Source organism: Dendrobates tinctorius, unplaced genomic scaffold (assembly GCF_039654945.1).
Source record: "Dendrobates tinctorius isolate UK_male_01 unplaced genomic scaffold, ASM3965494v1 ptg000133l, whole genome shotgun sequence".
NCBI classification, from domain to species: Eukaryota; Metazoa; Chordata; class Amphibia; order Anura; family Dendrobatidae; genus Dendrobates; species Dendrobates tinctorius.
The window spans coordinates 47007162-47125171 of record NW_027361801.1 but is presented as its reverse complement, the minus strand read 5'-3'; the positions used below and the strand labels follow the sequence as shown (position 1 = coordinate 47125171).

The 118010-nt window shown below is 45.9% G+C and overlaps 1 protein-coding gene across 1 annotated transcript; it reads left to right on the top strand.

Moving 5' to 3' along the window:
- Positions 1–27491: 27491 nt before the first annotated feature.
- On the top strand, positions 27492–115783 carry TBC1D8B (TBC1 domain family member 8B). Its single transcript, XM_073543622.1, has 21 exons — positions 27492–28213; positions 35981–36091; positions 37445–37563; positions 38779–39004; positions 42163–42403; positions 69316–69523; positions 74046–74210; positions 74464–74604; positions 76522–76672; positions 77010–77224; positions 78487–78604; positions 87616–87901; positions 89639–89765; positions 96525–96623; positions 98542–98610; positions 99844–100087; positions 100165–100230; positions 100326–100409; positions 104704–104760; positions 105310–105407; positions 111711–115783. The coding sequence occupies exons 1-21, from the start codon at positions 28087–28089 to the stop codon at positions 112113–112115; spliced, it is 3357 nt and encodes a 1118-aa protein (XP_073399723.1). The 5' UTR covers positions 27492–28086; the 3' UTR covers positions 112116–115783.
- Positions 115784–118010: the final 2227 nt, after the last annotated feature.

The window sequence follows — 118010 nt, the reverse complement described above, 5'->3', positions numbered from 1 at the left end:
CCCTTGTTTTTACAACAGGTGGTTCGGTTGCATGGGATTCCTGAGAACATTGTATCGGACAGAGGAGTTCAGTTTGTTCCAAGCTGGGAATTCAGTTGTCCTTCTCCTCTGCGTTTCACCCTCAGACCAATGGGCAGACGGAGAGAACAAACCAGACTTTGGAGTCCTATTTGAGATGTTTTATATCTGCTGATCAGGATGATTGGGTTTCATTTTTGCCCTTGGCGGAATTCACTTTAAATAATAGAGCTAGTTCTGCCACCTTGATGTCCCCCTTTTTATGTAACTTTGGGTTTCATCCTCGATTTTCTTCAGGGCAAGTGGAATCTTCAGCCTGCCCAGGTGTTGACACTGTGGTAGAGAGAATGCAGCAGATTTGGGACCAAGTAGTGGATAAGTTGTCTCTCTCACAGGAAAAGGCCCAGCGGTTTTCTATCCGGCATAGGACCATTGGTCCCCGGTTTAAAGTGGGTGAAATGGTTTGGTTGTCATCAAAGAATATCTCTACGAAGGTGGCTTCTCCAAAGTTCAAGCCAAGATTTATTGGACCTTACAAGATTTTGGAGATTCTTAATCCGGTTTCTTTTCGATTGGCTCTTCCTGTTACGTTTAAGATCCATAATGTGTTTCATAAGTCGCTGTTGAAGAGATATGTTGAGCCAGTAGTTCCTATGGCGGCACCTCCTGACCCTGTATTGGTTGAAGGTAATGTGGAATATGAGGTAGAGAAAATACTGGATTCTCGTCTGGCTAGATGGAGACTCCAGTATTTGGTCAAGTGGAAGGGTTATGGCCAGGAGGACAATTCTTGGGTCTCTGCCTCTGATATTCATGCCGATAGATTGGTTCGTGCTTTTCATCGGGCCCATCCTGATTGGCCCGGTAGCGTGGATGAGGGTTTGGTGACCCCTCCTCAAGGGGGGGTACTGTTGTGAGCTCATTTTCGGGTTTGCCTCTGGCTTCTGGTGAAGGTTATGGAGCTGGCTGTGCTGACAGAGGAGTAGTGAGTTCTCTATCTGGACTCCCTCTGTTGGTGAAGGGAGGTAATGAAGCTGATCTAAATGGCAGAGACCGGCCCCCTGAGGAAGAGGACTGCGATTGGATATAAGGAGTTTCTGATTGGATTTAAGGCGGCCGACTCCCTAGTTTCTTGCTGGTGATTTTTCCTGACTGTGGCTTCTGGTTTCCAGTTTGGTTCCTGCCTTCTTAAAGCTAAGTTTCCTCTGCTATTGTTCATATGAGTTTTTGTCTGGTTTACTTAGTTTTTGTATTCAGCCAGCCCTGGCTGGGACTGGGCTGAATCCCCATTTTGTCTCTGATCAGTTGATCTTTTTTTCTCTGTCTTCAGAATATACCTGAGTGCTGATATAGGGAATTGAAGTCTAGCGACTTCAGGGTTTTTTTCTATCAGACGTGTTGGACATTTTGGTAGGGTTTTTTTTTTTTTGCGTGATTGCAGACAGCAGCTTTTCTTTCCTGTCCTTACTAGTTAGTGAGGGCCCCATAGTTTGCTCAGCCTATCTTTCTATCTGTGTTTGTGTTTTCATCTTGTTTCACTGACAATACTTGTTGGGGGCTGTCTATTGCCTTGGAGTCTGCTCTGGGGCAGTTTAGATTTTCCCTTTCTTTCTTTAGGCTTATTTAGTTCTCTGGCCGTGACGAGGCGTCTAGGACCACCGTAGGCACGCTCCACGGCTACTGCTAGTTGTGTGGATAGGATCAGGGGTCTGCAATCCGCTAGTTACCAACCTCTCCGGTTTTCTGGGCTTAGCTTGCTTTTTGTTTTTTCCTCCTCGGTGACTCATTCATAACAGGGAATGATGTTTGAACGTGTGGATGATGATTAAAGTTTATAAGTGAATGATTCGTGACGCCACCTGTGGTGTTCGGCAATGAAGATGTTAAGCCGATGCTGCAGACAGATCCTCTGGGACAGATGGTGTGGTGCAGCAATGATGTTGTGGCCCTCCACAGGTAGGGCAGTTGTCCCAGGGCAGTGTAGGTGAGGAGATACGGAGGAGACGTAGATGGTGCAGTGTCAGGCACAGCGATGTAGCAGTGCTGAGTGTGTTGGCGCAGGAATAAGTGAAGGACACCAGGGCATGTAGTTCCAAAGCTTTACTCACAGTCTGTTGTGCGTAAAGGTGCCCGCATCCGTGCCGTGTCCTCCAGGTCAGGAGCTCAGCCAACTTCTAGGCAAGATGAAGTACTCCCTTCCAACACTCCGCCAACATGTGCCTTTCCTGAACGTCTCCCACATTAGCGCTCGTAGTGAAGTACTCACAGTACTGAGTTACACTGGAGTTCCTCCTTTCTGATGTTCTTAGAACTCTACTTGTACGGTAGACAGCTGTAGCCTGCTTCGGGGACTCCTTGCTACTCAGTCCCGGCTCACTCACGTTGCTGTTGTGCCCCCAAGTCTTGTGTGGGAATAAAGTGGTGACAACTTCTATTCCTCCGGTGTCTGCTGCAGGACCATTAGTATCCATACAACCTCGGGGACCAGACCCCGGCCATGCGCTTAGAACTTGAGGAAGGGCTCTGCTCTAACCCTAGTCCTTAGTTCTCTTCTTCTCCTTACGTTCCGTACAAAACTATCTTTCTTATGAAGAATTAGCCTTTCTGAATATTTCTTTCCTGTGCCAGCAGACCCAGGACACTGAGGTCTGCTGCAGCACTTCCTTCATCCATCCCACTCAGGGGATCTTCTCTCTCTGACTTCCCTGTCAGACTCTTTTAGCCAGACTGCCTGACTCCTAATATCTTCCCACTCTTTTGGTGCAGACTAAGCTCCACCCACCTCCCAGCACTCTTTGTGTTCCAAGCAGGGAGCCACCAAAGGTGCTTTGCTACACTACTATGTTGTGTGGGATGCAGGTGTTGGAGTGTGGTCAGGTGTCTCCACCTTACCTGGATGGTGGGGTACCACACCTCAGGAGGAGGTGCAGTACCTCTGTGGCGACTGAACCCTCAGGGGCGCCACATGTGACACATAAGCAGACCCATCTTGTTTCATTTATGAAGGAGGGACTCAAAGTCACAGAGCCTATTTTTACCGGGGCATCAGGGGGCATTAATCTTCTTAAAGGGCCATTATTAATCAGTGGGTCTCCTAAACTGTTATTGCCTATGCAGTGAGAGGATGGGCTGAAAAGAATTAAGACACACCACAATACCCCTTTCACGAGAGGTTCAGGAGGGCTTCCTGAAAAAATGTTGCATTGAATGCAAGGCCTGGCATGCCCCAAAGTTACATGCACCCCAATAAGCTTTTCACGCCACGTACTGGATGGCCACCAGAAAATCCACTTCACATTATTCATTTCGTAATCCCAAACTCTTTTCTTATGCATTGACTGCAAGGCCTTCCCTGCTGCCAAGTTATCTGCACCCCAATATGCCTTTGAACCCAGGTACTGGATGGGCACAGGAAAATCCACTTCACATTCATTTTGTACTCCCATTCTGTTTTCTTATGCATTGACTGCAAGGCCTGCCCTGCTACCAAGTCATATGCACCCCAATAACCCCAATACCACCTTGGAAGAAACATGGAGGAGGGCCTCTTAACCAAAAATGTACCACTACAAAGGAGCGGGCAAACATTTCCCCTGTGGGGTACACCTCAACCTTTTTCAGAACAAGTATTTTGTGCCCAGCATAACCACCCACTCTTGTTCGGAATTCGACACTGGCTGTAGCAGCACGGAACACAGTAACCCTATTGATCTAGTGGGGGTGGATGATGAGGTGTGGAGGGAGGCCTGATTAAAAAATAGGCCCAATTTCTAGGAGGGGGTCTCAGACTTGGAATGCCCATACACTTAGAGTATGGGCTGGCAAACATTTCCCCTTGGGGGTGCACATATTTTTTTTATTTTGATGACGGGCATTATAACACCCTTGCCAAAAATAGAGTGGCTGGAGCATGACGGAATACGTTCACCCTGGTGTTCGAATGGTGGTGGACGGTGAGGAGAAGGAAGAGGAGGGCACCAAATAGCCAAAATCAGGAAGCGTATACCCATGTTTGGTTGTGAAGACGTGCATGGGAATACACCTCCCAAAAAAAACACTACATTGGAGTTTATGTTTCGCTGTCATCATTTGGCAGTGTCGAGAAGTCAAGCCCAATCCATCCCTTGTTCATTTTTATAAGAGTCAGCCTGTCTGCATTTTCCATTGAAAGGCAATTGCGCTTATCTGTGATAATGCCACCAGCTGCACTAAAAACCCGCTCTGACAAAACACTAGCGGCAGGGCAGGCCAGGACCTCCATGGCATGGAGAGCCAGTTCATGCCACGTGTCCAGCTTGGATAACCAATAATTAAAAGGCACGGAGGACATTGGTACGGTCAGCAAGATACCCCCTCAGCATCTTAGAAAACATTGCATTTTTTGTGAGATTGCTCCGCACCTCAGTGCCAGGGTGATGGAATGGTCTTAGAAAACTGTCCCAGATCTTTGCCAGTGTTCCTCTGCCTCTGCTGGAGTGGAGTTGTGTCTCTTTTGCCTGTCCTCCTTGGTTAGCCAACAAACTTATCTCTGCCGCCAGCGTTTTGAGATGAGAATTTTTTTTAATAATTCTGCAACAATGGCAGAACAACGAGGTTAAGTACATGGGCAAGGCTAGGTACGTGTGTCATTTCGCCTCGCCTCAGAGCCGCCACCAAGTTCCTGCCATTGTCACACACAACTATGCCTGGCTGGAGATTCAGCGGTGTCAGCCACACATCTGCCTGCTCTTTCAGAGCTGTAAACAACTCTTCAGCATTGTGCGGTTTGTCACCTAAGCAAATTAACTTCAGCACAGCCTGTTGCCGCTTGGCTTTGGCAGTGCTGCCGTGCTTCCAGCTTGTGACTGATGTGCTCATTTCGGAGATGGAGGCTGAAGAGGAGGAGGAGGTGCAGGAGCTGTGCACAGTGGGGGCAAAACTGATTGATGTAGGGCCCGAAATCCTTGGCGTCGGGAGGATGTGTTCCATCCCAAGGTCTGACTGGGTCCCGGCTTCCACTATGTTAACCCAATGTGCCGTCAGCGTGATGTACCATCCCTGGCCACAAGCACTTCTCCACGTGTCTGTGGTTAGGTGTACTTTCCCAGTAACTGCATTGTTGAGGGCATAGGTAATGTTGTGGGACACGTGCTTGTGTAATGCCGGGACGGCACAGTGGGAGAAATAGGTGGCGGTTGGGGACCGAGTGCTTTGAGACGGCCACCGCCATCAGGTTGTGGAAAACTTCAGTCTCCACGAGCCTAAAAGGCAACATTTCAAGTGAAAGCAGATGAGAAATATGAGAATTGAGTACTGTGGCCAGCATTGGCTGCTTATTTACGCTTACGTTCCAATGACAACTGAATGGACAATGTATAGCCAACTAAAGGCAGCGCTGGGACAAGGACATGGATGTGCTTGATGATGGTGCTATTTGACTGTGGGAAATGGCAGGTGCAGGGCAGGAGGCATCTTCGCATGCACCGTGGACAGGGGATTGGCTTGCACGCACAACATGGAAAAAGCTGTTGTGTCACCCGCAGACACTGTTCCTGCAGCATGGGGTTGTGCCCGCAAAGTCAGGTGCTTTGCTGCCATGTGCCTGATCATGCTGGTGGTGGTAAGGCTGGTAGTTTTGCTACCCCTGCTGATGCTGGCATGACAGGTGTTGCAAATGGCCTGTTTGGGGTTATCGGCAGAGTCTTTAAAAAATAACCAGACTCGGGAAGACCTAACATTTGGACTGGAAACTTCCGTCAGGTTGGTGTTACAGGGAACCGTTGCACGCATTCTGTCTGCAGCCACCACACTGTTTCTTCCTGCCTGAAGTGGTGTGACGCCTACCTCCCCTTATGTGCTGCTGTCCTCGCTCTGCATGTCCTCCTGTCAGGATGGGTCTGTTACTAGATCATCCACCACCTCATCTTCCACTTCCCCACCCTGGTCCTCCTCCTGACTTTCCAGCAATTGTGTCTCATCATCATCCACATCTTGTGACCGTGGCTGCTCAAATGCATCGCTACATGGAATATCATCTTGCCCTGCTTCAAGTGGACCGGGCGAGAGGCACGAATATCCAAATGGAAAACTGAACAGCTCTTCGGAGTGTCCAAGAATGGGATCAGTTGTCTCAGGGCACTCAGCATGGTGGGAGGAAGGAGGATCAGGGTAAGGAATATGCGATCCAGATTCACGGCTACTGTGACTTGATCATGTGGAAGACAGGGTGCTGGTGGTGGATAAGTAACTGGAAGCATTATCCGCTATCCAACCAACAACCTTTTCACACTGCTCGGGCTTTAATAGTGCTGTCTTGCCGCGGTCCCCTAGGACTTTGGACACTAAGGTCCAGCGAGAAGATGTGGGTGCTTTTGGTGGCCCAATTTCAGCTTGCCCACGGCCTCGGCCTGTACCATCACCATCACGTCCACTTCCCCCGTCCTTTGCCACGCGCCTTGCCATTGTAATTGGACTAGAATATTAGACACGTTCACTACAAATGGCTGATTTACACTTTTATCTATCTGAACTGTAGGTATAAATGTTTTTTGCCTTATCAGATTTCTGTCAATAAGTACATTAACAGGCTGCAAAAAAATACAATATGTAGGCCAAAAATGGCCAAATTTGGGGCACAGATAAATGAGGCCTGTTAGGGAGATACCACACCAACAAATGTGTGGCCTGTATTTTTTGCTTTTTTGGCTAAATAGTGCTGTATATAAGTACAGTGACAGACAGCAAAAAAAAATTGAATTTAGGGCTAAAAAGACCTAAATTTTTAGCAGACGGATGGATGAGGCGTGTCACAGATAAACTGCACTGTAAAATATGTGGCCTTTTTTAGGGGGATTCATTAAAATAGTGTCAAGAAATTGTCTAAGACACTAAAACAAAATCTACTCAACCGTACCACATAAAAATTAAATATTTCTCTGTGCACTCAAAAGTGATTTTTGGGACCCCTTTAAAATTGCAGGATTTTCATGCTGTGCTAGGAAAAGGATTTGGCTGTACTGTGCACTGTCAAAAAGCAAATGGAGAAAAAAAGGGCTCTGGATTGCTTTGCAATCAAAAAAGCTCTATTAACCCTGGCCAAAAAAATTTTCAAATTCAATTACACCTGGAGCTAGGTATATACGGTCAATATATCCTACAGGTAGCAGCAGCACCAGAACACAGGAAGGGAATGGACCCTCTTGATGTATGCAATGAAATGTATATACACACATACAGTGCCTGCAGGCCTTGCACTATATATAGAGCGACCTACGCTACCCTGCCTACCTAACACTGGACCCTATATACTCCGTAATTAGACTTTAGAAGGACTGTTGGTTTAGCTGGATTTGAGTAGCTTACAATAGTAGAACCAACACTGAGTAATAAATCCCCAAATCTGACCCTATCTCTGCAGCAGCTCTCCCTACACTAACTAAATCCAGAGCTGAATGTGCCGAGCAGGGCGGCGTCCAGTCTCTTATACCCCTGGTGATGCTGTGCGGCCAGCCAATCACTGCACGACCACAACAAAGATGGTTGCGGCGGTTCATTGCCTGGCAGACAATCCCTGCATCGTGATTGGGTCTCTAAAGTCCGCCAAAAAAGCTGGGTGGAGACCCGAATTCCCGCCGAGTAATCCCGGAAATGCTCAGTGCTCGCCGAGTACACCGAGTACAGTAATACTCGGGCGAGTAACGAGTAGTGGCGAACACGTTCGCTCATCACTAGGCATTACAATGAAGAGGCTGTCATGATCCAGTCCAGAGTTTGTTTCCTGCTGTCTTCTCTTTGGACTGGTCATGTGGGGGTTAATCACCTCTGCCTTGTTCTGGAGCTGGCATTGGCTTTTCAGTCCTCTGTAGCCTGCGGGCCAGCGTCAGCTATACTGCAAGCTTCCAAGCTAGTGCCTCTGACCTGTATTCTTTTAGTGTTCCTCCTGTCCCGATTACCTGGACTTCTGTATGACCCGGCATGCTCTTTGGACTCTGCTTCTGGTTTTTCCATTTCTGATACCACGCTTTCTGACTGACTTTGACCCTTTGGCTTGTACCCTGACAACGGCTTATGTCTTACGTTTCTGATACCACATTCCTGGTGGGTCCTGACTTCTCGGTCATCCATGACAACGCACTTGCTGTCTCCCTTGGTACTTCTGCTCCTGAAAGTTGCTGACTTCAGCTAGCCTGACCATTCTTTCATTACCTGTGACACCTGCTCTGTGTTACTAAGCTGTCTGATTGTGTGTGCAACCTCTGTTCCCTCACCATCACCCCATGGTGGAGGTTGCGCTGTACTACACTGCAGCAGCAGAGACTGTTCAAACCGTGCAGGAAACTACCCATCATGCTGTTAGTCGACCTGGGGATGCAGTTGTTGTTGTGCATTCTGACGAACCTCAGGTTAAGCTTCCTGATACCTTTTCTGGCATAAGAGATAAGTTTCATACATTCAGGGAGAGTTGTAAATTATTTTTTTCTTTGAGACCTTTATTGTCTGGGGATAAGACTCAGCGGGTAGTGATTATTTCCTTACTTAGGGAGCGTCCCCAATCTTGGGCTTTCTCGCTGCCCCCTTCTATCCCTGAACGGATGTCGGTAGATAAGTTCTTTAAGGCCCTAGGACCCATCTATGACAAACCAGACCATGTCAGGGTGGCAGAGAACACTATTATGGGTCTGGTGCAGGGAAAGCTCTCAGCCAAGTGGTACAGCTCCAAGTTCCATTGATGGTCCACTGAAGTGTCCTGGGGTGACTCCACGGTGAGAGGTCTGTTCAGGTGTGGTCTGGCGGATAATCTGAAGGACACTCTGGCTCTCCATCCACCTCCCAGCTCATTGGATGAAGCTTTGACTAAGGCTATCCGCATGGATCGGAGGCTGCGTGCGAGCGGTATTGCACAGAGAGAGGTTCCATTGCTCTCTGCTGATCCTATTGTTTTGCCGCTGTCTAAACCTATGGAAGTGGGGGTCGCCAACCTCGAGGAGAAGGAGAGGAGACAGCGGAGTGAAAGAAAATTGTGGGTTTTTTGTGGAGATCCCGGATATTGGAAAAATGACTGCTCCTCCTGTCCACCGACCAACAAGCGGCTGAGTTTGGGTGATTGTCGTGGAGGTCACCCAGGCTCTCAGGTACCTTTTACTCCATTTTCAAAAATTTTGTTGCAAGTAGAACTTTGTTTTGGGAGTGGCTCCACATCCACTTCTGCCTTCGTAGATTGCGGGTCGTCCTTGAACTTTATTAACTCTGATTTGGTGTCCAGGTGTAAATTAGGGACAGTCAGGCTGGAAACTCCTATCTGTTATGAGCTCATTTTCTGCTCCACCAGTTGAGAGTTCTCCTTCCGTTCTCCCTCTGGTGGTGACAGGAGGTAGTGAGGTTGGTTTAAGTGGTAGTGATCTGCCACGTGATGGGGAGGATAACGATTGGATCTCTGGAGTATCAGACTGGATATAAGACAGCCGACGCCCTATCCTGGTGCTGGTGATTCAGTCTGCTTCTCAGGTCTTGGACTTCAGCTCTCTTCCAGTCTTCTCAAGTTAAGTTTGTTTTTTGCTATTGTTCACACTTGCGCTTGTTGGTCAATTCAGTTTCTTGTGTGGTCAGCTTGCCCCTGCTGGGGCTATGCTGAACTTCCACTCCTATTTATCTGTATTTGCCAATTTGCCTTTTTGTCCCTTATTAGATTGGCCTTTTTTTGCTCTGTTTCAGAATATTTCAGAGTGCTGATGTAGTGGGAGAAGTCTAGTGACTTGAGGGTTAATTTTGCTAACAGACGTGTTGGACATTATTTTGGTAGGGTTTTTTTGGCAGATTGCAGACAGTGGCTTTCCTTTTCTGTCCTTTCTAGTTTGTCAGGCCCCATCGTTTGCTCAGCCTATTTTCCTGCCTTTGTTTGTGTTTTCATCTTGCTTCACCGTCAATACATGTGGGGGGCTGTCTTTCCTTTGGGGTCTGCTCTGGGGCAGTTAGTTTTCCTCTTTTCCTGCTTTAGGCTTATGTAGCTCTCCGGTTGTGACGAGGCGTCTAGGACCATCGTAGGAACGCTCCACAACTGCAGCTAGTTGTGTGGTTAAGACCAGGGATCTGCAATCTGCATAGTTACCAACCTCTCTGGTTTTCTGAGACTTAGCTTGTTGTTTTTTTTTTCCTCCTCTGTGACCCGTTTATAACACCTATCCATGTTGTTGGCATTGATAAAACACCACTGGTTAAGAACGGCATCAAATTTGTTTCAGAGGAGTTTCCTTAAAGTGAGTTCCTTGCACCAGGAACGTATTTCATGCTTTGTTATGGACAATCTGCCTGTGGGAATGGCGTTGGGGTTCCCCTGGTTGCAATTACATAATCCTGTGATTAATTGAGAATATCGGGACATTGTTAAATGGGGTCCTAATTGTTCTAAGAAATGTCTTGTTTCTGTATCGGTGTCATCCGTCAGTCTGGAGGGTATTCTGGAGTACCTGAATGACTTTGAGGCTGAGGTTCTACCACCACACCGTCCATTCGATTGTGCTGTTGATCTTACTTCCGTTGCCAAATTGCCCAAAGCCCGTCTGTACAATCTCCCCCCTCCTGAGTGAGCCACTATGATGGAGTACATCTGTTGTGAATTCGCTTTATGGCCTCCCTCAGGTTATTACTGAAGGTAGTGGAGCTGGTCAGATCGACAGTGGGGTTGTGACTTCTCTTTCTGGGCTCCCTCTGGTGGTTACTGGAGGTAATGGAGCTGATCTGATTGACAGAAGCTTGCCACCTGATAATGATGATGACTATTGGAGATCTGGGGTTTCAGATTGGGATTTAAGACAGCCGACTCCCTCTATCCCTGCTGGTGATTTGCTTCCTGTTCCTCCTGAGGTCTGATTTCTCCAGATCTGTCCCTGCATGTTCAGCTAAGTGGTTTATTTGCTATTCTTTTTGCATTTGATCTGGTTTTGTCTATCTCTTCTTGGTGCAGGTCAACCAGCTCCGGTTGGGGCTTTGCTGAATCACCGCCCATATGTTACTGCTTGTGCCAGTTTGCTTTATCTCCTGTTAGATTGGTCTCTGCTTTCAGAATATACCAGAGTGCTGATATAGTGGGGGGCGAAGTCGTGTGACTTCAGTGTTTTTTGCATCAGACGTGTTGGACTTTTTGCAGGGTTTTTTACGTGATTGCAGACAGTGTCTTTCCTTTCCTGTCCTGTCTAATCAGTGTGGGCCCCATCATTTGCTCAGTCTATTTTCCTGCCTGTGTTTGTGTTTTCATCTTGTCTCACTGACAATATATGTTTGGGGGCTATCTATTGCTTTGGGGTCTGCTCTGGGGCAATTTAGATTTCCCCTTTCTTGCTTTAGGCTTAGTTAGCTCTCCGGCTGTGCCGAGGTGTCTAGGATCATCGTAGGTACGCTCCACAGCTACTGCTAGTTGTGTGGATAGGATCAGGGGTCTGCAATCCGCTTAGGTACCAACCTCTCTGGTTTTCTGTGGCTTAGCCTGGACCTGCTCTCCTCCTCGGTGACCCATTCATAACAATATCTCTGATAGCCTCCGTAAGGGCCACATGCGACCATCTGTCTCTCCTGTGGCAGCGGGGTTCTTTTTCATGAAGAAAAAGGATGGTGGTCTACGCCCATACCTCGATTTTCGAGAACTTAATAAAGTCACTATAAGAAACACTTATCCCCTTCCACTTATACCCGATTTGTATAATCAATTGTTGGGGGCCAAGTGGTTCTCTAAGTTGGACCTCAGAGGAGCAAACAATCTCATCCGTATGCAGGAGGGGGATGAGTGGAAAACTGCTTTTCTCACCTCTGAGGGTCTGTTTGAGAATTTGATTATGCCCTTTGGCCTGACTAACGTCCCAGCAGTATTTCAAAATGTCATGAATCATGGTTTCTCAGATTTTATTGGGCATTTCATGGTTATTTATTTGGATGACATTCTTATATATTCTCTGACAGAGTCACATGGGACACCTCCGTGCGGTTCTTCAGAGGCTTAGGGAGAACTCACTATTTGCTAAACCAGAGAAATGTTCATTCTTTGCTCAGGAATTGTCCTTCCTAGGGGTCATTTTGTCTGCTGAGGGATTTCGGGTGGACCCTAGGAAGGTACAGGCTATTATGGATTGGGTGAAACCCAGAGATCTCAAAGGTCTTCAGCGTTTTCTAGGTTTCGCTAATTATTATAGAAAATTCATTAAGGGGTTTTCCCAGATTGTCAAACCCCTCACTGATTTAACTCGTAAGGGGGCTGATCTTAAAAACTGGTCAGCTCCAGCTGTGGCGGCGTTTTCTTCTTTAAAAGACTGTTTCATGACAGCCCCTGTATTGGTTCAACCTGATTTGTCTAAACCATTTATCATAGAGGTGGACGCCTCGGAGGTGGGAGTGGGGGCTGTGTTGTCTCAAGGGCCCACCACGTTGACTAACTTAAGGCCCTTTGCCTTCTTTTCGAGAAAATTTTCCTCTGCTGAGACAAATTACGATGTGGGTAACCATGAGCTATTGGCCATTAAATTGGCGTTTGGAGAATGGATGAATTTTTTGGAGGGGGCTGTCCATCGTATCACTGTCATTACTGATCACAAGAACCTGTCGTACATCGAGTCCGCCAAACGTCTGACTCCTGGACAGGCAACTGTAGAAAAGCAGAAGGCTAGCACTCAACTCTTGTGGATATGATGGTGCTAGTGAACGGAGCCAGTGGTCCCATAAATAGTAGAATATATAATCACTGCACTCATAGAGGTTGAAGAGGTTTGCTTCAAGTGAATCATTTATTTGATCATGACTAAGACTTTTCTTTAGTTGAAACGCATTGATCCTACTCACTGATGTGCTTGGTGTTTGCTATAAGAGATTTTTAAAGAACCAACATATTTTTAAGTTGTCCAATAAAGCTTTGTAAAATTGCAGCCGCCTCTGTCTCACGCTGAATCAAATTTTTTTTCCTCTTGCTCCTAATCGTTTATTACAGGTGATAGGTGAACTGACAGGCAAAAATTAACATTTCGGGTAACCACAAGGTCCCTGCTTGGCATTTTCCATATAGCAAGCCTTTTATGAAATGTTATACAATATACAAGGAACTATTCCTTTAATTTCTTTCCTTTGCTATATTGTTTTCCCACCTATATTTATAGGGCTACATCAGGGGAGAGAGTGATAGTCCACATTGAGTGGGGGTGCCAAACAATCGTCTCTTAGGGTGCCAACCTCCACGGCAAGGAAGGAGTCAGTTTAGGTATATTGTAGGGTTTTGGCAGGCAGGGTTATTGGTTATCAGTTGTATCTGTGGGTTCCTTTGTACCTTCCACACTGGGTTAGGTGTTTAATAAGAAAAAATAAAATATCTGTTTTTAAGGGAAATATATGTTCACTTTGTGCTCTGCGGTTCCCATGGCAGAGTTTGCGTTCAATAATCGTGTCAATCAGTCCACTGGTACTTCCCCGTTCTTCTGCAACTATGGGTTTCACCCTCACTTTGGTGAGTTTTCCTGGCTGGATTCAGGGTGTCCAGGGGCTGATTCAGCCTTTTTGCAGTTGGGGGATATCTGGGGGGAGGTTCAGAGAAACATTGGGGAGGCTGAGGGTAAGTATAAATTCTTTGCGGATAAATGACGCTCTGTGGGGCTGGCCTACCAGGTGGGGGATAAGATATGGTTATCCACCAAGAATATTAGTTTGAGGATTCCTTCTGCTAAGTTGGGTCCCAAGTTTATTGGCCCTTATGAAATTTTAGAGGTGGTTAATCCTGTGGCCTTCCGTCTGAGTTTGCCTCCGTCATTGTGGATCCCCAATGTATTCCATAAGGCGCTTCTGAAGCCGTCGGTGCCTTACTCTGGTAAGTCTCCCTCGCTCCCGCCACCTGTTTTGGTAGATGGCCAGACTGAGTATGAGGTGGAACGGGTGGTGGATTCTCGTATGCTCCGCCGTTCACTTCAGTACTTGCTCCATTGGAAAGGTTACGGTCCTGAGGACCGGTCATGAGTGCCAGCGCGTTTGGTCCATGTGGATCGGTTGGTCCGGGCCTTTCACGTTCATTGTCCAGGGAAGCCCGGGGGTCCTGTGGCCCCCCCCACTGAAAGAGGGGTACTGTCATGATCCAGTCCAAAGTTTGTTTTCTGCTGTCTTCTCTTTGGACTGGTCATGTGGAAGTCAATCCCCTCTGCCTCGTTCTGGAGCTTGGCTATTTCAGTCCTCTGCAGCCTGCGGGTCAGCGTCAGCTATACTGCAAGCTTCCAAGATAGTGCCTCTGACCTGTATTCCTTTAGTGTTCCTCCTGCCCCCTGATTACCTGGACTTGTGTATGACCCGACTTGCTCTCTGGACTCTGCTTCTGGTTTTTCCGTTTCTGATACCACGCTTTTCGACTGGCTTTGACCCTTTGGCTTGTACCCTGACAACGGCTGGCTTATGTCTTACGTTTCTGATACCACGTTCCTGGTAGGTCCTGACTTTTCTCTCGTCCCTGACTACGCACTTGCTGTCTCCCTTGCTGCTGCTCCTGACAGTTGCTGACTTCGGCTAGTCTGACTACTCTTTCATTACCTGTGACACCTGTGCTGTTGCTCTGTGTTACTACGCTGTGTCGGTGTGTGTGCAACCTTTGTTCCCTCGCCATCACCCCCTGGTGGAGGTTGCGCTGTACTACACTGCAGCAGCATGTTACAGAGCCCTTCCGAAAGGGATGTCATGCCAGTCCTATTCACAAAATTGTCGTGTGTTGTGATATAATGTACAGTCGCTGGACCCCTTTAGTTTTCATTTAAGGTACATTCACATCTCGGCGCTGCTTTGATTTGGTCGTGGAACCACTGATAGACATTTCTACAACGTGTCCTGGGAGCGATTTTTCAACACAACAATGCCAGGTCGCATGTTGCTCATGATACTATGTGCAACCTACATGGCCAAAACTTGCTACCATGACCTGCAGCGTCTCCAGACCTGTCTTCCATCAAGCACATCTAGGACATCATTGGCCTTCAATTGCAAAGGAAGCTGCCTGCAGTGTATCTTAATGATTTGCCCTAGTGCATTTATGGTGGCAGAACATTCCTCAGACAACCATTAATAACTTCAAGACATATAAGTGTGTGTATTTCTGTGCGTGACACTCCTATTTGATACTAAAAAAATCTAGCTAAAAATTCACTAAAAATTGATCAAAGAAATTCCCTATGAAGAGCAATTAACAACTTTACTGTCTAGAGTTATTAGGGTATGGTCATATTAAAATATAACCTTTATTTCCTAACTGTAGGATAAAATGTGTAGCTCTTTTTTTCGAGTGGGAAAAATGAGTTACACTTATATATTACGCTGTCCTAACTATATTTTGAATTTATTGTTGCTTGTTTTTATTAATATCCATGTTATGTCACTATATTGCCATACCCTAATAATTCTACACCATGAAGTTGAATAAATAGAGATGATTTCAAAACTTTACTTCCGTTTTTCATCATTTACGTATTAACAATACGTCTTTCCTGTGATTTAAAGAATTCCTCGACTTTTTCTTCCTAGCAATGCAATTTCAATGTTGAGGAGCGTAGCTACGAAAAACTATTTTAGTGAAACTTGCAATAATGTTTTTTTATTTATTGTTTAGAACAGTTTGATGTACGAAAGTGAAGTTTTCCTAATCTAAAAAAGCTATACTATTCTATGCCACAATATTTATAAAGATGTAATTTTTTACATATGGCATTTTCGCATCAGGGTTTATATTTTGTAGCCTTTCTCATCTACTGAGACACCAAGAACCCGTCCTGCACTTAGATAAATATTCAGAAGATGGCAGCATTCAACAGGAAATGACAATGCTGCGAAAATAAACATTTGGATGTCTTAAAGTGGTAGAAGAATTACTAAAATATATTGTTCAGTCTGAATGATAAAACTGACGCAATTTCATTGATAAATTTGCTCTGGTGGGTGAAAAGAGCATTATACACAGTGGTCACATGCTGTATAAATTACGTTACATGTGGTACTCATATAATGCACAACTCAGCATGGAAAAAGAATGTGTATCCTTAATATTTGTTTGGATTACTGACACTTTTTAGAGGCCCATACGGGCAGCTTTGCTCATAGTGTAGTATTTTTCACAATGGACAGCGGCAAACGTGTCCCGTATTACAGATTCAGCCTCCAATAATGACACCTGTATATAGGTTGTTAAACGGTTGGGCTGGGCCATGGGGCAAAAGGGCACGCCTCCCGGGTCTGGTAGGGGCATAATGGCCGGGCTCATGCAGAAAGGGGGCCCGGCGGACTCATATTTCAGCTGATTATGTGTCACCAAAAAGACAAATTCAGCTGAAATGTAGTGCAGTGCAGAGAGCCACTGGCTCCCTGTACCACAACAGATGCTGCCGGCCAGAGTTGCAATACACATCAAACTCAGCAGCTGACCCCTGCAATAGCTAAGGAAAAGGACACTGCACGTTGTGAGAGCAGTGGAAGGTAAAAAGAATTAGTTACTTTTCTTTTAAATGTGTTGGAAAAGAATGGGAGACATAATAACAGGAAGGGGCTCAGAAATTTGGGGGATGGAATAATTGGAAGTGGCCCAGGATGAGGGGACATTGTTATAGGATGAGGGACATAACAGGAAGGGGCCAAGGATAGGGGATATTATTTCAGAAAGAGACCCAGGACATGGAATATTATTGCAGAAAGGAGTCCAGGAAGGGGAATATAGTAATAGGAATGTCCCTAGGATGGGGAACATAATAATAGCAACGGGCCCAGGATGGGAGACATAATTGTAGGATGGAGGACATTGTTATAGGATGGAGGACATTATTTCAGAAAGAGGCCCAGGATATAGGACATTATTGAAGAAATGGGGCCCAGAATGGGGTACATAATAATAAGCGGTTGAAGATGGGGAGAAATAATTATAGTTATGGGCCAGGATGGGGGCATTATTACAGGAAGGATTCCCAGGGAGACATTATTACACACAGGGGCCAGGATGGAGGAAATAATACCAGGAAGGGGTTGAGGATAGGTGACATTATACTAGGAAGAGGCCTAGGTTGGGAGACATATTTACAGGAAGGTTCTAAGATGAGGGACATTATTACAGGAAAAGGCCCAGGATGGAGGGACATAAAAGGAAAGAACATAGGATGGAGGACATTGTTACTGGAAAGGGCAGGAGGTCTATGGCAGGGTCTTATTCTGTGTTGTGTCAGCTGTCATTCTGAGACACTGTGTGATGATTTATTGCAGGTTTTAACCTCCACACAGATCAGGTTGTACTGTCAGTGGGAGTCATCATCTCCAGCTCTGCAGGAAACATCAAGCTGAAGTAATTACAATGAGCCTTGGAGCGTCGGCAGACACCAGAATACAGAATCCTGTACTGTCTGATCCTGGGCCTACAGAACATCATCCATTATATACCATTATATCATATATAGTGCAATACATTATAATATGTGAGGTCCTGTAGACAGGTCCAGGTGTGACCAGTCAGTACATATAACATTGTACATGTGTGCACATAGAATAGCATCCAGTATACAGATTAGTATACAAATAGTGATGAGCGAGCACTAAAATGCTTGGGTGCTCATTGCTCGGGTCAAGGAAATTGGAATACTCAGGTACTCGACCCGAGCAGCGAGTCCAATGTAAGTCTATGGGAAAACAGAGTATTTTTACCGCAAAACCTCCCCCCCCCCGGGGCTTCTTTTAAAGTCCAAAAATGTCTGAAGATGATGGAAAACAGTGCTCAAATGGGAACATCATGGTGAAGACCCCTGGAAGCATTTCTGACTCCCGGATCACTGCTGTAACCAATTTTGTCAGAGTGTGACGCCACTTTTACAGGCGCACACTAAATCATACAAAGACGAAACCAAAATGGATTTTCCAGGGAATTATGTTAAGGACATCCTTTCCAGGGTAATGACTCATGTATAGTAAAATGAATAACTCAAAACAAAAATGTTCCTCCACCAATTGGGCTATGTTCACATGTAGCGTTTTTGATGCGTTTTTCAACTTTACCATTGCTTTCAACCAAGACAAATGCATTCACTTGGAAATTTCACTTTAACAGTTTACAACCTTATTTGGCCATGTGGTGCGTGACACATCATCAGACACATCCTGTTTCATTTAGCACGGTGGCTCAATGGTTAGTCCTGGGTTCGATTCCCACCAAGGACAACATCTGCAGGGAGTTTGTATGTTCTCCCCGTGTTTGCGTGGGTTTCCTCTGGGCACTCCGGTTTCCTCCCAAATTCCAAAGACATACCGATAGGGAATTTAGATTGTGAGCCCAATCGGGGACAGTGATGATAATGTGTGTGCAAAACTGTAAAGCGCTGCGGAATATGTTAGCGCTATATAAAAATAAAGATTATTATTTATGAAGGAGGGTCACTGAAAGTCACAAAGTCTATTTTTATAGGGCCAGCAGTCAGTCCTCGCTATTCTTAGAGAGGCATCAGCCGGCTATGCTTTGTTGTTCCCATTATTAAACATTGGGTCCCTTATACTGTTATTGGGTATGCAGTGAGTGGCAGGGTTGTCCAAAATTTGGACGCACCCCAACAACCCATTGAACAGATGTCATGGATGACCACATGCAACCATAGTTCCCAGTATTCATTTGGTAATCCCATACTGTTTGCTTATGCATTGAATGCAAGGCCTGCCCTGCACCAAAGTTACACGCACCACAATAACCCTTTCAACAGATGTACTTGATGTCCTCATGGCAAAAAAGTTCCCATTCGAAGAAAGTGTGGCAAGGCCTGCCCTGCACCAAAGTTAACATATGAAGAAAGGGAAGAGGGAATTGGAAAGTCAGCTCACCGGTATATTGTGCACCTTGTAAGAGGAAATCCTCCACACGGAGTCGCCCCAGTCTCGGGCGTAGTCAAATAGCAAAGACAGGGAAATAGTCTCCAGCAGTGAAATGATCCGCTTGCGAAGCAGAATAAAAAACTAATTTTTATTAGAACCACTTAAACGCACGCAAACAGTGTGGGTAACAGGAAAGCAAAAAGGTCCAAGTGTGTGAAACCAATGTGTTTCAGCAACAAGCCTTAATCATGGTGTACACAGGACAAATGGGTACCTAATGAACTCTAATGGCTATAACTGGTACCACACTATGAATTAACTTGCTGCCCATAAATGGGCAGAATACTCCCCGCTTGGCATCAACGGATGCCAATATTTGGTTCTTTTGGGGAAAATAACAATACAAGTTCAGTAACTGGCCTGAGGAACAGTTTGTTCTCCCCCAGATTGCACACTCTGACCTCTATTTTGTGCACTTTCCCGTCCTTACTGGGTAGGGGCTTGGTGACTAGGCCGAGTGGCCACTCATTTCGATGCGACTGACTGTCTTTGATGAGTACAACATTTCCAGGTTGGATGTTTGGGTGGTCTTTCTGAAACTTTGTCCTTGTTTGTAGAGTGGAGAGGTACTGCTTCTTCCATTTGTCCCAAAAGACATTGGACATGCTTTGTACTTGCCTCCATTGTCTTCTGTAGTGGTCTTTTTTGAATTTTCCGAGTTGAGTTCTCAGGACACAGGTTTTCTGCGTGAGTAACATTGCAGGGGTAAGGACTGTCGGGTCTCCGGAATCACTGGAAAGTGCTGTCAGCGGCCTAGCGTTCATGATAGCTGATACCTCAGCCAAGAACGTAGATAAACTCTCGTGTGTGAGTCTGGTGTTCACTTGCAAGAAGATAGAGTATAGTATTTTGCGTGTTATCCCTATCAATCTTTCCCAGGCACCTCCCATGTGCGAAGAGTGTGGTAAATTGAAGGTCCAAGTGCATCCCTGCTCGCCTTGGTACCTTTCAACAGTAGCAATGTCTAGATTGGAAGGAATTTCAAGGTCAGAATGAATATGCTTCACAGGGCCTCTGATTGCGATGAAGCGTCAAAGTGCATTTATAAAAATTGAAGTGTCTATAGATTCAATTACTTCAATATGAACGGCTCTGATGGACAGACAGGTAAATAGAACTGCCCAACACTTTGCTTCAGTATGGATCTTTGTAGTGCGTCGTGTAGCCACAGACAAAGGACCGAATATGTCTAGTCCAACGTTGGTGAAGGGGGGTTCATTATTAAGTCTGTCGGGTGGAAGGTTGGCCATTTTCGGATTTTGAACATGCCACAGGGTTTGCGACACATAACGCAGTTGAAGATGAATTATGAAGCAATTATCACCTGAGCAATACTAAGGAAATTCTGAAAACATGATCTGTTGGTGGGCCTTGAGGACTGGAGTTGGGGAACCCTGCTCTAGACTATTGAGATATGAAACTTAGCCATCCGGAATTACATACGGGAGGCATATTTGGACTTTATGCACAGATAAAATCCAGCCAAATCCAGTGGCACTGCTGCCATTCCATTCTGAGCTTCGGGCGGTAAGTTGTGGGCCATTCACGGTTCTGGATTGGAAATCATACTCTCAGAGGTGGGAGGAGAGAGGCTGCACAAGCCCAGGGGTGGGCGTAGAGTGTGGAAGGAGCAGCCAAGGCGATAAGGGTCAGCTCCACACTTGGAGCTCAGTTTTCTTCTGGCTGGAGGACCTGTTATCAGACAGAGCCAGGAAAGCCTGTAAATAAAGGCCCTTTTACATTTAGCGATGCACCAGCGATCCCGACCACGATACGACCCGGTCAGGATCGCTGGTGCATCGCTAAATGATTGCTAGTGAGCTGCCAAACAGGCAGATCTCTCAGCGATGCAGCAGCGATACAGCAGACGATACTTACCTTTCAGACGCGGCGATCCTGACCTCCTCCCGCCCGCCTCCACACGTCGCTCGTCGGTGCCACAGGAAGCGCCCGACGAGAAATGGAGCTGTGCGATCTCACGCGATCAGCGATGGACAGCGGGGGAGCCGGTCGGAGGTAAGTATCACACATAGCGATATCGCTAGCAATATCGCTATGTCACAAAATCAGTGACGTTATAGTGATATTACTAGCGATGTCGCTATGTGTAAAACCCCCTAAGATTTGGACCTGTGATCCATCAGCGCCTCCCTGTGGTCACAAGCTACATGACACAGTAATTGCAACCTATCTATACCTTATCCTTTGTACTACACCCGTGACTGCATACTTGTATATTGTTCTGTAAATACATGCTTGTATATTTCTAGTGCACCTTTTAGGCGATTAAATATAAAATGAATCTTGGGCTGCTCTTTTATCTCGATCCACGAATCCCCTGGTCCCCACGCTCGGCTGGTTATATGACACACTACTGGGTTGGTTCCTGACCCGATAAAAGCCTGGTGTCGGACGGGGCTTATTTCAAAAGAGGAACTGGTGGCAGAATACCGTATGGCTTTAGTGAGGAACTCTGGCGGTGACGGCCGGGAGGTTTACTGTATACAGTCATATGTTAAAGTTTGGGCACCCCTATTAATGTTAACCTTTTTTCTTTATAACAATTTTGGTTTTCGCAACAGCTATTTCAGTTTGATATATCTAATAACTGATGGACTCAGTTATATTTCTGGATTCAAATGAGGTTTATTGTACTAACAGAAAATGTGCAATCTGCATTTAAACAAAATTTGACCGGTGCAAACACTCCTAACTACTTTTTACTGACTTCCTGAAGCACTAAATTGGCTTTGTAACCTCATTGAGCTTTGAACTTCATAGCCAGGTGTATTAAATCATGAGAAAAGGTATTTAAGGTGGCCACTTGCAAGTAGGTCTCCTATTTGATTCTCCTATGAAGAGTGGCATCATGGGCTCCTCAAAACAACTCTCAAATGATCTGAAAACAAAGATTATTCAACATAGCTTTTCCGGGGAAGGCTACAAAAAGTTGTCTCAGAGATTTACCGTAACCTGTCAGTTTCCACTGTGAGGAACATAGTAAGGAAATGGAAGAACACAAGTACAGTTCTTGTTAAGCCCAGAAGTGGCAGGCCAAGAAAAATATCAGAAAGGCAGAGAAGAAGAATGGTGAGAACAGTCAAGGACAATCCACAGACCACCTCCAAAGACCTGCAGCATCATCTTGCTGCAGATGGTGTCACTGTGCATCGGTCAACAATACAGCGCACTTTGCACAAGGAGAAGCTGTATGGGAGAGTGATGCGAAAGAAGCCGTTTCTGCAAGCACGCCACAAACAGAGTCGCCTGAGGTATGCAAAAGCACATTTGGACAAGCCAGTTACATTTTGGAAGAAGGTCCTGTGGACTGATGAAACAAAGATTGAGTTGATTGGTCATACAAAAAGGCGTTATGCATGGAGGCTAAAAAACACAGCATTCCAAGAAAAACACTTGCTACCCACAGTAAAATTTGGTGGAGGTTCCATCATGCTTTGGGGCTGTGTGGCCAATGCCGGCACCGGGAATCTTGTTAAAGTTGAGGGTCGCATGGATTCAACTCAGTATCAGCAGATTCTTGACAATAATGTGCAAGAATCAGTGACGAAGTTGAAGTTACGAAGGGGATGGATATTTCAGCAAGACAATGATCCAAAACACCGCTCCAAATCTACTCAGGCATTCATGCAGAGGAACAATTACAATGTTCTGGAATGGCCATCCCAGTCCCAGACCAGAATATCATTGAACATCTGTGGGATGATTTGAAGCGGGCTGTCCATGCTCGGCGACCATCAAACTTAACCGAACTGGAATTGTTTTCTAAACAGGAATGGTCACAAATACCTTCATCCAGGAACTCATTAATAGCTACAGGAAGCGACTAGAGGCTGTTATTTTTGCAAAAGGAGGATCTACGAAATATTAATGTCACTTATGTTGAGGTGCCCATACTTTTGCACCGGTCAAATTTTGTTTAAATGCAGATTGCACATTTCCTGTTAGTACAATAAACCTCATTTGAATCCAGAAATATAACTGAGTCCATCAGTTATTAGATATATGAAACTGAAATAGCTGTTGCAAAAAACAAAATTGTTATAAAGAAAAAAGGTTAACATTAATAGGGGTGCCCAAACTTTAACATATGACTGTATATATATCCCCAGCCTGGACTGGTGATATATATCCCCCCTCACTGGGAGCGCCTCACTAACTTGTACCTATAAGGGAAGCCTTTCCAGCGACTTTGCCCTCGGTGCAGTCCCCTGACTGACCTGGGGCAAGTGGTGGTGCCAGAGAGCCGAACCCTGCTAAGTTCTTCTCTCCCCTCCCCCCCCCCCCACCCCGAGGTGAGCAAAGTCAACCCCCCCTTCCCCTGTGAGATCCCTCACAACATTATAGTGCTATTCTCCCCCCAGCTCAGACAGGAGACATTGAAAATGCTATTCTTCTCCCACCAGCTCAGACAAGAGACATTACAGTGATATTCTACTCCCATCAACTCAGACAGGAGACATTGCAGTGCTATTCTTCTCCTACCAGCTCATACAGGAGACAATGCAGTGCTATTCTCCCACAGCTCAGATAGGAGACATTGGAGTGATAGTCTTCTCCCATCAACTCAGACAGGAGACTTTGCAGTGCTATTCTTCTCCCACCAGCTCAGACAGGAGACACTGCAAAGCTATTCTTCTCCCACTAGCTTAGACAGGCGACATTGCAGTGCTATTCTTCTCCCACCAGCTCAGACAGGAGACCCTGCAGAGCTATTCTTCCCCCACCAGCTCAGACAGGAGACACTGCAGAGCTATTCTTCTCCCACCAGTTCAGACTGGAGGCACTGCAGTGATATTCTTCCCTCACCAGCTCAGACAGGAGACACTGCAAAGCTATTCTTCTCCCACCAGCTCAGACAGGAGACATTGCAGTGTTATTCTTCTCCCACCAGCTCAGACAGGAGACACTGCAGTGCTATTCTTCTAACCCAGCTCAGAGAGGAGACTTTGCAGTGCTATTCTTCTCCCACCAGCTCAGGCAGGAGACATTGTAGTGCTATTCTCAAACCAGCTCATACTGGAGACGTTGCAGTGCTATTCTCCCACAGCTCAGACAGAAGACATTGCAGTGCTATTCTTCCCCACAGCTCAGACAGGAAAAATTGCAGTGCTATTCTTCTCCCACCATCTCAGACAAGAGACATTGCCCTGCTTCTCTCACCAGCTCAGACAGAAGACATTGCAGTGCTATTCTACTCCCACTAGCTCAGACAGGAGACATTGCAGTGCTATTCTTCTCCCACCAGATCAGACAAGAGACATTGCCCTGCTTCTCCCACCAGCTCAGACAGGAGACATTGCAGTGCTATTCTTCTCCCACTAGCTCAGGCAGGAGACATTGCAGTGCTATTCTTCTCCCACCAGATCATACCAGAGACATTGCAGTGCTACTCTTCTCCCACCAGCTCAGACAGGAGACATTGCAGTGCTATTCTTCTCCCACCAGATCATACAAGAGACATTGCAGTGCTATTCTTCTCCCACCAGCTCAGACAGGAGACATTGCAGTGCTATTCTTCTCCCACTAGCTCAGACAGGAGACATTGCAGTGCTATTCTTCTCCCACCAGATCATACAAGAGACATTGCAGAGCTATTCTTCTCCCACCAGCTCAGACAGGAGACATTGCAGTGCTTTTCTTCTCCCACTAGCTCAGACAGGAGACGTTGCAGTGCTATTCTTCTCCCACTAGCTCAGATGGGAGACGTTGCAGTGCTATTCTTTTCCCAATAGCTCAGACAGGAGATGTTGCAGTGCTATTCTTCTCCCACTAGCTCAGACAGGAGACGTTGCAGTGCTATTCTTCTCCCACTAGCTCAGACAGGAGACGTTGCAGTGCTATTCTTTTCCCAATAGCTCAGACAGGAGACGTTGCAGTGCTATTCTTTTCCCAATAGCTCAGACAGGAGACGTTGCAGTGCTATTCTTCTCCCACTAGCTCAGACAGGAGACGTTGCAGTGCTATTCTTCTCCCACTAGCTCAGACAGGAGACGTTGCAGTGCTATTCTTCTCCCACTAGCTCAGACAGGAGACGTTGCAGTGCTATTCTTCTCCCACTAGCTCAGACAGGAGACGTTGCAGTGCTATTCTTTTCCCACTAGCTCAGACAGGAGGCGTTGCAGTGCTATTCTTCTCCCACCAGATCATACAAGAGACATTGCAGTGCTATTCTTCTCCCACTAGCTCAGACAGGAGACAGTGCAGTGCTATTCTTCTCCCACTAGCTCAGACAGGAGACGTTGCAGTGCTATTCTTCTCCCACTAGCTCAGATGGGAGACGTTGCAGTGCTATTCTTTTCCCAATAGCTCAGACAGGAGCCATTGCAGTGCTATTCTTCTCCCACTAGCTCAGACAGGAGACGTTGCAGTGCTATTCTTCTCCCACTAGCTCAGACAGGAGACGTTGCAGTGCTATTCTTCTCCCACTAGCTCAGACAGGAGACGTTGCAGTGCTATTCTTCTCCCACTAGCTCAGACAGGAGACGTGCAGTGCTATTCCTCTCTCACTAGCTCAGACAGGAGACGTTGCAGTGCTATTCTTCTCCCACTAGCTCAGACAGGAGACATTGCAGTGCTATTCCTCTCTCACTAGCTCAGACAGGAGACGTTGCAGTGCTATTCTTCTCCCACAGCTCAGACAGGAGACATTGCAGTGCTATTCTTCTCCTACCAGCTCAGACAGGAGACATTGCAGTGCTATTCTTCTCCCACTAGCTCAGACAGGAGACGTTGCAGTGCTATTCCTCTCTCACTAGCTCAGACAGGAGACGTTGCAGTGCTATTCTTCTCCCACTAGCTCAGACAGGAGACGATGCAGTGCTATTCCTCTCTCACTAGCTCAGACAGGAGACATTGCAGTGCTATTCTTCTCCCACAGCTCAGACAGGAGACATTGCAGTGCTATTCTACTTCCACCAGCTCAGACAAGAGACATTGCAGTACTATTCTTCCCCCACAGCTGAGAGGAGAAATTGCAGTGCTATTCTTCTCCCACTAGCTCAGATGGGAGACATTGCAGTGCTATTCCTCTCTCACTAGCTCAGACAGGAGACGTTGCAGTGCTATTCTTCTCCCACTAGCTCAGATGGGAGACGTTGCAGTGCTATTCTTCTCCCACTAGCTCAGATGGGAGACGTTGCAGTGCTATTCTTCTCCCACTAGCTTAGATGGGAGACGTTGCAGTGCTATTCTTCTCCCACTAGCTCAGATGGGAGACGTTGCAGTGCTATTCCTCTCTCACTAGCTCAGACAGGAGACGTTGCAGTGCTATTCTTCTCCCACTAGCTCAGACGGGAGACGTTGCAGTGCTATTCTTCTCCCACTAGCTCAGACGGGAGACGTTGCAGTGCTATTCCTCTCTCACTAGCTCAGACAGGAGACGTTTCAGTGCTATTCCTCTCTCACTAGCTCAGACAGGAGACGTTGCAGTGCTATTCTTCTCCCACTAGCTCAGACAGGAGACGTTGCAGTGCTATTCTCCCACTAGCTCAGACAGGAGACATTGCAGTGCTATTCTTCTCCCACTAGCTCAGATGGGAGACGTTGCAGTGCTATTCCTCTCTCATTAGCTCAGACAGGAGACGTTGCAGTGCTATTCTTCTCCCACTAGCTCAGATGGGAGACGTTGCAGTGCTATTCTTCTCCCACTAGCTCAGACAGGAGACGTTGCAGTGCTATTCCTCTCTCACTAGCTCAGACAGGAGACGTTGCAGTGCTATTCTTCTCCCACTAGCTCAGACAGGAGACGTTGCAGTGCTATTTTTCTCCCACTAGCTCAGACAGGAGACGTTGCAGTGCTATTCTTCTCCCACTAGCTCAGACAGGAGACGTTGCAGTGCTATTCTCCCACTAGCTCAGACAGGAGACATTGCAGTGCTATTCTTCTCCCACTAGCTCAGACAGGAGACGTTGCAGTGCTATTCTTCTCCCACTAGCTCAGACGGGAGACGTTGCAGTGCTATTCCTCTCTCACTAGCTCAGACGGGAGACGTTGCAGTGCTATTCCTCTCTCACTAGCTCAGACAGGAGACGTTGCAGTGCTATTCCTCTCTCACTAGCTCAGACAGGAGACGTTGCAGTGCTATTCTTCTCCCACTAGCTCAGACAGGAGACGTTGCAGTGCTATTCTTCTCCCACTAGCTCAGACAGGAGACGTTGCAGTGCTATTCCTCTCTCACTAGCTCAGACAGGAGACATTGCAGTGCTATTCTTCTTCCACCAGCTCAGACAAGAGACATTGCAGTACTATTCTTCCCCCACAGCTGAGAGAAATTGCAGTGCTATTCTTCTCCCACTAGCTCAGATGGGAGACGTTGCAGTGCTATTCCTCTCTCACTAGCTCAGACAGGAGACGTTGCAGTGCTATTCTTCTCCCACTAGCTCAGATGGGAGACGTTGCAGTGCTATTCTTCTCCCACTAGCTCAGACAGGAGACGTTGCAGTGCTATTCCTCTCTCACTAGCTCAGACAGGAGAAATGGCAGTGCTATTCTTCTCCCACTAGCTCAGACAGGAGACGTTGCAGTGTTATTCTTCTCCCACTAGCTCAGACAGGAGACGTTGCAGTGCTATTCTTCTCCCACCACCTAAATACTGGGCTAAGATGAATACTGACAGCTTTGACATTAAGGCCCGTTGTTCGCCCACAATTGGGTATGTGGTACTGGCAATGAGGATTTCATCATGGATAAAAGTTGGAATCCCACTTTAGTAAGTTTGTCCATCCCGATATTGTCCAATCAGAGCTCAGTTTTAATTTTCTAAACTTTACTGAAAAAATGAATCCTGGATTCTAATAAGTTGCTATGGGCAACCGTGTCACCTTGCTTTAAGGTGACCTCTGAAAAGAGCAGGGAGTGCTAAACTGCAGCAGGCCTCCCCGCACCAGTGTCCAGAGGCACACCCGGGGACAGCAGAGACAGCCATCCTCAGGTCAACACAGCTATGCCCCTTCTCTGACGAGATCTCTCCTCCAAGCCCACTTGTCCCCTCAGGCTCTAGGCTGGCGTGGTGCATTCTGGGACTTGTAGTCTTGGTCACGCCCTGCTTCCGTTGTCCACAGCTGCCCTGAGAACTACAACTCCCGTCGCATGCTCCGGGCTCCTGTGTCTTGGCAGGTTCGTTGCTTACGTGTCTGCGGAGCCCAGGATGGGGAGGAAGATGTGACACCGGTACCGACAAGATGTGGCTGAGACCGGAGGAAGTGCTGCTGAAGAACGCCCTGAAGCTGTGGGTGACGGAGGTCTCCAACCCGTACTTCGTGCTGCAGAGGAGAAGGGGCTATGGAGAGGAAGGCGGGGGGCTGACAGGTACCCGACCGGCGGCACAGACCCTGCACAGTGCTAGCCAATGTATGGCGTGAGAGCGGCCTCAGGGGCACGACTATGACGCCCAGCATGACAGGTGACAGGCTGTCAGCCATCTGTAGCTATCGGGGCATGCTGGGTGTTGTAGTTTCACAACAGTGTGCAGGGCATGCTGGGTATTGTAGTTTCACAACAGTGTGCAGGGCGTGCTGGGGATTGTAGTTTCACAGCAGTGTGCAGGGCGTGCTGGGGATTGTAGTTTCACAGCAGTGTGCAGGGCATGCTGGGTATTGTAGTTTCACAGCAGTGTGCAGGGCATGCTGGGTATTGTAGTTTCACAGCAGTGTGCAGGGCATGCTGGGTATTGTAGTTTCACAGCAGTGTGCAGGGCGTGCTGGGTATTGTAGTTTCACAGCAGTGTGCAGGGCGTGCTGGGTATTGTGGTTTCACAGCAGTGTGCAGGGCGTGCTGGGTATTGTGGTTTCACAGCAGTGTGCAGGGCGTGCTGGGTATTGTGGTTTCACAGCAGTGTGCAGGGCGTGCTGGGTATTGTGGTTTCACAGCAGTGTGCAGGGCGTGCTGGGTATTGTGGTTTCACAGCAGTGTGCAGGGCGTGCTGGGTATTGTGGTTTCACAGCAGTGTGCAGGGCGTGCTGGGTATTGTGGTTTCACAGCAGTGTGCAGGGCGTGCTGGGTATTGTGGTTTCACAGCAGTGTGCAGGGCGTGCTGGGTATTGTGGTTTCACAGCAGTGTGCAGGGCGTGCTGGGTATTGTGGTTTCACAGCAGTGTGCAGGGCGTGCTGGGTATTGTGGTTTCACAGCAGTGTGCAGGGCGTGCTGGGTATTGTGGTTTCACAGCAGTGTGCAGGGCGTGCTGGGTATTGTGGTTTCACAGCAGTGTGCAGGGCGTGCTGGGTATTGTGGTTTCACAGCAGTGTGCAGGGCGTGCTGGGTATTGTGGTTTCACAGCAGTGTGCAGGGCGTGCTGGGTATTGTGGTTTCACAGCAGTGTGCAGGGCGTGCTGGGTATTGTGGTTTCACAGCAGTGTGCAGGGCGTGCTGGGTATTGTGGTTTCACAGCAGTGTGCAGGGCGTGCTGGGTATTGTGGTTTCACAGCAGTGTGCAGGGCGTGCTGGGTATTGTGGTTTCACAGCAGTGTGCAGGGCGTGCTGGGTATTGTGGTTTCACAGCAGTGTGCAGGGCGTGCTGGGTATTGTGGTTTCACAGCAGTGTGCAGGGCGTGCTGGGTATTGTGGTTTCACAGCAGTGTGCAGGGCGTGCTGGGTATTGTGGTTTCACAGCAGTGTGCAGGGCGTGCTGGGTATTGTGGTTTCACAGCAGTGTGCAGGGCGTGCTGGGTATTGTGGTTTCACAGCAGTGTGCAGGGCGTGCTGGGTATTGTGGTTTCACAGCAGTGTGCAGGGCGTGCTGGGTATTGTGGTTTCACAGCAGTGTGCAGGGCGTGCTGGGTATTGTGGTTTCACAGCAGTGTGCAGGGCGTGCTGGGTATTGTGGTTTCACAGCAGTGTGCAGGGCGTGCTGGGTATTGTGGTTTCACAGCAGTGTGCAGGGCGTGCTGGGTATTGTGGTTTCACAGCAGTGTGCAGGGCGTGCTGGGTATTGTGGTTTCACAGCAGTGTGCAGGGCGTGCTGGGTATTGTGGTTTCACAGCAGTGTGCAGGGCGTGCTGGGTATTGTGGTTTCACAGCAGTGTGCAGGGCGTGCTGGGTATTGTGGTTTCACAGCAGTGTGCAGGGCGTGCTGGGTATTGTGGTTTCACAGCAGTGTGCAGGGCGTGCTGGGTATTGTGGTTTCACAGCAGTGTGCAGGGCGTGCTGGGTATTTGTGGTTTCACAGCAGTGTGCAGGGCGTGCTGGGTATTTGTGGTTTCACAGCAGTGTGCAGGGCGTGCTGGGTATTTGTGGTTTCACAGCAGTGTGCAGGGCGTGCTGGGTATTTGTGGTTTCACAGCAGTGTGCAGGGCGTGCTGGGTATTGTGGTTTCACAGCAGTGTGCAGGGCGTGCTGGGTATTGTGGTTTCACAGCAGTGTGCAGGGCGTGCTGGGTATTGTAGTTTCACAGCAGTGTGCAGGGCGTGCTGGGTATTGTAGTTTCACAGCAGTGTGCAGGGCGTGCTGGGTATTGTAGTTTCACAGCAGTGTGCAGGGCGTGCTGGGTATTGTAGTTTCACAGCAGTGTGCAGGGCGTGCTGGGTATTGTAGTTTCACAGCAGTGTGCAGGGCGTGCTGGGTATTGTGGTTTCACAGCAGTGTGCAGGGCGTGCTGGGTATTGTGGTTTCACAGCAGTGTGCAGGGCGTGCTGGGTATTGTGGTTTCACAGCAGTGAGCAGGGCGTGCTGGGTATTGTGGTTTCACAGCAGTGAGCAGGGCGTGCTGGGTATTGTGGTTTCACAGCAGTGTGCAGGGCGTGCTGGGTATTGTGGTTTCACAGCAGTGTGCAGGGCGTGCTGGGTATTGTGGTTTCACAGCAGTGTGCAGGGCGTGCTGGGTATTGTGGTTTCACAGCAGTGTGTAGGGCGTGCTGGGTATTGTGGTTTCACAGCAGTGTGTAGGGCGTGCTGGGTATTGTGGTTTCACAGCAGTGAGCAGGGCATGCTGGGTATTGTGGTTTCACAGCAGTGTGCAGGGCATGCTGGGTATTGTGGTTTCACAGCAGTGTGCAGGGCATGCTGGGTATTGTAGTTTCACAGCAGTGTGCAGGGCATGCTAGGTATTGTGGTTTCACAGCAGTGTGCAGGGCATGCTGGGTATTGTGGTTTCACAGCAGTGTGTAGGGCATGCTGGGTATTGTGGTTTCACAGCAGTGAGCAGGGCATGCTGGTTATTTTGGTTTCACAGCAGGTGCATCACAAGTTGCACACCGTTGTACTGATAGGTGCATGATGAGCAGTTCAGATGATGGGAGGGTGCAGGACTTACAAGTGCCAGTATCAGAATGACTGACAGCTTGTGGCCATGTCCCCCCTCAGACGCCATATACTGAATGATCCCACTGGAAAGCTGCAGTCTTTATCTGCTGCTGATCATGAGACCCCCTCCAGAGCTGTATTCCCAATTCTGCCACTTTCTAGGGCCGACCTTTTTCTGAGATGTTTGATTTCCTCCTGTGTGATTCTGAGCCTTCTTTCCTACCACCTGTAGAGGTGCAGTGTGAGTCCCAGATGTCTGCAGGAGCTGTGTGCTCTGATGTTCTGGGGATCTCCAGTGTAATGGGGACAAGTCTGCTGGCATAAGTAGCATGCGTGCCATTCTTGTAGGTTTTCTCCTCTTCTTCCTGCTTGGCATGGGACTGGGGTTGTGCAGGACTGGATGTAGAGTGCTCGATTTTCGTTTCACTCAAGCAAATCGTCACTGTGGTTGTGAAGTGACAAGAAATGGGGGCCCCTGTTCTCCTGATCAGCGGAGGTCCCAGCGGAAGGACTTCCTGCACTCCGACATTTATAACATATCTTGTGGATAGTTGGCAAAAGTCCGTTTTGTAGAAATCCTTTTAAAGAGGACCCGTTGCCTTTCCTGTCATGTCTGTTTAGTAAATATGCGTATTTTTTATATATGAAACGATGCTCTGGGATTGTTACTACATCTCCTTGCTGTCCTGTTCCTCTCTTATTGTTCCTAACAAATTCTAAATATACAACTGGGTGTGACTGAGGGGGGATAGGCCAGAATCCGTGTGCACATCAGTCACTGCAGGGACTATTCCTACATTTCTAGGGAGAAGAACAACCAGAGAGAGTAATGAGAAAAGGCTAGAGTGTATACAAGTATGTACTGACCCTCACATGGCAGGAGAGGGGACAGGTCCTCCCCAATGCTGAGCTGTCATCAGACCACTGGGAATCAATGCTTGCCTGATTTAGAAGCGGATGCTCATTAACATCAATGATCTTTGGATTCATATTTGGATCTCAGCTTCATGGAATAAGATGGAGGAGACGATGAGTAATGGCTGTTGCTGGAAGGACTTGTAAATAGTTAATGGACTGCAGCTATTGTCACTAGTATTGAGCGTTACTATGTGTTTGTGTTGTCTGTACAGTGGCAATTTTCAGTTTGTAACATTTTTCTTTCTTTTTCTTTTAGTGTAAACATGATTAGGTCCCCACAAATTCGTTATTTCTGGTGATCTTCTTCCTTGGCTTCATGGTTAAAATGTATTATTGAAAATACCATTTTTTCTTTTTAAATTGAATATTTTTGTCTCTCCTCCTCATCCTATTAATGATCTTAAATACGCCTTTTTACTGACCTTAGAAATATAGAATCGCATCCCCGAACTTTTGAGGATGTGGCAGGTGTCGGCTGTACACTATAACTGGCGCCCTGCTGCTTTGGCCACCATCGATGTTGACACCTATAATAATAGTGGCATTTAGATGGTTAACAGAAAGAGGGGGCTTCCACTTTAATTCCATTGGCACCCAGAGACCGCAATTGTGTAATCCTGATGGTTGCCATGGCAATACAAGGCCACATAATGGCTGCAATGTCTACCAGCTATGGTGGTCAGTGAGGATATTTGCAGCATTTTAGTGGGAAAAATATAATTTCTACAAATCTATGTGCTCTTTTTAATTGCTCTTGAAACAATTTATCTAAAACCTGTCATTTGATTCATGCTGCTTGCACCACATGCAACATGAATCAGGGCCTGGCTGGGTGACTGAGGCCCCTGATGGCTTACACGTACCTCAATACAGTTGACTGACAGGTCTCTCCTTTTGTATACACATAGGATAGACTTCACAACCAACATTACATGGCTGTATTCACACTGTCAAGCTTTCATGCTGCTGGTGAGATCAGCAGGAATCCAATGACAAGTTCTTTAAAGCCCCTGTAGGGTAGGTGGAGACAAGTGTATTTATGGTCCAGTTTTTTCCATGGACAGAGACTGTCCTAGGAAAATATCGCTCCATGCCTGAGTTTTATCCAATATTTTGATCACACTTGGCCATGCAAGTCAATGAGTGCGTGAGAAACATCGGACTGCACTCGGATGGCATCTGAGTGAAGTCCAGTTTCTCACAGAATGTAGAAGAACCTCATCCACAACTACCACAAAAGACTTCAAGCTGTCATTGAGGTTAGAGGGGGCAATACACAGTATTAAGAAATGGGGTATGTAAACTTTTGATCAGGGTGATTTGGATGTTTTGGATTGTCATTATGATTAAGAGAAAGCACAGTAGTTTGACAATAAATGGCTTCACCCAACCACTAACATGAGGAGAAAAAGTTTTGGTGTTATCATTCATATTCTCTGAAAAAAGGCCAAGAAAGCAAAAATTCTGCCAGGGTATGTAAACTTTTGAGCACAACTGTATGTAGCTGGCATGTGTCCTGAGGTCACACACAGTCTGCTACAGATGCATTATTCTTGTGGGAGATCCTGGTCCCTGTGTGCGGCAGTGTCTGTGCATGGGCCCTTATTACAGCACAGGTGACTGGCAGCTGATATTATGGGAATCCGGGGCTGCCAACCTTGTTGATGCAGTAACGGTAGTGCTCATGCAGTGCAGAAATCTCCAGTGATCAATGTTGGCTGTGATCTTCCAGGGAAGTCTTGGGATTGGTAACTATAAGTGCTCCATAACTGTATTGCTTTGTCACTTGGCAGAGCGGGCGCTTTGTTGTTATTGATGGGTTCTGGGGGCGGCTGATATTGGAGACACAGTCTGACAATGTTGTGTCTGCAAAGCCGCTGAAACAGTGGGGAAGTAGCGTGCCTTGGCAGACGTCAGCGCCAGCTTTTCCACTGGCATTTCTTCATCGCTTCCTACGTGAGTCATGTACAGTAAATAACCTATTCTGTGCTGCACAAATGACAGCATCGGGAAATCGCCCCTGCTTTAGAGGGCCGTTTGTATGTAATGAATGTCATATCGCGGGGATATGCCATCATTGTGGACCTCTGAGCCCCTACCGATCCTGAGAGTGAAGGGGGTGCAACACTAGTGTAGTGCAGTGCCCCCTTGTAAATCTCCCTTTCCCTGCTGTCCAGGGAACTGCTGCCAACCTCATTCACGTACAGGAAAATGAGCTGTTAGACATATTGACTCATAAAATATTAATGGATTTTTAGCTTCTTTTTTTTTTTCACCGTCTCTAAAAATTCAAACGCTCCATTCTCAGTAATGGAGGAACGGACTGGCCATATAAAGGTATTCCTGGACTTGTCTCAGACAGAGCTATGTGTGCATATACGATAGTTTAGGGGGGTGAAATCCTGCTGACAGATTCCCGTTAAGCACAATTGTGCTCCATTGAGATAAATGAAGGTTATCAAAACCTACAAATGCTCCCTGTCCTGGGCCTCCATAAATCCAGTTCGGTGCGGAGGAAGAGTGCATGTCCTTCCATATCTGCATGTAGGGCCCAAACCCAGCGTTCTCGTGACCGATCTGCAGGGCAGAGAACCGCTGAGCGTGCCTCTCTGGGTAACTTGGTTTGGGCAGATGTTAACTAGTTACCCATGCATTAAAATGGACATTAATGGGAGAAGAAAGAATCAATGCAGTAAGGATGTGCACACCTAATAAATCAATAAGTATATCATTTTATTAATACAAAAAGGACACACATAAGACTAATAAAATCACTTAGAAACATTCGAGAATACAAAAACCATACCCCTGCCCAAATAGTATATAACCAACTAGTACAACAAGTATAATAATAATAATAATAATCAAAGGCAACCAATAACCAGATTCCGTCTACCCTCAGTGAGCTCAAATAACCATGCACTGGAGGAAGAGGTCGCATGAATGCAGTGCCCATTGGCGAGCAATAAGGGTATGAAGAATTGCTATAGGGCAAATACCTAAATAATTAAAGATGCATTAAAATGGGCGCACTGCAATTACTTTACTTTGAAAATATATTTGCTTAACGGACCTTTAAACCACCCCTACTACTGAGATAAAAAATGCATTATTCTCTATTACAGCCATGAAAGGGGTATCGTTGGTGAGAACAGTGAGGGGCTTCAGTAGGGGTATAATTACTGTATACTTGTGCCTCTCCCTGTTTATAAAAATTGTGAGATTTAACCCAGCCTATTCCAACACGTATTTTTTTTTTTTTTTTTTTTATGAAGGAGGTGCAGGAGCAATTACTGTAGACCTTTTGCTATGGAAAAGTGATGAGCGCCCGAGCATGCTTAGATAACACCTTATCCCAGCACGTTCGCTCATCACTGCTATGGAGTCCTATGATTTGTATGCGTTCCCTGACTGTGACCACTGGTTAGCACAGTTCTGACTTTATCTTCTGAAGTTTTCCATAGTCCTGTGAACGATTCTTATTTTTTTAGCTGTAATGGCCGTAGATATTAGCAGGTGGAGAGCTCCTCGCTCTGTTACCCTGCAGGGGACAGAAAGATGAGTAGACGTGAATGAATAATTCAGCTGGTTGCAGTAACCTGAGCTCACTTGCTTCCTTATGCACTATAGGTTTTAGCTGAAAGGTCAATTTATCGTTTTATTTTTGTAAGTTAGAAAGACATCCGGTACTTTAATGTAAATTAGCTAGGTCTGGTGAAATCCCAGCCAGATGCACTTGCTGTACCCCTGCTGCGCCTTTCCCCATTTCTTTCAAATAGATGTTAAAAGATCCCCCAAAAAATAATGCATAGCTGTGGAAATGTCGCTTCTTTATAAATCTTCCCAGGAAGGGGGCAGGTTTAGCTTGATGCCAGAAGAATAAGAGAATTTAACGCTCCTGTTTGTCCTTCGCTCTTCAGGTCTTCTTGTGGGAACTCTTGATGCGGTTTTGGATTCGACTGCTAAGGTGGCCCCATTCAGGATCCTCCACCAAACCCCGGAGTCTCAGGTGTACTGGTCCATCGCTTGTGGTGAGTAACGGAATGAATGTTACCTGGGACACACCGTAAGGCCACGGTCAGTATTTACCTCAGTGTTTGATCAGTATTTTACCTCAGTGTTTGGTCAGTATTTTACCTCAGTGTTTGGTCGGTATTTTACCTCAGTGTTTGGTCAGTATTTTACCTCAGCATTTGGTGAGTATTTTACCTCAGTATTTGTAAGTCAAAACCAGGAGTGGATGATAAATCCAGAAGTGGTGACAGGTTTCTATTATACTTTACTCTGTTTGTTCCATTCCTGCTTTGGGCTTACAAATACTGAGGTAAAATACTCACCAAATACTGAGGTAAAATACTTGATCGTGGCCTAAATCTAGGTAAATCACAGGGAGCTGGCATGAAGGCTACCCAGCCTGCTCACTGATAAGCCACCGTGTGAAGGTGTATGCACATTCTAAGGGCTATGTTCACACATGGCGTTTTAGCTGTGCCTTTTATTTTCTGCAGGAAAAACTTTGCAAAAAGCCGTGCACTTCTGCATTTTCTCTGCGTTTTAACTTGTTTTAGAATGTGTGGCAAATGCTGCAAAACGCTGAAAGAATTGACACACTGCAGATAAAAAAAAAAACGCAAGGAAAAAGTGAAGCGTGAGTAAGAGTTTGTTTTTTTAAAATCTTATTCACTTTGCTGGCACACTCAAACACTGCTAAAAAGGCTTGTGTGAACATACTCTTAGCTGTTGACCACATGCGCGTCTTGCCGACTGCTTTCTCTCCCATCTGCCCGATAGACCTGAAAGGTCAGCTTATGTTAGCGATCATGTGCTCTCTACGGGGAGCGCAGGGTGAGCCGTGACCAGGCATGTCATGAGATTGGGCGCTTGAATTCTCTACTTGATTCTTTTCGCCCCCAATTTTATCTACCAGGGGCCCCATCCATAAGACAGCTGGTCCAGCTAAAACTTGACGTTTTTGCTGCCTGTGAAGTAAAAGTGTGCGTGGTGTGGCACAAGGCTTTGTCATCTTCATTCGCAGTGTGCCCCCGTGTTCTGCGACCAGCCACGCTATAATGCTGGTCTTCTTGGTGTGTATTGGAGACTTGTCAGCCTCTGTTCCTACATTCGTGTGTGGGTGGGCTCCACTGGGATGGCATACCGTATAGCCGCAGGGATGCTCGTGTTCATCTCGTCTCTAGTCTCATTATGGCATGCTGTTCACTTCACTTTCCTTCACAGCGTATCTGTTTACAGCACATAATCTGTGGAGCTTCTTTGGTGTCACACAGAGAAACCTAACACAAAGCATTGCTGCGAACCTTCCAAATCTGCCTGACCGCAGCGATCGTTTCCTCCTTTATTTACAATAACCGCGTTTGTTTTCTTAGGAGCCAGCAGGGACGAGATATTGCAACACTGGCAATGGCTGGAGAAGAACGTCTTGAAGACATTGCCCGTTTTAGACTCAAGTGATGACATTACCAGCTTTGTTCAAGGCAAAATTAGGGTAGGTCCTTTTTTTTTTCTATAGAAGTTGTATTTTCATGACAAAAATCAAAAAGGCCATCGAAGGCTTCCTGCCTGTAAGTGGAGAACAGAATAACATAGGATTCAGAACCTGGGCATTAGCAGGGTATTTCTTAGGCTAGTTTCACATTTGCGTTTCAGGGCGCAGCGACGGCCTGCGCACGGCCGCCGCTAAGCCCCACCCCCTGCCGCGCCTCCTCCGGTAGCTCCGCCTACTGGCGCATGACGCTGCATGCGTCCTGCGTCCCCTATCTTTGTCACTGGGGACGCAGGCCGTGCGCAGTATGCGTTTGGCGGTGCATGCGTCCTTTTGACGGTGCGCCGACCAGCGCCAAACGCAACCTATTGCAATTTGGTTGCGCTCGGCGCACCGTCAAAGGGACACATGCGCCGCCAAACGCATACTGCGCACGGCCTGCGTCCCCAGTGATAAATATAGGGGATGCATGCAGCGTCATGCGCCAGTAGGCAGAGCTACCGGAGGAGGCGCGGCAGGGGGCGGGGATTAGCGGCGGCCGTGCGCAAGCCGTCGCTGCGCCCTGAAACGCAACTGTGAAACTAGCCTAAGACTGAAAGTTATCACTTATTCTTAGGATGGGGAAGAACTGACTGATTTCTGGTGGTCCGACCACTGGGAACTCCAGCGATCCTGAGAAAGCCCAATGTGTCTGGAGTGGAGGCCAAGTGCGACCCTTTTGGGGTGTCCCTTTTCAGGAAAAACTGGTTCACAGATACAGTTTAAAAAAAACAAAAGCAAAAAGACAACGCTCTTCTCACCGTCCTCAGGACCACTGCTGAGTCTTCACCACTGCTCTGGGTGTCTAATATTGGCCTGCAGCTCATATTTCGACCAGAACAACAGCCAATGAGAAAGCTCAGGGCCTCCGCCAGAATGTCCCACTCAGAGCTGCTGCACTCACTGATTGGCTACCGCGATATCGGCATGACGTCAGTGCTGCAGCCGATATCTGAAACTGAGAGCAGCGGTGGACCGGGGGATTAATGTGATTAAAAGGTGGTATATTTTTTTATTTTTCTACAAACTGTAACCTGACACCAGGATTTTTTTTGAAGGGGGACAACCCAGTATTAGGGACATAATAGGTAGTGTAGGATCTTCTACACTTTCCTACCATTGAGATGCTGCTTGTCCTATGATAAATTGTCTGAGCTCATCTGATCACTTCTCTTTAAGGGTCTCATTGCTGAAGAAGGGAAAAGCTTATTTGTGAAAGAAGAGGATCCTGAAAAGTTTCGTGAAGCTCTCCTGAAGTTTGAGAAATGCTTTGGTCTGCCTGACCAGGAGAAGCTGGTGACCTACTACTCCTGCAGTTACTGGAGGGGCAGAGTTCCTTGCCAGGGTTGGCTATATCTCAGCACAAACTTTTTAAGCTTCTATTCGTTTCTTTTGGGCTCAGAGTGTAAGTTTCTAAAATCCAAATTCTACATAATGTTGATTAGTTTTATAACTGTTTTGTGAGTTTCACTATTTTATACAAAGGCCTGCATTTATCGTTTTGCTAGTTCCTTGTCAACCCTACATGCCCTCATGGTTCCCTGCATCACCTGATTGTTCAGGAAGCAAATTATAGTTAGCGCATTATCAGATGCCTTCAGATTGTATAGGAAGAAGGACTTATACACAGGTCTTTCATGGAAGAGAGATGACGCAGAATGGGGCTCAGGTATGGTCACTGGATGCATGCATGAGCAATGTAGAATAGTATTCACCTGGAAAAGCAATATGTCATTGGAAAATGACCTAATACATCCATCCTACACAACTTGTGTTGAATGTACTTTTTGATTCCTGTCTGTGTTTTAACTTAAGAGGTTCGAATATGCTTATTTTTTGCACAGTAAAATCCTTGAAGTACTATACGTCTCAAAATTGCTTGTAGCGCTTATAGCAGCAGCGCTTATGAGTCTATTTTAAATCCTATAGTCGTTTAAATGTATTTAAAAAAATAAATTCTTCTGTACTAGTTTTTATTTTAGTTTTCATATCACTATTTATGTTTAAAGGGATTGTCCACTACTCTGATAACCGTTTCTCAATCTGTATGTTTCCCTTTTGGTGTTGGAACTGGCTATCCTGGGGCATGCAGCCAATCAGTGCTGGCTACACTATCCCCTCTTATGGATAAATTAGACATCTGGAGGGAAAGAGAGAGCAAACACAGCTCTGACTTCTGCAGGTGTCCGTTATGTCCGATGGCGAGGAGACTGAAGCCAGTGCTGATTGGCTGCAGACCCCGGCATAGAAAACCTACAAAAGACAAAATGAAAAAAACCTTGCTATAATTAAATAAGTAAAAAGCAAAAGTGCATTTAAATCATACAGAGTTCTTTTTTTTTTTTTTTTTTTTTTTTTATAGACCCCGGCATAGCCAGTGCCGACACCACTGGAACAGTGTCGGCACCAGAGGTGAGTGTAGGTGTTATTATATTACTGAGAGGGAAACCTAGAGATTGAGAAAGGGATGTCGGGTAATAAACAACCTCTTTTAAGAAAAAAGAGTTACATTTTTTACACTTGCCATTAGGCTTGACATAGCAGCAATGCACTGGACTCATGTCCTACTGAATTGTATTGAAGCATCTTATGAGCATGCTCTTATCAGAACATTATGAACAGAGAGGGAGCAGGTGAGCTGTGACATCACCTATTGTGAATGGTGGATTCTGTATTGCCTACATTTTATTGCTTACCCTTTCAGCAATCTCATTGTCCTCACTGATGCGATTAAAATAAAAAGGGTGCTATACAAAAGAGGATGTATATGAGTCCAGTATTAGGCCTAGTGGCCAGTATGATGATTGCTTGATTTCAATTTTTTAATATACTGATATGGAAAATTGAAAAAAAAGGCATCAAAAATTTTTTTACATTTAACTTAAAACAGTATTTAAACAATTGATCGTTTTCTGATGACACATTGTATTTAAAAGTGAATCCTGATATAACAGGACCTTGTTCACACTTGTCAGTGATCGCAGCCAATCGCCATTCTGTGTGATCTCCTATTATCATTGAGGGATCCTTCAACCATGGTATTGTTCCTCTTTTCCATATAGGAACACTGTCATGTCATATAAGCAATGAAGGACTTGTGGATGATGAAAGTAGTAACCCCTGTCAATCTGTCAGTTGTTGGGTCAGGAGAGGACATGGAACCCCAGTGATCTGATAATAAGAGCTCTCATAATGGCTGCATTCTGGTCTATAATCTCCATTAGTTTTAGGCTTGTTCCTAGGTTTCAGTAGTGTAGAAACATGGACTGAACAAAAATAAGAGCAACAAGCATTTACTATCAAAGGAATTGCCAGCGATCCTGACCTGTCCCTGAGACGTGAGGATTATGATCCTGGTAACAGATACCCTTAATCCCCTATAGTGACACTACTTGTTGGCAGTGATTCTGGATATAGAGTAATACCAGTGGTTGTATGATCGGATGTAATGACGTAAAGCCCCACATATACTTTTGATTGCTTTCGGCTGAATGATGGTTCAGCTGGTCATTCCGGTGCCAGCCATCTTGCCCAACTCTGCCGAGCGCTCCTGTGCTCTCTATGAGGCAGCTTCTATCGGACATCTGTGGGGGCGGCTCGTCTATAGAGAACAAAAGGGATGGCTGTTAGACATTGGACATACTGGATCCTAATCTCCCCGTCACCTATCGGGACCCCCATACACTTGCAGCCAAACCCATTTATATCGGCAGGTTCAGCTGATATTATTGTGATGTGTATGAGGCATTTACATAAAGATTTCACTGTATGAATTTAGATAATATAGATGTGTGATGTTACATAATAATGTAGATGTGTGATGTTTGATGGTGTACGTGTGTGATGTTTGATGATGTACATGTGTGATGCTAGATGATGGTGTACATGTGTGATGCTAGATGATGATGGTGTACATGTGTGATGCTAGATGATGACGATGTTCGTGTGTGATGCTAGATGATGACTGTGTACATATGTGATGCTAGATGATGACGATGTTCGTGTGTGATGATGTATGATGGTGTACGTGTGTGATGCTAGATGATGACGATGTACATGTGTGATGCTAAATGATGACGATGTTCGTGTGTGATGCTATATGATGGTGTACGTGTGTGATGCTAGATGATGACGATGTACATGTGTGATGCTACATGATGTTCGTGTGTGATGCTATATGATGGTGTACGTGTGTGATGCTATATGATGGTGTACGTGTGTGATGCTATATAATGGTGTACGTGTGTGATGCTAGATGATGACGATGTACATGTGTGATGCTAGATGATTGTGTACATGTGTGATGCTAGATGATGATGACGATGTTCGTGTGTGATGCTATACGATGGTGTACGTGTGTGATGCTAGATGATGGTGGTGTACATATGTGATGCTAGATGATGATGTACATGTGTGATGCTAGATGATGACGATGTTCGTGTGTGATGCTAGATGATGGTGTACATGTGTGATGCTAGATGATTACGGTGTGCGAAGCTAGATAACTGAGTTAATATATGATGCTGATGTTTTAATAATTTGAATTTTCCTTTTTTTTGCTAGTTAAGCTCATCATCTCGTGGGATGAGATCTCGAGACTGGAGAAGACGTCCACCGTTCTCCTCACAGAGAGCATACATGTTTTGTCTCGAGGGGAAGACCATTACTTCTCAATGCTTTTGCACATTAATGAGACTTTCCTGTTGATGGAGCAGCTTGCAGGATATGCTATTAAGAGACTTTTCGATAAAGAGACCTTTGAAAATGATCCAATATTAAATGATCCTCAGCAAATCACAAAGAGGTAAGCACCCGACGTTCGTTGGCTGTTTCATCCTTTCCATGCGTCTTTTTCTAATATTTCTCGTTCGTCTTATTGGGGGACACAGAGACCATGGGTGTATGCTGCTGCCACTAGGAGGCTGACACTATGCACAAAAAAAGGCTAGCTCCTCCTCCGCAGTGTACACCCCACCGAGCGGCAGGGAATTCCTCAGTTTAGCTTAGTGTCAGTAGGAGGTGGACACGGGTCTTTCTTAGACCCTTATCTACCTCAATGTGCGTCGTTTTTTCTTTCAGGTTATCCGGAGGGATACAGAGTGAAGAGTCACATCTGTAGTCCCACAAAGAGACTATGAGTACGGCGTGTACTGCCACCCCGTATCCTCATAGGTCTCTACAGCAATACCAAGAGCCCCCTAACACGGATGTGTGTCAGGCGATCCAGATGGTCCTCGTTCCCCGTCTCCCACCCACTCGCTTTCCAGAGCCTGTCGGTCGGATGAGGCGCGGATACTCTTCTACAGGAATGACAACACACGCTGGATGAAGGTACCTTTATTCACAGGTTACATCAGAGACGGATCAGGCAGGGTAAGTATGAGGCCCCGAGTCCCATTCACCTCAGCAGCTCCAGTCACGGATCCTTCTGGAGCGGTCGCTGTGGCAGTGCTGCGGGGCCTCCGTGCCGCCCCACGCTGACAGGTGGCCGCCACATCTAATCCAGGCCCCGGCTTCATCTTGGGCCTTGTCCTGCGTCGCGGCCACGCCCCCCGCCTTCTTTCTCCGGCGGGCTTTCCTCCCGCCCACTTTAAGCCCGCCCACTGCCTTCTCCCCTCACTCTAGGTCTCCCTGAGGCGGCGCTGTCTCCACCCACTCCCAGTCTGGCTATTCCATAGGATGGCACCATTTTTAGCATTGGCGGATAGCCCCGCCCATCTTCTTCCTCGGTCTCTGCAGGGAAGCGCGCGCTTCCTGCTCTGTTCTCAGGCTGCCGCCATTTTCGCAGCCTGTCAGTCGGACGCTGTCCTATCTGCCGTGCCCCCTGCAGGCCCAGACGAGCCGTGCACCTTCATTTGCTGGAAGCTGCGACAGGACACCGGACCGTGAGTAGCTCTGCGACTGCAGACTGACACCCTCCTCTGCCTCCTGTGCCCCAACCTTCCGGCACTGCTTCAGTGACTGTCCGTCAGTATGTCTAATTTTAAGTCTGACCGCTCTCGTCCTCCTGCCTCCTCTTGCACCTTAGTCAAGTACTTTGCATGCTCTTCTTGCAATCGCAAACTTCCCTCAGGTCAGTCCACTCCCCTCTGCCTAGACTGCAGCAATCTGATTCAGCCCGACGCCGTCCAGGAGCCATCTACTGCTCCATGCGAGAGTGAACCCCCCATTCCTAGCTGGACTTCGTCTCTATCACAATCAGTGGCAGACCTCACCAAGGTGTCTCAGTCCCTAGTAGCCGTTCTCGATAAGTTGCCCCTGGACACTTCTGCAGGGTCCAGCAGGTCTCAAGAGATTCCATTTGAGCCAGCCAGTGTTAGTTGCAAAAGACCCAGGCAGGATCTCCAGCCGGAATCCTTTCCTTGTCCCATCTCACCGCATAGTCCTTCTCAGCAGCCTCCCTCCCGGGCCTCCTCTCCCGAGTCAGGTGAAGCGTTCTCGGACAGGTCATCTGAGGGGATTTTAGAGCTGGATTCGGACCAGGATGCGAATATGAAGGTTACGGTGCAGGACCTCATTGCAGCGATTCACCATACCTTCGACATTGCTGACTCTCCTGCGAAATCCTCAGATCAGGAGGTTTCGTTCAGACGGGCGGAAACACCCTCCAGGGTATTTCCTTTCCATTCCGAGTTTGGAAAGATTTTTACCAAGGAAAGAGAAGATCCGACCAGACGCTTTCAAAGAGGAAAGCGTCTCGGCGTGCTGTACCCGTTTGCCAAAGAGCTCACTGACAACTGGTCTGCTTCTCCCTCGGTGGACCCACCCGTGTCCAGACTTTCTAATAACACGTTTCTCCCGCTTTCAGGTGTGGCGTCTTTTAAAGGATGCTAATGATAGGATTATAGAATCCCTAGCAAAGTCTGCATTCGAAGCGGCTTCAGCGGCGGTATGTCCAATCTTTGCTTCATCTTGGGCAGCAAAGGCCATAGCTACTTGGGCAGAGGATCTTCGTAAGGGCATCCTAGATAAAGAACAACCAGAGCGGTTGGCCGATCTCGCCAATCAGATCTCCCATACGGGGGATTATCTGCTTTCTGCTTCTTTGATGCCGCATCCTGCGCGGTTCAGGCGTCAAGCAACGTAGTGGCAATCTGACGTACGATTTGGCTCAAGGCCTGGCAGGCGGACTTGTCTTCTAAGAAGTCTCATACTAATCTGCCTTTTCAGGGAGTGCGCCTCTTTGGATCCCAATTGGATCAGATTATTAAGGACGCCACCGGAGGCACGAGTTCCCTCCTCCCTCAGTTGAAGCCTCGCAGACCCCCACTAAGGCGTCAGTTTCGTCCCTTTCGGGCTTTCCGCCGTTTCAATACGGCGGAGAACCCTTCCAACCAACAGAGACTGCAGGCACGTCAGGATAGAAAGAAAGTTTCCTTCAGACCCACCCCTCCTGGCGATCACACTCTTCCCAGGGCAGACCATCCAGATCCAGATCTGGACGGTCCACATCAGCATGACTATCGTCGGACTTCCGAGGGTCCCTTCCAGTTGGGAGGTCGACTCTTCTTCAGGGACGTCTGGCTGGCCTCCGTGGAGGACGCATGGGTCAGGGAGGTTGTATCGTCAGGATACAAGATAGAGTTGGTTTCTCGTCCGCGAGATCGTTTCTTCGAATCCCGCCCTCCAAAAGATCCAGCCTTGATCCCGGGGTTCTTTACAGCCATCACCTCTCTCCTCAGTTCCGGGGTGATTGTGCCCGTTCCCGAGGCGGAGCGTTTCACAGGGTTTCATTCGAACCTCTTTGTGGTGCCGAAAAAAGACGGGGCGGTCCGACCAATCTTGGATCTCAAGCTACTCAACAAAAGAGTCCGCCTCCGCCACTTCCGGATGGAGTCGGTTCGTTCGGTAATCGCTTCCATGGAGGAGCAGGAATTCATGTGTTCAATAGACATCCAAGATGCCGATCTACATGTTCCCATATTCTCCGGACATCAGAAGTTCCTGCGGTTTGCGATTCGCCAGGAACATTACCAGTTCGTCGCGCTGCCCTTCGGTCTCGCCACCGCACCCAGAGTCTTCACGAAGATCATGGCTGCGTTGATGGCCTTGTTGAGGATCAGAGGTCTCGTCCTTTTTCCGTACCTCGATGACATTCTGATCAAAGCTTCCTCTTTTCAACAGGCTCGCCCAAGTCTGACGGTCGTCTTAGACACTCTTTCCAATTTCGGGTGGATCGTCAACAGGAAAAAGTCCTGTCTGGTTCCTACTCAGCGGCTTGTGTTTCTGGGCCTACTGTTCGACACTCGTCGGGCAAGGGTCTTTCTCCCACAAGAGAAGATTCTTTCCCTGCAGCAGGATGTACGATCGCTGGAGATCACACGATTTCCGTCCCTCCGAACAACCATGAGGGTCCTGGGAAAGATGGTGGCGGCGATAAAGGCAGTTCCCTTTGCCCAATTTCACGCCAGACCTCTCCAACACGCCATCCTGTCGAGGTGGAACAGGTCGGCTCTGTCCCTGGATCGTCCTGTTCGTCTTTCACACCGGATCAAATGGTCACTCAACTGGTGGTTGACGTCACCTCTCATTTCCTTGGGACGGTCTTTTCTTCCCATTCACTGGCAGATTGTAACAACGGATGCCAGCCTCCTCGGCTGGGGGGCAGTGTTCCGCAATCACACTGTTCAGGGTCAATGGTCATCTCAGGAATCAGCTCTGCCGATCAACGTCCTAGAGATACGAGCGATTCATCTGGCTCTCGTTCACTGGGAGAAGCTCCTCAGGGGCCTGCCTGTCCGGATTCAGGCAGACAATGCCACAGCGGTGGCATATGTCAACCGCTAAGGAGGGACACGGAGTGTCTCAGCCCTAGCAGAAGTGTCCAAGATTCTTCATTGGGCAGAGGTTTCCGTGCCGACAATTTCTGCGGTACACATTCCCGGCGTAGACAACTGGGCCACCGATTTTCTCAGCCGCGAGGGTCTCGCGGCGGGAGAGTGGTCCCTACATCCGGAGGTGTTTCATCTGCTCTGCCGTCGATGGGGAACCCCGGACGTAGATCTGCTGGCGTCTCGCCTCAACAGGAAAGTCCCACAGTTTGTATCCAAGTCTCGAGACCCTATGGCAGTGGGCGCCGACGCTCTGGCCGTTCCTTGGTCGCAGTTCCAACTCCCCTACCTGTTTCCTCCCCTGCCTCTTCTTCCCAAACTGTTGAAGAAGATCAAAGCAGAAGGAATCCCAGTCATTCTCATCGCCCTGAATTGGCCCAGAAGGTCTTGGTTCGCGGACATTGTCAATCTTCTCGCGGACGCCCCCTGGAAGCTTCCAGACAGGGCAGATCTGCTGTCTCAAGGCCCGATTTGCCACCCCAATTCTCGGTCGCTCAATTTAACGGCATGGCTGTTGAGACCGAGGTTTTGAAACGGGCAGGATTTTCCGATCGAGTAATTCATAACAAGATCTGAGCCAGAAAGCCATCATCTTCCAAAAGTAATTACCGTGTCTGGCAGGCCTATTTCACTTGGTGCGAGGCCAATGACATCGCGCCCATGTGCTTTTCGCTCCCTTCGGTTCTGGCGTTTCTTCAGGCAGGTCTGGATGCGGGGCTTGCCCTCAGCTCTTTGAAGGGTCAGGTTTCGGCGCTGTCCATTTTATTTCAAAAGACGTTGGCCTCCCGTCCTCAGGTCAAGACCTTTCTTCAAGGCGTGGCTCACACGGCTCCTCCGTTCCGAGCGCCCGTAGATCCTTGGGATCTTAATCTGGTTCTCGAGGTTCTGCAAGGTCCTCCTTTTGAACCTCTCAGGGATGTTTCCCTTTCTCTCCTTTCTTGGAAGGTAGCCTTTCTGGTGGCCATCACTTCCTTCCGGCGCGTGTCGGAATTGGCGGCCCTTTCTTGCCGTTCCCCTTTTTTTGGTACTCCACCAGGATAAGGTAGTTCTGCGGCTTCCGCCCTCTTTCCTGCCTAAGGTGGTGTCCTCTTTCCACCTCAATGAGGATATTGTTCTTCCGTCCTTCTGTCTGAGTCCAACTCATCCTCGGGAGCGGTCCTTGAACAAGCTGGATGTGGTCAGGGCGATGAGAGTCTATCCAGGACGACTTCCTTGCGAAAGACAGAGTCTCTTTTCATCATTCCAGATGGGGCGCGGAAAGGTCACCCAGCTTCAAAGGCCACTATTGCTCGCTGGATCAGATCGGCAATCTTGGTGGCCTACCGAGTTAAGCATCGATTGGCTCCTCCAGGGATCAGAGCGCACTCTACCCGGGCAGTGGGTGCCTCCTGGGCGGTACGCCACAGGGCTTCCGCACTGCAGCTTTGCAAAGCTGCAACCTGGTCTTCGGTTCACACGTTTGTGAAATTCTACAATGTCCACACGTACGCTTCGGCGGACGCCAGCCTAGGTAGGAGGATTCTGCAGGCGGCGGTGGTGAGTCCGCTGGCCTGATGGAAGTTTGTTTTCCCACCCCAGGGACTGCTTTGGGACGTCCCATGGTCTCTGTGTCCCCCAATAAGGCGAACGAGAAAACAGGATTTTTTGGGTTGCTTACCGTAAAATCTGTTTCTCGGAGCCTTCATTGGGGGACACAGCATCCTCCCATGTTCTACAACTCCTGTTATTATGTTTGTTGGTTGTTTACAGTTGAGTTGTCTGTTCTGTTTTCAATCTATTCTGTTACTTCTCCTACTGCTTTCTCACTAACTGAGGAATTTCCTGCCGGTCGGTGGGGTGTACACTGCGGAGGAGGAGCTAACCTTTTTTTGTGCATAGTGTCAGCCTCCTAGTGGCAGCAGCATACACCCATGGTCACTGTGTCCCCCAATGAAGGCTCCGAGCAACAGATTTTACGGTAAGCAACCCAAAAAATCCTGTTTTCTTCCACTTTCTGCAGAAGTGTCTTTCCTTTCCTTTGGTCTCATACACTATATACTGTAGTTGTAGATGGTGGCACGTTGTATCCCTCTTACTACATTCTACTGAATCTTTGTTTTCTTACGTTAATCTAGCAATAGACCTGGGTTTAGTCCAATATACCCACTTAAAGGGAACCTTTGACCTTGTTTTTAGCTATTAAACTGGCGCCAGTGTGCTGTTAGTGAAGCAGTGTACATAATTAACATGTTTTTATCAAAGAAAAGCTCCAAGTATTAGGTTTCAAAAACCCTTTATATCTTTGGATAATTCCCTCACATCCCTTTTTCTTTCAGTCATAGGGGCGGTGACTTTATGTTTTCAGTCACGGATCAGTCAGTGTACTTTTGAAATCATGCGCACCCACAGCATTGCATTTGATTGCCGTGACTGGCCCGAAGTCACGGCAACCACGTATCAAATCCCATGCGTGCGCACTGACTCTGGGTGTACATCCCCAACTTCATGTCAGGTGCACACATGCGCCGTAGCGGACACAGTAGCATGCATAGGTCAGAACGGCTCCTGCGTCATCTGACATGAAGCTGGGGCTGTGCAGTTGAAATCAGTGCGCATGCCCGCACAGCAGATGGGTAGTGCGCATGCGCGGGATTTGATACGTGATTGCCGTGAATTTGGTCCTACTTGGAGCTTTTCTTTGACAAAAACATGTTAGTGATGCACAATGCATCACTAACAACACACTGGCGCCAGTTTAATAGCTAAAAAAACAAGGCAACAGGTTCCCTTTAAATGCTGAAGTCAATCTCTCTCAAAATAAAGAAATTAAATAACCAGCAGATTACTATGTCTATAAAGTCTGATAATGAAAATTTGATTAACTCCTACAATTAACAAAAAATAGTAACGCCTGAATGACTGCCCCCAAAAAATGCAATACAAGAAAAATTGAAGCGCTACATGATACCAAGAAAAGCTGCAGCTTATTGCATAAAAGAAAAAAACAAGCTTTCACACAGTTCCATCAACTGAAAAATAAGTCATGGGTTTTACTAAATGAGAGCACAAATCAATTTTTTTTTTTTTTTTTTTTAACAAAGTTCAATTTGTTTTTGAACCACTAAAAGAATAAAAATATATATATAATATACACATAGCATGGTAGTGCTGTAATCGTACTATCCTGAATTGCCTCCAAGAAGAGGAATAAATGAAAGTTCAAAAATGAAAGGGTTAATAATCTCCCTGAGGTCAGGAGACCTAATCACCAACCTGTTCCGACTCCTGCCTTCTGTCCTATCGTTTTCACGTCCGGGGCATGTGTGTTGAAGCTTTGCATACTTGCATTGATGTCATCTGCATCAGAAGTCGCCATTCAGCCTGCAGAAGAAATCATCATTGACATAATGTAGAAAAGAATAATACATATATAGTCCTGGTTAGAAGTCCAGTAGACTAGACATTGATGTTGATTAAGGGCTTAAAAGTGTAGTAAATTTGAAGATTTCAGAAAAACGTCTAACAAGTTCTAAATGAATCAGATCCGAAAGATATATCTGTCTTAGCCAATAACTGGCTGCCCCTTCCAGATGTGTGCAACACTATTTCCCAGATTATTTCATATGAGCACCAGGTTTCCTTACTATTTTAGCAGCTGGAAGGGATTTGGTTATTTGTTTTACTTAAGCACCAATAATTCAGGGTAGATATTTCCTTATTCTGCAGGATCTGACAACGTCGGCAATGTCTAATGAAACACCTGGCTCACATTGTAAACCTTATTTTACCAACGACTTTTAAAAGGGTTTCCCAGTTTTAGAAATCTCCTGTCCCCTGGCTGCAGTTTGTATTTTAAAAACACAAACCTTGCTTTACTGCCACTCATTAGTTCAGTGTTGAGTCTCCAATACTTGTCCTGGTGTCTGTTATTGTCTGCAGCACTGACATTACATTGGCAACACTGCAACCATTAACTGAGCGCATCTCTGCCTGAGTAACTGAGCGCAACTCTGCTTGAGTGTGCTGCACAAGCTGCCCTGAGCTCATTGTTAGGCTGCAGCAACGTAAACGTGAAGTCCGCGCTACAGGCTGCAGTAGAAACCCTGCTCTGGACCTGGGGAGGATGAGTAAGGCTGTGTGCCCACGTAAGTATTTTTTTTGCGTTTTTTAAGCGTTTTTATCGGCAAAAACGCTTAAAAGAAGCATACCATTCATTTTAATGCATTTGCACTTTTTGTGCATATTGATGCGATTTTCTCCTTCGTCTCATTGGGGGACACAGAGACTGTGGGTGTATGCTTCTGCCGCTAGGAGGCTGACACTAAGTGAAAAAAAGAGGTTAGCTCCTCCTCCGCAGTATACACCCTCGCCCTTATTGCGGGCGGAAATCAGTTTTTTGCTTAGTGTCCTTGGAGGCACACGTGTCTGGGTCTCTCCAGACTTCTTTTTCTATGAAGATAAGACAGGGGCGATGGACCCTATTGAAAGGGTCCGATCTCCCCAAACCAACAACGGGCGAGCACGTGTTGAATATCGTCTCCGCGTATCCTTTCCCGCACCGTGGGACATATCTGGGCCGTTTTCCCCAGACGTCTTTTTTTATTTTACTTTATTATTTTATTTTTTCTATGAAGATTAGACAGGGGCAACGGATCCTATTGAAAAGGTCCGATTTCCCCAAACCATCAACGGGCGAGCACGTGCGAGTGTCCCTCCACGTATCCTCTTCTGTGACGTGGGACATGATGCCGGACTTAGCCCTGGCCACCCCTAGGTATTGAAACCATGGGCTTGTGCAGAGGCACAAGACTAGTCCATGCGGCCCCCACTGCTCCACCAACGCTAGACGGCGGTGCTGCAAGGCAGCGGACGGTCCCTCTCCTCAGCCCTAGAAGGTGACGGAGTTAGGGTGCCTGCACCGTCCTGGATGTTACCCCCCTACCCTCTACCTGGTCGGATCAAGGCGTCAGTATCCAGGGCACGGATGGAGGTACAGGCAGCGGGGAGGGCTCTGCGGCATCCGAGGTAGGCGGCCAAGTGGAGCACTTCATGCGGCGCTTCCCACAGTCCTCCGTTTTGCCCCCTCGGACGGCGGGATGGATGCTGTTTTCAGTACAGTCCCGCTCGTCCGAGAGTGGCTGGTGGTATCCAGCCCGCGGCTTAGAGCTGGGTACTGTCCGGCGCCGTCCTCGGCCCCGCCGGCGGATTCTAAAAATCCAGCCCGCGGCTTCGGCTGGGGGTAGGCCGTTTGCTTCGGACCTCCATAAAAAATGGATGGAACCCCCGATAGTGGATCCTCTGGTTTCACGCCTGGCCACTAAGACCCTGTTCTGTCCCTACTGTTTCCTTGATTAAGAGAGCCTAGCTCGTGCAGTATATGAAGCGTCAGGGTCTGCACTCGCTCCCTCGTTCGCAGTAACTTGGGTAGCTAAGGCTATGGTATCATGGTCAGGAAGCAAGGTCGCGCAGGAGCAGGATCTACCTGCAGAGATTTTGGAGGTCGCAGGTCAGATGGCGATGGCCGGAGACTGTGTAATTAATGCGTCTTTGAATGCGGCCAATTGTTCGGCACTTGCTGCCGCTAATGTAATCTCTATCAGAAGAGCCCTGTGGTTGAGGGCATGGCAAGCCGATTCTACTTCCAAGAGGTCCTTGACTTCCCTGCCTTATCAGTGCGGCCGCCTATTTGGTGAAAAGTTGGATCAACTTATCTCAGACTCCACAGGAGGGAAGAGCGGGTGTCTCCCTCAACAAACGGTTAAACTGTTTTTTCGTCACTCAATTCAGGCACGTTTTCAGGCCTTTCGCAACCCCCGGGTGGACTACGGGGCCCAATTCTGCCACCTCAGGCGACCCAACCAGGATAGGGAGCGGCAGGTCTCATATAGAGCCAACCCATTGGGGATAATGCGTGCTAAACAGGCCAGATCGAGAGGATCCAGATCCCAGAAATCATCGGCCAGATGGCTCAGGACCTTTACCAGACGACACCGGCAGGGGAGGCGGCCGCCTACTCTGGTTTCACCACGTCTGGGTCAATGTCGCTCGCGACGCATGGGTAAAGGAATTGGTGTACTCAGGTTACAAAATAGAATATTAGTGGCCCTCCAAGACGGTTTTTCCTTTCCCGACTTCCCAGGGTAGATGCCCAGGTAAGGGCTCTATTGGGAGCCATCAAATCGCTCCAGCACAACGGAGTAATGGTTCCAGTGCCATAACACAAAATAGCTCAGGGGTTCTATTCCAACCTCTTTGCGGTTCCCAAGAAGGACGGGTCGGTCAGGCCTGGGTTGGACCTGAAGCTTCTGAACAGATTCGTCAAGATCAGACATTTTTGGATGGAGTCTCGCCGTTCAACCATCTCGGCCATAGAGCAGGGAGAATACTTGGCCTCAGTAGACATCCAGGATGCATATCTGCATATTTCCATTTTTTTTTTCTCCTCATCAGAGGTTCTTATGCTTCGCCATCATCAATCAACATTTTCAGTTCATAGCGCTACCCTTCGGACTAGCCACGGCTCCCAGAGTGTTCACAAGGGTTATGGCAGTTATCATGGCCTTCTTGAGGCATGGTCGTCTTGCCTTATCTGGATGACCTCTTAGGCCCTTCAATATGGGCATGCGAGGAAGATATCAGCATCACGCTGGAGACCCTTGCCCGCTTAAGTTGGTTGGTCAATGCGAAGAAGTCATCCCTTGTGCCAGCTCAGAAGATTTCCTTCTTGGGAATGATCTGCGACACTGGCCGAGGGCTGGTGATTCTCCCTCAGGTAAAGGTACTGGCTCTCCGGCAGGGAGTCCGGGCACTTTGCCAACCAGTCCCTCATACCATCCGAGCTGGGATGAGGAGTCTAGGGAAAATGGTGGCAGCAATGGAAGCGATGCCTTTCGCCCAGTTCCATCTTCGCCCCCTGCAGCACGCCCTCCTGTTGGCTTGGAACAATAACCCTTTCACGCCCGATCGGCAGTGTCGTCTGTCCTCTCAGGTCAGGCAGTCTATCGGATGATGGATAACCAGTTCCTCTCTGGCCCAGGGGAAACCCTTTCCCCCAGACCATTGGCAGGTGGGGACAGCCGACGCCAGTCTCCTCGGCTGGGGAGCGGTGTGTCACCACCACACAACCCAGAGACGGTGGTAACACCAGGAGGCACGCGTCCCGATCAATTTGTTGGAGATACGAGCAGTTCAGCTGGCACTCCAGAAGTTTTGGCACCTTCTAGCAGACCACCCTGTCCGAATTCGATCGGACAGCGCCACGGTGGTGGCTTACATGAATCACCAAGGGGGCACCTGCAGCAGAGCAACCATGCGCGAGGTAGAGCTCATTCTTCATTGGGCCAAAGCAAACCATTCGGTGTTTTCGGCAGTTCGCATCCCGGGCGGGGAAAACTGGGCAGCAGACTTTCTCAGCCGGGAGGGTCTTGCGTCCGGAGAGTGGTCCCTACATCCCCAAGTCTTCCAGCAGATTTGTTAGCAATGGGGAATGCCGGATGTGGACCTGATGGCTTCCAGAGTGAACGCCAGGGTGCCCACATATGTCGTTCGGGCCAAGGATCCGAAGGCAATCGCTGTAGATGCATTGGTTCTGCCATGGAACCAGTTTCGCCTCCCGTATCGCTTTCCCCACTGCCACTACTTCCAAGAGTCGTCAAGAGGATCAAGACGGAAGGTGTGCCGGCAATCCCGCTGGCCCCATTTTGGCCCCATTGAGCGCGGTACGCAGATCTAATGCTGCTACTCGCCGACGTGCCTTGGCGTCTACCAGAGCGCCCAGATCTACTTTCTCAAGGGCTGATTTGCCACCCGATCCCAGGGGCCTTGGGTTCAACGGCATGGCCGTTGAATCTTGGATTCTAACCCAGGCAGGATTTGAGAGCAAGGGGGTCGCTACAATGATTAGCGCCCGAAAGCCCGCTTCAGCACGAATTTACCACCACACCTGGGAGGTGTTCTTCGCTTGGTGTCGAGGCCGTGGTTGTTTTCCACTGAGATTCTCGATCCCCAACATCTTGGCTTTTCTCCACTCGGGCCTAGACTCAGGTTTGGCCCGAGTTCCCTCAGGAGACAAATATCGGCTTTATCCGTTCTGTTCCGACGCAGAATTGTTACCTATTGGCAGGTGAAGACTTTCATCCAGGGAGTCTCCCACTTGATACCTCCCTATAGGGCGCCCCTGGTCACCTTGGACCTTAACCTGGTACTAAGTGTTCTGCAGGATATAAAATATAATGGGAGGTTACTGACCAAAAAAGCATTTGCCAGCTTTTATCCAAATAGATTAAACCACCACTCCAGTATTTTTTCCTCTAATCCCCTCCATGAAAGCACACAGGAGGTTGCCTCCCCATCCTAATTAGGGACAGGAATCAAGAGGTTTAAATAGCCCTCCCCTTCCCTTAATCCACAGTATTTTCCTGTCAATAAGGGATGAAGAGGTTTTTCACTGTTCCTGAGGGTGGGCCGGCGACACTCTCGGGGTGGGGTATATCTTGAAGCTGGGCAGCCTAGGTTGATCGTCCCGGACCTTCATCCCTCAGCTGCTCCTGCCGCGGGCGAGACTGCACCGTCCTCTGGCGCCGCTGGCAATGCTGGATGGTGAAGATGTGTCTGGGGGCCTCCCGCAGCCCCCCAGCCTCGTAGCTCTCTTCCCCTCGCACCTGCATGCCGGCATGGCTTCCGCACTCTCCGGCAGTCCTGGTCATACACAGGAAGTGACGTACACCGCCAGGAGTGAAGGCACAACGTCATTTCCACCTTACGCACCGTCATTTTGGCGGGAAATTTGAAATTTTTCAAACTGTAAAGCCGCCAGAAGACAGGACCTATCACGGAGGGGGAGAGATCTCATCCTATTGGATGAGAAGAATCACTGGGTATCGGTTCCTGTATAAAAGAACCCTGATGGAAGACTCCATAAGGTAGGACTGTGTTTCTGAATGATGGATGTGCCTTCCCTTAGAGCTGCATCTGCAGAGCCCAGCGCAAACCCTTGCCCAGTGAGTATAACTTTGGTACAGGATCCCATCCTTATGGGAATTTCCCCTCTCCTCTCTTCTAGGGAGACAAGGATCCTGCACCAAAATCATGGGAAAAAGCTGTAAATCGCAAATGCACCATCTACAGAAAAAACTCACATCCAGCTATAAAAAAGCTTTTTTGTCAGCTATGCACAGAGAAAATTGTCCGGGAAGAACAACCATCATACATGAAGTAAGAGGGATCGTGCGACAGGAGAGACAGTCATCCTTGGCTACCTTCTCCCAGTCCTTTTCCAAGGGGCCCGCTGTTTCCAAAAAGAGAAAATACGCCCCCAAGGATAACTGACTCAGAAGCCGAATCCTCAGGCCCTGAAGAATGGATGGAGGAAGATGAACTTACTCCAAGTCATACGGAGGATAATAAAAAATTATTCTTTTCCTCAGAAGATATGGAGGAGCTTCTACTAGCAGTCAGGAATATGATGGGAGTTGAAGAGGAGAAACCATCCCATTCAATCCAAGATGAATTGTTCGGTGGTCTAAAGTCAAGAAGGAAGATGGTCTTTCCTATCCATGACAACGTCCAAAATTTAATCCTGGATGAATGGGAATTCCCAGAAAGGAAATTGAACATTACAGGTGAGATGAAGGATCGCTTCCCCTAGTTGAGGACGTCTCGAAGTGCTGGACTGAAATCCCTAAAGTGGATAGCCAAGTGGCTAGGGTAGCCAAGAAATCTGGCTACCCTATGAAGACTCCTCTCAACTTAAGGATCCACTTGGCCGCAAGATCGACAGCTTATTGAGGAAGTCCTGGGAAGCAACAGCAACCTCCTTAACTCCTTCATGACCAAGCTTATTTTGACCTTAATGACCAGGCCATTTTTTGCAATTCTGACCAGTGTCCCTTTATGAGGTAATATCTCTGGAACGCTTCAACGCATCCAGCGATTCTGAGAATGTGTTTTTTTTCATGACATATTGGGCTTCATGTTAGTAGTAAATTTAGGTCGATAATTTTTGCGTTTATTTGTGAAAAAATCAGACATTTGGCGAAAATTTTGCAATTTTCAAATTTTGAATTTTTATTCTGTTAAACCAGAGTTATGTGACACAAAATCGTTACTGAATAACATTTCCCACATGTCTACTTTACATCAGCACAATTTTAGAAACAAAATTTTTTTTTTGTTAGGAAGTTATAAGGATTAAAAGGTGACCAGCGATTTCTCATTTTTACAACAAAATTTACAAAACCATTTTTTTTAGGGACCACCTCACATTTGAAGTCATTTTGAGGGGTCTATATGGCAGAAAATACCCAATACCCATTCTAAAAACTGCACCCCTCAAGCTACTCAAAACTACATTCAAGAAGATTATTAACCCTTCAAGTGCTTCACAGGAACTAAAGCAACGTGGAAAGAAAAATGGACATTTTAATTTTTCCAGCAAAAATTTTCTTTTAGCATCAATTTTTTCATTTTCACATGGGCAACAGGATAAAATGGATCCTAAAATTTGTTGGACAATTTCTCCTGAGTACGCCGATACCTCATATGTGGTCATAAACCACTGTTTGGGCGCACAGCAGGGTTTAGAAGGGAAGGAGCGCCATTTGACTTTTTGAATGGAAAATATGCTGGAATATATAGCGGTTGCCATCTCGCATTTGGAGAGCCCCTGTGTGCCTGAACATTGGAGCTCCCCCACAAGTGACCCCATTTTGGAAACTAGACCCCCCAAGGAACTTATTTGGATGCATGGTGATCACTTTGAACCCCCAGGTGCTTCACAAATTGATCCGTAAAAAAAAAGTACTTTTTTTTCACAAATTATCTTTTAGCCTCAATTTTTTCATTTTCACATGGGCAACAGGATAAAATTGATCCTAAAATTTGTTGGGCAATTTCTCCTGAGTACACCGATACCTCATATGTGGTCATAAACCACTGTTTGGGCGCACAGCAGGGTCCGGAAGGGAAGGTTCGCTATTTGACTTTTTGAATGGAAAATTTAGCTTCAATCGTTATTGGATACTATGTCGCGTTTGGAGAGCCCCTGTGTTCCTAAACAGTGAAAACCCCCCACAAGTGACACCATTTTGGAAACTAGACTCCTTATGGAACTTATCTAGATGTGTAGTGAGCACTTTGAACCCCCAAGTGCTTCACAAAAGTTTACAACGCAGAGCAGTGAAAATAAAAAATATTTTTTTTCCTCAAAAATGATTTTTTAGCACACTATTTTTTATTTTCACATAGCTAACGGGAGAAATTGGACCACAAAAGTTGTTGTCCAGTTTGTCCTGAGTACGCTGGCACCCCATATGTGGGGGGGAACCACTGTTTGGGCACACGTCGGGGCTCGGAAGGGAAGTAGTGAAATTTTGAAATGCTGACTTTGATGGAATGGTCTGTGGGCGTCATGTTACATTTGCAGAGCCCCTGATGTACCTAAACAGTGGAAACCCCCCACAAGTGACCCCATTTTGGAAACTAAACCCCCCCAAGGAACTTATCTAGATGTGTGGTGAGCACTTTGAACCCCCAAGTGCTTCACAGAAGTTTATAACGCAGAGTCGTGAAAATAATTTTTTCCACAAAAATAATTTTTTAGCCCCCAATTTTTTTATTTCCCCAAGGGTATCAGGAGAAATTAGACCCCCAAAGTTGTTGTGCAATTTTTCCTGAGTACGCTGATACCCCATATGTTGGGGTAAACCACTGTTTGGGCACACGTCGGGGCTTGGAAGGGAGGGAGCACTGTTTGACTTTTTGAATGCAAAATTGGCTGGAATCAATGGTGGCACCATGTCGCATTTGGAGACCCCCTGATGTGCCTAAACAGTGGAAACCCCTCAATTCTAACTCCAACTCTAACCCCAACACACCCCTAATCCCAACCCTAACCATAACCCTAACCCCAACACACCCCTAACCCTAATCCCAACCCTAACCACAAGCCTAACCCTAATCCCAACCCTAACCCCAACACATCCCTAACCCTAATCTTAACCCTAATTCCAACCCTAACCCTAATTCCAACCCTAACCCTAATTCCAACCCTAACCCTAATTCCAACCCTAACCCTAATTCCAACCCTAACCCTATTTCCAACAGTAACCCTAACCATAATGGAAAAATAAAAATATTTTCTTTATTTTATCATCTGTGCCTACCTATGGGGGTGATAAACGGGGGGTTTATTTACTTTTTATTTCACTTTGATCACTGTGAGAGTGATCAACATGAATGAATGGAATCTGCAGCCGCATATTCCGGTGGGCGCACTGCGCATGCGCCCGCCATTTTCCAAGATGGCGGCACCCATGATCTGGGACCGCGGGACACCGGGAGCGACAGCGGCACTCGGAAGGTACTGGTGGGTGGGAGTGGAGGTGATCGGAAGGCGGGGGGAGCAAATGAGGACAGCGGTGGCAGATCGCCGCTGTCATTCACCGGCGGGGGCCAGATCGCCCCCGTTAACCGGTGGGGGGGTTGGATAGGTGTCTCCAGCCATGTCCGATGCTACTGCAGCATTGGCCATGGCTGGATTGTAATATTTCATCAAATTTCATTGATGAAATATTACTATCGCTCTGATTTGGCTGTTTCACTTTTAACAGCCAATCAGAGCGATAGTAGCCACGTGGGTGCTAAGCCACCCCCCCTGTGGTGAAGTACAAAGCCCCCTGTATCTGCGGGTCGGGTGACCTTTCATTGACCCCGGTCACCCGACCCACAGGGGGCTTTAAAGTCTTGACACAGCATATGTGTCATTGGTCGGAATGGCACCAACTTTCATGACGCATACGCTGTGTCACTGGTCGGGAAGGGGCTAAAGACAAATGTTGCATCCGCCTGCTTCACAAGAACCTTATTTCTCTGGTTGCAACAACTGGAAGACCATATTAGGAGTGGTACCCCTAGAGAAAACCTTCTGACCTCTTTACCTCTCCTACAGAAAGCATCTGGTTTCCTTGCAGACACCTCAGCTGAGTCAGATTGCATTGCTGCAAGGACGTCGGTACTCTCCAACACCACCCGAAGGGCACTTTGGTTAAAGATGTGGAGCGGTGACATCCTATCCAAATCTAAACTATACTCTATTCCCTTCAAAGGTGATTAAGTGTTTGGTCCTGCACTGGACGAATTAATGGAGAAAGTAACCGACAAAAAGGAAAATCTTGCTAGCCAAAAACACTCAAGAAGAAGCTGTTTCGTCCACCTTAAACTTAGACCCCTCAATACAGAGGGAAAGGCAAAACCGGATGATGGAATTACCCAAAAGGAGGTAAAGGAAGAAATATCTTTCAGAACTCCCGTTCAGATGGGAAATGACGCCAAACAAGTAGGGGGCAGAATTTCGAGCCACTTCTCTAGCAGGCAAGAGATGACATCAGACCAAAAAATCCTGGACTCAGTCAGAAGGGGGGTACAAATAGAATTTTCCTCCTTTCCCCCACAAAGACTAGAGGTGACACATCTTCCATCTTCAAGGCTTCAGAAAATTCTGTATACAGAACTCCAGCAGATGCTATCCTCCTCAGTAATATCACCGGTTCTGGAAGCAGCGCAAGGCCATTACTCCCGGGTGTTTCTTATAAAAAAAGTGAGAGGGGATTACTGGGTCATCATCAACCTGAAGCGGCTAAACCAGTACATTGTGTATCAATGATTCAAAATGAAGTCGGTAAAAACGACAATACTATTGATCGGAAAGAACTCTGCCATGACCACCATAGACCTACAGGAGGCATACTACCATGTACCCATCCATCCAACCTACCATCTGTATCTGAGATTTGCACTCACTCTAGGGCAGGAAGTATGTCACTTCCAGTTCAGGGTACTTCCTTTCGGCATATCATCAGCACCTTGAACATTCACAAAGATTATGGCGGAAGTAGTAGCCTTCTTCAGGGAGCAAGACATCTGCATCGTCCCCTACCTGGACGACCTTCTCATTATGGCTCCTTCCAGTACCACTCTAAGAGGGCATCTCTGGTCAGTCCTACATACCTTAACATCTTTAGGCTGGATTGTAAATCAAGGGAAATCAGACTTGAACCCATCAACCAAGAAAGTGTTTTTAGGAATCCTCCTAGATTCCCAATACCAGAAATCCTTTCTTCCGGTCTCCAAGCAATTATGCGTAAGATCAAGAGTTCGAACCGTAAAAACCCAGAAGAGGGTGACCTTAAGATTCGCAATGTCAGTACTGGGATCGATGACATCATGTATTCAGTCAATTCCCTGGGCCCAAGCTCACTCATGGATACTCCAAAAATGTATCCTCTCCCACTGGAACAGAACCCCAGAGACACTCGGTACAAGAATCTCGCTTCCTGAACATGTAAAACTATCCCTCAACTGGTGGCTCAGCCGAGAAAATCCGGCAAAGGGAATACCTTAGGTCCAATATCCAATGTTGTCAGTTAGAACAGACGCCAGCAAACGCGGTTGGGGAACAGTGACATCTCGTTGAGTCTTTCAGGGAATCTGGCCCAAAAAGATGAACGACCAGTCCTCCAATTTAAGAGAATTGAGAGCGGTAGAGGAGGCCCTGGGGGCAGCAAAACCATTAATCCAGAATTCATGTCCGAGTTTACTCCGACAACATGACCACCGTAGCCCATTTAAGTCAACAGAGTCTGCAGCGTGTCTCGCCAAGAATTTTTTGTTGGGCAGAATATCACCTGTCTTCATTGGCTCGCCACCTAAAGGGATCCGACAACATCAAAGCAGACTTTCTGAGCAGGACAGATATAGACCCAGGGGAATGGAACCTTAATGTGAGAGTATTCCAGAATATAGCCAAAAAATGGGGTCTCCCGGAGGTGGACCTATTCGCAAACCAAGAAAATGCCAAAACAGAACATTATTTCTCCATAGGTCCAAACAAAACCCAAGCAAGGGTGGATGCCTTCGCTCACCCATGGAGCTTCAAGCTAGCCTACGCATTTCCTCCAATTCTGTTATCAAAGACTCTGCAAAAGGTCACAACAGACAAGGTCAAAGCCATCCTGATCGCCCTTCTATGGCCGGGAGGCGCTGGTTCGGAGCTCTAAAACTGATGAGCTCAGAAGAGCCTCTGACCCTGCCACTGGACCATGACATTCTATGTCAGGGTACCATTTTTTACCCGGCTCCCCACAGCCTACGATTGGCAGCCTGGCTACTGAAACCACAATCCTGAGAGCCAGAGACCTCTCAAATGCCTACATACCCACTTTACAAAAAAGTAGAAAACGGGTCACAAATGCTATCTATTCCAAAGTATGGAAGACCTTCTCGGGGTGCAATGGATCCACTCCCATCGGTCCTTTTCACCCTGACATAGCAAAAATCCCAGACTTTCTATGGGACGGCTTATCTAAAGGACTAAAACCAAGTACCTTGAAGGTCCAGGTGTCAGCACTGAGCTCCTACTTCGATCAGAACCTGGCAGACCATCGATGCTTAAGGAGGTTCATGTCAGCTGCCTCCAGAATCTGTCCAAGGAAATCCAACATAGTTTCATCTTGGGATTTGAATATACTACTGAAAGGTTTAACTATTCCACCATAAAAAAATCAGAGTACACCTCATTCTACTTAATGTGCCTCTGATTGGGTGATCACCTTAACCAAATCTTATTTAAACAAGGAAAGTATAAAATACCCTGTTGTGGTGTTCACAATTCTCTTGCAATAGCACAAGCTGAATGGCAAAATAAGTGCTAGGTAATATCCGAAAAGTAATTGCAATAAAAAAATAACTTTTAACCATGCCAAAGGAGTTGAAAAGAAAAGTCTTGAGTGAGGAAAAGAAGGGCTCAATTCTGGCTTTACTAGCAGAGAGATACAGTGAGCATCATGTTGCCTCCATCCTTAAAATTTCTATGACTGCAGTCCATTACAACAAGGTCAAGCAGCAGACATTGGGGGCAACAAAGCTACAGACCCGTGGAGGGCGAAAACGACTCTCCGATGACCGTCATTATTCGAATGTCACTCAACAACTGCAGGATGACATCATGTGACCTACAAAAGGAGTGGCAATTAGCAGCTGGGGTGAAGTGCACGGCAAGAACAGTTCGTAACAGGCTCCTAGAGGCAGGGCTCAAGTCATGTAAAGGTAGAAAAAAGCCTTTCATCAATGAGAAGCAAAGGAGAACCAGGCTGAAGTTTGCCAAAGACCATAAGGATTGGACCATAGAGGACAGGAGTAAGGTAATCTTCACTGATGATGTCTAATTTTCAGCTTTGCCCAACATCTGGTCATCTAATGGTTAGACGGAGACCTGGAGAGGCGTACAAGCCACAGTGTCTTGCACCCACTGTGAAATTTGGTAGAGGATCGTTGATGATTTTGGGGATGCTTCAGCAAGGCTGGAATTGGGCAGCTTAATCTTTGTGAAGGACATATGAATCAAGCCGCATACGATGTTATCCTGGAAAAACAGTTGATTCCTTCTGCTCAGGCAATGTTTCCCAACTCTGAGGACTGTTTTTTCCAGCAGGACAATGCGCCATGCCACACAGCTAGGTCAATCAATGTGTAGATGAAGGACCACCACATCAAATCCCTGTAATGGCCAGCCCAATTTCCAGATCTGAACCCCATTGTAAACCTCTGAAATGTAATCAAAAAGAAGATGGATAGTTACAAGCCATCATACAAATAAGAACTGGTTACATTTTTGTACCAGGAGCGGTATAAGGTCACCCAAAAGCAGTGGAAAGCATGCCAAAACGGCATGAAAGCTGTGATTAAAAATCATGGTTATTCCACCAAATATTGATTTCTGAACTCTTCCTGAGTTAAAACATTAGTATTGTTGTTTCTAAATGATTATGAAATTATTTTCTTAGCATTATTTGAGGTCTGCAAGCACTGCATTTTTTGTTATTTTGACCATTTCTCATTTTCTGAAAATAAATACAAAATTTAGTGCTTGGAAATTCGAAGACATGTCAGTAGTTTATAGAATAAAAGAGCAATTTACATTTTACTCAAAAATATACCTATAAAGAGAAAAATCAGACGAACTGAATATTTTTCAGTGGTCTCTGATTTTTTGCCAGATCTGTATGTATAGAAATATTAGATTGATAGATAGATATATAGATAGATTAAAAGCCGGCAAATGGTCTGCCGCATACAGTATAATCACAGAGTGACAGGTTAGAATAGAATAGATATATACCGTATATACTCGAGTATACGCCGACCCAAGTATAAGCCGAGGCCCCTAATTTTGCCACGGAAAACTGGGTAAGCTTATTGACTCGAGTATAAGCATTGTCCATTATCCCCTCATCCCTGTCCTGCTCTGTGTGGCTCTCCTCCCTCCCAGTATACATGGCTCGGCTCCCCCATCCCATCCTTCTATGTATGGCTCACCTCCCTGTCCTCCCCGTCCTCCTCCGTGCTTCCCCCGTTCTCCTTTGTGCTCCCCCATCATGCTCCGTGCTTCCCCCTGTCATACTCAATCTGCTGTGCCACCACTGAACGTCCCTGCATCCTCCGTTGTCCTGGTGCGGCAGTTTCTTCCTGTGTTGAGCGGTCACGTGGTACCGCTCATTAAGGTCAAGAATATGGACGTCATGCCTATGGGAGTGGAGTTGCGTCCATATTCATGACCTTAATGAGCGGTACCATGTGACCGCTCAACAAAGGAAGAAGCTGCCAGCCCTGGGACAACGGAGGATGCAGGGGACGTTCAGCAATGTGCGCAGGGTGATTATGATGTCCCAGTCACCGACTCCTGCTGCTGCTCCCCTCCCCCGCTCGTTTCTGCACAGTGACTCATGTATAAGCCGAGGGGACATTTTCAGCACAAAAAATGTGCTGACAATCTCGGCTTATACATGAGTATATACGGTACACAGGATAGGAGAGAGAGATTGCCTACAGTAAATCTATATAGAATAGGTAGATATCTACATGTGTGTGACAAATACAATTAGTATAGTGTGTGTGCAAAATTCTGGACATGTATTTAATAACTAAGAGATTTCACGGAAAAAATTGGCGTGGGGTCCACCTATAATTACTAGCCAGCAATGGCTATGCACATAGCTGAGGGCTGATGTTAATAGCCAAAGAAGGGACCAACGATAGTGCCCCCCCCCCGGCTAAAAACATCAGCTGTCAGCTGCCCCAGAAATAGCACAACTCTAAGATGCACCAATTCTGGCACATAGCCTTGCTCTTTCCACTGCCCTGTAGCGGTGGCATATGGGGGGTTGATGTCACCTTTCAGGTGACATCAAACCCCAATGTTAGTAATGGAAAGTCGTCAACAAGACGCCCCTATTATTAACCCCATAGTCAAATAGTAAAGAAAACACAGACACCCAGTAAAAAGTCCTTTAATTGAAATAAAGACACTGACGCCTTTATTATTCTTAAGTAAACCATACTTGCAAACACACCTAATCCATGCAAAGCCCTCGTTCTCCTGTAATAAAAATAAAATAAAAAAACAACAATATTCCATACCTGTCTGTCATTGTGTCCCACGCCGTAATCCATGTCTGGGGATATACATTTTTCAACCTGGACGGTGCTAAGATGCGACCATCCCGGCCTGAAAAAACACTGGTGAATGAGGGGATTCTGCCAGCGTAGCCTCAGTAACTAGCGCTGACGTCACTAAGTCTGCGCTCTCTCACAGCCTGACCCATGCTGAACTCTGGACCGTGGGAAAATGCGAGTTCATTTTCCCACACTCCAGACTTTAGAGCGGGTCAGTCTGTGAGGGAGCGCAGCATCAGTGACATCACCGCTATTCACTGAAGCTGCTCTCGCAGCCAGGCTGAACTGCTGTTACCATGGAAAAATGCCAGTGATGAGGTCATGGCAGTTCATGCTCAGTGTCTTCATAGCAGATCACCGTGAGAATCTGTGCGATTTTTATTTATTTTATTTTTTTTTTTTCGCACCCATAGACTTTCATTGGCGAGTCTCGGCCGATATACGCAGCAAATCGCAGCATGCTGCGGCCGAGAGAAAAAAAGATGATGGGAGCTGCCCTGTAGGTTAACAGCAATCTGAGTGCTATGTGATGTTTTATCGCATAGCACTCGTCCGTTTTCCTCGCTAGTGTGACTCCGGCCTTACAGTGAAAAAAAAAAAAAAAACAGCTGGATGGTGCTTTAAGTAATAAGTCTTAATGGAAGTGGCCGTAACTCACATCAGTAAAACAATTTAAAAAATGAGCTATAGCTTTTAAATTTTTTTTTATGGTGTACGAATTGGATATCATTATCCAAAACGGCAAAAGCCTTTGCAGATGATGGAACAATGGTGTCTGTGTAACATACTGGTTGCTCAGTGCTTATAGTTGGGGTCTTGTATTGCTTCCCCAGATGATGGCTGCTTATCCTAGGGCCCCTGGCATTACTGTGGGAACTTACAGGCAGAAAGGTATGTGCACAAGGAGCTATTGAAGAGTCTATTCAGTAGGATACTCTCCAAAAGATGCCTGAAAAATCACTCAAAAGACCCTTGACAGACTCTTCCTATTCATTTAATCTCTATTATAAAATGACTTTGCTATTCATATATTTAGTATTTTTAGTGCGTTTTTTCTTTTGCTTTAGATTTAAAAAAAAAAACAAAGTGCCTGGTGACCGAAAAGAAAGTGCATGTCATTTCTTTGATGCAGCTTCTGGTGGAAAATACAGTGTCCACTCCAATGGCTGCTTGGGATGGACGTGTCATCGGTAGAGTTGAGCATTCCGATACCGCAAGTATCGGAATTCCGATACCGACATCCGATATTTTTTCAATATCGGGCATCGGAATCGGAAGTTCAAAGTTGATTGACAGCCGAAATGACGTCATCATGATGCGCGGTGTGTGCGCATCATGATGCGCCGTCATTTCGGGCCTGCCGGGGGTCTCTGCCGGCCTGCCGGGGGTCTCTGCCGGCCTGCCGGGGGGCTGTGCCGGCCTGCCGGTGGGCTGTGCGGACTGCCCGGGGTCTGTACCGGCCTGCCGGTGGTCTGTGCAGGCTCCGGTGGTCTGTGCCGGCCTGCCGGGGGGCTGTGCCGGCCTGCCGGGGGGCTTGTGCAGGCTCCGGTAGTCTGTGCAGGCATCGTCCGATGGGACTACAAGTCCCATCGGGCGATGCCTGCTACCATGACAGTGATTGACACATTAGCCAATGATGGGACAGTAGTAGTCCCATCATCCGGCTAATGTGTTAAATGTAAAAAAAAAAAAAAAATACTACATACATACATACTACATGCATGCTACATACATACTACATGCTACATACATACTACATATATACTACATGCATGCTACATACATACTACATGCATGCTACATACATACTACATGCTACATATATACTACATGCATGCTACATACATACTACATGCATGCTACATATATACTACATGCATGCTACATACATGCTACATACATACTACATACATACTACATGCTACATGCATACTAAATATATACTACATGCATGCTACATACATACTACATGCATGCTACATACATACTACATGCATGCTACATACATACTGCATGCTACATACATACTACATGCTACATACATACTACATGCATGCTACATACATACTACATGCATGCTACATACATACTACATGCATGCTACATACATACTACATGCATGCTACATACATACTACATGCTACATATATACTACATGCATGCTACATACATGCTACATACATACTACATATATACTACATGCATGCTACATACATACTACATACATGCTACATACATGCATGCTACATACATACTACATGCATGCTACATACATACTACATGCTACATATATACTACATACATGCTACATACTACATGCTACATACATACTACATACATACTACATACATACTACATACATACTACATACATACTACATGCTACATACATACTACATGCTACATACATACTATATACATACTACATACATACTACATGCTACATACATACTACATACATACTACATGCATGCTACATGCATGCTACATACATACTACATGCTACATACATACTACATACATGCTACATACATGCTACATACATACTACATACATACTACATGCATGCTACATACAATACATTTCCCACACAGCTTTTACCATAAAGTGAGACTAGGGACTTTTTTTTTTAAGTGGCGGAGGAATACAGTGCGGAAGGATACCTACCTTCCGTCATTGGATTCCTGCAGCCCGTAGAGAGCGGCAGCATCAGCTGATGCTGCAGTTCTCTACCCAAGATCGTCGTGGGACACACTCGTGGACTGCTTCGGATCATGGGTGAGTATTTTTGTGGTTTGTTATGTTAATATTTATTCCGTAAAAGACAATGGCTTCGGGGAACAATGTGACAAGTATTGGTAAGTATGTTACTCTGTTATATGTACTGTATGTCTATGTATGTCTTGTATGAATGTATTGTATGTAGCATGCATGTAGTATGTATGTAGCATGTATGTAGTATGTATGTAGTATGTATGTAGCATGCATGTAGTATGTATGTAGTATGTATGTAGCATGTAGTATGTATGTAGTATGTATGTAGTATGTATGTAGCATGTAGTATGTATGTAGTATGTATGTAGCATGTAGTATGTAGCATGTATGTAGCATGTAGCATGCATGTAGCATGTATGTAGCATGTAGCATGCATGTAGTATGTATGTAGCATGCATGTAGTATGTATGTAGTATATATGTAGCATGTAGTATGTATGTAGCATGCATGTAGTATGTATGTAGCATGCATGTAGTATATATGTAGCATGTATGTAGCATGTATGTAGTATGTATGTAGCATGCATGTAATATATATGTAGTATGTAGCATGCATGTAGTATGTATGTAGTATATATGTAGTATGTATGTAGTATATATGTAGTATGTATGTAGCATGCATGTAGTATATATGTAGTATGTATGTAGTATGTATGTAGCATGTATGTAGCATGCATGTAGTATATATGTAGCATGTAGTATGTATGTAGCATGCATGTAGTATGTATGTAGCATGCATGTAGTATATATGTAGCATGTAGTATGTATGTAGCATGTAGTATGTATGTAGTATGCATGTAGTATGTATGTATGTAGTATTTTTTTTTTTTTTTTTTACATTTAACACATTAGCCGGATGATGGGATTACTACTGTCCCATCATTGGCTAATGTGTCAATCACTGTCATGGTAGCAGGCATCGCCCGATGGGACTTGTAGTCCCATCGGACGATGCCTGCACAGACTACCAGAGCCTGCACAAAACCCCCGGCAGGCCGGCACAGCCCCCCGGCAGGCCGGCACAGCCCCCCGGAGCCTGCACAGACCACCGGCAGGCCGGTACAGACCCCGGGCAGTCCGCACAGCCCCCCGGCAGGCCGGTACAGACCCCGGGCAGTCCGCACAGCCCACCGGCAGGCCGGCACAGCCCCCGGCAGGCCGGCAGAGACCCCCGGAAGGCCCGTACAGACCCCCGAGAGGCTGTACAAGGGCAGGAAAGGGTTTTTCCAATTCCGATACCGGAAGTCTCATAGACTTGAATGGGACTTCCGGTATCGGCATCGGCGATACCGATACTTTTTTTAAAGATCGGCCGATCCATTCCGATCCGATATTTTGAAGTATCGGACGGTATCGCTCAACTCTAGTCATCGGTGCATATCCGTACGTTCCATCAGCTCATCCACTGGACGACCGCATTGTGATCACAGCAACCAATCAGGATATAGTTTGAATTTTGTAACATGCTGGAAAAATGAAAGCTGGGATCTGATTAATTGCTCTAATAACCAATAGCATCTCACGTAATCACTTGTGAATCGGTCATCAATTGAATGTATTTTATCTGACAGATCTTAGTTTTTCAGTTTGAAACATGTGTGCAGATTACTTATCTTGCTCTTTTAGGGGTCTGGAGAGTCGCGCTCACAGCGAAACCTTCACTACATACTTTAGACTGACCAAAGAAGAAACCTTGAAGGAGGTGCATGAGTGTTTCCTGTGGATACCCTTCAGCCATATGAACGCACTGGGCAAGATGTGTGTTTCTGAGAACTACATTTGCTTTGCAAGCCATGATGGTAGTTTGTACAGCACAATCATCCCATTAAGAGAGGTAAAACACTTTTATCCCATTGTGGGACCTCGCGCTATGATGTCCTTATGGCTTACTAGCTGCTCGCCCGATTCTAAAGCATCGGGTACTCTAGAATATGGCCAGCGGCAGATTAAAATAAAAAAAAATGTGATATACTTACCATCCAACGGCCCCCCGGAACCTGTCCCTCCTCTTCACGCTGCCGGCATCTTCCGTTCCCAGTACTGCTTTGCATGAAAGGTGAGTAGATCACTATTTTTTATTTTAATTCTATTTTTTACACGTTTATGGTACCGAAGGTCCGAAGGAGTCTCTTCTCCTCCGGACCCTGGGTACCGGCTAGCACCGGCCATCTCCGGCTGCGTCGCCGCTGACGACCATGCGCCCGGAGATGACCCGCGGCAACCGTTGGGAGATTAGCGGCTAGTGCCGCTGATCTCCCGACGGCATGGTAGCGGTGGCATGCGTCCTGCTAATTGCGGACTGCGCACTGCGCCTGTTGCTGATTGGTTGCGGCCTGGTGGGGGCCTGGCGGCCGCGACCGATCAGCGCAGCGGGATTTCGGTTAGAGACAGACATGATAAGGCGTATATATATTTCTATTTTCTATTTTTCCGTCAATATAGCCATATGAAAGCTCGTTTTCTTTTGCGGGACGAATTGTATTTTTGAATGACGTCATTCATTCAGCCACCTCGTGCGCTGGAAAATGGGAAAAAAATGCCAAGTGTGTTGAAATTGCAGAAAAAAAAATTGTAATTCCACAATAGTTTTTGGCTTTTATTATTTACCATGTTCAGTTTTTGGTAAAACTTACCTGGCAATATGATTTTCTAGGTCTGTATGAGTACACAGATTACAAACATGTATAGTTTTTTGTTTTTTTCTGTTAAAAAAAAAAAAAAATGTTTTTGCTTTAGTCGCTATTTTCCGAAACCCGTAACATTTTAATTTTTTTTGATATGGGGCTGTGTGAGGTCTTATTTTTTTGCGCCCTGAGCAGCTGACTTTTCTACTGATAACATTTTGGGATTGGATTGACATGTTGCTTTGATCTCCTTTTTTTGCAATGTTCTCATGGCCTAAAGTTTTTTTAATTCTGACGGTTTGATTTTTTTAAAGAAAAACCTAAAGAGATGAACTGTAATGAGTTGGTATGCAAGCAGCATGTAAGCGCATGTTCACACTTGGCAATAAACAGAAAAGCAATTACCCTGCAGTAAATACCATATATACTCGTGTATAAGCTGAGTTTTTCAGCATATTTTTTTATGCTGAACACGCCCCCCTCGACTTATGCACAAGCCAATTGTCCAGAAAGCCGGCGGGGGAGCGGCGGAGCAACAGGTCACAGGAGGCAGGAGCCAGCGACTGTAACTGTGCCCGCTGCTAAAGAGAAATGAGTCCGCTGCTAAAGAGAACTGAGTATTCATTTCTCTTATAGCAGCACACAGTGACAGCCGCAGCCGGCGGCTTCCAGAAGACATTCTACCCATCCACCAGTGTGCCCTCGCAGAGTCTCGGTGGTCCCGGCATCTTCGCAGCATCTCCATGGTTCCGGCTTCCAGCAGCTCTTCCGTGTCAAATATAGCATGGCACTACCACAAGGTGCACAAGTAGGTTACCCAGACCAAAGTGAATAATAAAGTAACTTGGCACTCAACTGAATAGTCCTTTACAGATGAAGTTTATTTTTTATATTTTTGCAGTCCTAGAAAGACGTTTCGGCCCACAATCGGCCTTCGTCAGTCCGACTGCTATCACGGTACAATAACCCGGTATCGAACCAAAAAATTCATGTGGGTACCTGCTTTAGAATATAATGCAAAACATTTTTTATATATATATATATATATATATATATATATATATATATATATATAGTGCTGGATATAGATATGCTGGTAAATGAGTATATGATTATATAAGAAGAGTTATGTGCATCTTCTTAGAAATGCCATGGATATTGGCCTGTTGAAACTGTCGCTGTGTGGCACGATAGGAAGCTAGGTCCATATGAGACATGTGGAGATGTGGTGTCAGCGTCCTGGGCTAGACGCGGTTTCCCCCGCTCGACTGTTAGCTAGCATATCTACCTTAATGACCACGGGAGGCACTATTTATAAAAAAAATTTTTTGCATTATATTCTAAAGCAGGTACCCACATTAATTTTTTGGTTCGATACCGGGTTATTGTACCGTGATAGGAGTGGACTGACGAAGGCCGATTATGGGCCGAAGCGTCTTTCTAGGACTACAAAAATATAAAAACTAAACTTCATCTGTAAAGAACTATTCAGTTGAGTGCCAAGTTACTTTATTATCCAGCAGCTCTTCCGGCGTGATCATGTGGCACCGCTCATTAAGGTAATGAATATGCACGCGTCTCCACTCTCATAGGCGTGAAGCGCATATTCAATACCTTAATGAGCGGCCCCACGTGATTATGCGGAAGAGCTGTAGGAAGCTGGAACCATGGAGATGCTTTGAAGATGCCGGGACCACTGAGACGCTGGTGGGTGATAGGGAATAAGGAGCCATGCATACAAGGACAGGATGAAGGAGCCATGAATTGCAGAACAGGGACCGGTGAACCGTGCATAGCAGGACGAGGACCAATGAGCTGTGCATAGCAGGATGGGGACTGGGGAGCCATGCATACCAAGACAGCGATGGGGGAGTCATGCATACCAGGACAGGGATGAGGGGACAATGCATACCCGGCTTATTCCCGAGTCAATAAGCTTACCCAGTTTTCCGTGGCAAAATTAGGTGTCTCGGCTTATACTCGGGTCAGCTTATACTCGAGTATATACGGTAAATAAAAAGCAATAGTGCATGAAAATAACATGCTACTTGGTTAATCTAATTTAGATTTTTTTAAAAAATGTAAAAGCCATCAAACCTTGTCATGGTGACCCTATTCGGGACGGTCCTAACCTTTAATATTAAAACCTTACCATTTGTCAAGTGACGTGCATGTGGATGAGGGCTGAGAAAGACTGGACCCGGCTAGTGAACACCAAGGTATGGGGAACTGCATGAATGTCCAGCTCAAAGAAAAGGCAGGTGACTCTTTTATATGCACAGTGTGCAAACAAAAGCCATCCTACCACATTACGGTGCACTTTTGCTGTTTTATTACTGCAGGGTATTTGCTTATTATGTTTTGTCTGTTTAGTGGCTAGTGAGAACATGCGCTTACGTGCTGCATACACACCAACTCTTTCCAGTTCAACTCTTAAAGTTTTTTTTATTTGTTTGCACCCTGTGCAGATAAAGGTGTGGTCTGCCTTTTCTTTGAGCTGAACATTATTCATGTGATTCCCCATGGTTACGTGTCCACCAACCGGGTTTCAGTCCTTCTCAGCCTTATCCACATGCATATCACTTGACACATCGTAAGGTTTTAATATTAGAGGTTAGGACCGTTCCTAATAGGGTCACCGTGATGGGTGAAATGGCTACTACATTTTTATTTTTTATCAAAATTATGTTAACCAAGCATCCTACATTATTTTCAGGTAATATTGTTATTTATTTATTTACTACAGGGTATTTACTTATTATATTTTTATCTTGGATTTAGTAGTGCATCAGCAGTGCTATGTGTAGCTAAAATCACAATCTCCTATGAATATCAGCTAAACGCTGGCTTTCACAGGAGGATCGTAATGACAGGCACTTGGGTCATCTGCAGACCCCCAGCTGTCATGATAACCAATCGACGCCACTCGATCACATCACAGTCGGGATAATATCACATATCTGATTAAATCAGTCATCATTTGCCGAGGAAAATGTGATTTTTGGTGCGCAAGTCCACATAAAAGGCAGGGACATGATGTGTATGTGTATCTTATGTCGTGAAGGGGTTAAAGGATTGCCCAACCAGTTATAAAATTAGCGATGGCATCTAATATGGGGAATACTAAGGCTGACTTCACACATCTGTAAAACGCGGACTGTTATTACATCGGAAGACCCAGCTCTACTGCTGCTTATATGGCTATGAAGCAGTTAGTTCAGGTCGGGGGACCAGGCCCTCGGGCTCGGTCTTCCAGTGTGAGTGTGTGAAACCTGTGTAATAGTGTTTAATCTACCGACTGTTAGGTTTTCGCTCCTTTTGGCAGTTTGTATGCTGATCACATGACCGCTCTTATGCAATGTTCACACTTGCGGTCAAGTGCCGACAACCTCCCTTCCTGCTTCTTTCTATAGATCATTGTGAAAGGTAGGAAAAGAAGCTAGTCAGCACGTGAGCACAAGTATGAAATCCATGAAGAAGGAGAACGATATCCCCCAGATTAGAATTATAGAACTGATCTGGAGATTTTCTTTTAAACACAAAAAATTGACAAGACTCCCAAGTGCTTTTAAAAAAAACCCTACATTTTGCGTCATTATAGTACAGAAAACCCATAACCAAATGTAAAAATATTTGTACAGTATGTTCTATTGTAACTAAATGAGACCTTTATGTACTCTTTACTATCCAGTAAATGTCTCCCATTAAATGCTTTATCATTTTGATCTGCAGATTGTGGGAGTAGAGAAGTCCGATGCAACCACAAGAGCCGTCACAATCTGTACCAAGGGGAAGAATATTTTCCGTTTCTCTGATGTTCGAGACTTTGACTCCCTGGTGTCCAGACTAAAGTCCAAATATTCTGTGACTAGTCCCCAGCATATGGCCTACACTGTGGTGAGTTGTTGTTACTGACTTCTTACTTTTTATATTATAGGATTCTTACTGTAAGTGGTTGACTTGGTGTTCATTCCCTTTTCGTAACGTTATATGTGTACAAGATATACCTTATATCATGTATTACATTTCTAAGTACTGAATGTCACATTGCACCATTTTATACTATGTGACAACTGATAAATCACTTATAATTATTTTGCCTGTATGACGTCTTCAATTTTGGATGTAAAATGCTATTCCTATATTACAGACTGGCTACAATGAAAACGCATCTGACTTCCAGGATGGGCACCCTATTCTGGATTCCAAAGGCCCTAGTAAAACTGTGAGCACAGAGGCACTAATGACTGTCTTCCATCCCCAAGATGGTGAAAATCTTGATCCAGTAATGGTGAGGACGGGAACCACGGACTTGATTTAAAGATGTAGTCGGAAACACAAATTTAATTTTAATCCTAATGGATGTGACTTGCGAGGGCAGCGCTGGTCTGTGCACACTGGGCATTTTTACGACATGCACTGACAGTGCGCTCTAATGCCAGCTTTTTACTCATGATTAGAGCCAGCGAGAGAGTGCACAGTCACTGTGCATATTGCACAGTGACAAGAATCTATTTAGCATCAGTCAGAATTGACAACCTATTTATGGTCAGTAGAGCAGGGACTAGCCCAGTCCCCGAAAGGGAGGCCACTGATGGCGCTTCATTTTGGGAAGGAAGCTGAGGCAGTGAATGTCAAATGGCAAATATTAATAATTATGGAAATCCTAACTGACCTAAACATGAAAAGTTTATTCTGATTTCATGTCAGATATAGAGTAAAACATGCATATTTGTCTTTTTATATAGTGTATGTAAATTCTGTTTTCAACTGTATAATAAATTGGGGAATGAGGGAGGATACTATTAGAAACTTTGCATCCTCAATTAATTTTATGTCTCTATACAGCATCCTCCCCACCCCGCAATTCATTATAAATATTTGTATAATGTCCTCTAAACCCCTATCTATATATATAAAGCTGAGTGTATGTGTGTGTGTATGTATCAAAACACGCCCACTCCACATAGCCCCGCTCACTCCGCATAGCCACACTCGCCCCACATGCAAAGTCCTGCCCACACGGTCCATGTCGTTGGCGCACACAGGCGGAGACACATTCACCTTGAAAGCCACCCTGCAAAACTCACTGGCTGCAATGTACCAGCCTCTGCAATCAGGGCCGCCGCCTTCAGAGTATCAGTGCGTGGCAGGCACAGGCCACATCTAGCTCCATCATGTCTAGAATGGAGTTGCTCCTGTGAGGCATGACATCAACGGAAAGTGAGGAGCCTCATGGATTACACCGCTGTGCTCATTACCAGGGCTGTGGAGTCGGTAAGCCAAACCTCCTACTCTAACTCCTCAATTTCCATGACTCCGACTCCACCAAAATGGGCTAAGACTCCGACTCCAACTCCACAGCCTTGCTCATAACAGGAAGTTGCTGTGCATGTGTGAGGTGAAAATGAGAGGAATGAGGGGGGGCGGGAAATGAGAGGAGTGGGGGGGGGAATGAGAGGAGTGAGTGGGGGAAAATGAGAGTGGAGGGGGGGGGATGAGAGGAGTGAGGGGGGAAAATATAATTTGTTATAACTAACCACAGTTAGTTACAATGCCCGGGCAACGCCGGGCTCTTCAGCTAGTAAATATATATATAAACAGTTGCTAGCCATTATACATTTTGTATGACTCAGTTGATGGAAGCATGAGCGTTGCATTCCCTTAGTACCTAGCTTTTTGCATGTACAATATACTGTGGTTTTCTTTCCAGCAGCCATTAAACATCCATAATACACGAAGGGTGATATGTCTTCACAACTGCGCATGGGGGGGGGGGTGGCTCTCATAACAGCCAATATTATTTTTATTTTTCACTATGCCACTGATTTCACTGGAAGAAGAAACTGCCAGGTATACAAATTGCCTGTAGTGGGCGCTGTAGGGCATACCATAGTATTACATGGACTGCCATTGAATAGAATGTCTGTCTGTGTAATATATGGCGGCCTGAGTCAACCATATTAGGAGTCGATGCTTGTTAGCAGATCCTTGTTCTGGATTATAAAGGCTCATAAGGACCATATCCCTAGTAGCAAGTATAGAAAAGGGTCTTCCTGATAAGACAATCAGTTTAATGCTAAACATAAATGAGGTTTTAAAAAGTTGCCCACCACCATGTTATATGACAGGTAAGTGTAGAAGTTGATTTGTTGTGCTTGGGCATATGCAGTATATTAAGATGATCGATATTTCTTATTTTCTGTAGTTAAAAGAAAAAATGAAGGAGCAGTACTGGAATATCCTGTTCTCCGAATGCGGCCGTGGAGTTAGTATGTTTTGTACAAGAAGAACCCGGAATTTGGTAGTGAAAGGCATCCCCGAAACTCTGCGGGGAGAACTCTGGCTACTCTTCTCAGGTAACGCATGCCCATCCAGCGTTCGTATTTACACGTCTCTAGATGAGGAACCACAGCGATGAATTCAGGAATAATATGGCAGCACTACAACAGTAATCATTGTATTACTATGGCTCCCATTGCCACACTATTACCCCAGACACCTGACTGTAGAATGCAGGCTGCTATTTTCTGAAAGTAACTATATACTGAGGAATAGTTGTATAATGAGAGACCTCTTTAGTGTTAAACTGCAGACAATTTTTTTCTGTAATGAGTGATCCAGTGACTCCATGTTGTAACATTAACAGCCCAGTGCATCTTTGTCATTACTATAGTTTCTCCTATTGGGCACTAGGTGCTGTTAATGACATGGGTGCTAACCCCGGCTACTACACTGAGATTGTGGAGAAGTCTCTAGGTACGTGCACATTGGCTACTGATGAGATTGAACGAGATTTGCGCCGGTCGTTGCCAGAGCATCCTGCCTTTCAGAGTGACACCGGCATCTCTGCATTGAGGAGAGTGTTAACGGCGTATGCTTTCAGGAACCCTAAAATCGGATATTGTCAGGTTAGCCCATTTCTATTACTTTTCTATAAGAACTATAGATGTCTGCACTTGTCATGGAGAAAATGTCTCGGTAATACTGACTTATCGCAATGTTCCAAGCAGCTCGTTGTCCACAATTGTATGTAAGCAGGATGTTTTCTACACAGCCAACACGTCTCCTGTCTGACCTGCTTATTCCGAACAACAGCTTATTAGGCAGTAACGGGACACAACAGTTTTGTAGCTGCTGAGCCTTGGTAATGAGCTGAGTGCTGATTTTTACTAAGCATATCACAGTCAGACAGATTAGGTCTGTTTTACTATTAAAACTGGTGTTCTAACTAGATCCTAGTAGCACAATAAAAATGATGCCTACTCTGTAATACTCCGATGTGCCAGCGATGATAAATCAAGCTTTGAAGACGTATGCAGATTAGCCTAGACGGGCACTGGGGGTGTGTTGGTACATTTTGAATATATTATGTCCAGGCTAATTTGCGTATGACTTTAAAGCTTAATTTGTCAACACTGGCAATTTGGATTATCACCAAAAAGGTATTATTTTTATTACTAGGACTTATACAGCCAAATCTCAAATTTCAGCAGTAAAATCTCCCTGATACATGCTGCCTGATGATTTCAGCCATATATGTGTTACTCTGAAACGCTGCCGTGTTTCAGAAAAATAAAACATACTTTAAAAGTCGATAGATGACTAGTCAAAAGGGTGAATCCCTGGTGGCTTGTTCATTAGGGCATGTCACTGAGTTGTAATCAAGGTTACCTGGTTAAGGGCCCACTGAGAAGTTTCGCCCCCCCCCCAAACCAAAACCCTAGCTACGCCTCTGGTCATGAAATGCAAGTATTTAATAAATCTGCAGTCCTGACAGGTCTAATTAACACACATGGTTATTTGTTACTGTTTCTGATGACTTGGGAGCTGCTGGACTCCGAGAAGCATTCTTTTACGCCCTCAGGCCGCTCATGATCCTCACCATAAGGCCGGGATCACACATGCGAGGAAAATGGTCGAGTCTCGCATGTTAATACCCGGCACTGCCGCCGCCACTCTGGAGTGGAGCATGCATCTGCATGTATTGCTATGCGGCCGCACGTTCCGATCCGAATGCCGGCGGCAGTTTCAGGTATTATATGCGAGACTCGGCCGTATTCCTCACGTGTGATCCTGGCCTTACAAGAACAATTCCAGTAATGTTAGTGTCCAGGGTAGAGAAGGGCAGTGCTAGAAAACATTACTCCTGTCCTTCCTTGTATTTCTGCAGGCAATGAATATCCTTACTTCAGTTCTGCTTCTTTATGCCAAAGAAGAGGAGGCGTTTTGGCTGCTAGTGGCTGTGTGTGAGAGGATGCTGCCAGATTACTTCAACCGGAGAATTATTGGTAAACTGCATGTGCTCGTTATTCCCTGACCATACAGTGTGCTATATAATCTGTATATGTGATAGTAGAAGTCTAAACCCGCAAATGAAGGTGTTATTCATCCTCCCTAGGCCAGTGATACTTTGCCGCTGATGTTTCGATTTGTTTACAGGCTGCAGTGGTGTTGTTACAGCTACAGCTCTCATAACCACTGCAACCAATCACTGGGTTTAGCATCTTGTGCCATCTACATTGGCAATGCCATTAAGTCCATATGATTGACTGCAGCGGTTATGAGGCGTCAGTGACCCAGGGAGGATGTATAACGGCCCTATTTGTTATTTTAGACCTTTTCAACCCTACAGAACAGTAGACTATTAAAAAGGCCAGCTTAGGGCAATTTGATGCAACAGTATGTATGTTCTGGGTTCTGGGGTCTGCGTGTGTGAAGCGTGCTCAGGAGCTGGGCTGATGCTGACTATATTTTTTACCCATCATGTGCCTCTAACAGCAGTGCCTGGAGCTAAGCTTCGGTCATTTGCATGCCGCTGTCAATCCCTGACAGAGACATCTAAATGAAGCAGTTACTCATCCAAGACAATGATTGCTTACTGTGGCAGCTGAGAGTACATGGTATAAGCGATACAGCGACTAAAAAGTGACGTTAAAAAAAAAAGTTGTAAATACATGAATCACCCATATTCCTGCATTAAAAATAAAGACCTTAAAAAAATAAGTAAAAATATGCATATGTCATATTACTGTGTTCTCAAAAGAGTGGACTATCAAAATCTAAAATTAAACAATGCAATAAATGCTGAAAAGAGAGAAAAATATATACAGTAAGAACTCTATAATTGAGATTTTATGGTCACCATGCCTACCTAACAAAAAAGCAATAACAATCAAAACGTCATATGTACCTCAAATTATCTATATATAAAGTTCAATGTATATGTGTGTGTGTGTGTATGTATGTATCAAGCAACGCCCACTCCACAGATCCCCGCCCACTTCGCATGTCCACAGAGAAAGAGCTTCTGGACCAGGGACACTTGACAACAGTTGTGACACACAGCTTGGTCTCACACATTGCACACACAGCTCTGTTGCAGGGACCCTCTGATCCCATGTATACGGGGTTACTATACTTCCCCCAGTGATGTGATATAAGACCCTGCTCTGTGACACGAGCTAACACTTCTACTCCAGCACAGCCTTGCGTTTGACTCCTCCTTCCAAGCATGTGACTGGTCACATGGTCGTGACATGCTCACAGGATCTCACATCTACCGAGAGTTCAGGCAGGGAAAAGAGGGAAAAAAGCAGGAAAACATCTCAGGCAGCTGCAGCATCAGCACTAGCACTCCATCCCCACAGTCAGGACTTCTCACAGGAGATGATGACATACAGGTATATACTATATACAGGAGGAGATGACCTACAGATATATACTATACTCAGGAGGAGATGACATACAGGTATATACTATATACAGGGGGAGATACAGGTTTATACTATATACAGGGGGAGATGACACAGGTATATACTATATACAGGAGGAGATGCCATACAGGTATATACTATATACAAGGGGAGATGACATACAGGTATATACTGTATACAAGGGGAGATGACATACAGGTATATCCTATATACAAGGGGAGATGATATACAGGTATATACTATATACAAGGGGAATGACATATAGGTATATACTATATACAAGGGGAGATGACATACAGGTATATACTATATACATGGTGAGATGACATACAAGTATATACTAGATACAGGAGAGATGACATACAGGTATATACTATATACAGGGGAGATGAAATGCAGGTACAGTGCCTTGCGAAAGTATTCGGCTCCCTGGAACTTTTCAACCTTTTCCCACATATCATGCTTCAAACATAAAGATACCAAATGTAAATTTTTGGTGAAGAATCAACAACAAGTGGAACACAATTGTGAAGTTGAATGAAATTTATTGGTTATTTTAAATTTTTGTGGAAATTAAAAAACTGAAAAGTGGGGCGTGCAATATTATTCAGCCCCTTTACTTTCAGTCCAGCAAACTCACTGCAGAAGTTCATTGTGGATCTCTGAAAGATCCAATGTTGTCCTAAATGACTAATGATGATAAATATAATCCACCTGTGTGTAATAAATTCTCCGTATAAATGCACCTGCTCTGTGATAGTCTCAGGGTTCTGTTTGAAGCACAGAGAGCATCATGAAGACCAAGGAACACAACAGGCAGGTCCATGATACTGTTGAGAAGTTTAAAGCCGGATTTGGCTACAAAGTGATTTCCAAGACTTTAAACATCCCAAGGAGCACTATGCAAGCGATCATATTGAAATGGGAGTATCATACCACTGCAAATCTACCAAGACCTGGACGTCCCTCTAAACTTTCATCTCAAACAAGGAGAAGACTAATCAGAGATGCAGCCAAGAGGCCCGTGATCACTCTGGATGAACTGCAGAGATCTACAGCTGAGGTGGTACAGTCTGTCCATAGGGCAATAATCAGTCGTACACTGCACAAATCTGGCCTTTATGGAAGAGTGGCAAGAAGAAACTTATTTCTCAAAGATATCCATAAAAAGTGTTGTTTAAAGTTTGCAACAAGCCACCTGGGAGACACACCAAACATGTGGAAGAAGGTACTCTGGTCAGATGAAACCAAAATCAAACTTTTTGGCAACAATGCCAAACGATATGTTTGGCGTAAAGGCAACACAGCTCATCACTCTGAACACACCATCCCCACTGTCAAACGTGGTGGCAGCATCATGGTTTGGGGCTGCTTTTCTTTAGCAGGGACAGGGAAGATGGTTAAAATTGATGGGAAGATGGATGGAGCCAAATACAGGACCATTCTTGAAGAAAACCTGTTGGAGTCTGCAAAAGACATGAGACTGGGACGGAGATTTGTCTTCCAACAAGACAATGATCCCAAACATAAAGCAAAGTCTACAATGGAATGGTTCACAAATAAACGTATCCAGGTGTTAGAATGGCCAAGTCAAAGTCCAGACCTGAATCCAATCGAGAATCTGTGGAAAGAGCTGAAAACTGCTGTTGACAAACGATCTCCATCAAACCTCACTGAGCTTGAGCTGTTTGCCGAGGAAGAATGGGCAAGAATTTCAGTCTCTCGATGTATGAAACTGATAGAGACATACCCCAAGTGACTTGCAGCTGTAATCGCAGCAAAAGGTGGCGCAATAAAGTATTACGTTAAAGGGGCCGAATAATATTGCACGCCCCACTTTTCATTTTTTTTTAATTTCCACAAAAATTTAAAATAACCAATAAATTTCATTCAACTTTACAATTGTGTTCCACTTGTTGTTGATTCTTCACCAAAAATTTACATTTGGTATCTTTTATGTTTGAAGCATGATATGTGGGAAAAGGTTGAAAAGTTCCAGGGGGCCGAATACTTTCACAAGGCACTGTATATACTATATACAGGATGAGATGACATATAAGTAGATTCTATATACAGGGGAGATGACATACAGGTATATACTATATGCAGGATGAGATGATATACAGGTATATACTATATACAGGGGAGATTACATACAGGTATATACTGTATACAGGATGAGATGACATACAGGTATATACTATATACAGGGGAGATGACATACAGGTGTATATATAATCATTATTATTTGTTATATCTATCTACAGTTAGTTATCAAAAAAACCATCAGCTAAGGACACAAGAAGCACACTCCCCGAAAAGCTCTCACACCGCTCCATCGATAATTGATGTTTTGTATCTACGTAATCGCACTAAAACATATTTCCAAGTCCTGTTTACAATCTGTAAAAGCCACCCTACCCCCCACAAAAAAAAATGTTTTTCATTCTTACATTCCATTTGGATTTTTTTCTAATTTTGCAGTAAATTATTTGTTAAAATGAATGGTGTCATTCACAACTACAACTCATCCTGCAAAAAAATAGGGATTTTTGTGCACTCACCGTAAAAACCTTTTCACTGAGCCAATCATTGGGGGACACAGACCATGGGTGTATGCTGCTGCCACCAGGAGGCTGACACTAAGTAATACAAAGAAAGTTAGCTCCTCCTCTGCAGTATACACCCTCCTGCTGGCTCCCAGAGAACCAGTTCGGTGCAAAAGCAGTAGGAGAGCAATAACGGCATAAGAGTATAACATGACAAGCACAGAGCCATTAACAGGGTGGGTGCTGTGTCCCTCAATGATTGGCTCGGAGAAAAGAATTTTACGGTGAGTACACAGAAATCCCTATTTCTCCTTCGCCTCATTGGGGGACACAGACCATGGGATGTCCCAAAGCAACATAACAGATCAGGCCCGGCAGAACCGCTGCCTAAAAGTGCGCTACCGCGGCCTGTAGAGTCCGCCTGCCAAGACTCACATCTGCAGAAGTCTGGATGTGAATATGACAGTGCTTCAAGAATGTGTGCGGACTGGATAAAACCGCAGTCTTGCTGGCCTGCTGTCCCGACACCTGGTGCCTAATAGCCCAATAAACCCCTATCAACCGAATAGAACGTGCCCCCATCCCTGCTGGGATAGGCTAGCCTCTGATGCAGAAGGAATCCCGGAAGATGAAAACGAATCTACTTGGCAGTCATAGTCGATATAGCGGCTAAAACTCTTCCTGTGACCATCAGGAAGCCTGAATAAAGCGTCCGACCTTCGGAAGGATGCCGTCCTCTATATGTACCTTCTGAGAGCTCTCACTTCGACCAGAGCATGGAGAACCCGTTCCACGTTGTGGAAGTACGATACTACCTTGGCAACAAGGGGCGAGAACGGCCTGAAGACAACCTTGGCTTGATGGAAATAAGGAAGGGTGTCTGAAAAGACAGGGCAGGACCTCCAAAAAGTCGCCTGAAGGACATGACCGCAGAGGAAAAAAAGTGCGACCTTCCATGACCGTGAGGTCAGTCCGGATGAAAAGGAGTGTCCTGTAAGACACCCCGGACAAGTTAAGGTCTCAAAAATCTAGCGGTATGCGATAGGGAAGTATCACATGAGATACTCTCTGCGTGATTTTCAGCTAACTGAGCACCAGGCCTGAATCCAGATTGTTTTGAAGAAAAAAAAGGGGGGGGGGTATCCTTGATACGTTCCCCAGGCAAATTGTATGCTGAGGCGGCCTTGCAGCACTGGGCGCTCACAACCTGTTGTGAGAGTCCCGGCTGAGTCAGAGCTCGAGTACTTTGACGTTCAATCTAGGCGTCAGCAGATCTTCATCCGAGTGCCCTAGCGAAGACAGATTTGTTGGAAGACTTCCGTATGAAGGTCCCACTTTCCTGAGGCGAGACCCTGTTGGCTGAGGAAGTCTGCAGCCCAGTTTCCCCCTCCTGGGATGAGCCATTCCAAAATCACCGGAATTCAGATGGGGGAGCCACCAGAAGACAGTGGAACTGCTGTAGGGCTAGTCATATCGCTCTGATCTCCAAAACGTTGATCGGGAGTCTGAGAGCTCGAGTTGGCCGGTGGCCTTGAGAAGTGTGGTAAAGACTGACCATCGGTAGACACTACTAACATTAAACTGGAAAAAAGATCTTCCCTAGTTGAGGGAGGAGCTCAAGTCCATTGACTGAGAGCCAGTCTGACCCGCAGAGATAAGCGGAGCAAAGGGGACTGCTTTCATTGCCACCACCATTATTCCCAGAACCCCCTTAGCAACTTGGATAGAATGAGGAGACGAGGGACACAGTGCGCGAGCTCCCTGCTGTAGGACCAAGGCCTTGTCTCGAGGGAGAAGTACCAACCCTTTGGAGGTGTCCAGGAACATCTTCAAAAAGGATAACCGATGGGCTGGAAGTGGGGAAGACTTGCTTAGGTAAGAGTCAGCCAAGGTGAGACAGAGTATCGCAAAAGATACCTACAGACTCGGCGCAGTTCTGGAAGTACGGTCCATTGACTAGAAAATCGTCCAGACAGGACAGGACACCCACGCCCAGAGAATGCAAGATGGGCATGACAGCTGCCATGACCTTTGTGAACACCATCGGAGCAGTAGCAAGGGCGAAGCCGTGAACCGAAAATGCTGTTTGCGAATGGCGAAGCGCAGAATGTTTGAGGGGAAAAAAATTGGAATGTGAGTCTAGGTACCCTGGACTCGGTGACAGTGGAGGGCTCCTGAGCGTATTAGGGGTCACAAGCCTCTTTTGGGATCACAGATGTCACGGAGTGGAGTAATTTGTACACTGCAGGGAAGGCTAGAGGTATATGCCAGTGCAGCTGTAAGGCAGCGTAATTCTGCAAAGTTTTGCAGCAGAGCACTTGTCTAAAGGGAATCTCACCTTAGATCAGCTGGAAAAGGGATACCTCGCTTCAAGAGGCTTTCAACCAGTGAAGGGTTTATCCGGTCGCTCCCTGTGCCGAGTAACTAGCACGAAATTCCAGAAGAATGGCATAAGTTCTATATGGGCGCTTAGTCCTCTTAAGGGACACCGCATGATCCATAGAAGAATCTGAGTCCTCGTCAACCTCCAGAGCTGGTTGAAATGGTTCCTGAAACTCTAGCTATTCATACTCAGAACTTTGATCGCTAAAGATCCCAGGTGAGGGAGAGCAACAGACTGCACCCACAGACGCCAACAGATGACGTGCTACGGATCCACATGTACGGTTCTAGAGCGCTTGCGGTCCCTGCTAGCCGACGGATCCTGTGTAGGGGATGATCCATCTACAACAGTCATGTTAATGCTCCTATCCCCTTAGGGATCATGGAGGGATTCAATTGACAAAGCCCATTCAGGGGGACTAGGTACACTGAGCTCGGCAGCAGGAGGAGGTACGTGGAGGCGACACTCTACGTTCCCGCCTGTTATCGGTTTGGGGTAGAGCGGATCCCTTAAGGTATCCGTCGCCTATGTGTAATCTGGAGCGGGTGAATCCTCCCAAGCGGTTGGTGACAGTCCGGACCGATAGAGGAGGGACTGTATCGCTTTGGTCAGTGGCGCCATGGACTGCAACGAAGCCCGCTCAGGGGGGCTAGATACACCTTATCACCTGGGCCTACTAGAGCCCTAGATTCAAATGTCCACCGCAAAATGATGTAGGGTTAACCCACGAAGGGCAAATGTGGACTGATGTGTCTGCTGCAGGGTCATTCTCTTACCCAGGTCCTGTGCCGCAGATCCGCTGTGCCCCTTTAAAACAACGCCACCGGTACATTCTGCAGATCCTTGCCTGGTGCCGCTTCATGTCCTGCAAAGCCGTCGTCCATGTGTAAGTTGATGCAGTGAGGACTGCCGGCTGGGTTGACCAAGATGGCCGCCGAGAGTTGCAGAGGCGGCAAAGTCTCGCAATGAGGGAGAAGCGCCAGATCGGGGGGCGGTGCCACGGCCGCTATGTCATCCAGCTACATGGATTGCTCCATGAATAGGCCCAAGCCAGGGCCTAAATTTCTGCGGCCGGCGGGAGCATTACCTGGGGGAGGGGGATGCCGCGTGGGAGCGCCGAAAACCCTGCTGCAGGAGTCCATCGACGACCTCCCTTATCAGCGGTGCGCGTCCCGGCATGGAGCCGCTGCCGCTGATGATCAGGCTGCAGTGTGGACGGTGATGCCATCTGCCCACTCTGAGGTCAGAGAAGAGGGGAAAGACCATCCGCCTTCCCACCAATGCCCTGAGGAGGGAGCCGCATAGGCGCAGAGTTTAGACTTTGTGCCGGTGCCACGTGGACGGTGCAGGGAGCCCTCCATCCACCATCCCCTTGACAGGGAGTTGGAGAGGGACCGTCCGCCTCCTTCCATCACCGCTGTTCTATCACTGGTGATCCAGTGGTGGCCACATGGACGCCATGGATGCCTCTGTACATTTCAAGGGTTCACTCTCCTAGGAATGGGACAGGGCTGTAGTCCGGCTGTAGCCTGGCTTCGGAAGGGGGTACATGGAGGCGACACTCCATGTTCCCGTTTGTTTCTGGTGCGGGGAGAGAGGTGCCCTGAAAGGACCCGTCGCCCCTAAAAGAAAGCTCAGGCATGGCTTGCACGTTGTAGGAGAGGATACGTGGAGGCGACAGTCCTCCTGCTTGCCTGTTGTTGGTTTGGGGAGATCTGACCCTTGAAAGCATCCATCGCCCCTATCATCCTTGGAAAAAGTAGTAAAAAATAGAATCAAAAATAAAATAAAAAATTATGGTCTGAAGAGCAGACCAGTGTGCCTCCTACGGACACTAAGCAAGAACTGGTTCCCAGAACTGGTTCTCTGGGAACTAGCAGGAGGGTGTATACTGCAGAGGAGGAGCTAACTTACTCTGTATTACTTAGTGTCAGCCTCCTGGTGGCAGCAGCAAACACCCATGGTCTGTCACCCAATGAGGCGAAGGAGAAATCAAGCACTCGGAGAGTTATGTAATATTGGCGGAAATGTAAAAATATTATGGTTCTTGAAAGAAGGGGAGGGAAAACTGCAAGCGTTAAAACAAAACTTTTCTGCAGAGCCAAGGGCTTAACATTGTGGTCTGTTTCCTGTCTGCTTTATCTTTATCACGTATGATTTATAGCAAGACTGCATCTTGTGCCGAAGATTTTATCTTTATCAGTGACACTATTGGGTTCAAATTCTGTCAGTTTGCCTGTAAATTAGAATATTTCAAGTGTTCTTATTGACAGACAGACGTACATTTTGGCCACTTTCTTCTTTGCACGGGAATTGTAGCAGCAACTCCTTATGGATTCCCTGGGTGGCTACCGCTTTGCTGTACCTGTGCAGGATATATTCTATGGTGGCTATGCTGATTGAAGCTATGTTCACACCTACATTGCTGGCTCTGTGGCAGGTTCTGTAACATTTCAGTGAGACACCCTGGTATAACTCGGTGGGAGCTGTTGTACAATCTATCCACCATGTTTCTAGTTTAGATGTGAATTTGTCCTTTCCTCCAGGAAGAGGCCAAAGGCTGGAGGTAGCGTTCAGATTGTAGGAAAATATATCTGGTTCTTTTTATTTTGACACTGTTTGATCTAGTAATAAGTGTCCCTTCTGTGTTTCAGGTGCCTTGGTGGATCAGGCGGTATTTGAAGAGCTCATTAAGGAGTATTTGCCACAATTGACTGACCACATGACAGACATGACATTTTTCTCCTCTGTGTCCCTGTCATGGTTCCTCACCCTTTTCATCAGCGTCCTCCCTATTGAAAGTGCCGTTAACGTGGTGGACTGCTTCTTTTACGATGGGATCAAAGCCATCCTCCAGCTGGGATTGACTGTGCTGCAGTTTAATATTGATAAGCTACTCGGCTGCAAAGATGATGCTGAAGCCGTGACTATCCTCAATCGGTAGGAGAGCATAGACTACCGGGCCTCTTTATCGTTTCTGGAACTGCATGACACAGTCAGTGTCAATACATTGTGGGGCATGTATTATAAAGGGATTGACAATTTATAGCTAGTGTTAAGAAATAGAGTTTACAGAGAACCTGTCGTCTACAGAAAAAAAAAGCTTTTTACGTGCAGGTATAGTGGTAATATACAGGTAAATACTATTTAAAGGGAATCTGTCAGTAGGTTTTTGCTAAATAATCTGAAGACAGCATGAGGTATGTGTTAAAACACTGTATCACTTAATAGGTTCTTTGCTCTTCTTACAGTGAAGGTTTTATCACTAGGACATTATCATTACCCAAACTGCCAAGTGGTCTGATTGCGCCCCCTACTCTGATCAGCAGCTCACTGTCATGCACCATTTGCTTAGAGAGTCTGGTGAGGTCGGGGCAGCCTTTGAGCTCTGCTACAAGGAAGAACTCTGATTTTATCACAACTGCTTCACTCAGTAAACTAAGTGACACATCGCTGGAATCAGGGTCTCTGACCCTACATCATGCTGCTCTCAGATGGGGTGTCAAAAACCTGGTGACAGATTCCCTTTTAAATCATGATAGTCTGTTTTAGTGGAAGCACAGCTATAGGTAGGACATTACATTTTATTCTCACTGTATACACGCTGCATAGCGCATTATCAGTCATGGTGCAAGGGGAGTGATCACAGCACGCTGCACTCATTGTGTAGTGACAGTGGCGGTAACCTCTCCCTGCACCGCCCCGATGATCGCGAGCGGCTTCAGGGAGGATAGAACTCCATTTTCACCCTGTACCTGCACTTGCAGTAAGCCAGCCAAACATGGTTTAAACTCTATTAGCCTGCAGAGCTCCACTTTATCTATAGGCAATTTATGAAGGAGAGAGGATCAGTTTAAAGATGCAAAAATTCTACTTACTAATGTGTCTGCCTTTGCAGTTTTGCGCTAGTCTCTTTATTACCAAAGCCACAAGGTAGGGTTTATCCACATGTTAGCCTATGTTAAAGGTATATGTTGGGAGGGCCTCCCTACAAATAGCAACAACAGAAGTGTACAACTTATCCTTCTACTGTAGAGACATACAATAGCATTGCCCAAAGGCTGCCAATAAAAAAAATAAATAAATATTGTATTTTTTTTGGTAAGCATAGAAGACTACACTTAGTTATGCACTGAAAAAGATGGTATGCTGTCAGGTACTAGCATACTAGCCTGGCGCTGGGCCTATGGAGACGTTGGAGGTATATGTCAAGAACATTTCTGAAGGATACCCCTTTTAGTTGAAGAAAAATTAGATATGAGTAGAGCCTTGGTGGAATCTCTCAATACCTAGGTAAATAGACTAGGTCCTTCTAAAGGAAACCTGTCGCGTGATTTGGGGAGCCACTTGACTCTGCGCAAGTGCAGGATTTTGTAGCAGTTTCCCGTGACGTCGGCGCACCCCGGAACATCAGTCAGTGTGTCAGCGTCGAAAATATGATGAACCCGATTTTATTTTTTTTACAGGTAGTTGAACCTATACACAAACTTTTTGTGAAAGGAGACACGCTTTTTAAAAGTTTTAGCACAAAATCTTTGTATAGAACGTAATCAGACGTTCCGGATCACCTGATGCCACATTACAGCTATTTCACTGTACTAATGGGGAAGCTTAGGAGAGGATTTGTACTCCACTACTTGGTTTCCTAATGATTTTACAGTAATTAATTATTTTCAGGTTTTTTGACAATGTTGTAAATAAGGACAGCCCGCTCCCCTCAAGTGTCCAGCAAGCCTCCGCTGTAGCAGATAGGAAGAGTAACAGAAAGGTGGACATCACAGAACTGATCAGGGAGTCAAATGAGGTATGTTATACCTGCGGGTAGTCCTGTGGCCGCTATGCAGATGTAATACAAGATTTCATCAATATTGGGCACATTCCTGAATGGATATTCTTATTCAGCTGTCGGGTTTTGTGGATCATGGTTGTAACCTGTCTGACATAATTGTTGACAGATGTTTAGACTTGGACTTTGCAAATATTGGAGGAAAAGGGTTTTACCCATCGCTGCCTTTCATAGCCGAAACGGGAGCTACAGGCAGTTATTCCTGTTTACCAGAGATTAAAAAAAAAAAAGCCGAGCCCAGGCACACTACCATGTTTGTGTAACTTCCATGGAAATGAATGGGAGTCATGGAAACAGTGTTGTGAAGCTACGTTGTTGATATAACTTCTGAGTTGTGCTACTCTGTGTTCATAGATCCCGTTAAGGCTGAGTGCAGACGTACTTTTTTGACCTGCCGATTTTTCCGCGCAGAATTGAAGAAATCCGCAGGTCAAATGACCTGCATTTTTCCTGCGGATTTCTTCCATTTTTTAGGCTGAGTGCAAACTGAGTTTTTAGCCCTGCGGATTTTTCCGCGCAGAATGGAAGAAATCCGCAGGTCAAATGACCTGCATTTTTCCTGCGGATTTCTTTCATTTTTCATGCGGTTTTTGTGCGGTTTTCCATTGCGGTTTTCCCCCTGCAGATTTGGTGACAGAGGAGATGGAAAACCGCACAAAAGAAGTAACATGCTGCGGATTTTGTACCGCAGGAAAACCTCGCTGAAAAATCCGCAGCGTCTGCACAGCGGGTTTTTTTTCCATTGATTTTAAGGCTACTGTACATCACAATGCGGATATGCAGCGTTTCTGTGCGGAAAAATCCGCTGCGGATCCGCTGGATATCCTTAGCCTTAGGCTGTGTGCACACGATGCGGATCCGCAGCGGATTTTTCCGCACAGAAACGCTGCATTTTCCCTTCACCCATGACAGCACCACATGAGAGAGGGATCCGCCCCGCCAGGACAGGAACCTACTGAAACATAAGGGGCGGCACCTCTCCCCCGCTTCAGTTGGGTTCCTGTCCTGGAAAGGAATCCCTCTGACAGCGGCGGCGCCTGTCAGGATGAAAGACCCAGGGCCGTCCCGGCGTTTAAATTGCAGGGCTGACTTACCTGCGACGCCAGCCGTCGGCAGCTGGTAGCGCAGTCCCCGGGGTGTTGCCTGATCCGGGCCCCGGGTTCGTGCGGGCACGTCCCGATGTCCTCCCTTCGGAGGTTCCTCCACGTGCCGCCCTCCCCCTGCGCGCGCGCCCGTCCTTCGCCTGCGTGCAGGGGAAGCCGGGGGCGGAGACCGGCGTCCGACGTCAGCGGCGCAGAGGATTCTGGGAGCGCGACCGCTGACGTCATCAGGACGCGACGATCATGGCGCCGGGCGCGACGCCGGCCAGGAGAAGCGGCTGGCGGTCGCGGGGGGGAGGGGTAATGAGGGGCACTCACCGATTAAAGAAGGAGCAGAAGCGGCTGCAGGGGTGACAATGGCATCTCAGGAGGATCGCTCACCGTCCCCATTGTCTCTGCCCCCATCACAAGCTTCTGGTCGCAAGAGCCGCTCGAGCGGCAAAAGCAGCAGCCGTCCAAGTCACCGATCGAGGGATTCCTCGAGGTCAAAAGAACGCAGAACGCACGCTCCTTCGCAGCCCCAGAGCCCGGTATCGGTCTTTCCTGGGTGGTGAGTGATCTCCGTGAAAGTAGACAATGTTGTAATAGGCCTTCCTATGTCTTTTTTTTTTTTTTTTAGGGAAGCAAAAAAGCTATAAGCAAAAAGAAAAATAGAGTATGTGCCATATGCCAGAGCCCTTTAGCGAAAGACTACCAAAAGGACTTATGTGTCAGCTGTATCCAGCGGACTATGGCTGAAGAGGCACCGAGCCTGGCAACAAACCTCAGATCAATAATTAAGTCGGAGGTACAGGGCTCACTTAAAAAATTATTAAAAAAGAAAAGTAAGAGTAGGAAAGCCTCCCCGAGTTCCTCGTCAGGCTCCTCCTCTTCGGAGTATCAAGTTGAGCACGGGTCATCTTCATCCTCAGACAGTGATACGGGGGGCAGACCTTGCTTTCCCGTAGAAGATACGGACGCCCTCCTTAAAGCCATCAGGTCCACTATGGGCCTGCAGGAGGAGAAGGTAGAGAGATCACTGGAGGATGTGATGTTTGGCGGCCTACAAGAAAGGAAAAAGCGTACCTTTCCGGTCAATGACAAGATTCAGGCCCTAATCGAGAGAGAGTGGAAGAAACCGGAGAAGTCAGGTAGCCTTCCCTCCTCTTCAAAGCGAAGATACCCCTTTGAGGCTAAGGACACGGACATCTGGGACAAGGTCCCAAAGATTGACGCAGCAGTGTCTAGGTCTTCCAAGAAGTCGGCCCTGCCCCTGGAGGATTCAGGGGTTTTGAGAGATCCCTTGGATAAAAAAGCGGACTCATACCTAAGGCACACTTGGGAGGCAGCGGCAGGGGGTCTGAAACCAGCAATAGCCGGCACCTGCACAGCCCGGTCATTAATGGTCTGGTTGCAACAACTGGAAGAAAGATTGGTCTCCAAAGTACCAAGGGAGAAAATATTAGGAGAAATGTACCTGCTACACGGAGCTACCGCCTTCTTGGCTAACACCTCCGCCGACTCGATGAGGTTAACGGCAAGAGCAGCGGGGCTGTCGAACACCGCAAGACGGGCGTTATAGCTCAAAGGCTGCCCTGGGGACATTCAATCTAAGGCAAAATTATGCTCGTTACCATGCGATGGGCAGTTCTTGTTTGGAAAAGACCTGGATGACATCCTGGAAAAAGCCGGTGATAAAAAGAAGGGCTTCCCCAGATTCATGGGTGATCAAAGGAGACCGCCCTTTCGGAGGGGAAGGTTCAATCAAAGCCGTCCCCCGGGAGAGCGGAAAAGGTGGGACGACAAGAGGAAAAAAGAACCAGGGTTCATGTTTGGGGGAAATACCTCAACCGCCAAAAAATCCCCGCAATGACACCAGCCCTCCTGTGGGGGGAAGATTGAGGCTCTTTTCTCAGGAATGGGAGAAAATATCGGCCAACAATTGGATCCTGAAAATTATAAAGAATGGCCTAAAAATCCCCTTCTTCCAGTATCCAAGAGCTTCATTTGTGGTGACCCCCGTCAGAAAGGAACCAGGAGAGCAATCAGCCATAGAATCAGAAATCTTAGGACTATTGGAGAAACAAGTTCTGGTAGAGGTCCTGAAAGATCAAGAAAGAAGGGGGTTCTATTCTCCCCTCTTCCTAATAAAAAAACCCGACCTTTCCTTCAGAACAATAATAAATCTCAGGCGCCTCAATCAATGGATCATGAACCAAACATTCAAAATGGAATCAGTGACTTCGGCCATAAAGCTATTACACCACAACTGCTTCATGGCCGTAATAGATTTGAAGGATGCCTATTACCATATCCTGATGCACCAAGAGTACCAAAAATACCTGAGGGTAGCCCTATACATCCAGGGCGACCTCAGGCATTTTCAATTTACAGCTCTTCCGTTTGGCATCTCCATAGCGCCAAGGATTTTTACAAAAGTAATAGCGGAAATGACAGCTTTCCTTCGAATCCACAATGTGATTATGGTGCCTTACTTGGTCGATTTTCTGGTCATTGGCAATTCAGAACATCACTGCGCACATCAGGTAGAGAAGATAACAGAGACCCTGCAAAGACTGGGTTGGATGGTAAACTTAAAAAAATCAAAACTTCAACCCCTAAGGAAACAAACATTTCTAGGTTTCGTCTTGGACTCCGACCGTCAAGTTTGTCTCTTGCCAGAGAAAAAACTAGAGGTGAGAGAAATGACCCTTACGGCAATACAGCATCCTCACATGACCCTAAGAAGGGCAATGTCCCTGTTGGGCACGCTAACAGCCTGTATCCCAGCGGTCAACTGGGCACAGTTTCATACCCGACAACTGCAGGCGGAAATCTTGTCAGCCCAGAGACGATTGAAAGGGCGTTTAGAAGGGAAGCTGGAACTTTCCGAAAGGGGGAAAAACTCTCTCACTTGGTGGCTAGACGACACAAATTTAGCAGGGGGAACTTTGTGGCACAGGCCCGTGTCCGATGTAATATTGACGGACGCAAGCTCCTCGTGATGGGGGGCACACCTGAGAGAACATATGGCCCAAGGGTCCTGGGGTCACATAGAGCAGAAGGCTTCCTCCAACTTAAGAGAGTTGAGAGCGATAAACAGAGCCCTAGAGGCATTCATTCCCATGTTACAGGGTCAAAACGTCCGAATTATGTCAGACAACAGGGTGGCAGTGGCGTATATCAACCACCAGGGAGGGACAAGGTCAAACTCCCTAATGGACGAAGCCAAAAGAATCTTCCTCAAAGCAGAGCAACACCTAACCTCCCTAACAGCCCTACACATCAGAGGGACAGAAAATGTTCAAGCCGACTTTCTAAGCCGCAACAAGTTAAAACAGGGAGAATGGACCTTAAATCGTGTAATATTCCAGAAGATAGTACAGTTATGGGGGCAACCAGTAATCGACCTCTTTGCCACCAAAAGCAACCGGCAAGTGAGGAGGTTCTGCTCATTAAACCCAGGGGAAAACCCTTGGGCAGTAGACGCTCTACAAATCCCGTGGCTGTTCAAACTGAGCTATGCCTTTCCCCCAGTAGCGTTAATCCCGGCAGTGGTAACAAAGATAAGAGACGAGCAAGCCAGAGTAATCCTCATAGCCCCGTTCTGGCCAAAAAGACCGTGGTTTTCACTACTACAAATGATGTCTCTCTCGGACCCGTGGGTACTGCCAGAGATTCCAGATTTGTTAGCTCAGGGGCCGATATTCCACAAACAAGTCAAGGGGCTCCATCTGACGGCGTGGAATTTGAGAGGTCACTTTTGAGAGATAAAGGGTTTTCCCCGGGGTTGGTGACTACTCTAATGAAAAGTAGAAAACCAATAACAACCAACATATATGGCAGAACGTGGAAAAAATTCCTACAATTCCTGGGAAAACCGTTAGGTCAAGAACCCCCAATCGAGTCCATCTTGGAGTTCTTGCAGGCAGGCCTACAGCTAGGCCTGGCGGTTAATACCCTCAAGGTACAGGTTTCAGCGCTGGGTGCATTATACAATTGCAATATAGCGGCAAACAGATGGGTAGCCAGGTTTATAAAATCTTGCCACAGATCTAGGCCAGTTTCCTTACCGAAAATAGCTCCATGGGATCTAAATCTGGTGCTGGAAGCCCTTACGAAGGAGCCGTTTGAACCCATACAGCAGATTTCAACTAAAAATCTCACTCTAAAAACCATCATTTTGGTAGCTCTAACGTCGGCACGTAGAGTTAGTGACTTACAGGCCCTTTCAGTCAACCCACCATATACCCAGATATACCAGGATAGGGTGGTTATGAGAACAGACCCTGCTTACTTGCCGAAAGTAGTAACTAACTTTCACCGAAACCAAGAGATTGTCCTCCCTTCCGTTTGCGAGAATCCGAAAAACCCAGGGGAGGAGAAATTTCATAGCCTAGACGTTAAAAGAACCCTAGTAGAGTATATGTCTATAACCAGCCAGTGGAGGAGGTCCCAGTCCCTATTTGTAGCCTTCCAGGGTGCTAGGAAAGGTTATGGAGTGTCAAAGGGGACTATTGCCCGATGGATTAGGGAGGCCATTAGTGTAGCCTATTCAGCTAGTGGCGTCCCGGTTCCTGACGGCATCAAGGCTCATTCCACCAGAGCCGTGGCGACCTCCTGGGCTGAGAAAGCAGAGGTATCAATAGAGCAAATTTGTAAGGCCGCTACCTGGGCCTCACCCTCAACTTTCTTTAGACACTATAGACTAAATCTGTCCTCCTCTGCTGACTTGACCTTTGGTAGAAGGGTGCTGCAAGCGGTGGTCCCTCCCTAAGGTGTTCGAAGTCTCCAGAATCTCTCATGTGGTGCTGTCATGGGTGAAGGGAAAACCACCATGGTTACTTACCGGTAGCCGGTTTTTCCGGAACCCATGACAGCACCCGTATATTTCCCCCCCTTTTTCACCGTTTGGGTGTGCACAATAGTCGGGTGTACTTGTGTGATGTGGTGTTGGATAAATATGTAACTAACCGGGAAGTCCTCTCAAATGCTCTGTAATCCAACTGAAGCGGGGGAGAGGTGCCGCCCCTTATGTTTCAGTAGGTTCCTGTCCTGGCGGGGCGGATCCCTCTCTCATGTGGTGCTGTCATGGGTTCCGTAAAAACCGGCTACCGGTAAGTAACCATGGTGGTATCCGCATTGTGATGTACAGTAGCATTTAAATCAATGAAAAAAGAAAACCGCTGTGCAGACGCTGCGGATTTTTCCGCACGGTTTTCCTGCGGTACAAAATCCGCAGTATGTTACTTCTATTGTGCGGTTTTACACATCCCCAGTCTCCAAATCCGCAGGGGGAAATCCGCAGTGGTAAACCGCACAAAAACAGCAAGAAAACCGCATTAAAAATGGAAGAAATCCGCAGGAAAAATGCAGGTCATTTGACCTGCGGATTTCTTCAATTCTGCGCGGAAAAATCCGCAGGGCAAAAAAGTACGTCTGCACTCAGCCTAAAACCGCATAGCGCAGCTGTGCTCAGCTGTTTTTGTAGCCTCCTCTCTGGTGGCCAGGAACCAGGACCTAGAAGCAGTTATTCCTGTCTCAGCCATGAAAGACATAGATTGGAATAGCACTGCAAGAACAATTTATCCTGATTTGTAAAAACATGTTTGTTTGTTTTCAAATGTAAAATGTGCAGAGATTTGGAGCCATTCGGTATGAAGATGTGGAAAGCATGCGGTCTAGAAACCGCCTGTATGTCATCCAGACTTTAGAAATGACTACTAAGCAAAATGTGGTATGTACCATTTTCTTATTTTATGTGACATACGAAATGGAAGACAAATGTATCTGCTTTCTGGAGACAAACTACACGCCTATGTAGTCATGTGTTGTATGGCCTGCGTATTCGCATATCATACTGCCTATGTATTCATGTGTTGTATGGCCTGCATATTCACATGTCGTACCGCCTGATTATTATTATTTATGTATTATGGTTATTGTGAACAATTGAGCAAGATGAAGATAACATTTTCTCTAAAAGAGCTAAAGTTAAAGCTGACACATTTCCTTTGCATTTTAGGGAAAACAAATCTATATATTGTAATTTTTTTCATGTTAAAAATTGCAAAAAGGAAAATGGGCTAATGCAAAAGTTTGGGCACCCTTGGAGATTTGTGTGCACACTTTGACCAAGGTTTCAGACCTTAATTGGCCTGTTAGGGCTATGGCTTGTTCACTGTCATCGTCAGGAAAGGCCAGGCGATGCAAATTTGACAGCATTGTAAAAACCTAGTCTACTCCAACCTTGTGCCAAAAAAAAGCAGCCATGGGTTCTTCTAAGCAGCCGCCTAGCACTCTGGGAATTAAAATGGTGGAGGATCACAAAGCAGGAGAAGGCTATAAGAAGATAGCAAAGCGTTTTCAAGTTGCCCTTAACTCAGTTCAAAATGTAATTAAGAAATGGCAGTTAACAGGGACAGTGGAGGTCAAGATAAGGTCTGGAAAACTAAGCAGAATTTCAGTCCGAGTTGCTTGTAGGAATGCTAGAGAGGAAAATCAGAACCCCTGCTTGACTGCAATACTCCTTCAGAAAGATTTAGCAGACTCTGGAGTTGTAGTACATTGTTCTACTGTTTAGAGACACCTGCACAAATATGGCCTTCATGGAAGAGTCATCAGAAGAAAACCTCTCCTGCATTCTCACCATAAAATTCAGCGTTAGAAGTATGCAAAACAACATCTAAACAAGAAAAAATGACACAGAATTTCAGGAAAACACCATGCCAGCCATTAATCATGGGGGTGAGTCAGTCATACTTTGGGGTTGTGTTGCAGACAATGGCATGGAAACATTTCATGGTTAGAGGGAAGAATGGATTCAATTAAATTTCAACAAACTTTTGATGCAGACATGGCACCATCTGTAAAGAAGCTGAAGTTGAAAAGAGGATGGCGTCTACAAATGGATAATGATCCTAAACACACGTCAATATCCACAATAGACTACCTCAAAAGGCGCAAGCTGAAGGTTTTACATTGGCGCTCACAGCCCCCTGAGCTGATCATCATTGAAAATTTGAGGTTAGATCTCAAAATAGCAGTGCATGTAAGATGACCCAGGAATCTCACAGAATTGGAAGAATTTTCCAAGGTAGAATGGATGAAAATCCCTCAAACAAGGATTGAAAGACTCTTGTCTGGCAACAAAAAGTGTTTACAAGCAGTGATACTTGCAATAGGCAGTGCTACTAGGTATTAACCATGCATGGTGCCCACATTTTGCACCAGACCATTTTCCTTTTTGTAATTTTTAAAATGTAAAGATGAAAATATATGTATTTTTTACCTAAAATACAAAGGCAATGTGTCATCTTTTAACTTTAGCTCTCTTAAATATTATTTCAACTTCAACTTGCTTAACTGTTCACAATAACAGTAATTTTGACCAGGGGTGACCAAACTTTTACAGGACACTGTAGTCACACGTCATATCCAGTATAGATTTGTGTTTTCTCTCCACCATATTCACATGTTGTATCTTCGTTGTCCTCGCGTCGTATTTCCGACCTCTCCACATACTTCTCCAACGTCTCCAAGTGTCGCTTCGTCACATGTCGGGTCGCCAACACATCTCCATGTGTCAGAACGCCAACGTAGCCACTTGTCGGGTCACCTACTTTTACCATTGCCTCTTTATGTTCTCCCTGCAGGTTCGAGTTGTTTTGCAGGATGTGAAGTTTAGTCCTGCTGATTTAGAGGAACTGTATTGCATTTTTAAGGTAATAATTCTATTGTGTCCTCCTCTGAAGCAGAATACATTTAGTACAGACATCCAATATTTTGAAAAATTAGATTAATCAGAAAGGAGTCTTCTAGATAGAAGTAAATGTATGACTGCTATTGTATCAGGTATTATGGCAGCGCAGCACTGATTCTTATTATAAATCCTTTCGTAAACTGGGAGAACATATTGCTCAGCACTACATGGTAAATTATCTGACGATACCAGTGACGACTTTCTAAGGCTATGTGCCCACGTTGCAGAAATGCTGCGGAATTGTCCGCAGCATTTCCGCAACTCTCCGCCGTGGGTAAAACGCATGCGGAATTTGCGTGCGTTTTCCCGCAACATCGAATGTTAAAAATAAAAAATAGGGATATACTCACCTCCTGGCGGCCCCCGATCTCCTCAGCGGCGATCCCGGTCCTCATCGGCGCTGGCGGCAACTTCCGTTCCCAGGGATGCATTGCGCGAATGACCTCTGATGATGTAGCGGTCTCGCTACGTGATCATCCACTTTTCAATGAATGACTGTCAGTAATGGCAAGGAGCAAGCAGCAGTATCGTCACGTGTCAAGTGCTTCTGTGTCATGAGACATGACCTTGCGGTGATATTTGACTGGAGTACACTGATGCAGCATTTGCGATTTTTCTGAAGTTGAAGGTACATGTATCTTGTACTGCTCTTTTACACCACCTATTACTTTGTGGCAGAAAGTTTTTCGCACATCAGGCTCCCTATGCCCTCTATCGGATGTGCCACAGAAAGTGACTAAAAAGCATAATAAATCTAGGCCGTTTTAGGTGCAGATTGCTGCTGAACTCGCATTTAGCCTCCTAAATCTCCCGCAGTGTGTACAGTAAATGTAGATGACATTTCTTAAGTTATGACCATTCTCAAGGTGTGGCCGTCCAACTATTGATGAACTACAACCTTCATGCCAGTGACCAGTAAAATGTCAGTGGTGGTTGGTCTCCAAGGCAAGGAGCACGTACTTATGGTATGCTCCTGAAAAGTCAACATGCGACAACGCTTTTATCCATCCAGTTGGTATAGCTGCCTCTCTTATATTGTCACTCCGCCATCTTATCAGAAATATAAATCAAGAGTCATTGAAATATATTGGGATCTGATAGAGGGGTGCGCTGCATTCGGCAGAATGAAATTGCTTTGATTTCACTTACATTTTGAATTATTTGCTATGATAATAAAATTATTTTTTTTTCTAAGAGAGAACACTTCTTGTCTTGTTATTGGAGTGTGAATAACAGCGCCATACTAAGTCACCATGACCCGAGCCTGCCGTATCTAGACCAGTATCACATAGACTGCCAGCAGTTCCGGACTCTGTACCATCTTCTCAGCCCTTGGGCTTACTCTCCGGGCGTGGACTCGCTTGCATTGTGGACCTTCCGTCTATTGGATGAAAATTCAGATGGTCTCATCAATTTTAAAGAATTTGCTTTGGCATTCGGTGAGATTATATTAATCTAAATAACACAAGTTTGAGGACAAGTACAAATAGTAATTAATATACTCTTCTTGTTCTAGATATTATTGTTAATGGCAGCTTTACTGACCGGCTCAAGCTACTCTTCAAAATGCATATACCCCCAGGTCTGTATATCTAGACACTTAGATAAATGCAAATAAAATGTATCATAGGTGTATTGTGTTGATACCTTCAATGTATTATATTTGTCAAATTTTAGCCTTTACTGAAGTGGGATCTCTGAGCCCGTCAGAGGAAGCCAAACTATCCAAAGAGGAACTGATGCATTTCAGCCAACTTCATGGTAAATGAATGATAACTGTGATGTTCTAGAGGGAATCAGGATAGATACATATCTTTGTACCGTGTTGGCCAGTAGATAGAAGAATATTTAGAATTGAGAGTCACCATCTTTCCAGTTAGCCATTAAAAGGTATCAACCACTGAGGACTCTCAATTCTAAATATTCTTCTAGAGGCAATCAAGATTTTATGGTCTCGTTCTTGTCTGTTTCTTCTACAGTAATTGCATTGCTTGTGATTTGGCAGAAACCCGCACTTTTTTGTAGAACGTCATATGAATGGGTGTAATCATTAATAGACAGTTTGTGACAATGCAACTAGAGTGTATCAGCCTTCAACAACTATACATGGATACTGATACTACTTCTTTAAAGGGAATCTGTCAGTAAGATCAACACTCATAAGAAATCTATATGGGCATGTAGGTTATAGCAAGTGACTACATAACGTGACACCTTGATATCTGCAATATGATATCTTATTCCAGAGCAATCCAAGTGTTTCTTAATATGTAAATCAGCTGCTAAGATCTATGGGCCGGACATAGATCTCCCTGAGAAACTACCTCCAGAGCTTATATTAAAGGGAATCTGTCACCCCCTGGGATGTTTTTAAGCTATTAATATGGGCATACAGGCGATAGAATTATTCAAATAGTCCTACCTGTATGCCTCTTTGCTGAGGTTTTGTTGTTGAGAAATCATCTTTTAATCCTGTATGTTAATAAGTTCCTCCAGGCTCTGGGGCGTGCGGTGCCTGGAAGAAAACTCTGCCTCCCATCAGTGTCACAGTGCCCTGTGACGTGCAGTTGTGGCCCCGGAAGCCCGTACCTGCGCCCTGCAATAGTGCGATTATACAGTACCTCTTCCGTCCTTCTATGGGCACTGGCTTCATTGTTGTTCTGCTCAGATGCCAGCAAGTCACTGCTACTGAACTACCATCGAATCGCTGAAGTAATAGTGACTTGCCTGTGCACAAGAACTATGAAACCAATGTCCATAGAAGGCCGGAAAAGGTACTGTATAATCGCACTATTGCAAGGCACAGGCGCGGGATTCTGGGGCCACCAGTACACGTCACAGGGCAGTGCGACACTGATGGGGAAGGAGGGGGGTATGCAAATGGACACTGGAGGCAGAGTTTTCTTCCAGGCACCGCACGCCCCAGAGTCTGGAGGAACTCATTAACATAAAGGAAAAAAAGATGCTTTCTCAACAACAAGACCTCAGCACTGAGGCATACAGGTAGGACTATTAGAACAAATAAAATGAGGCGTTACCAGCCTGAGACATGTAATGATCTACATGCCTCAAACTGATAATGCTCTGCTTCATTTAAAATAAGCTGTCGCGGCAGAGTCTCAGGGAGATTTATGTCCGGAACACAGGTCTTAACAGCTCATTTACATATTAAGAAAAATGTGGATATCTCTGTAATAAAACATTGGATTACAATTTACCTTTCGATTACCTACATGACCATATAGACAGTTTAAGAAGGGTGATCCTAATGACAGATTTTTTTTTTTAGGCTGTGTGCCCACGTAGCGATTTTTAAGCGTTTTTGCCGCGATTTTCGGCGCGAAAACGTTTAAAAATCGTGTACAGAACGCCCCCCATGCATTCCTATGGCATTCCGCACATGCTGTGCTAATGCTGCGCTTTTTTCCGCGGCGGAATCGCATCGCGGAAAAAAACGCAGCATGCTCATTCTTTTGTGCGGAATCGCAAAGAATTGCCGCAATTCCGCACCCATAGGAATGCATGAGAATCGCTTACTTCCCGCATGTGGCTATGCCCACCATGCGGGAAGTTAAGCGTCTCATGTGCGGTTGGTACCCACGGTGTGGAGGAGAGGAGACTGTCCTCCAGGCCCTGGGTACCATACCCCTGTAAAAAAAGAATTAAGAATAAAAAATCGGGGTATATTTACCTTCCAGTGTCCCGCGCTGCATTCCCGGCCTAAGCGTTCCCAGTAATGCCTTGCGGCAAGGCCCTGTAATGACGTAGTCTCGCGTGACTCTAGCGGTCTCGCGAGATCGCTATAGCAACGCGAGACTACGTCATCACAGGTCTCGCAAGGCATTACTGGGAACGCTGAGGCCCGGGAATGCAGCGCGGGACGCTGGAAGGTAAATATACCTCGGTTTTTTTATTTTTTTTTAGCATTTTAACATCCTATCTTTTACTATTGACGCCGCATAGGCGGCCTCAATAGTAAAAACCTGGTCACACTTGTCAAACACTATGTTTGACGAGTGTGACCAACCTGTCAATCACTTTCCAAGCGATGCTTCAAATCGCTTGGAAAGTGCTTGAATATCGCACGCAAAAATCGCGGCAAAATCGCGATCATAATCGCGGTGAAATCGCGCTGGAAAAAACGCGCGATTTCTGGGAAGGAGTCCGGTTTTTAGTGAGCGTTTTAAAACGCTACGTGGGCACATAGCCTGAATGTGATTATTTTTTTTAATGTTGGCTATTCCAAGGGCATCTTAAAATAGGGACAGAGACACTGATTCCAGCTGTGTGTTACTTACTGGGCGTTCTCCTGTACTTCTGATAAAATTACTGTTTGGTTTTTTTTTACTGCAGCTCTGCTAGTCCTCTAATTCATGAGCTGTCTACCCCCACCTGCACCACTGATCCATGAACTCTATCAGTTCCCATACTCCCACCATTTATTGGAAGCTTTATACCCATGCACAGTGTAGGTAGAAAGCTTCTAATTAATGGTCGGTGACACAGAGCTCATGAACACTGAGTACTACATAGCAGGAGCTGATAACTGAGAGGAGTACCAGGGCTGCAACAGATAAAACATTAATTTATGAAAACTACAGTAAGAAGTCTAGTAAGTGACACAGGGTTAGAATCGGGATCACTCTCTATGTTATGCTGATCTCAGATGGGGCAGCAAAAATTAAATCTGAAACAAACAAGCACATAGACTGCTCTCATTTACTTATATGTCTTTTTAAAATATAATTTGTAATGGCTGTTCCTGAAGGGTGGGATTTGCAGGGAAAAGTTCTCAGAAAGGGATAATGCCTTCACAATATAGGGCGTAGTATTACATCCTATGTGGGGTTTACATGTATGTAGTGGGCTCAGGATCATACCTGGCAAATGCCAGCTGTGTTACACAGCTTCTATCTGCCTGTAACAGCAGCGACCAGAGGGAGCACCGATCACTGCCGTTTAACCACTTAAATACCGCCATCAGTCACTGTGGCATTTAAATGGCTTTGTTGCCATTGCATACATACACCCAACTCCCATTATCTCCCCTTCCATTGATTGCATGGTGCCAATGGGTTGCCTTGGCAGACTGGGGACTGCTGAAGACCCCATCACTGCCCCTTTGGTCCTGTTATGCAGGCCAGCTTTGGATTTGCTTTATACAAGATTCAATTTCTCTTTGTACTGAATCACTGTAAAATAGTCTTCTAAGGGTACTTGAAAATTAAGTAAAAATCTGGAAAAAAAATTTGAATCACTCTCTCTTACTTTCACCATGTGAAAAAAGCAAAGAAAATCCCTTACTTTGACATTGCTGTAATCATCCTGACTTGGAGAATCATGTTGCCAGGACATTTTTACTGCACAAAAAACGGTATACAAACCAGACCCAAAAGGCAAAGGTGGAATTGTTCATCCTGAAATATGTCAGACATTACAAGTCCAACAGAATGGGACCCTTTCTTTATCACGTCTCTGTCAGTTAGGTGAAAGCAAGTGCCAAACCGCGCTCCTCTGAAATGTCTGTCAGCTGGGTGCCTAGCTTAGTATAAAGCCCCTCCAAATCTGGTTCTGGAAGATCTACAAGCACTTTTGTAATTTCTTGTTAATTAAAATAAATTTGCAGCCATTCTCAAGCTAGTAAAACACTTCTTTTGTTTACAGCTTGTTGCCTAGGAGACCGACCACCACTGCTGTCTAGCTTGTAAGCACTTCACTAAAGCTGGCCGTGAATAATTGATACCAGTGCGCTCCAGTGTCCCTGGCCAGCTTCAAAGCAATGTTTACAAGCTCAATGGAGAAGAGCTTGTAAGAGCTGTGAGTGTACTTCCACCTCAGATAGGCAGCAGTGGTGATCTGTCACCTAGGCAACGAGCTGTGTACAAAAGAAAAATCTTAATATTTCAAGAATAGCTAAAAATTGTAATAATAAATGCAATACATTTTGCAAGCATTACTCAACTCTATGAAGCTGCGAATAACCCTTTAAAGTGCCTCTAACTTATGAGGAACTGCAGCATATGTTTCTTATATGTAATACATTCTTCTTCTGCAGTGTCATCTCCTGTAGAAATCTCCAGCCCTGAAGACAAAACTAAGAGTCCTGAGAAAGGTATTTTGAAACATTTGGGCCCCAATTCACTTAACAGTTTGCACCAAAAAACTGTCATAAAACTGTTGCAAATGTCAAAACTTTTTTAGAACGCGGGGGAGTGTTTATACCAGCACCAACTTTTGAAAAATGTGCAGAACTTAATGGGTGTGTGAGCAAGGCCTAGTGCCGCCTGACATATTCTAACTTACACCACAAAAGTTATGGCAAAAGCATACGCCAGTCCATGGCAGGAGGACATTACTGACTCTGACGGCCTGCCGCTGAACGATGCACCAAACTCATTAAGAGACATACACCTCTAACGGAATTTGGTGCAGTCCAAGGGGTATGCCTTCGCTACCTTCTTCTTGTTCGCTTAGATAGACGGACAGGCATCTCCCTACATATACCCCAACTATTATATGATTGCAGACTTTCATACTATGACGAGCTATGTCAATTCTCATCATAATAGTTAAAAAAAAAAGAAGTGGTGCGTGAGATGTACGTTTTCTCCCAGTGTGGAGACTTGGATCACTTGTGAATTGTATGACTTTGATTTTAAAGGTAAAGGGAAGATTGATATTCAGGCATATTTGAAACAGTGGCAAGATGAACTGGTGCGTAAGGAGGAAAGTATTAAGGATTTGCCCAGAATGAACCAGGTAATCGTTCACTTTCATTATTTTACAGTAGATATTTCATCAAAGTAAATATGAGGAAATATCATTTATTTCCCTTGTGTTTTACTGGTCTACACTTTACAGAGGGAGGAATATTTATTTTTACAGATGACCCAGTTTATGGTTTATACTATATCTGTGTGTGGATGATGGGGATGATGTGATCAGGTAGTAGCAGGACAGGTGAATATGAGTGAGGAATCTTTATAAACAACAGAGGTTTTTCTGAATGTTCATGTGCCCCGCATTACATGGTTTATTAGCAGTGATGAGTGAAAGTGCTCGGATAAGGTGTTTTCCTATCACCCATGACAGCACCAACAAGAGAGGGGATCCGCCCCACAAGGACAGGGAACCTTTAAGATAAAAAGGGCGGCTCCTCTCTAGGCATAAGTGGTTTACTGGCCTTGTAGGGTGGATGGAGCCTTTACCCGGTTGGCGGAGGCAGGGCACTGGCTCTGCTTCGGTCGGTGCCAGTGTGCCTGGAAGCGCCCGGAGGGCCCGATGGGGTCTCTTCCAACGAGGGAGCAGGTGTGTGCGGCGCCATCACCTTATGGGGACCGGCAGCCCTGCGTCCCGGCGCATTGTCAGAGTGCGGCCGGAAACAGGAAGTCGCATCCTGATGATGCGGCCAGGACCGTTGCACCCGGGGGAAGCCGGGTGGCAGTACCGAAGCTGCAGGAGACGCCGGACTGCAGATCTCCTGTGAGCAAACCTCTTAAGGGAGGATCGCCGGCCAGGCAGGGGCACCGATGCAGCAATGGAGGCACAGCAGCAGCAGAGTGTGCAGCCGCAGCAGCAGCATGAGGAACTGGAGCAGCCGCAGCGATCCCGACACAGGTCCAAGGATTCCAGGACGGGTCGGTACAGTTCCTCCAGGGTAAAAGGTTACACGGTCCCTAAAGGAGAACCTTTGGACGACATCCTGCCTCCTGTTCCGGCACCCTTGAATTGTTGGGGTAGTGAGCAAGCTATGAGAATGCCATTTGTTAATTAATGCAGGTCTCTCTCTCGCTCCCTCCTTTTTTCCCCTTTTTATATATGGCTTTCTGATAGGAGCCCCCTAGAAAGAGCACAGGGAAGTCAAGACATATAGTTTGTGCTTTATGTTGGCAGGATCTGGACAGTGCATGGCTCAAGAAATTATGCCAGCCGTGTATTAATGACACAGTGACTAATGAGACACCTGATTTCGCTACCACCCTGAGGATTCTCATCAGAGCAGAGGTAGAAAATTCATTAAGCTCCTGGTCCCATTCAGGGGAAACATCAAAAAGGGATAGAGCCGAGATATCTCCTTCACCATCAATGTCATCTGACGAGGGGGTTGTGCAGGACACTTCGAATTCTTCTTTGTCGGAAAGTGACTCAGGTTACTGCTTCCCCTGGAAGAGGTGTACAAATTAGTTAAGGCAGTGAGGTCCAAGATAGTACTGGTGGACCAATAGCCTAAAAGAACCATCTAGGATATTATGTTTGGTACCTTAGTTAAGAAAAAACATAAAAGTTTCCCCATGAATGACCAACTGCAGAGTCTCATCACTAGAGAGTGTGAGAAGCCAGGTAAGAAAGGTCCCCTGCCGTCCTCTTTCAAAAGGAAATACCCCTTTGAAGATGAGACATCTTCATCCTGGGGTAAAGCTCCCAAGTTTGATGTGGCTATGTCTAAGGCCTCAAATACTTCGTCCCTTTCTTTTGAGGACTCCGGATTTCTGAAAAACCCTCTGGATAGTAAAGTGGATACCTTTCTCAAGGCAACATTTGAGTCGTCAGCAGGGGCATTAAGACCGGCCATCGCAGCGACTTGCACAGCAAGGTCTCTTATGGTCTGGCTGGACACGGTGAAAGATAAGCTGGGTGAGGATTCGTCCAGTGATGCCATTAAAACCACACTCCCAATGATCAAGGGTGTAGCAGCCCTCCTGGTAGATGCGTCAGCCGACTCAGCCAGGCTGGCTGCAAGGTTAGCTGCACTATGTAATTCAGGCCGGAGGGCGGTCTGGTTAAAAAGCTGCCTAGGAGATGCTCAGGCAAAGGGGAAGTTATGTTCCCTTCCCTGAGAAGCACAGTATTTATTTTGCCCGGCTCTAGATGACCTTTTGGAAAAAGCCGCCGATAAGAAAAAGGGGTTCCCTAAACCTTCTCTCCCTTCCTTCAAGCAGTCCTTTCAGAGGAGAAGGTACGATATAAAGAGATGGTCCACGGAACGAAGGAGATGGGACGACGGACATAAAAAATCCAAAGGGTTCCTGTTCGATACCTCTTCCCGAAGAGACTGGAAGCCCTCCAAGTGACTCTGAGGAAAGCTCTCCCTCTTCCTTCCAGCCTGGGAGAAGATATCATCCAGTTCCTGGATTCTCAACCTGGTGGGGGCAGGGTTGAGGCTGGAGTTTCGGGAGATATCCCCTGGACAGATTTATCATTACGACCCCACGTGCATCCGTATCAGAACAGAGCGCTGGAGACAGAAGTTCTATGCCTCCTGAGAAAGAATGTCCTGCAGTATGTAGTAGCGGAGGAAGAGGGGGAAGGGTTCTATTATCCCCTGTTCCTAATAAAAAAGCCAGATGGCTCTTGCAGGACGATCTTCAACTTGAGGGGCCCTTAACAAATTTTTGAAGATCCCTAAGTTCAAGATGGAGTTGATAAAGTCGGCAATTCTGCTACTCTTCCCGAATTGCTACATGGCTGTCCTGGACATAAAGGACGCGTATTATCATGTGCCAATACACGCAGCGTTCAGAAAATTTCTCAGAGTAGCAGTAGCGATGGAAGGCACTGTAAGGCACCTCCAATACAGGGCTCTCCCCTTTGGCCTGGCAGTGGCTCCTCGGGTTTTCACAAAGCTAATAAAGGAGGTTACGGCCCACCTGAGAGAGTGAAACAGGCTAGTCATCCCATACCTGGACGATTTCCTAATAGTAGGCTGTTCCTTCACTCATTGCCACAGTCAGGTGGAGGACATAGTCGCCATCTTAAAAAACTTGGGATGGTGTTTAAACCTGGAAAAATCAAGGCTGCGGCCACAGAGGACTCAGGTCTTTTTAGGACTCTTGCTCGACTCCCACCGGCAGGAATGTCGTCTGCCAGAGCAAAAGAAAGAGAAATTGTTCAGTCTCATTTCCAAGTCAATACAAAATACAGTAATGACGCTCAGAAGCACTGTGTCCCTCTGGGCTCCCTAACTTCATGTATCCCGGCAGTGAAATGGGCCCAGATCCACTCGAGAGAATTGCAGGGGTTCATCCTCGAAAGCCCAGCGTTCATTGCAGTGGCATCTAGGCAGTACATTGACACTACCACAGGGAGTCATGCATTCTCTTCACTGGTGGTTGGGCATAAAATCCCTTCAGGAGGTGGTTTCCTCACATCTCCAGAGTAGTTACCGTAGATGCCAGTCCCAGGGGGTGGGGAGCTCATCTGGGCAGCCACCTGGTTCAGGGGACATGGTCGCTGATAGAGAAGTCCTCCTCGAGTATGCTGGAACTTTGCACTGTAGAAAATGCATTACAGACTCTTCTATCATTTCTGCAGGGCCATCACGTGAGGATACTGTCGGACAACCAGGTCACAGTGGCATATATAAATCATCAAGGGGGTACACTGTCCCAAGCCTTAATGCATGTAACCAGACAAATCTTCAGTCTGGCAGAGAGCAGTATCTTATCACTGTCTGCCCTCCATGTCAAAGGGAAGGACAGTGTAACAGCGGACTTTCTGAGCCGCAGGCCACTTTTGCAGGACGAGTGGTCCCTCAAGATGTAAGTATTCAGACATTTGGTGGACATGTGGGGGGAACCGGAGATCGACCTTTTTGCCACCCGACATAACACCAAAGTGAGAAAGTTCTGTTCCTGAATCCGAGAGAAAATCCCCAGGCAGTGGACGCCTTCCAAATCAGATGGAATTTTTCCCTGGCATACGCCTTTCATCCAATCTGTCTCATCAGCAATCCACAGGAAAATCAGGCAGGACAGGGCGAGATTAATACTTTTAGCTCCCTTTTGGCCCAAGAGGCCCTGGTTCTTTTGGCTGAGGAGTATGTCAGTCACTGATCCCTGGGTCCTTCCAGAGATCCCAGACCTTCTGGCTCAGGGACCTGTGCTTCATCCTCAGGTGACGGCTGCACTTAACAGCCTGGAATTTGAAAGGTCGGTGCTAGAAGGTAAGGGATTCTCGGCCAATCTGATTTCTACGTTACTTGGTAGTAGAAAGCAGGTCACTACAAAAATTTATGGTGGGACATGGAAGAAGTTTTGGTCATCCACGGGGTGTTCCCCAGATGGAAAGGTACCCCTGAAAGAGATCCTGGAGTTCCTCCAGAAATGGTGACATCAGGGCTTGGCACTGAGTACCTTAAAAGTTCAGGTGTCAGCTTTAGGGGCGCTTTATAACTACAACCTAGTGGGTAATCAGTGGGTGATTAGATTCATTAAGGCCTGTGCTAGATCCAGACCAGCCCCAATAGCCAGGGTCCCTCCGTGGGACTTGAACTTGGTCTTGATTGCCTTGACTGAACCCCCATTTGAGCCTTTAGCTGAGGCATCCGTGAATCTCGTCACATTAAAAACCATACCCCTAGTAGCCCTTACATCAGCACATAGAATCAGTGATATATACAGGCCCTTTCAGCAGAACCTCCCTTTACGGTGGTAATGGATGATAGGGTAGTTCTGAAACCTAATCCAGCTTATTTGCCTAAAGTAGTGTCTAGATTCCATAGATCACAAGAGATATCTCTACCTTCTTTTTGACCTGACCCAAAGACTGACAGGAAAAGAAATTCAATACCCTAGATGTTAGGAGATGCCTCCTTCATTATTTGCAAGCAACAAAATCCTGGAGGAAGGATAGGGCTCTGTTTATCTCCTTCCAGGGTCTAAGAAAGGGATGGGAGCCTCAAAGGGTACCCTATCCAGATGGATAAGGGAAGCCATCAAGTTGGCCTATGTATGTGTGGGAAGCCAGTCCCGGACGACCTGAGGGCCCACTCTACAAGGGCGATGGCAATATCCTGGGTGGAAAGGTCAGATGTGTCCATTGAACAAATCTGTAAGGCAGCTACGTGGTTGTCACCTTCCACCTTCTATAGTCACTATAGACTGGATCTTTCGGCCTATTGTGATCTGACTTTTGGGAAATAGGGTTCTACAAGCTGTGGTTCCCTCCCTGATAGAGTAATTCTTGTTGGTGCTGTCATGGGTGATGGGAAAACACGTATGTTACTTACCAGTAATGTGTTTTTACAAAACCCATGACAGCACCCTTATATTCCCTCCCGTTACTAAGCTTCACCCTTTGGTTGGTGGGTCGTTGTATATAGTTTCACTTAAGTGGACTTTAGGATAATTGATATAGTTGATAAAGTAGTTTAAAGGTATATACTGTATGTGCGTGTACACTAACTCGGAGGTCCTCTCAAGCTCTGTAAACCACTGATGCAGAAAGAAGAGCCACCCTTTTTATCTTAAAGGTTCCCTGTCCTTGTGGGGCGGATCCCCTCTCTCGTTGGTGCTGTCATGGGTTTCATAAAAACACGTCACCTATAAGTAATATACGTGTATCTGAACATGCTCACGTGCTAACCGAGTGTCTTTAGGATGCTTGAAAAATATGTTAAAATCTCCGCGGCTGCATGTCTTGCTGCTGTTCGACTGCCGAAACACATGCAGGGATAACTTAACAGACAAACCCTGCATGTGTTGCAGTTGCTTTGCAGCCTCGGGGACTCAAACATATTTTTCGAGCACACCAAAGACACTCGGTTAGCATCTGGGCATGTTCAGATAACACCTTATCCGAGCACGTTCGCTCATCACTATTTATTAGTTTCATTAACTTACAATCTGCACACTTCTCTTACTTCTCCACATGCTTGAATAGAAGGCTAGGAATTACTGTAGTCCTTTACTTTCTCCCTTCTGTTGTGCACTGCAGAAGCAGCTGAAGAGGTAAAATAAGTAAGAGAGAGCGAGATGGAGAAATAGATTTTCAGACTAGGTTTACATACTTACAGTTCATTTTGCTGGATACATAAGCCTGATTTACAAAAACTGTGTTCAGACATACGCAGAGACTGCAATTGGCAAGCTGGAGAAGTGTTTTTTTTTTTTTTTTTTTTTACATATGTTTTGATAGTGTTATTGAGCCTTTGTTTTTTGCCTCTTTTTGCTATGTCATGTTTTAAATAAAACTATCTGCGGGCAGCATGGTGACTCACGATTACAATATTGTAATTGTTATAAATTAGTGTGATATTGTAATTATTCAACCATCTCTCATCAGACCCAGTTCATCCAGTTTTCAAAAACACTATACAACTTATTTCATGGAGACCCTGATGAAGAACTCTTATACCGTGCCATTGCGGCTGTCACCAGTCTCCTGCTTCGTATGGAAGAAGTGGGAAGGAGACTGCAGAACCCGGCTTCACCGGCCCGGATTGTTCCAGTGGAGGGAGGTACGAAGCCTACTGACAGCACGCAGGGGAGCGGCGCTTTGCAAGAGACGGAAAATGCTGTTCCCGGCCCTTCCAAAGACGACACTGAATGGTCTTTTGCATTTGAGCAGATCCTTGCCTCACTACTAAACGAACCTTCACTTGTCAGATTTTTTGAAAAACCTACTGATTTCAAAGCCAAGTTAGAAGCCGCTAGGACATCTCAAATGCGTGCTAGTAAAAGGGTATGAAGGACACTTCTAATCACAGACCACTACATAAAATGACCACCTCACCATTAAAGATTGTTTTGTCTTTTTTTGTTGGGCCGCAGTTGACACTTTTATATGTTTTAGGTTTATAATGCAATTTTTTGTTAATAGGAAGAATAGCCCTCACATCAGATGTGCTTTGTATGCTGAGAGCACACTAATGCTGTGTTATCACATCTGTATAATATATGGTTGTGGCTCAAGTTATGCCTAAAAAAGTAATATCGTTTTAAATATTATAGATTTAAGGCCAGGGCCACGTGTTTGCACGCACAGTAAAATGTCTTTATTTCTTTATATCTGCTGCTTATTCACTTATGCCATTTAAAGGGAACTCTGTGTTTGAAAGCTCGATGTTTTGCTTGTTAAAGCCATCTTAGAACGAGCAGACTCGGTGACTTTTCCAATGGACAGGACCTTGGCAGCTTCTCCACTACACACTTGGGAAGAGACCGGACAGTCAGATTGGTAGCTAGCGCAGACTAGAAGGATGTTTTTGTCCTTTTCTGGAATCCGTGCTCTAGTCTCTGGCTTAGTATTAGACAGTCTATGCCTAACTTAAAATCAAGGGTAAGAGAGAGGAGATGTCTCATCAGCAAGTCTAAAATACATGGGCACTGAAACCCGAATGGCTTTATAGTGATAATATTGTTCTTTAAAGAGGACCTGTCAAAAGTGGCCAGTTTTTGCCCTCTTGTTCCCTCTGCTCACCTGAGTATTCTATTTTCTTTTCTTTTTTTTTTTTTAAATCCACCAGAGATGTGGGCTTTTGTTATTGAGAGTTAAGCCCCCCCCCCCCCCTCGAGAATCCTGTGAGCCATGCCCCTTGGCTAAAGACCATACAAATTAGCATATTGCCTGCACTAAATAAAAAGGCATCTATCTCTGGAACCATATGGTGGATTTTTAAAAAGAAAACAATGAAGAGCAGTGCGGATTAAATAAAAGCAAAAACTGGTGACTTTTGTCCCGCTTGATAGGTCTTCTTCCAAGAGTTACTTCAAACTTTGTTTTGCCATATGCAACAGATCTTCCATAAATGACCGAAAGATGCGGATCTCTTCACCTGTCTCTAAAATTAGGGTCTCCACCCTTATCTCTCGATTGCTCAGGGTGTAGATGTGGCTGTCCACTTGGCTTTTTCCATTCACTGTCATGGGAGTGCTGAAAACAGCTCAATAAGTTATACTTAGAAGTTATTGAAGGTCCCATAGATGTGACTACAGTGAACTTCACCAAGGGTTGGGATGATTTGCCTTAATGATAGATGCAGGTTCCAGAGGTGATGGACAATTAGTGCGTATATGGTTGATATGCTAGAATTGTCTAAGATAGAAATAACCAATTATTTGCTGTGAATGACGGAAGCTTCCATGTTTTAATGTACATTTATCATTACGTTGCTGTTGTGTTCATTTTCTATGGAAACAATTTCTGCCTGTATAAAATCCTGGTAATGTATCCATTGTGAAGTAACGTTTTGCATGGTACCATATTTTTTTTTTCTCCAGTTTTTTTGCTATAAAGCTGCCAGGTTAGTTCAACTTTCCAACCAATCTCCAGAAATGTAGGATAATATAATACAAAAAATTGTGCGTACTAACAGAGGAGTCCAGCAGTGATTGTTTTTTTCTCGAACCTGAAGCCTATTGGCCCTATTCATTTTGTACCTGGTAGGTATATTAGAGGGGTTCTCTGGTCATATGATGTTGAAGACTCATCATTGGGAAAACTGATCAGTATCAGATGTGTGGAGATCTGACAACAAGCAGCCTCTGTGGATCAGTGTTATTGGATTTTGAACAGCATCAGATTGGTAGGCATCTGATACTGATAGCCTGTCCCAAGAGACCTCCAGTGAGGATATAATGTTTCCTCTAATGGCCACAATTCCATAATCTCAGGGTTTACATGTTTTCTGTGAGGAAGTAAAGGCTGTATTCTCACTCGTCGGACCAATTCCGTAACAACGTTTCCATGTAATGGCATGACAATCTGCATCCCATGCCTGATATTGGATTTCCACAGACCCATTCACATGCTATGGGGAGTGTTTGGCTCTGCCAGAGAAAATATCTATTGCAAAATTAACTGCATATTTAGCTAATTATTTCCAGCAGAAATGTAGAGGATAAGCGTCTTTGGATTACCAGAGTACAAATGCCCATGTGGATCTGCAGCATACATTGTGACATCTGCAGCAAGCCCATGGCAGAAAATTGAGGGTCTACATCCAATTTCTGATTCTTAAATAAATGTTGGATTTTTATTCGACATGAATGTAACCTAAAGGTGTTGTAGTCTGCCATTACACAATTCTGAAGCATCCATTCATAGATGATTGCTCAAGCACAGGTAACATGTCTGTAAAGAAGGAATTGTAGAGGGAACAGCGCTATGCACAGTTCTAAGAAATGATGCTCTGAACCAAGGGCAGGCTCCGTTATTACATATATATTCTTCGTCTTGTCTTCATCTTGGACTTGTCACTTCATCCCCAACCACTGTTGCAAGTATGTTTTTCTCTAAAATGCGGCAGCGCTTCATAGTAAAAAAAAAATACGTGTGTACCGAGGGATTTAGACTCTGTTTACTGCCCCTATGATTCTGGCAACATGTATCAGCTGGAAGTTTCTCTTTAAAGAGCTTTTCAGTTTTGGAAATCTCATGTCCCCCGGCTACATTTTTCTTTGCTCACCTTCCCCAGATCCAGCACATAGTATCCGCTGCTGCTCCCTCTGTCTGGTTTTGTCTGCAATGCTAACGTGGCTGCCAATAACTTGGCTTAGGCAGCTCTGTCTGAGTTGACGGCACGAGCCGCTAAGCTCAGTTATTGGCTGCAGAGCTATCAATGCGTCATCAACACTGTAGACAATAATGGACACTGGGAGCAGAGGCAAAGAACCAGCACTGGACCTGGGGAAGGTGAGTAAAGAACAGTTTTAAAAAACAAGGCAAGTTGGGGGCTTTTTGGAACTGCTTCAGAAATGTGATCACACAATCTTCTTTGTATTACAAAAGATCCAAAGGCAATTCTAAATACCAAATGTAACACTGCACTGATGAAATTAACGCTTAGTATAAGCCTGGCTTCCAATCCTACACCTAGAAGGAATTGCCTGGTGCAATCTATGGAATGAAGAAAGTGTCACCAGGGAAATAGAAGAAAGCATTGTGACATTCATGGAAGATTGTATATGCTCTCTGTGCCTGACAGTCATCGGGATAGAATTATATATACATGTCTGTTACTAAAGATCCTATTTCCAGAGCCATATTTATTGTACTATTGCCAAACATTACCTGACCGATGATAACACATAATGTATACAGGGATCAATATTCATAGGAGACATAACCCAGATGTATTTTCCTACTGTCTTCTACGGAGCACTCCTGTGGGATTATGTATAGATATCAGTCTGTATATATTGTTATCCGGCGTGTATAGTCCTTGGCACCAACGCTAATCCTCTACCTTTCTTTAATATTAATCAGATACAATTTACATTTTCTTTTATTGGTAACCTGAATGTTTTCGAGTCACCTCAGCCTTCTCTTGTGCATGGTGTGGACCCTCAGCACTGCACTCGGCAAAGGCTGGCTTACTTCACAAATATGCAATAATATAAATGGACCAGAATGGATTCAGTGTATATGTTTGTCTTTATATATAGTAAATGAAGGTTACATTACACGCATACAATGGTTTAAAAGTCTCCATTTATTTCATTCTCCACCTTTTAACCCCATGATGACTTCGGGTCTAAGAGTGTGCATATTATTATATTTTTAATAGTTTAAAGGGGTTGTCCAAGGCTTAGTATAGCTTTTAAGAATAATACTGACCTTGCATTACTCGTACAATATCCTGGTCCCCTGCTAGTCTCTGTGCTTGCTGTTCAGGCTGGACAGTCATCTAAACGCTGCAGCCAAACACATGTCCTCATAGCTGTAGTTACATGTCTACATAACCAATGCAGGATGTCACGGACGCACATGTGGAACGCAGGCAGCGCTAGTAGACTGGTGGTTTGGTGAGTCTTAGAGATGAAAATTCAGTGTGGCCGATTAATTTTGAATCTACTGGCAAATTATGATTTGGCACAAATACAATTCTTCCAAATTGACATGAAAAGATTTTTATTATGTTCTCCTTGGACTCCTGAGCGTAATAAATGTAGGGTTGAGCAAGAGCTAAAAAAATAATAAAAGCTTATACTGAAGTCTCTTGTCCGAGGCTACCCCTCATCTGTCCTGCTCCCGCTGCTCTCGTCCAGGTGCTCCACTTGCTCCATCCATTTTCTTCATCTCCTGGCATGTCACCTCACACGGTTACAAAGGGCACAATGCACATTATCGACGTACCTCACACCCCAATTGACTATTGGAAGACTAGTGGCCCCAGGGCGGGTGAGTATAAGCTTTTATTATTTTTTAACCTCTTCCCGGCTCTATAAATAATCTGAAAAAATTATTGTCCAGCCCTAATTTTATTTTTTCTTATTCTACAGCATATTAAAGGTTAAACATATTAAAGGGGTGCTTTTCTGGTACGGAGCTCCATAGGTTCACTATAGGGAGTTTAGGTTCTTACACTATATTATACATGACCGTTCAATGCAGATTTTGTTTCTCATTTATTTAAAGGTTTTATCCTCTTATGGACAAACCTTTCTTAAATGCTACAGTGCCCCAAATGAAATAAATGCGATATCGACACTGTGTCGTCTATCGCTCATTACCACGGATGGGCTGCAACCTTCACATTTCCATCAGATGGAAGGTCACTGATAGACATAATATCACGTGAGCGCCGGGAGACACCGCACCAAAATTACTGGAGCTGTGTCAGTACGGGAGGTAAATTTGGTGTTTTCATTTGGGTCACTGTAGCACTTAAGGGGTCATCAGTAGGGTACAACCCCTTTAAGTGAACACATATCATTGCCTAGCAGAGTCTCTGTGTGCATAATATTGCTGCCCACAAATTGAAAGTTATACATTTTCTACAGTTTAGAATAGACTATTGCATATTCCTATGTAACTGGCAGAATTATTCGGGGAGGTCAGAGGTTTTCTTTGATAGGACACTCGCCGTGTGTGACAATTCTGTAAATTGTATAGAAGGGACCATCTGAGGCCACACACCAGCATGCTTCTCAGTCACCGCTACCCTACTTGGTTACAATTCTGTGCTCTGTATTTTGTACTTTTGTTTCTGAATTTGCACTTTTTATTTATATATATATATATATATATATATATATATATATATATATATATATATATATATTATCCATGGCAAAACTAATGTAAATGTTGCACTTAATAAAAGAATCTTCTCTGGTTTCCCGTTTCCATTTTTGCTTCTTTATTTAGTCAAAGGATTTTAGGTGCTAAGCTTAGGAGTCTAGAAATGATGATGTCCAAGAATCTGCTGTTTTAATAGAAATGAATGAATACATTTGCCAAATCTATGCCATTGTAATGTTGTTGCCTGAGATGCTCTAGCTACATGTTACTTTGTAGCCTGCCGTGGCCACAACAAATCTGTGGGCATTGCTGGCGATGAAGGAGGTGGTGGCGATGCCGTCATCGCTGGGTGGTTTCCGTGTCGTCTCAGAAAATATTGATAACGACTTTTCTGTGCAGGATGGTGCACTGACCGCACAGCTTGGTGTGTTGCTGTTGCTGGGAATTGCCGTTCTATCCTGCCAGATTCTGTGTCTTTATGCTGACCAGCTTATTTAGTTTGATCATCAGTTGTTTCTTTGTCAAAACTCTATTCACAAGTAATATCTGTCTTCAGTGACTACAGTCTTTCCCATTACTGAGATAGGAGAAGACAGTTGGTGCTCATAAAATGCTGTG

What these genes read in the sequence shown, in the direction of transcription:
- TBC1D8B (XM_073543622.1), top strand. Translation starts at nt 28,087, where the DNA reads ATGTGGCTGAGACCGGAGGAAGTGCTGCTGAAGAACGCCCTGAAGCTG. An exon ending in GTACTGGTCCATCGCTTGTG is followed by an intron (nt 36,092 to 37,444) that starts GTGAGTAACGGA and finishes TTGTTTTCTTAG; the next exon opens with GAGCCAGCAGGGACGAGATA. An exon ending in TGACTACTAAGCAAAATGTG is followed by an intron (nt 96,624 to 98,541) that starts GTATGTACCATT and finishes TTCTCCCTGCAG; the next exon opens with GTTCGAGTTGTTTTGCAGGA.